Source organism: Thalia democratica, chromosome 6, assembly GCF_965202585.1.
Source record: "Thalia democratica chromosome 6, ktThaDemo2.hap1.1, whole genome shotgun sequence".
Lineage (NCBI taxonomy): Eukaryota > Metazoa > Chordata > Thaliacea > Salpida > Salpidae > Thalia > Thalia democratica.
The window spans coordinates 5,035,120-5,179,298 of NC_139170.1; the positions used below are offsets into that span (position 1 = coordinate 5,035,120).

The 144,179-nt window shown below is 26.6% G+C and overlaps 4 protein-coding genes across 4 annotated transcripts; 1 reads left to right on the plus strand and 3 right to left on the minus strand.

Moving 5' to 3' along the window:
- Window positions 1-26,430: 26,430 nt before the first annotated feature.
- Window positions 26,431-53,853, minus strand: LOC145838441 (xaa-Pro aminopeptidase 1-like). Its single transcript, XM_082946033.1, has 16 exons — window positions 53,719-53,853; window positions 53,007-53,132; window positions 52,350-52,485; window positions 51,452-51,531; window positions 50,979-51,141; window positions 50,501-50,582; window positions 48,366-48,537; window positions 46,206-46,346; window positions 45,209-45,345; window positions 44,337-44,408; window positions 32,430-32,514; window positions 30,708-30,858; window positions 28,709-28,798; window positions 28,267-28,343; window positions 27,913-28,011; window positions 26,431-27,051 (listed from the first exon to the last, which is right to left on the minus strand). The coding sequence occupies exons 1-16, from the start codon at window positions 53,830-53,832 to the stop codon at window positions 26,935-26,937; spliced, it is 1,842 nt and encodes a 613-aa protein (XP_082802159.1). The 5' UTR covers window positions 53,833-53,853; the 3' UTR covers window positions 26,431-26,934.
- Window positions 53,854-55,001: 1,148 nt separating this feature from the next.
- Window positions 55,002-59,624, minus strand: LOC145839465 (ras-related protein Rab-34-like). Its single transcript, XM_082947035.1, has 5 exons — window positions 59,400-59,624; window positions 57,705-57,825; window positions 57,456-57,490; window positions 56,627-56,747; window positions 55,002-56,233 (listed from the first exon to the last, which is right to left on the minus strand). Exons 1-5 carry the CDS (start codon window positions 59,618-59,620, stop codon window positions 55,934-55,936), a joined length of 798 nt encoding a protein of 265 aa, XP_082803161.1. The 5' UTR covers window positions 59,621-59,624; the 3' UTR covers window positions 55,002-55,933.
- Window positions 59,625-75,200: 15,576 nt separating this feature from the next.
- On the minus strand, window positions 75,201-84,474 carry LOC145838382 (NADH dehydrogenase [ubiquinone] 1 beta subcomplex subunit 5, mitochondrial-like). Its single transcript, XM_082945962.1, has 6 exons — window positions 84,380-84,474; window positions 82,604-82,680; window positions 80,418-80,549; window positions 78,404-78,510; window positions 76,494-76,703; window positions 75,201-75,429 (listed from the first exon to the last, which is right to left on the minus strand). Exons 1-6 carry the CDS (start codon window positions 84,447-84,449, stop codon window positions 75,423-75,425), a joined length of 603 nt encoding a protein of 200 aa, XP_082802088.1. The 5' UTR covers window positions 84,450-84,474; the 3' UTR covers window positions 75,201-75,422.
- Window positions 84,475-111,874: 27,400 nt separating this feature from the next.
- Window positions 111,875-125,781, plus strand: LOC145837743 (protein fem-1 homolog A-like). The gene is made up of 7 exons (XM_082945179.1): window positions 111,875-112,000; window positions 113,900-114,092; window positions 117,706-117,898; window positions 121,688-121,867; window positions 122,626-122,832; window positions 123,319-123,513; window positions 124,071-125,781. The coding sequence occupies exons 1-7, from the start codon at window positions 111,908-111,910 to the stop codon at window positions 125,032-125,034; spliced, it is 2,025 nt and encodes a 674-aa protein (XP_082801305.1). The 5' UTR covers window positions 111,875-111,907; the 3' UTR covers window positions 125,035-125,781.
- The last annotated feature ends 18,398 nt before the right edge of the window (window positions 125,782-144,179 follow it).

The following is a 144,179-nucleotide window of genomic DNA, read 5'->3' on the forward strand; positions in this document are numbered from 1 at the left end:
GCAAATGTTTTCATCAGCTTGAAGACCATAAACTTTAGAGTAAAACATTAAAAATCAAACTTAAATTAGTAAAATAACAAGCTAATAAAATTAATAATGCTATTACTGCCCAAGATTTCCAAGTTTGCTGACATTTGCCCTATTAACAGTCTTTTCAAAATTTTTAAAATTGACAAAGTCTCTTTTTTTGTTTTTAATCTTTAATCATTTTTTATTTATTTTTTTTTATCAATTTATTTATTTACTTCCTACAAGTTGTTTGTAATTTAAAAAAACATAATCAATTATAATTACTAACAAGTTTCGTTTTACTTTGGTATTTTAATATTCCTTCACCAAATGCTTGGTGCACTTTGCTATTAATATCTTTAGCATTTGTTGTACGCCAAAATCAAAAAAGGTGCAAGACTGTTTTTCTACATACTTGAAAGCACTTAATTTACATTAGACCAAAACATTTGATGAAAGATATGTTGTATCAAAAATAAAAGTAAAACGAAACTTGTTAGTAATTGTATTTGATTACTTTACATAAGTGCATCCAGAGCAATTCCGAGAGAAAAAAGATGTACCAAGAAACAATATTGTACTATCTTAATAAAAGATTAAATTACATCTACTATCAGTTCAGATTTATCATAATATTTTTCCACTATGAATATGCTTAAATTAATGTTATTAATTAACAATAAATTAAATAATATCTTATATCAACTCAATACCTAGTAAAATTAAATTTTATTTTGTTTATAATATAGCTCTTAGCAAGATATAAGCTATAATATATTTTATAGATAAAAGTTTATACCTTGCGAAGTGCTCAGTCTTGTAAATAACATTTATACTAGTAATTACAATGTGATAAGCTGCTATGAGTTTAAAACTAAAATGGATTTGATATTAGCTTTTAAATTAGAGAGTTGAAACATTTAAACAAATTAACAAAGTTAAGTTTTAATTAAATTAAACGTATAACAATTTAAAAACATAAATCAATAGTAATGTGAAAACAATAACATACTTAACGCAAAAATTAAATACTTTTTACAGACAAATAGTTATTGTTTAATTAAATAAAAACTTTTTATATTAAAAAATTAAACTAGACTAATTTTTATAAATTTACATGCAGTTTCTTTGATATATAGGTCTAAATATTTTACTCTTAGACTCTCAATAATCATGATTTCTAATAACAGAAAGTGATTTAAAATGTATTTAATATCTATATCAACATGCAATTGAAATGGCATTACATCAGTAATATCTTTTTGGCTAGCTGACTCCACACATTTTACAATCAAAATCAAAAAAACTAAAAGTAAAAACAGCAGAAGAATTTGCTTTTTATGTTAGTACAATTTTACAGACATAGTTTGCATATTTTGTGTAATAATGACATCATAATTCATCAAAAGCAGTCAAGTCTATAATTTATGCCTAAAATTATAAGCTTTCATTTAAGATATAAATTATAAGTCTAAGACATGTTATTTTATTACTGTTAAAGTCAAGAAATCGAAAAAAATGCAACTTTTGGGGTTCAAATTAGTTTTTTGGGCAGCAACTTTTTTTTTTGCAAAATTTAAATATTTTTTTATTCTTTTAAATGAAGCCAAAACACATTAAATCATATACCCTCATAAGTCTAGCAAATATCACCCAAGTAATCCCTACCCCTATTTTGAATTTTAAAAATGTGCAAAAAGCATCTTGTAGTTTAGTAAAAACTATATAAAATAAAATGTGTTAACCCTCTATGCCCTTAACTGCATATAGATTGAAGGCAAGAACAAATTTTTAGTAAAATTTTGAATTTCTGAGAAAAATGAATAAAATTCATTGCTTTAAATATCCAATAATTTTCTTTATAAAGTAAATAATAAATTTTTTAATGGTCACTACACTCAAAATTTATAATCAAATAATATTATAAATATACCAAAAGGGGTTAATTAAGGGCACAGAGGGGGGTAAAACACTTTTTTTCAAAATTTGATTACATGTTATAAATTTGTTTTTACTAAGCTACAAGATGGTTTTTACAGATTTTTAAAAATTTAAAAAAGTTTTTTTTTGTTATAAATTTTTTATTTTTAATCTTTTTAAATTTCTTTTCTTCTTATTTCTAATTTTTCTTCTTATTTATTTATTTCTTCTTATTTCTAAATTTCTTCTTAAAAACCATAGGAGGATTGTTGCTTTAGTTTGCGCTACCCATAAGGAATCTATTGTTGCCTCAGACTTTGACCAGCTATATCTTTAAAATTATTTTGAATTTTGAAATCTACAAAAAGCATCTTGTAGCTTAGTAAAAAGTATATAAAATTAAAAAAAAAAAACGTGTTAACCCCCTTATGCCCCTTAACTTTATTTATGAAGCTAGACTTACTTAATTTTTAAAAAAGCAGCTTAAAATGTGAATATTGTATGAAACAACTATACTTAAAACTAGTTATTTAAATAAGTTTTTTAGTTAAATTTTTTTTAGTAAGTTGTAATATAAACATCTTTCAAATTAAATATGACAGTTCTAAAAAGATTTAAGGCAAAGAATGTTTTATTAAAAAATGTAAGACTCAGTAAATTTTTTTCTATAAATTTTATAGTTTGTATTAAAATGATAAATAAGTCTAAACACTATAATTATATCATCTGATATATTGCTTATGTGTTATGTTCAAATATTATTGTTTTTTTTTGCAGTCATTTGTAGTCAAAGTGCCTTAGATGAACTTGAACACCAGTTACATGTTATAAAAGCAAATATAACGAAATACAAGAAAAAGAAAACTTTAAGGTTATTTTAGCCACATTTACTATTTAAATTGTCCTTTCTTCATGTTTGATTCTTATTTTTTTGAATTTAAAATATTAAACTTAATCTAATGAAATGCACAATTAAACTTTTTAGATGGTTACCACACTCATGACACTAGGTATATTCAGGATAAATGTGAAAGTTTTTCTAAATCTCATGATAATTCTGGCAAGTTTGATATTTTTAACCTTGGACTATCAGTCCAGTTTAGTTTTTTGTCAATAATTTAGGATAGTTTTAAGATTTCTGAAAGTTTCAGGCCAGTTTTTTGTAGACTAAATAAGATTCAGTTGATTTACTTTCAATATTTTGTTATTTTATAACAAATTTTGTTGAACAACTTATTTTTATTGACTTTGAAATGTTAATAAAATTAGGTTTAAAAAGAATCAAGGTGACTCAGGACAGTTTAAGATCACTCTGGATAGTTTTTTGACTCAAAGAGTGGCAACCTTGTTTTTATTGAGGCTGTAAAGTAAGGCATGCAACATTTTTGACTAAACTTAACATTGGCACTTTGAGTAAATATAACTCTATCTATAAATATTTTATAGAACCAAACATAGTCTGTTAAATATATCAGTTTTATAGAAAATTTTAGATAGAAACTTGAGAAATTAAATTTTTATGGGCATGTTTTTCATTAAATGTAAAATTTACTAAAAATTTATCTCTTTTTTCATTGTTTAGCAAAATTACCTCAAATTTTAGCAAATAAGAAAATGTTTTTTTTTAATACTACAAACAAAATAAAAAAACAAAATTCTAGAAAAATAAGCCGAGTTACAATCAAAAAGTAGATTATTTATTAAGGTAAAAAAAAAAATAAATAAACCCCTCCTTATGGCCTTGAAAAGACATTAAGAATTTGTGAATGTTCTTGACATTAAATTGTTATGTATCTTTAAAAACTCTAGTTATAAAATTTAAAAAACTTAATGTTACAGTTTAAAATGAAAACTTTAAAACTATATTTTTCTAAAAAAATGAAAGTTATGTTTATGCAAAAGCTAAAATACAACTTGTATAATCAAATCTATTAAAATATATGTTCGAAATAAAATAGTACAGCTGAATAATGTATATTTATAAAATTTATGTATAATACTTCAAACAAGTGTATGGTTTTAAGAATCCAAAAGAATTTATTTACTTAAACATAATAAAATATTACTGTTTGTTTCTAAAAAAGATTTAAACAATTTTTCTTATAATAAACTTTGAAATATTAAAAGAAAAAATATTTATAATTCTTTGTCATATCAAAAATATCTTCTATTTACACTTTAATATTTTATGGATAATTTATATAAATGTTGTATGTTAGCTTCTTTAGCTAAGTTTCCTGTTCTCAAAACATTTTGATTTGACAATAATATTTACAATAATTTGTTAATTTATTTAAAATTTTTGAGAATGTTAAGTGTAAGAACTGTTGTCTACATAAAAATTTTTACATAGTTGAATACATCTTAAATGTAAAATTTACTCTTTATAAACTCTGTGTTTATGTTTTTACTAAAATAATTTTAAATGTTAGTGTATGTTTAATTTCTAAAATTTATCTTTTTTGTCTAATATTTTTTGACTTATTCTGTAGGGTGGTAATGGTGATTGCTGTTGTTATTTTAAATAAATTCAATTTAAACATATTCAGAATATATTCTATATCATACTTTGTAATCATACTTTTAACTTTAACAGGGTTACCAAAAATCCTGGAATCCTGAAAAAACTTCAAATTTGAAAATTTAGAAAAAAAACCTGGAATTTAAAAAAAATTGAAAAAAAAACCTGCAATTTTGTACAAATACCACATACAACCTGGAGTTTTAAACTATTTTTACATTTAAAGCAACAAAAATTTGATTATATACAAAAAATCTATCATGAAGATTAAATTTTTTTGTATCATTAAATTTTTTTTTGTTGAAAAACACATTTAAAGTATCCTTTCAATGTTTTTATACTACAAAGACGGTTTTTTAACTTGAGTCTAATTTTTTACTTTAAATAGGGCCAAAAAACTTGGTTTTTAAAAGTCAAAATATATAAACCTAGAAGAAGTTTATAAAAAACGTTTGGCAAACCTTTTTTAAAGACAAATAAACTATTAACAATTTTTAAATTATAACTTTATTAACAAATAACAAAATACAAAACAGACTAAATACAAAATATAGTAAGATTTTAAAACTTTACTCAATTCAAATGTAATGTTAAATTAATTTAAGAATGATGTACTATGTTTCTTTACAAAAGAAATTTTTGTTCAATTGTTGCTATTTAAAAAAATCCTTTTTATCCTTTGATAAACAGTACTAATAAGATCACTTAAAAAAATTGAGCTTTTGTGTTCAATTCAATTTTTCAATATTTGAGTCAAAAAATAATAGTTGTTTCGAATTTTTTTTATTAGCTTCTTGATAGACACTATTAAAGTTTTAAATTTAAGTATTTTATTAATATTAAGCATATAATACATTTGAATCTATTTTGTAAGAATAGTAATATTTTTTGAAACAATTAAGTATTTTTCTTAAATACTTACATATAAGATTTTAAAAACTTGACCATATAAAAAGTAATTTATTTAGTGCAGGCGGCTTGACTTTAGTTAGACCAACAGCAGAAAGTATCTTATTTTGTTCCAGATGCACAGAATGAAGTATAACATCTGAAAGAGCTAGAAATCTTTCAAACCTCCTAAAACAAGTGGGACGTATCCAGGGAACTACTCTGCTCTTTTGAGTTAGCTTTGATTATTATTAACTTTACCGAGTTTTCACGACTAACTAAACATTGTTTGTAATGTTTCCATAGTGCTTGAACATCTTCCCAAAAAAGTAAATACTAGGGTGTTATATTTGTTTTTTTATTTGTTATTTAGATTTCAAACCTTTTATTTACATTTCAAATTTGTTTTAGTCATTTATTAGTAATATTTAAGTTTTTATTAATATTTTTTTAATTTATTGCATTTTAAAAATTAATCTTTATTTACTTAATAGTTTTGGTAAATGAAACAAAAACACTCAATATTAAAACAACTATTAGAAAGACTTAATAACTCAAAAGGATTAATTTTTTTTTAAATATAGTCAGAATTATTTTAAGTAAAAAATTTTTTATATTAAAACTATACATAGTTTGTAACTTTCAGTTATAATGTTAACTTATTTAAATAGTACATAAACTTATTAATGATAAATTATTAGAATGTAACAAAGTTACTATTATGTCTTTCTAATGAAGAGTTTATGGCAATTTTAAATATGTCAATTGTTTCATAAGCTGTAAACTATGCTGTCAATAGTTTTTATAAAATTAAGTTTAAGGCCATTTAAGGTGTGAAATTATTTTTTACTTAAATTAAAGTTAGCTTTTTTCCAAAAGATTAAAGCTTTAACTTAAGTTACTTTTTATACAGGGTTGCCACTTTACCTGGAAAAACCTGGAATTTGACAATTTAGGCAAAGAAAAAACCTGGAAAAACTTGGAGTTTTAACAATTTTCACATGTTTAGTAGTAAAATTATTATCTGACTCAAAAATGATATGATATAAATTAAAAAAAATTGTCATCAAATTTTTTTAAAACATATTTAAAGTAGCTTTACAGTATGTTTTCAATGTTTTTATACTTTTTAACACAGTTTCTTACCTTAAACTTAACTCTAAATAAAATATAGACTCGAAAATGTGTACTTTTAAAAACTTGGAAGAATTTTGGAGAACCTGGAAAAAATTTTGAAATAACGAGTGGCAACCTTGTTTATAGAACATGATAACATTATGCTCTGAGAAATTTATATAATTAGTTTTGTATTAATGGATATGTTTACACTGGGTTGTTGTCACTTTAGCACAAGCAGTCACTTTTGCATAGCTTTTTTGTATTTATTCACCCTAATTCTGAGCCTAGTCATAACTCTAATCCCGACCCTTACTTTGGCCCTAAATCTGACCCTAACCTCTTGCAAAATAGACCCTTTTCTGTTTACACAATGACCTAATTAACTGTGATTGAACTATAAATTGATTTTAAAGTAAAGTTGTATCTCAACTAGCGAATTTAAATAACTTTGAAATGCTTCATACATAACAAAATGTATAATAAAATTTAATATATATATAATGTTGACATCTTTTAGAGCTACTTTAATATCATTAACTATTGAAAGAAGATGGTAATTTGATTTATAAACAATGTATTAAGTTTTAAATAGAAAACAAGTTATCATTTTTAAATTTTTCTGTAACTAATCATGAATTACAAAGATATACAAGCAAATAAAATGCAAAACTGATTTATAAAATAGTTTTTCTGTAGTACTATGATTTTGTTGAATAAATTATCACAGGATGTAGTTTTGTAAGATAGACGTTTTTGTTAAAACTTGAAACATTTGAAATAAGTAAAATAGTTTTTTTATTAGTAAAACTCTGTAAAGTCCTAGAAAAAATTAAACAACAAAAAATACTAAATAAACGACTTGTCTTTATTCCATTTGAATACTGCTTATGTTGTAAAGGTATTAAGGGCATGGGGGGATCCATTTTTTTTAAACAAAATTAATATTAGCACTTATATGAAAGTTTTACCTAAAAACTACAGGCTAGTTTTTATGTAATTCAATTTTTTATTTAACTTTTGAGATGTTTAGTTTTTGTAAAAAGCTTTTGATATACAAATGTATGGACCTCAAACTATTCTCAAAAATTTAAAAGTTCATTTAAAGCTTATATTCTCTTTCATTTTTAGATCTAAAGCCTCAAATTTTCAGAAAACATGTCTTATATAGTTTAAATGACTTTAATGTTGAAATTTTTTGTTATATAAAATAAAAATTTGAGATTAAAACAAAACAAACATGCAGTTTTTTTTTTTCAATTTTTTTTTTGTCTTAACTAAAAATTATTGATCAGTTTACTGGAAAGTAAATTTACTGTTTTACTATATTTGACAAGATCAGAACTTTTCCCACTGAAACAGGTAAGTAAATAAAATAATTAATTTGCAAATTTATTATTGTATTTTTAAAACTGAAAAAATTCCAGCATAAACAACACTTAAACTTTAGTAATGTACTTACTTTGAAGATTCTAAGAAGATTGATTAAAAGTCAAAGAAGAATTTAGATTTTTAGTGAAGTAGTTTTGTTTCGTGTTTTTGTCTTGTTCCTTCTATGAGGGACCTATTAAGCTCACCAACTTTGATCGCTTATATCTTAAAAGTTACTTTGAATCTTGTAAAACGGTTAACAATTTTTGACAGCCTAGATAACCCTTTACAAAATAAGTGGGACCCCTTTATTCCCTTGGTAGTTTTTTTACCTACACCTCTTCCCTCAAGTTGTTTATTCGTTTTGTTAACTTTGTGAACGTTTTTTCGTTTCAAACTTTAGGCATCTTGAAGGTTTTGTCTTGTTGACCTTAAAGTTTGTTTTGACTAATTGTGTTATATATTTTAACAGAATCTTTATCAAATCTACATGCCTTAAAATGTAATGCTCATTTTTGTTTACTAATTATTCGTGTTGTTTTAGTTTCAATTACAACCTATGTTTATCTGAGTATTTTTGTAATTTTTGAATATTTCATTTTGTTTGATTGGTTCCAGCATGTTTTTATGTTTTATATCTTCATAAGTTTTTGTTTTAGTGGCTCGGGTTCTAATGCCTGAGTCCAACGCTTGCATTAGGGTGCATCTGTTGCCCCGACCTTCTTCTTAGTAAAATTTTTGACGTTGGGAAATCACATAAACAGAAAGAACAAAAAAAAGCTTCTTAGCTTAAAGCCTGCTGAAGCAAATTAGTTTTGAAAACTTTACTTAAATTGCTATATTTAAAAAGGGGAAAAAGACTATTTCAATAAAAACTTTTTCTCCTACGTTTTTTGAGATAATTACCTGAAACGGTTAGGAAATGTTCCTAGCCATATTTAGAAAATTCTGTAAAAAAAAATTTAAATAATAAATAAATAAATTATGCAAAATAACAAAAAAAGTTCAGTTTTTATTATTTATACAGAATTTTCTAAATATGGCATATAACATTTCTTAACCGTTTTAGGTAATTATCTCAAAAAACTTAGGAGAAAATAAGTATTTAGTGAAATAGTCTTTTTCCCCCTTTTTAAATATACCGATGTAAACCAAAACTTTCAAGAATAATTTGCTTAGGCAGGCTTTAAGCTTAGAAGCCTTTTTTTTGTGCTGTCTACTTATGTGACTTCCCAACGTCAAAAATTTTTACTAAGCGATATTCTAAAATTTTCATTTTTGAGGGGCAACAGATGCACCCTATCTTGGATGTTAAACCACAGTAACAATATTAGTAATAAATGTAGAAGCTGTACTATATTGTAGAAAAAATAAAATAAAACAAGTTTAAAAAACTATCTATACTCAATTTGTGTAACAATAAAGTTTAAAGTTTTAATAACTGATTTTTTTGTTTGTACTCTTAAAAATTTAAAGCTAAATTAATCGTAAGAACCTGTAAGACGAAAAGCTATTGTATTTTAAATGCTGTAATGTATGTTTTTCATTTTTATGTCAAACAAAAACGTTGATTAAAACAGCATAAAATTTAAAATATGCTTCTAAATATGCTATGGTCTACATAAACGTATTATAAAATGTACTCAAAAAAACTATTTAAGTTTTTTTAATCTGTCCTTCATAAATAAATTATTCTTACAATTAATAAATAAAAATGAGTAATAAATATTAAAATTATGAATTTATCTTTATTTAAAAACTTAGTTATTCAAATTAATTAAAACAGACCGTATTTTAGTTTTATTAATAAATATATAAACATATTATTTAACAGTTCAATGCTTTTTATAAACTTGTTTTTTGGAAATTAGGAATTTATTAACATAAGTATCTACAGTACCAAACTTTATTGAAGCTGTTAGTTTTATGTCATCACTTTCTCCTTAATTATTTTACTACATCTATTTAACTCTCCCTTCAAGCATGACGAGCTCATCGTGTACTTCAGGCAGCTCTGCTAACCAACTGCGCACAACACTTGTTTTGATTCTTTGTTTTTTGGCAACTGCCTGATACTCAACATTTGTGTACAAGTAATTAACATCTGCTCAGCTACATTTGAAACCTCGTTCATTGTTGAGTTTTCAATTTTTAGGCATCTTACGGTTTTGTCTGTTGACCTCGAAGTTAGTTTTGACTTTCGAGTATAACGAACTTTCAAGTGAAACTGTCAAACTGGTTTGCAGTTGGTACAACAGAAATTCCAAATTTTGAAATTTCTTAAAGTTAGCTTAGATAAAAATTATTTAGAAGGTATAAGAATATTTTTGTAGGTTACTGGCCAAATTTTTAAATAAAACATTTTTTAGCTAGTACCGATATTAGACTTGTGTCTATTTAATAAAAGTAAAGTACTAGAATAAAACTTGAGCGTCAGGTAGTACTGTATTTAAAACAAATTTAAAACTAAAATAAAACTTACCTAAAAAATGTTATAATGAAGCATCAATGAAACTAATTTTGTACTTACAATTTAAGCAAATTATGTTTTTAATTATTTAAAAATGAAGTTGTTAGTTTTTAAAAGTTTTCTGAAGCATTATGTGTATCGGATTACTTAAAACATATAAATACACCGCTTTATTATTTTAAAAGTTTTAACATATGACTGAGCACTGTTTTAAGAAACCAAGTTAATGTTCTACAAAACAAAAATTGAATAAAAAAAATTGATATTAAGTAGAATAATTGGTCTGTATAGCTATTTCTGCTTTATAATAACCTACCACCTGTATTTGCAATTAAAATCACAAGGTTGTGAACAAAACCAGAATTAAAATCTTTGAAAAAGCTAGATATTAAAAAAATCAAACACAATCTCTGCTATATACTATATTTTAAGATAACAGCTTGCTTTAGACTAACAAAAGTTGTAGTTTCATCGCTCGTTCGACTGTGTTATAGTATTTCCTCTTGAAACCAATCACTTAAGATTTTAACAGATACTTTAAGAAATTTTTGTGCAAAAATAAGTAAAACCCTAAAACAAGACTTGTACTTAGTTATAGGGTAGTTATATACATAAAAAAGATATTTTGTTTATTTTTAATAATTTTCTTACTTTTGATTTAGTTTAAAAAGTTTAACTTTGGTATCCGATAAAATTTTTTGTAAAATTTCTAACCTTAAAATGTATTAACCTCAAACTACCAACACATAATTCTATCTCAAAAGCGCAAAATAAACCATGAACTAAAAGACTCATGTAAACATACATACATGTAAAAGTATGAAAAGTTTTATTCTTTAACCTTATGCATGTAAAAGTTTTATCTAAGATCATAGTTACACATGCTGTTTAAGAAAAGTAACTTAAAAACATTAAAAACAAGGGTTTTACCGTTTTTGAAACTTTAAAATTTTTTAATGAACACAGTTAAATCTGTAAAACTATTAAACAAAAAAAAAAACATTTTAACATTTAAAACTATAAGCTATTTTCTTATGCTTACTAGTTTTTAAAGACAATGTTTTTAAAGTAAATTTTACTATGTAATATTTTTTCTGTTCTAAGTAAATTTAGTGTACACATGCTTGTTAATCGAATCAAGTATACCTAGTTTTTATAAAAAAACAATTACAACTTTTTTTTTACGGTGTTAGAAAAAGCTTATAAAGTAAGAAACATATGACTTATAGTTTTAAATTTAATATAACTATATTTTATAAAACAGATTCAAACTTAGACATGTTAATCTAATTACGGTTTTAAAGCACACATACTATTCCTTTATTTTTTTTAAAACAAAAACTATCAAATTTTTTGAAGTCACTTAGAAAATTTATTTTTAATTGAAGTAAGTTGCATGAGAGAGAACTAATAGCTTACGACTTGTGATTTTTTTGCTAATGAGCTTTAAATTTATTTTATTGTTTTGGGAAAGAAAGAGCACTTTAACTTTCTTTTTTTTACAACCTTCTCGTAAAACATACAGTTGCAAAATGATTTATTTTTTTTTTAGTTGTTATCTGTTATAACAGTCAGCTTTTTTTATGTAAATTAAATAGTACTAAAAGGTTTTAAATGCATATTAGTTTGTATTTTAAGAAAATTAGTTTATTATTTACTCTTAATTAATTTTATAACAGATCTGTTTTCAAACTTTTTATTTCACATAGTATAAAAAACAACTTCTACAGTACTTAAAGCTTTGTTAGATCTATTTATTTTACTGTTCAAGGGATATAAAACAAGAGCCTAGTTTATTTTTTTTAAGGTATAAATATTTTAAAGCTAATATATATGATGAAAAGTAGCATATCCATAACATTCATCATTTTTGTAATAATTCTACAACTTGTACATACTGAAGTCGTCAAAGGTTATTTTGCTTTTCTTTTTGGTAAAATATTTAATACTAAACCGTGGCATCAAGACCTTGGCTAATTAAGCAAAATGCTTTATCTTAGTTAGATTTTTATGTAACTTAAACTTTTAAGGCAAAATAAATTACAACTAGTTTTTTTTTTGTTGGAAACAAAAGTTGCTTTATATGATTAATACAAACTCTTATGTGGCCTGGCCAAAAGCAAATTTAAACATACTTTTAGTAAGTTTTTAAAAACATTGTAAAAATAACTAACTTATGCAACAATTTTATCAAGTTTTAATTGTTTTCAAGTATCACTTAGATAAAATTTAAAGTAATGTTCATTTGCTTTTGTAGAACTTAAAGTTTACATAATTGCTACTAAGTAAAAAAAATTGATAAAAAAACAATTATAATAAAATAATTTAATGAAGTAAATATGTACATTTTTAAGTATTTTTACAATTAGGATTTTTTTAAAGTGTTAAGCATTAAGTAAAAAGCTTCAAATATTTTTAAAATTTGATTGTTGATTTTCAGTGATTTTTATATCAAAAAACAGTTTAATCTTGGTTTGTTCTTAAACTCCTTCATTTTAATGCTTTTAAGGACAATAATAATAAGCTTATGTTTACAAGTTTTTAAAATACCTAAAAAATGTTTTTGTCAATTGAACTAATATTTTCTTTTAAATATTTTTTAATATTCTAATGTTATGACAGAAAGTTGAGTATGTTTAGTTGATGTTCTAGTAAAACTTGAGTTCAAAACTTGATTTTATGTTTACAAAAATTTTAATTACATTTTTTAACATTATTTTGTTTTTTACCTTAAATTGGTGGAGTAAAAAATACATTTAAAGAATACTATTATTAATAGTTATTAATTTATTTTTAATTAAATTTTTTTTATAGTTTTTAATTAGTTTGATAACAGAAGCAGAGGAATAAAAATAAAAGTATTTTCTATAAAAGTTAATTTACTTAGTACAGCTAATCAAATAATATGCGCTCAAATTTTTAAAAAACTAAGTAATATTTTCAAATTTTAAACAAACTTAATAGAAATTATTGAATTTGTTTCAATCTAATAGTATCATGGTGTCTTTAGAAATAGAAAAAGTGATTTTAAACTCCTACACTCCTTAATTATTAATTTTCAACGCATACAATTTAGACTTAACAGGTAATACCTGCGCTCTAAATGAGTGCATTAGAGGGGCATGCGTGGTTCTTGAAAATAACATCAAGAAATGCCTGTGCCCAGAAGGATACAGTGGGAAGCATTGTTCGAAAGGTCAGTTGTCACATGGAAAAACTTTATGTTTAATTATCAAGAGATTTTAACAATCAAGAATATAATTCTATAATAACTATCAAGAGTAATAATTTAATTACCAAGAGGTTTTAACTTTTTATTTACCTTAGTAGTAAATAATTATTTACTTCGATTGCAAAACAATCAAGATATATTAACGGTTACACTACTATTCAAAAAGTAAGTAGTAACTACTTTTTGTTGAGTTAATGACAAAACGCTTGACCCAATAACATAACAAAATGAATTAAGCAGTCGTTTACACGGAAAAAGGGGGGGTGTCTTTATAAAATACTTTAAACAAATTGTAGATTTGAGCAAGCAAGAGTGTTCCCCTTGCAGAGGGTACAACAAATTTTGTGCCAAATTTGACAATACCCACAAGAAAACATGCGCAACCGCCCAAGCTGATAGTTAGTAAAAATGATAGTTCTCAATTTAACAATCGAGTTTGTCTTTTTATATGTAATTAAGTTTCATGTAGCTTAGGCAAATCGTTATGAGTAAGGCTGTATTCTCGTAATACTTAAGTTTGTAAACATTGATAAAGTTGAAAATTAAACCTTGGATACAATTTGTATCACAAGTGAAGCGCTAACCTTAAAAAAACTGTTTCAAACTTCATATCCAAAGTCTTGCTGATAGTTATAAACTTGTTTAGCAGTAGAATTCAATAACTGCAAACGTTCGTGCTCAAGTGAAGAGGCTTGCATACAGCTGGCATATACCAGCTTGTATGGCTCGCCATCAAAACATCACTTTTGTGGACGTGTTCAGGATGAATTAGCAATTAGTAAGTCGAACCTAAAACTGTATAAACAACAAGTATTCGTAAGTTTTGAACTTGAAAATACGTTTCAGTTTATTAGCGGTTTTTGATTGGCAAACGAGTACTTTATTTAAAATCTGCAAAATCAACAAATTTAGTACAGTTTAAATACGCATAACTATATTTACATATGAATTTCTAAATTTTATAAGTTAGACCCTTTAAATTTCTAAAACTTTCACAATAGCTAAAAAAAATACTTTATATTTTTTAATAATTGAAATCTAAAAATTTATCTTCCCACCAAAGTTAGTCTAATAATAAGAAACAAAAAGAGGTTAAATCAATTTTTCCAAGAATATTTAAACTATGAAGGTTTAACTGAACACTTCTTACAAACCTTGAACTAGGTACTTTAAGTTGAGTAAATAGAATTGATTATAGACGAACTCTGTCAGACGAAAACAACCATGTGTGATGAAAAAACCAAAAGTTGCCATAGACAAACCTACCTGATAGATGACAAGGTCATACCATTCTTCTTATGCAAAGAAAAAACACTAGGTCAGTAAACAGGTAAAGATTAATTTAACTGGGATATACTTATAACACCTGTTTGTTTTTTTTTTACTTCTGCAAAGTGAAAATGTGTTTTTTATAAATTTAAGATTTTTAAAGTAAAAACTATTGTTTTTGCTGTACAACTAATTGCTGAAAAATGTATTCATTTTAAAAAATAATCCGGTTTAATTAGTATGATTGTTTTAGCTCTGAGTTGAAGAACCATTAAATAAATGATGTTAACTTAAACCTTATAAAGAGTTTTTAAATTAATTTGTTTATAAAAAAATATTACATTCAAAATTTAATCAATTTTTCGTTTTTAATTACAGTTTTTTTTTGCAGTTTTTTATAAGTAGTATACTTAACAAAAAATGTTAACTGATTAACCAAAGATAAAAGTCTTTAGATTATTAACATTTTTCTTATCACAGCGCTTTTATAAAAAGAGCGATTAATCTAAGAAAGGTTCAGAAACTTGTTTGATTAGGCACTACAGTAACTTGTAACAAGAATGTTCGTTTTATATTCTCGATAACTTTGGTTTCGACTAAATGGTACTCAAATTCTAGTTATCAGCGCAGAAAAACTAGTACTAATTCTAACCACAAAATAAGTTTTAAAAACTTAACAACCACACCAGAGAACACGTCAAAAACCGCAGCAGTTGTTGGAGGAGTGGTAGGCGGATTTGCACTGCTGTGTACCATTGCTTTTTTGGGGATTTACTACTACAAGAATGTTCGTAACAACGAGTTAGTCGTTTTTCATCACCCCTTTTTTGACTGAGAGTAAGAGTTGATGTTGTTTCTTATGGAAGTAAAACTTACTTTTAAACAGATTAAACTTTATCTTTTTTAGGATTGAAAGTTATAAGTTAAAAAATAGAGTGATTTAGTTTCCGTGCGATGCTATTACAAACGATCAGTTGGTCCAACATAAAATTTATTTAGTTTTAACTACAGTTAAACCAATGAAACGGTACTTAGGTTTTAATCTTTGCGTTTTGTTGCAAAAAAATAATTTCCGCTTGTGAAATTAACACCTACAAGCAAGTTTTGTAGCTCCAGCGAAAATACAAAACCGTGTTGTGTATAATAAAAGAAGACTGTATTAAACAGCGAGGGTGGTACAGATGGTACAGAATTACCGATGACTTCACACTATTCCGAAACAAATTTTAACTATGCGGCAGAACATGAAGGCGATGAGGAGGCAGACGTAACTAATGACGTCATTGTGCAACCAGATGATGTCAACACTGAACCAGAGGTTGAAAGGTTGGTGAAGTTTGTTTGATAATAATGAGCCAGTTGATAAAAAAAAAATTGTTATCAAGTTGATGTTTAAAGCAAGATTTGGTTATTATTTGCAAAATATTTTTGTATAACTACTTTGTTTATAGCACTTGTGCATCATAATTTCGTAAAGAGCAAAAACTTTTTGTTTTTATTTCATAAAACTTAAAAGTATTTTCTCATGCAAATAAAAATAGCTTCTTAAAATAGAAACATCTTAAGTCTAAAGAAGCATCTTTTACTATCATCAAACAGTAGTTGAAATTTATAAAAGACTGAATGAAATAAAAAATTCTTAAAGTATAAATTTGTTAGTACTTGTTCGTAAAAAATTTTATAAAAAAATTTGAAATACCGAATACTCAATGTGGCTACAACTGAACAAAAGCCGCTTCATGAAGCACCAAATTGCAAATTTCCTCAAACTTTCTTTTTTGCAGCACAAAAATAAAAGTTGTATTTTTAACGCTTTATTGCAGAACTGCCTCGTCAAAAGGAAACGACGAAGTTGGCGGTGATGACGTCACACATCTGCCACCACACGATGACGAAGAAGACAAGGAGACGTCATCACCTCGTCAGTACGGAGCTGGAACAACTCAAGGATTAGTTTTGAAGGAGAGCCCTGTGGACAATTCAAAAAAAGGGCGCCCTACCCTGAGTAACAAGACGGAACAAGCGACACCTCAACAGTCAAGGTGAGAGTTTAAGAATATTTTATTTTTAACCCTTAATTAAAAGCTTATTGACATTTCATTGTAGGTTTTTTCAAAAAAACTAATAAAGAACATTGAATAACAACTTACTGTAAATGAAGACAAAAGTTTCAAAAATCTTAACTATGTTATTTATGCTTTATTTTAATAACTTTGAATTAAAATCCATAACAGGTTTTACGTTCTTTTAATAAAAAATATATTTTTGATATAAAAAATAATATTAATAACTTTTTACTTGGAAGTTTAAGCTGGTGAAAGTGCTAAAGTGATAACAAGCTTTTCTGTTTTAAGGTGATAGTTAAGTAAACTAAAGTAACTAACAACTAACACTAAAAAAGCAATTTTCCTAAACCGTTTTAAACTAAAATGCCTTTGATATGCGTGCATAAACAACAACAAAAAAATTGCAGAATAAATCAAGCAAAAGATTTCTTCAAAAAACTGAAGTTCCGAACCACGAAGTCTTCAACCCAAGAAGTTGCCCAAGAAGGTGGCCAAGAAGGTGGCCAAGAAGGTGGCCAAGAAGGTGGTCAAGAAGGTGGCCAAGAAGGTGGCCAAGAAGGTGGTCAAGAAGGTGGCCAAGAAGGTGGCCAAGAAGGTGGCCAAGAAGGTGGTCAAGAAGGTGGTCAAGAAGGTGGCCAAGAAGGTGGTCAAGAAGGTGGCCAAGAAGGTGGCCAAGAAGGTGGTCAAGAAGGTGGCCAAGAAGGTGGCCAAGAAGGTGGCCAAGAAGGTGGTCAAGAAGGTGGCCAAGAAGGTGGCCAAGAAGGTGGTCAAGAAGGTGGCCAAGAAGGTGGTCAAGAAGGTGGCCAAGAAGGTGGCCAAGAAGGTGGTCAAGAAGGTGGCCAAGAAGGTGGCCAAGAAGGTGGCCAAGAAGGTGGTCAAGAAGGTGGCCAAGAAGGTGGCCAAGAAGGTGGCCAAGAAGGTGGCCAAGAAGGTGGTCAAGAAGGTGGTCAAGAAGGTGGCCAAGAAGGTGGTCAAGAAGGTGGCCAAGAAGGTGGCCAAGAAGGTGGCCAAGAAGGTGGCCAAGAAGGTGGTCAAGAAGGTGGCCAAGAAGGTGGCCAAGAAGGTGGTCAAGAAGGTGGCCAAGAAGGTGGCCAAGAAGGTGGTCAAGAAGGTGGCCAAGAAGGTGGTCAAGAAGGTGGCCAAGAAGGTGGCCAAGAAGGTGGTCAAGAAGGTGGCCAAGAAGGTGGCCAAGAAGGTGGCCAAGAAGGTGGTCAAGAAGGTGGCCAAGAAGGTGGCCAAGAAGGTGGCCAAGAAGGTGGCCAAGAAGGTGGCCAAGAAGGTGGTCAAGAAGGTGGCCAAGAAGGTGGCCAAGAAGGTGGCCAAGAAGGTGGCCAAGAAGGTGGCCAAGAAGGTGGCCAAGAAGGTGGTCAAGAAGGTGGCCAAGAAGGTGGCCAAGAAGGTGGCCAAGAAGGTGGCCAAGAAGGTGGCCAAGAAGGTGGTCAAGAAGGTGGCCAAGAAGGTGGCCAAGAAGGTGGCCAAGAAGGTGGCCAAGAAGGTGGCCAAGAAGGTGGCCAAGAAGGTGGCCAATAAGGTAGCCAAGAAGGTGGCCAAGAAGGTGGCCAAGAAGGTGGCCAAGAAGGTGCCCAAGAAGGGTCAGGTGTTAAAGACAAAGATGAACATTAACAAGTTTGTGAAAGTAAATATGAAAAGTTATCATTTTATATAGTGAAAATGAGAAAAAAGGATTTTAGCAATTTTTTTTTTAAATTACTAATTGTTAACAGTACTAAGTAGTTTTTATTTGATTTAGCTTAATCACTAACTGCTATATGGTTTTTTTTTAATCAGTTTAGTTTTATGAAAATAAAAAGTTTTATAAAACAAGTAAAAACATAAAAAGTAAAACATAATGTAGTTCAAGTTTACTGTGTTAAAACCTTTTAGTGTTTTTAAGTATTAGTTTTTTCTTTTTTGGGTTAGAATTGTTAACTACGTTTCAGTTATTAATTTTCAAGTTTTATTTTAAGAATTATAATCGCTAATCTATAAGCTTTTTGGAATTGTTAAAAATGGGGTTGAAAATAAAACTTAAAGTTTTTCAAGTTTACTGATTAAATGTTTTCCTATATAATTTTCACACATGTTTGTTAATCAAAACTAAAAAATAAACAACAATTGATGGTTTTAAATTTAAAACACTTTGCTTTAAAATGTTGCACTAGTTTTCTAAACATATTTGTAATTGGTTGTTATACTGTTTTTTGATAAGTTTTATTGTCTTATTAAGTTTTGTTATAACATTTTAAATATCAAGTTTAATTAATTACATATTTGTTTTGTTTCCGTAATGGCTACGTTTTGTTTTACTTTAAAGTTCTTATATTGTTTAAAACAAAATTAGAAAAATTTTTAGCTGTTCAACTTTCAGTATTAAGTTTAAGTCTTTACTTATGGTTTAACTGCTTTTTGCTAAGCAAAGCACACTAATTAACTAGCCTTAACGAAGCTTAACGAATCTTAATTAGTTTTTGAAATTGTACTTGATAATTTGAGTTGTTTGACTGCTTTTATTTTTGCCTAACAACTAGTTGTTAATAGTTTTTATCAATTTTACTTTATGCTACTAAACTTAAATCAATTTAAAATTTCACTTTTATTTAATAAAACTGAAAAAAACTATTAAATAAACTCTCTTTATGCTTTTGCATTAAATAAACAAATATACTTGTAGTTGTTTTTTGAATACTTTTTAGTTTTTACCTAAAGTTTATTCTAATTAGCTACAATTCTGATAATCACTAGCTTTTGTAAATAATATCTCTGATTCTTTTTTAGCACCGTTGTTTGTAACAGAATCTTATTTTAAATTAAAACTTGGTAAAAAAAAGATTTTAATTTATCAGTATATAAAAATAGTGGTTTACATAAACGACTTAATAAGTAATATTTTATGATATTTCTAACTTAATAATAATTATAAACTCAAACTAAACTCTTAACGTAAAATATATCATGGGTTTTCTTATATTTTTAATCAAATAAAATTAAAATCAAATACTTTTAAATCTTTTCTTTAACTAAGCACAGTTGTATAGTTATACATAACAGCTTCTTTTCTGATTCAAATTTTTAATTTGTGGTATGTGTGAATATAAATATTTTATGTTTTTAATGTTTTAGTTTTTTCTTGTAACGTGACTGTATAATAAAGTGTGTTTTAATTAAATAAGCATTCAATGTGCTTTATTAATTTATTTAGACTCATAACTAAACTTTTAGCAGTTATATATTGTGCATAACAAATACAATACTTATTTTTTACTTTCATATAGTAACATAAGTAGAAGAACATTTCAATTAATGTATAAAAATAATCAAACCAGAAAAATTTCAAATACAAACTTTTAACAACCAAATTATGAACCCTAAATAAGTCAATGAAGTATCACCGTAAAATTTTATGGTACTTGTAAAGCTTAAATTTTTTTTTATCTAATCTCTAAAAATTTATAGATAAAATGCGCTAAAGTAAGGTAATAGTCTTTTTACTATTTTAGTTTGGTTTTCTGTTGTATACTAGTATTGTAAAACAATTATTATCTAACTGGAGTAAGTTGAACAAAATACATTAGTATAACTTTAAAGAATTTCAAACATTAATATGCCGATTAACAGCTTTTGCAATTTGAATTCCCTTTACAATTGGAAGATAAAGCCAGTTTAAAATCATTTACTGTGTATTATTATGTTATGCAAACTTATGTTCTATAACTTATTAACAAAAAAGCCTTAAAATTTAAAATTGTATGGAAGTTCGTACAGTAATGTTTTAGCCTATAAAGTTTGTAACTTCAATATTTTACGGATGTAAAAAAGCTGTCTTATTTCGAGTCTACTATTTTCAGTGACTGACATTTTTGAATAAAGCATTTCTGTTGTATACAAATACTTAAAGTATTTTTTGCTAAAATTCTTTAAAAATATAAGTCGTTGTAAAATCATAAAAACTGTTGACATTCAAATTAGACCGAGGTCTATTCTGAAATGCAAAAAAAAAACTAAGTTTACGATAATTTTTTTTTTTAAACAAAAGGTTTATTTTGTTTAAAAAAAATTCTTTGTTAGTTCTACGTTTATAGTCTATGTTAAAAATAAAACACAAATTTAGTACTATTTTTCACAAGCCGACAACTATTATTTTCTTATATTAAGTACCAGTTATTTCAAACTCACCAATTATTTTAATAGTTTTCAGTATATAAAAAATAATTTTTAGAACCAGCGTACTAAACCACGTAGAGTTAAAAACACAGTAAAAAACCTTACCTATTTAAAAAATAATAGGTTTTTCCATATTAATAAGGTAATAAGTATTATAAAGTAAAATCGGTTACGATAGAAATTGTACAAAACTAAAATTATTAAATAAAAAGCTAAGTAGTTAATTGATGTAAACTGTACATTGACATAAGTTTGTCTAAAATGCACTAGTTTTAACATTATACAGCGAGAGAATACATATTTTTTGGCCAGTAATTCTAACTATTTTTTTATTTTTCACATTTTTAAGTGTTACTTAGTCATCTATTTAAAATCAATTTAAAATTTCACTTTTATTTAATAAAACTGAAAAAAACTATTAAATAAACTCTCTTTATGCTTTTGCATTAAATAAACAAATATACTTGTAGTTGTTTTTTGAATACTTTTTAGTTTTTACCTAAAGTTTATTCTAATTAGCTACAATTCTGATAATCACTAGCTTTTGTAAATAATATCTCTGATTCTTTTTTAGCACCGTTGTTTGTAACAGAATCTTATTTTAAATTAAAACTTGGTAAAAAAAAGATTTTAATTTATCAGTATATAAAAATAGTGGTTTACATAAACGATTTAATAAGTAATATTTTATGATATTTCTAACTTAATAATAATAATAAACTCAAACTAAACTCTTAACGTAAAATATATCATAGGTTTTCTTATATTTTTAATCAAATAAAATTAAAATCAAATACTTTTAAATCTTTTCTTTAACTAAGCACAGTTGTATAGTTATACATAACAGCTTCTTTTCTGATTCAAATTTTTAATTTGTGGTATGTGTGAATATAAATACTTTATGTTTTTAATGTTTTAGTTTTTTCTTGTAACGTGACTGTATAATAAAGTGTGTTTTAATTAAATAAGCCTTCAATGTGCTTTATTAATTTATTTAGACTCATAACTAAACTTTTAGCAGTTATATATTGTGCATAACAAATACAATACTTATTTTTTACTTTCATATAGTAACATAAGTAGAAGAACATTTCAATTAATGTATAAAAATAATCAAACCAGAAAAATATTATAACTTTTATCTCACCACTTTTACTGCTAGATTTATTTAATTTTGATTTCAAAATTACATACAGTTAAACTTTAACTATATTTTTTTAAATATAAAAGTTTAATTCTTAGTTTAGTGTAACCGTTAAAGTTTTACTTCATTCTTTTTACATCAATACTACATAAAAAAATAGAAAAGCAAAAAAAAACTTTTTTGTTTAAAAAAAATATCCTAAAAGTACAAAAAAATTCAAAATTTAAGTTAAAAGAATATATTCAAGTTTTAGTCTAAATACGAGCTATGCAACTTAAAGTACTGCAGGTATAGAAAATAAATGTTATATATTTTTTCTTTGAATGCTTTGAAATTCACATAAGGTTTGTGTGGAAACAAAATATAGAACCAAAAAATTAAGAAAAACTAAATTTATTCAAAAAAAAAAAGAATCTTATGAAACCATAACGTTTTTGTTTTAAAAAGTTAGTCTGCATTTTTTAACAACAGAAGAATTTTTTAGACATCGTATACACTTGGTTTGTTTGAGTTCATAAAATGTTTGTTTTATTAACTTTTCGTAAAAATAAAATAACTTTAATAATCTAAAATAACCTAGTCACTTCAAACTTTTTAATTATTTCTCAGAAGCATATATTCTAGTAGTTGAACATTTGCGAAAAGTTTTAAGTTTGAAGTAATTTTTTAGCATCTAAAAGTAAAATACTCAAGCTACTTATTTTTGTTAACAAAATATAGTTTATAGTAAACTGCCAAGTTTAATATATGCTTTTTAAAAACAAAACCAACAAGGTTTTAATGTTACTTTAGATATGCACTGCGCACATTACATAAAGTAGGTAGCAAGTTTTTTTTTAATTTATTAAACTTTTATTTGTTTTTATACTAAAATTTCTATGGATTAGTATTTAAACTTTTGTGGTTCAGCTAGAAATAGTTAAAGTACTACTTTTAGCAATGAAACAATATAGTTTAAACCGTAAAATAATAATGTTGATCCAATACATTTGTTATATACAAAGAATTATAAACTACAAGCTACTAACTTTTTCTTAAAATTTAGCTGACTAAATTTAAAGATGTAAATTAGACATTATATACATATCTTTTTATAATGAAAGTTATTTTTTTCATTAAATTTAACATCATAAATCAGTTTAGGTTGAAAATTTCATTTTTGCACAAAAGTACTTAACTAATTGTAAATATTCAAAATACTAATTTAATCGTTTGCTAGTACAAATCCTAGCGAAACAAAGTTACCGGAATATATAACAATGAAAAGTTAAACAGTATTCTTTCTTTATTACTTTAACACATGTATCTGTGTGTTAGCGGGTTAACACACTTTAACAGAGCTCTGTAAAAAATAAATACTATAAGGAAAGTAAAAAAGCTAAAGTAAATGTGTTTGTTGAAATTAAAAGTACATGCTGTAGATGTTATATGTTAATGGTTAATAATAGATAAAATACTTGATGTTAAACCCAACTGTTATAAAACTACAAAATACTTGTAATCATTAAATCTAAACTTGATACACTGCCAGATCAACCGCCCTTTAGTCAGTTTGAAGAAAACGTTTACTTGTCAATGAGAAAGCTATCTATATATTACGGTGTACTTCTCAACAACCAAAAAGTTTTTTCGTACATGAGGTCCTCAGACCAAACTTTTTGAGAGTTTTTATTTTGTCGTTTAATAAACAATACTGTTTGAGATGTTAAGAAGCCTCATTTTTATCGCCCAGCTACCGTGGCTCTTCTTGAAATCCTTCGTTGCCAGAAGCCAACTGAGCTTTTGATCCTTCCAAAGATTTGTTCGTGAAATTACTCGGGACCTTGTCAGGGGCATTAGTTTGTAGAGCAGTGCAAGAAGCTGCTTGGTCGCACTTTTCAAAGATACTAACTTGTGCCCCACCCGTACAAAGTGACCATCATGACTAAAAACATTAATTTTCTCATTGTATTTGTAAAACACTCAGATGAAGAAGCAGTTTTGTTAGTGCACTATTTGATTTAGCTACTTCTATTATATGAGTTTTATTCTAAATAATAAGCTTAGTGTGTGATGTCAATCCATCATTAGTTTCTTCAGTTCTTTATATTTTTTTGTGTAATTTCACAAAAAAGTAGGATTAGTAATGGTGTACATTGTATCTAAATGTATTACTTATGACAAAAATTTAAAGATATTTTCATTACATATTTGATAAAATTAAGTCTCCAAACATATTACTCTTTTATATTGTCTTACATAGATAGAGGAACTTCTAAAAGTATGTATAAAATGTACTCCGACATGTTTAACGCTAATAATTGATAACCATACTCAGCAAATTTGACAACTACATAGTGTTTTGTTTAAAAAAAGATTATGTATGACAAAATTTTTAGCTGACATACGCATAATCAAACTATTTTTTTAATATGTTAAGTTGATTCTGTTTTCTGCTGTACAAAAATATATAATTAGTGGTCTGACTATCAAACCTTAAGGTTAACTTGAGCTTGTCTCAAGACATACGAAAGGTCAGGCTTAGGCACTGTTAGACTTTCGCTGATATTTTCTTTGGTTAATTAACTTAGTACGAAACTACGAAGTAATAACATTATTAGTGTTTTTTAAATGAAAAAAAGCGCTCAAATATTTGGTTCAAGGACCTGGTGTACTAAAAAACCTTTCGGTTATCGAGTCATACACCAGGATACAGTTTAAAGTCATGTCCATTAGTTAGACAACAAGGTGGGAAATTAGTACTATTTTCATTTTTGAACATACTTTTAACTTTCGTAAATTTAAACATCGATCCAAGACCAAATTGTAAAATCACAATTAATTTAATAAGTTTGTAGAAGTTTTGTTTTGCTTGTTTTGTAGCTAATTTTATAGGTAAGTTTAATTTTAACAGGTTGGTTTTTTTTAAATATAGTTATTGTATTTTTTTTTTGCTTTGGGTAGCACTGATAAACGTGTAAAAATATCGTAATCTATAAGCGATGTATTGCATAGTACACCATTATTGATTTAATATCAACTATACTGTTTAAATTCATCACTTCTGGCACAGTTTCCAAACCTAGTCAAAAGTTCCACAAATATTTGATTACTTTGCATTCAGCTTTAAAAATTCAAATTTAGTTATATCCACAGATGTAGCTGGAATAACAAAAAGTATTTATAACACTATAAGAACAGGGTTGCCACTCATTTTTTCAAATTTTTTTCCAGGTTTTTAAAAGTACACATTTTTGGGTCTATTTTTAGTTTTAAGTTAATATTTATTAAAGAAACTGTGTTAAATGGAATAAAAGCATTGAAAAGATACTTTAAAGTTACTTTAAATGTGTTTTTTAATAAAAAAAATTTTTGATGATGACAAAAAATCTTAATTATATGATAGATTTTTTGTGTCAAATCAAAATTTTACAATTGAAAATGTGTAAGTTATTAAAAATTCCAGGTTTTTTGATCAAATTTCCAGATTTTTTTCAAAATTTCTCAAATTCCAGGTTATTTTATCCTAAATTGTCAAATTCCAAATAAAGTGGCAACCCTGTAAGAAACACTATTCCAAAAATTCCCAGATTTTTTTGAAGAAACAACTAGTTTTTTAGTATTTAGCAAAACAAGTCTATACATTATACTTCTTTTTGTTTAATGAGATAGAAACATAATCATCTCAAAAAATATAACATGTTTTTTATAGTTGTAGCCTATTTAGTTATCAGAAAATTTAAGCTTGAAAATAAGTCGACAAAAAGGTTTGATACAAGCTAATTAAAAATATAGTGCCGTTAGCTACTTAATAATCAATTTTAATCGTTTATAATTTCATTACCTTCGTAACTTTTAGTTTGGTTACTTACCTTCAAGCTTAAATTTTCTGACAACTAAATTCTAAACAGGCTACAATAGGTTGTTACTTTATTAGATACATGGCATAAACACTTACTAAGTTTTAATGTTTTATAGTGATTTTATCTAACTGTCGGCCCAAAAAAATGTTTTGTTACTTTAGGGTTTAATGTTTTGTTTTTATTTTTTGGTTCGGCAAACTGAGGCAAGGAAAAGATAAATGTGCGACCCGAAATATTCCGCTAAACAAGAAATTGATAAAACGCTAGATATTTTTGGAGATTGTGAGGAAGAGGAAAAAAGTTCATGTTGTAACCAAAACTATGATTGCGGTCCGCGACGAAATGAAAAACTAAAACGACTAAAATAAAAATAAGTCATTATAAATTTCAAGGTATATAAAACATCAATTTATTGCGACTAAAAAAATTATTTAGGTAAAAATTATTAAGAGGTGTTTTACTAGTAGCATAATACTAACACTAAAATAGTTATACAAAATAGTTCTTTTTTTTAAACTTTTAGTGATATAATTCTTAAGATTTCTAAAACTGCGCACACCAAATTTGAGGTTAGTGTAGTCTTAAAAACAACTAGTTTATTAATGTTAATTTTCATCAAATATGTTTTAAGAGTTTCCCAAAGTGTGCACCTGTGCACAGTGGGTTTTTAGAAAAACTCCATTTTGTAGAACCAAAAAATCAGCTTATAAACAATAAAAATGTAATAAAAATTATCTAATAGTGAAGTTCATTGCTTAGTAAATTATACATGTGCGCAGCAAATAAAAAATGCACACTGATTGGCGTGTGAGCACACTAAACATTGGTTTAAAAATAAAAAAGCCTAAAGTTCATACGCTCAATGCAAAAACTAAAAATCAGTAAAAAGTTCATCGCAAACAATATGATTTCATCAATTAGAAAATTACAACGGACCGGTCTGCCTGACCAGCCACTCGTAAGTGTCCATGTGGTTGAGTTTTTTCAATTCCCGTCCCACTACCTTCTTCACCGTCGTGTGGTAGCTGTTCACCCAGTCGATCTGATTGAAGAAAAATATATATAATAATAAATATTGAAGAAAATTAGTAGAAAATGAAAATTGAAAAAAAAATTGTAGAATCAGTTGTATAAGTGAGTCACATTTCAGAAATTAGCACTTAATTAAGAATTTAAAAATTTCCATTTTTTTAAAATATTTCTATAATATTTCCATTTTTTTATAATATTATTTTTGCTTTCTCAAGCTGGCACTAAAATTGAGAAAATTTAGTTTGTAGAATCAGTTGTAAAAGTCACATTGGTAAGTTTGTTACGTGATTGAAAATAAATGAGAATACAGTTTTTGAATTTTGTAATGACAAATACTCATGCTGTATTCTATTACTATGTATGTATAAATTTTATCTGCATAAAATAAGAAAAAATTTATCAAAAATAAAAAGAAAAACTCCAAAAATTATTAGTAATTGAAAAATGGTTTAATTTTCACCTATGTTAAGTGAAAAAAATACATTTAACAATACTGAAGTTCTACTAAAACAAAACTATGTTAAGCCTAAAAACCTAAATACAAAACAGTAATATTACTTAATTGAAATATCAAATGGATTTATGTAGTAAAACAGTTATTTCGTAAACTGGACATTAAATATTAATAAACAAAACTAATTTTGCTGATTTTAACTAAAAATAAAACAATTTACATTTAAAATTATAATACCATACTTTTGTTTTCTATTGTTATTCTTTTTGAACAAGAACTAAATCACAACTAAAATTTTTTAATAGAATCAATCATTGTTATGTTAGAACTCTTTAAAACAAACTATAACTACATAGAAAAAACTTATTTAATTAAGAATTCTTAGAAATAAAAAAACTAATCAAACAATAAACTGACTTCTTCTTTATTGAGCAAACTTTTTTCTATCATTTTCTGTTGTATTGGTACAAGGGCTATTGTCTCGAAACCAAGAAATTGCTTTCCACCGAAGTTGTACTAAAAAAATATTAAATTTAATTTAATAAATAACTCAATAAAAATTGACCACAATTAAAGTTTTTATTAATGTTGTTTTGACTGATTAAATTAAAACGGTATGGTTAATAAAACGTGACTAAACATTAGAAGCTGATTTTAAAAGATAAATCAATCTAAGGTTTTTTTTAACTTCAAAAATAAGCAGTGATAAACTTGTTATTGCTATTACACAAACACAACTTAATAAATTTAAAAAACAATCAAACAAATTACTTTTGTCTCAACGGGAACGCAGAGAAGTAAATTTTCAATCCTCATTCCGAATTTTCCGTCTTCGTAATAACCTGGCTCTGTGCGAATAAAAATATTTGCTTGAAAATTATTGTAATAATCAGATAATTAAAAAGTATAATTGTTGTAAACACAAGAATAAAAAATTGTGGTGTACTTTCAACAAAATCTTTTTAAACCTTTAAATTGTCTTCCAAACCAATGTTTTTACCCGCTTAAACAGTTTTAACGAGATCTTCGGTTGACTAACAAAATCTTGTTCAAATGATATATTTTAATAATATTTTTCAATAACACTTTTGTTAAATGTTAAAACGAGTTTATTAAAAAACACCAGGTTCAAAACAATTTTTGTTTGTTAAAATTTAAACTTTTCACAACATTATGATTTTAAATTTAGTTTACTTAATTAAATCAAACATACCATTCGTGATGAACATTCCAGGTTTCACATCGACATTATCGGCAACTCTTGTAATTCTCGTCGAATTTCCTATGTAAATCCCTATAGGGCCTGAAAATAATTATTATTAGTATATATACATAATTTATATATAAATATTCTTTTGAACATTATATTTACAAATGTGTTTATAAGCACTTTTTCAAAGTACAAATTTGAAAGCTTAAAACTAATTTATGTTTCAGTACTTCTACAAGCTCCTTAAAATTTTAAAACACAAAAAAAATTAAGCTTACTTTACCTTTATTTATAGTTTACTTTTTTTCTAAGCATTTTTTTAATTGATGTAATTAAACCATACAAAATAAGTATAAAATGTTTAAAATACTATAATTAATTTTATTTGATAGGAACTATCCAACCGTGCTGTAAAAAATAAACGATGGTCAGATTTCTAAAACTACCCTGAATATTTAACTGACAGCGCAGAGAGCTTGAACGAAACTTAACACAATTGAATTAATCACCATGAACAATAAATTTGTTGAATTATTTAGTATGATTAACAAAATATATACAATGTTATACTGGTAGGCTTACAGAAGATTTGCATCCAAAGTTTTAGTTTGAAAACCGTATAAAAATTAGAACTGAACCAAAAAATATTAGAAAAAAAACTACCTTGATTGAATTTCATAGTGCAATTGACATTTGTCAGAAAAAATAAAAAAATGATAAATATCAAAAAAATGTTTGACTACTAAACAAAAACATGAAATTTTATAAAAAATTTAAAAACTCGAAACTCTTAAATTAATTTTAAATATGTCAAAACATATATAAGATTTAAAAAGTATTTTACAAAATATGGTCAAAGATCACCTTTTTGGATGTTAAAATTGTTAAATTAAGATAAATTAACAAATCTATAAACTAAACGAAAAAAAGCTATTTTTATCTTAATCGAACTGTTATTTAAAGAATTACAATTCAAGTGGTAATTAAACTACATAATTTTCAAACTTTTATGAAGCTTAGTTAGTTTATACCAGGGTCTCCCAAGGTGGGCCAAATGAGTCTTGTTTTAGGTCTTAGTTTTTAATGGTTTTGAAACTTACACTAGATATTTTGGAGTTGTTGGTGAAGAGCATAAAAAAAATAAAAAGGTCTTAGGTGTTTGTTATAATTTTTTGTGCAATCTTGTTGAAGGGGGCCATGGCTTATAAATTTCTTTAAAGGAGCCCATTTATAAAAAATTTGGGAGACCCTGGTTTATAAAGTAACCAACAACCAATAAACACAAAATAAATCAACAAGCTTTCACGAAATTTCAAAATTGATTAACTTTATATAAAAAAATATAATAAACTAAACAAAGAATAAACCTGCATAACTTAACTACTACTTAAACACTAATCAAAAATCTTTAAATTTTCCAACCTTCGTAAACTTTTAAAATTGCAGACATCAAAACAAATTTTATAATTTTATTTTTCTGAATATACAATAAGTAACAACTAAAAGTTCAACAATAAGTACTATAAAAGTTCAAATTGTATCCCACCAAGTATTTCCTAAAGTACGCGCTAATCACTTTTTTACTAAATTATTTTGTGTACTTTTTACTTTAAAGATCACAACGAGAGTTCTAGACTTAATTATAAGGAGGACAATCAACTCAGGTTTTCAAATCATTTCAAACTAGCGAAAGTTGTTTCAAAAATAAAATATAAAAATTTCAGTTGAATTTATTTCTACAAAAAACAATAGATTTTAAAACCTTCGTGAACGTTCACAATTTAAAATTTTTTTAAACTTTACTGTCAAAACATTGTTTCACTCTTTTGACACGAGATCCTCAGCTGAGCAATAAAATCTAAACAAATAGAATTCTGTTTGTAAAGTATTTATACTAATATACTAAACACTTTTTACTAACTTGTTTAAACAAACAAGCCTTCGTGAACTTTTTTAAATATTAAACACTTTTTATACTAATTTATAAAAATAACAATCGAACCTTCGTGAACGTTCAGGTTGCAGCCAACGCCGTGGCCCACTCCGTGCCTGAAGTCCAGTCCGGCCCTCCACAAACTGGACCGGGCCAGAGTGTCCAACATGTATCCTTTGGTGCCGGTGGGGAAAACCGACCTCGCCACCTGGATGTGACCCTGTTATAAAATAAAATTGTTTATTTATTATCACTGTTATTAATAAACTATTTGAATTTTATGTTATTTTTGTTATATAAATCATTAGCTATTACATTGTTCTATATTTTTGGTTATTTTTACTTTTTAGTGATTATTTAGTTGGACGTGACCCTGTTAATATTGTTTATAGTTTTTATTTGTTTACTTAAATATTATTATTTAAGAAAATATTTTATTTATTTTAAATTATAATAAATTTTTATTTGTTAACATTAAAATAAAATAGTTTATTTATCATTACTGTTACTATTAAACTACTGGGTATTTTGTTTTGATTGTTTTTGTAAAGAAGTTTGTTTGTTTACTTAAATAATATTGGTTTTAATCTATTTATTACTTAATCATTATTTTTATAACTTGTTTATTGAATTTTCTTTTTTATACCAATCTAGCTACCTTAATACACTTTATAATAATCTTTTTTTAACTTTATGTTATTTTTTTAATACAACTCATTATTGTTATTTATCAAAAAATGATAATATAGACAACAATAAAAAGAAAATATTTAGTTTGTTTAGTTATTGCTTTTTAACAATTGTACTCCTTATTGTTACTTATTTGTGCGATTAACTTTTTTGGGCAATTTGATTCCATACTATGGCTTTCGAGAGATTTTTAGTTGTGATAAGTTTGTTAAAACAATTTAGGAACAGTCCAGGAGCTTTTCAAAAACTATCATAAATTATTTAGTGAGTTGAGAAATAAAAAGCTTATAAACAGCATTTTATAAACAAAAACAGACTTTGCTATTTAAAATAGAAAATAATCAATGTAAATTGTACAAACTAACTTTCAAAACTCTTGTAAAACATTCCTTCTCATAAGAAGTCGGTTGAGTGAAATATAAAACAACTTAAATCAATATAAATTGTACAAACTAACTTTCAAAACTCTTGTAAAACATTCCTTCTCATATGAAGTTGGTTGAGTGAAATATAAAACAACTTAAATCAATATAAATTGTACAAACCAACTTTCAAAACTCTTGTAAAACATTCCTTCTCATAAGAAGTCGGTTGAGTGAAATATAAAACAACTTAAATCAATATAAATTGTACAAACTAACTTTCAAAACTCTTGTAAAACATTCCTTCTCATAAGAAGTTGGTTGAGTGAAATATAAAACAACTTAAATCAATATAAATTGTACAAACTAACTTTCAAAACCCTTGTAAAACATTCCTTCTCATAAGAAGTTGGTTGGGTGAAATATAAAACATACTTAATCAATATAAATTGTACAAACTAACTTTCAAAACTCTTGTAAAACATTCCTTCTCATAAGAAGTTGGTTGGGTGAAATATAAAACAACTTAAATCAATATAAATTGTACAAACTAACTTTCAAAACTCTTGTAAAACATTCCTTCTCGTATGAAGTCGGTTGAGTGAAATACAAAACAACTTAAATCAATATAAATTGTACAAACTAACTTTCAAAACTCTTGTAAAACATTCCTACTCATAAGAAGTTGGTTGAGTGAAATATAAAACAACTTAAATCAATATAAATTGTACAAACTAACTTTCAAAACTCTTGTAAAACATTCCTTCTCGTAAGAAGTCGGTTGAGTGAAATGCATCGTTCGCGTTGTATCTGTTGTTCCGGAGCTGTATGAAGAATACAGAAATTTTCAACATTGAAAATAAAACAGTAGTTATGAACAACATTAATAACTCAATCATATTTAAACATTTTCTTTGTTCCGGAAACAAAATAATCTCATGACAAAAATTTCAACTTAAAAATATATACCAATAATGTTCTTAATAACAAAGGATTCTGAAACAAAAAACTAAACGATTTATTCTGATGATTTCCGCTATTAAACTGCTAAGTTTTAATATTTAATGATAATTACAAACTAACATGTATTGACCACCAGAATCAACAAGATATAAAGTTTTAATATTTAACAATAATTACAAACTAACATGTATTGACCACCAGAATCGACAAGATGTAAAGTTTTAATATTTCACAATAATTACAAACTAACATGTATTGGCCACCAGAATCGACGAGATATAAAGTTTTAATATTTAACAATAATTACAAACTAACATGTATTGGCCACCAGAATCGACGAGATATAAAGTTTTAATATTTAACAATAATTACAAACTAACATGTATTGGCCACCAGAATCGACGAGATATAAAGTTTTAATATTTAACAATAATTACAAACTAACATGTATTGACCACCAGAATCGACAAGATGTAAAGTTTTAATATTTAACAATAATTACAAACTAACATGTATTGGCCACCAGAATCGACAAGATGTAAAGTTTTAATATTTAACAATAATTACAAACTAACATGTATTGACCGCCAGAATCGACAAGATATAAAGTTTTAATATTTCACAATAATTACAAACTAACATGTATTGACCGCCAGAATCGACAAGATGTAAAGTTTTAATATTTAACAATAATTACAAACTAACATGTATTGGCCACCAGAATCGACAAGATATAAAGTTTTAGTATTTAACAATAATTACAAACTAACATGTATTGGCAACCAGAATCGACAAGATGTAAAGTTTTAATATTTAACAATAATTACAAACTAACATGTATTGGCCACCAGAATCGACAAGATGTAAAGTTTTAATATTTAACAATAATTACAAACTAACATGTATTGGCCACCAGAATCGACAAGATGTAAAGTTTTAATATTTTACAATAATTACAAACTAACATGTATTGGCAACCAGAATCGACAAGATGTAAAGTTTTAATATTTAACAATAATTACAAACTAACATGTATTGGCCACCAGAATCGACAAGATGTAAAGTTTTAATATTTAACAATAATTACAAACTAACATGTATTGGCCACCAGAATCGACAAGATGTAAAGTTTTAATATTTCACAATAATTACAAACTAACATGTATTGGCCACCAGAATCGACAAGATATAAATTTTTAATATTTAACAATAATTACAAACTAACATGTATTGGCCACCAGAATCGACAAGATATAAAGTTTTAATATTTCATAATAATTACAAACTAACATGTATTGGCCACCAGAATCGACAAGATGTAAAGTTTTAATATTTAACAATAATTACAAACTAACATGTATTGGCCACCAGAATCGACAAGATGTAAAGTTTTAATATTTAACAATAATTACAAACTAACATGTATTGGCCACCAGAATCGACAAGATGTAAAGTTTTAATATTTCACAATAATTACAAACTAACATGTATTGGCCACCAGAATCGACAAGATGTAAAGTTTTAATATTTAACAATAATTACAAACTAACATGTATTGGCCACCAGAATCGACAAGATATAAAGTTTTAATATTTAACAATAATTACAAACTAACATGTATTGGCCACCAGAATCGACAAGATGTAAAGTTTTAATATTTCACAATAATTACAAACTAACATGTATTGGCCACCAGAATCGACAAGATATAAAGTTTTAATATTTCACAATAATTACAAACTAACATGTATTGGCCACCAGAATCAACAAGATATAAAGTTTTAATATTTAATGATAATTACAAACTAACATGTATTGGCCACCAGAATCGACAAGATGTAAAGTTTTAATATTTAACAATAATTACAAACTAACATGTATTGGCCACCAGAATCGACAAGATATAAAGTTTTAATATTTCACAATAATTACAAACTAACATGTATTGGCCACCAGAATCGACAAGATGTAAAGTTTTAATATTTAACAATAATTACAAACTAACATGTATTGACCGCCAGAATCGACAAGATATAAAGTTTTAATATTTAACAATAATTACAAACTAACATGTATTGGCCACCAGAATCGACAAGATGTAAAGTTTTAATATTTACAATAATTACAAACTAACATGTATTGGCCACCAGAATCGACAAGATGTAAAGTTTTAATATTTCACAATAATTACAAACTAACATGTATTGGCCACCAGAATCGACAAGATATAAAGTTTTAATATTTAACAATAATTACAAACTAACATGTATTGGCCACCAGAATCGACGAGATATAAAGTTTTAATATTTCACAATAATTACAAACTAACATGTATTGGCCACCAGAATCGACAAGATGTAAAGTTTTAATATTTAACAATAATTACAAACTAACATGTATTGGCCACCAGAATCGACAAGATAAAAAGTTTTAATATTTTACAATAATTACAAACTAACATGTATTGACCACCAGAATCAACAAGATATAAAGTTTTAATATTTAACAATAATTACAAACTAACATGTATTGGCCACCAGAATCGACAAGATGTAAAGTTTTAATATTTAACAATAATTACAAACTAACATGTATTGGTCACCAGAATCGACGAGATATAAAGTTTTAATATTTCACAATAATTACAAACTAACATGTATTGGCCACCAGAATCGACGAGATATAAAGTTTTAATATTTCACAATAATTACAAACTAACATGTATTGGCCACCAGAATCGACAAGATGTAAAGTTTTAATATTTAACAATAATTACAAACTAACATGTATTGGCCACCAGAATCGACAAGATAAAAAGTTTTAATATTTAACAATAATTACAAACTAACATGTATTGGCCACCAGAATCGACAAGATGTAAAGTTTTAATATTTAACAATAATTACAAACTAACATGTATTGGTCACCAGAATCGACGAGATATAAAGTTTTAATATTTCACAATAATTACAAACTAACATGTATTGGCCACCAGAATCTACAAGATATAAAGTTTTAATATTTAACAATAATTACAAACTAACATGTATTGGTCACCAGAATCGACAAGATATAAAGTTTTAATATTTAACAATAATTACAAACTAACATGTATTGGCCACCAGAATCGACAAGATATAAAGTTTTAATATTTAACAATAATTACAAACTAACATGTATTGGCCACCAGAATCGACAAGATGTAAAGTTTTAATATTTCACAATAATTACAAACTAACATGTATTGGCCACCAGAATCGACGAGATATAAAGTTTTAATATTTACAATAATAACAAACTAACATGTATTGGCCACCAGAATCGACAAGATGTAAAGTTTTAATATTTCACAATAATTACAAACTAACATGTATTGGCCACCAGAATCGACAAGATATAAAGTTTTAATATTTCACAATAATTACAAACTAACATGTATTGGCCACCAGAATCGACAAGATGTAAAGTTTTAGTATTTAACAATAATTACAAACTAACATGTATTGGCAACCAGAATCGACAAGATGTAAAGTTTTAATATTTAACAATAATTACAAACTAACATGTATTGGCCACCAGAATCGACAAGATGTAAAGTTTTAATATTTAACAATAATTACAAACTAACATGTATTGGCCACCAGAATCGACAAGATGTAAAGTTTTAATATTTCACAATAATTACAAACTAACATGTATTGGCAACCAGAATCGACAAGATGTAAAGTTTTAATATTTAACAATAATTACAAACTAACATGTATTGGCCACCAGAATCGACAAGATGTAAAGTTTTAATATTTAACAATAATTACAAACTAACATGTATTGGCCACCAGAATCGACAAGATGTAAAGTTTTAATATTTCACAATAATTACAAACTAACATGTATTGGCCACCAGAATCGACAAGATATAAATTTTTAATATTTAACAATAATTACAAACTAACATGTATTGGCCACCAGAATCGACAAGATATAAAGTTTTAATATTTCACAATAATTACAAACTAACATGTATTGGCCACCAGAATCGACAAGATGTAAAGTTTTAATATTTAACAATAATTACAAACTAACATGTATTGGCCACCAGAATCGACAAGATATAAAGTTTTAATATTTAACAATAATTACAAACTAACATGTATTGGCCACCAGAATCGACGAGATATAAAGTTTTAATATTTCACAATAATTACAAACTAACATGTATTGGCCACCAGAATCGACAAGATGTAAAGTTTTAATATTTAACAATAATTACAAACTAACATGTATTGGCCACCAGAATCGACAAGATGTAAAGTTTTAATATTTAACAATAATTACAAACTAACATGTATTGGCCACCAGAATCGACAAGATATAAAGTTTTAATATTTAACAATAATTACAAACTAACATGTATTGGCCACCAGAATCGACAAGATATAAAGTTTTAATATTTAACAATAATTACAAACTAACATGTATTGGCCGCCAGAATCGACAAGATATAAAGTTTTAATATTTAACAATAATTACAAACTAACATGTATTGACCACCAGAATCGACAAGATATAAATTTTTAATATTTCACAATAATTACAAACTAACATGTATTGGCCACCAGAATCGACAAGATGTAAAGTTTTAATATTTCACAATAATTACAAACTAACATGTATTGGCCACCAGAATCGACAAGATATAAATTTTTAATATTTCACAATAATTACAAACTAACATGTATTGGCCACCAGAATCGACAAGATATAAAGTTTTAATATTTAACAATAATTACAAACTAACATGTATTGACCACCAGAATCAACAAGATATAAAGTTTTAATATTTCACAATAATTACAAACTAACATGTATTGGCCACCAGAATCGACAAGATATAAAGTTTTAATATTTTACAATAATTACAAACTAACATGTATTGGCTACCAGAATCGACAAGATGTAAAGTTTTAATATTTCACAATAATTACAAACTAACATGTATTGACCACCAGAATCGACAAGATATAAATTTTTAATATTTCACAATAATTACAAACTAACATGTATTGGCCACCAGAATCGACAAGATATAAAGTTTTAATATTTAACAATAATTACAAACTAACATGTATTGGCCACCAGAATCGACAAGATGTAAAGTTTTAATATTTCACAATAATTACAAACTAACATGTATTGGCCACCAGAATCGACGAGATATAAAGTTTTAATATTTCACAATAATTACAAACTAACATGTATTGGCCATCAGAATCGACAAGATGTAAAGTTTTAATATTTAACAATAATTACAAACTAACATGTATTGGCCACCAGAATCGACAAGATGTAAAGTTTTAATATTTAACAATAATTACAAACTAACATGTATTGGCCACCAGAATCTACAAGATGTAAAGTTTTAATATTTAACAATAATTACAAACTAACATGTATTGGCCACCAGAATCGACAAGATGTAAAGTTTTAATATTTCACAATAATTACAAACTAACATGTATTGGCAACCAGAATCGACAAGATGTAAAGTTTTAATATTTAACAATAATTACAAACTAACATGTATTGGCCACCAGAATCGACAAGATGTAAAGTTTTAATATTTAACAATAATTACAAACTAACATGTATTGGCCACCAGAATCGACAAGATGTAAAGTTTTAATATTTCACAATAATTACAAACTAACATGTATTGGCCACCAGAATCGACAAGATATAAATTTTTAATATTTAACAATAATTACAAACTAACATGTATTGGCCACCAGAATCGACAAGATATAAAGTTTTAATATTTAACAATAATTACAAACTAACATGTATTGGCCACCAGAATCGACAAGATATAAAGTTTTAATATTTCACAATAATTACAAACTAACATGTATTGGCCACCAGAATCGACAAGATATAAAGTTTTAGTATTTAACAATAATTACAAACTAACATGTATTGGCCACCAGAATCGACAAGATGTAAAGTTTTAATATTTAACAATAATTACAAACTAACATGTATTGGCCACCAGAATCGACGAGATATAAAGTTTTAATATTTAACAATAATTACAAACTAACATGTATTGGCCACCAGAATCGACAAGATGTAAAGTTTTAATATTTAACAATAATTACAAACTAACATGTATTGGCCACCAGAATCGACAAGATAAAAAGTTTTAATATTTTACAATAATTACAAACTAACATGTATTGGCCACCAGAATCGACAAGATGTAAAGTTTTAATATTTCACAATAATTACAAACTAACATGTATTGGCCACCAGAATCGACAAGATGTAAAGTTTTAATATTTAACAATAATTACAAACTAACATGTATTGGCCACCAGAATCGACAAGATGTAAAGTTTTAATATTTAACAATAATTACAAACTAACATGTATTGGCCACCAGAATCGACAAGATGTAAAGTTTTAATATTTCACAATAATTACAAACTAACATGTATTGGCCACCAGAATCGACGAGATATAAAGTTTTAATATTTACAATAATTACAAACTAACATGTATTGGCCACCAGAATCGACAAGATGTAAAGTTTTAATATTTCACAATAATTACAAACTAACATGTATTGGCCACCAGAATCGACAAGATGTAAAGTTTTAATATTTAACAATAATTACAAACTAACATGTATTGGCCACCAGAATCTACAAGATGTAAAGTTTTAATATTTAACAATAATTACAAACTAACATGTATTGGCCACCAGAATCGACAAGATATAAATTTTTAATATTTAACAATAATTACAAACTAACATGTATTGGCCACCAGAATCGACAAGATATAAAGTTTTAATATTTAACAATAATTACAAACTAACATGTATTGGCCACCAGAATCGACAAGATGTAAAGTTTTAATATTTACAATAATACAAACTAACATGTATTGGCCACCAGAATCGACAAGATGTAAAGTTTTAATATTTCACAATAATTACAAACTAACATGTATTGGCCACCAGAATCGACAAGATATAAAGTTTTAATATTTCACAATAATTACAAACTAACATGTATTGGCCACCAGAATCGACAAGATGTAAAGTTTTAATATTTCACAATAATTACAAACTAACATGTATTGGCCACCAGAATCGACGAGATATAAAGTTTTAATATTTCACAATAATTACAAACTAACATGTATTGGCCACCAGAATCGACAAGATGTAAAGTTTTAATATTTCACAATAATACAAACTAACATGTATTGGCCACCAGAATCGACAAGATGTAAAGTTTTAATATTTCACAATAATTACAAACTAACATGTATTGGCCACCAGAATAGACGAGATATAAAGTTTTAATATTTAACAATAATTACAAACTAACATGTATTGGCCACCAGAATCGACAAGATGTAAAGTTTTAATATTTAACAATAATTACAAACTAACATGTATTGGCCACCAGAATCGACAAGATATAAAGTTTTAATATTTCACAATAATTACAAACTAACATGTATTGGCCACCAGAATCGACAAGATATAAAGTTTTAATATTTCACAATAATTACAAACTAACATGTATTGGCCACCAGAATCGACAAGATGTAAAGTTTTAATATTTCACAATAATTACAAACTAACATGTATTGGCCACCAGAATCGACAAGATGTAAAGTTTTAATATTTCACAATAATTACAAACTAACATGTATTGGCCACCAGAATCGACGAGATATAAAGTTTTAATATTTCACAATAATTACAAACTAACATGTATTGACCACCAGAATCGACAAGATATAAAGTTTTAATATTTAACAATAATTACAAACTAACATGTATTGGCCACCAGAATCGACAAGATGTAAAGTTTTAATATTTAACAATAATTACAAACTAACATGTATTGGCCACCAGAATCAACAAGATATAAAGTTTTAATATTTAACAATAATTACAAACTAACATGTATTGGCCACCAGAATCGACAAGATGTAAAGTTTTAATATTTAACAATAATTACAAACTAACATGTATTGGTCACCAGAATCGACAAGATATAAAGTTTTAATATTTAACAATAATTACAAACTAACATGTATTGACCACCAGAATCGACAAGATGTAAAGTTTTAATATTTAACAATAATTACAAACTAACATGTATTGGCCACCAGAATCGACAAGATGTAAAGTTTTAATATTTCACAATAATTACAAACTAACATGTATTGGCCACCAGAATCTACAAGATGTAAAGTTTTAATATTTAACAATAATTACAAACTAACATGTATTGGCCACCAGAATCGACAAGATATAAAGTTTTAATATTTAACAATAATTACAAACTAACATGTATTGGCCACCAGAATCGACAAGATGTAAAGTTTTAATATTTAACAATAATTACAAACTAACATGTATTGGCCACCAGAATCGACAAGATGTAAAGTTTTAATATTTAACAATAATTACAAACTAACATGTATTGGCCACCAGAATCGACAAGATGTAAAGTTTTAATATTTCACAATAATTACAAACTAACATGTATTGGCCACCAGAATCGACGAGATATAAAGTTTTAATATTTCACAATAATTACAAACTAACATGTATTGGCCACCAGAATCGACAAGATGTAAAGTTTTAATATTTTACAATAATTACAAACTAACATGTATTGGCCACCAGAATCGACAAGATATAAAGTTTTAATATTTAACAATAATTACAAACTAACATGTATTGGCCACCAGAATCGACAAGATATAAAGTTTTAATATTTCACAATAATTACAAACTAACATGTATTGACCACCAGAATCGACAAGATGTAAAGTTTTAATATTTAACAATAATTACAAACTAGCATGTATTGGCCACCAGAATCGACAAGATGTAAAGTTTTAATATTTAACAATAATTACAAACTAACATGTATTGACCACCAGAATCGACAAGATGTAAAGTTTTAATATTTAACAATAATTACAAACTAGCATGTATTGGCCACCAGAATCGACAAGATGTAAAGTTTTAATATTTTACAATAATTACAAACTAACATGTATTGGCCACCAGAATCGACAAGATGTAAAGTTTTAATATTTAACAATAATTACAAACTAACATGTATTGGCCACCAGAATCGACGAGATATAAAGTTTTAATATTTAACAATAATTACAAACTAACATGTATTGGCCACCAGAATCGACGAGATATAAAGTTTTAATATTTAACAATAATTACAAACTAACATGTATTGGCCACCAGAATCGACAAGATGTAAAGTTTTAATATTTAACAATAATTACAAACTAACATGTATTGGCCACCAGAATCGACAAGATATAAAGTTTTAATATTTAACAATAATTACAAACTAACATGTATTGACCACCAGAATCGACAAGATGTAAAGTTTTAATATTTCACAATAATTACAAACTAACATGTATTGGCCACCAGAATCGACAAGATGTAAAGTTTTAATATTTCACAATAATTACAAACTAACATGTATTGGCCACCAGAATCGACAAGATGTAAAGTTTTAATATTTAACAATAATTACAAACTAACATGTATTGGCCACCAGAATCGACAAGATGTAAAGTTTTAATATTTAACAATAATTACAAACTAACATGTATTGGCCACCAGAATCGACAAGATGTAAAGTTTTAATATTTAACAATAATTACAAACTAACATGTATTGGCCACCAGAATCGACAAGATGTAAAGTTTTAATATTTAACAATAATTACAAACTAACATGTATTGACCACCAGAATCGACAAGATATAAAGTTTTAGTATTTAACAATAATTACAAACTAACATGTATTGGCAACCAGAATCGACAAGATGTAAAGTTTTAATATTTCACAATAATTACAAACTAACATGTATTGGCCACCAGAATCGACAAGATGTAAAGTTTTAATATTTAACAATAATTACAAACTAACATGTATTGGCCACCAGAATCGACAAGATGTAAAGTTTTAATATTTCACAATAATTACAAACTAACATGTATTGGCCACCAGAATCGACAAGATGTAAAGTTTTAATATTTCACAATAATACAAACTAACATGTATTGGCCACCAGAATCGACGAGATATAAAGTTTTAATATTTAACAATAATTACAAACTAACATGTATTGGCCACCAGAATCGACAAGATGTAAAGTTTTAATATTTAACAATAATTACAAACTAACATGTATTGGCCACCAGAATCGACAAGATGTAAAGTTTTAATATTTTACAATAATTACAAACTAACATGTATTGGCCACCAGAATCGACAAGATGTAAAGTTTTAATATTTAACAATAATTACAAACTAACATGTATTGGCCACCAGAATCGACAAGATGTAAAGTTTTAATATTTCACAATAATTACAAACTAACATGTATTGACCACCAGAATCGACAAGATATAAAGTTTTAATATTTAACAATAATTACAAACTAACATGTATTGGCCACCAGAATCGACAAGATGTAAAGTTTTAATATTTAACAATAATTACAAACTAACATGTATTGGCCACCAGAATCAACAAGATATAAAGTTTTAATATTTAACAATAATTACAAACTAACATGTATTGGCCACCAGAATCGACAAGATGTAAAGTTTTAATATTTAACAATAATTACAAACTAACATGTATTGGCCACCAGAATCGACAAGATGTAAAGTTTTAATATTTCACAATAATTACAAACTAACATGTATTGGCCACCAGAATCTACAAGATGTAAAGTTTTAATATTTAACAATAATTACAAACTAACATGTATTGGCCACCAGAATCGACAAGATATAAAGTTTTAATATTTAACAATAATTACAAACTAACATGTATTGGCCACCAGAATCGACAAGATGTAAAGTTTTAATATTTCACAATAATTACAAACTAACATGTATTGGCCACCAGAATCGACAAGATATAAATTTTTAATATTTAACAATAATTACAAACTAACATGTATTGGCCACCAGAATCGACAAGATATAAAGTTTTAATATTTCACAATAATTACAAACTAACATGTATTGGCCACCAGAATCGACAAGATGTAAAGTTTTAATATTTAACAATAATTACAAACTAACATGTATTGGCCACCAGAATCGACAAGATGTAAAGTTTTAATATTTAACAATAATTACAAACTAACATGTATTGGCCACCAGAATCGACAAGATATAAAGTTTTAATATTTCACAATAATTACAAACTAACATGTATTGGCCACCAGAATCGACAAGATATAAAGTTTTAATATTTCACAATAATTACAAACTAACATGTATTGGCCACCAGAATCGACAAGATGTAAAGTTTTAATATTTAACAATGATTACAAACTAACATGTATTGGCCACCAGAATCGACAAGATAAAAAGTTTTAATATTTAACAATAATTACAAACTAACATGTATTGGCCACCAGAATCGACGAGATATAAAGTTTTAATATTTAACAATAATTACAAACTAACATGTATTGACCGCCAGAATCGACAAGATATAAAGTTTTAATATTTAACAATAATTACAAACTAACATGTATTGGCCACCAGAATCGACAAGATGTAAAGTTTTAATATTTCACAATAATTACAAACTAACATGTATTGGCCACCAGAATCGACAAGATAAATCTGATCGGCTTTCACAGGCTTGTCATCGTCTCTATTCGGCCTGTTGACATTTATTTTTTAAACACAATTGAACTTTTAAAATTATTTTCTAGTATACTCTATTAACGCGAGTTTGATTTTACGACTCAAAGTCTTTTTCTTAAAGTATGGAGCATTTGAACATTCGAGCAAATAGAACATAAACAAACAACCTAACCAAATTTAAGTGTACTTGTTAAACTCGTAGTCACTTAAAGCAGTATCTGATTTAAACTTACTACTGTTACTAAAAATTTTAAAATCAAATTGCAGTGTAAGAATTACCTTATTAAGTACATGACCTTAATTTCTATTTATTTTCAGTTTGTTGAAATTCACTTTAAATATACACATAAAAACAATTCATCAAACTTGCAGTGACAAACAATCCTTTATCATGTAAATTTTTAAAACAAACTTGTTGTAAACAAATTATTTAATTTGTAAAGTAAAAAAAAAATGTTTTTGTTTTACAATTTCAAAATTAAGTGCACTTTGTCTAAAAAAAATTACATACAAATTAATTCAAAACAAAATTGTAAATAATGACAGATCGGGTTTTATATATTATATAAACCAACATAGTAATAACTTTTTTAATTTATGAAGAATTTTATGTATATATTGTTATGCACAAGGAACCTTAATCATCTTCGCCGCAAAAGTTTTTTTTGAAAAAAAAAAATTATAACAAACTTGTAGTGAATGATGGATCCGGTTTTTTTTTGTTTTTTATACTTAATTATACTTGTTATGTGAAGAACCTTGATATTTTTCGCTTTATATCAATAGTATTACACAACTATCAAATTTAAAACAAACTTATAGTGAATTATGGATCCGGTAGGACCCGACGAGGAGATGGTTCCGAACGAAGGAGTGACAAACTGGTGACCTTCCTTCCTAAACTCCAGAACTTTGTCGCTGGCGCTGCACTCCGTTACATTTCCCTTCGGTACCTATTAATAAGTGTTGTTTAAACAATATTACATTTCCTCTCGGTACCTACGAACATGGTATAAGATATTTGATTAAAAAATTAATGTTTACTAATTGTTTGAAAGTGTTGTTTAAACAATGTTACATTTCCCTTATATATACTAACATAAAAAAAAATAACTTTTATGATTATATAAGGAACTTAACTTGCACAATTAAATTTCCCTCCGGTAACTTTTAATGGGGGTTTTGTTTGAAAAAAGATTTTCATCAAATTGATTTTAATACAAAACTCTTAATTCATTTATTTTTAAGTTATTGTTCTTAATAATATTAATAATTGTATTAGTTCTTTAATTTATTCTTTGGAATTTAAAAAATAACAAACTTAATTCAAACTTGACAAGTTTCATTCGTTTGCATTTTAGAATTATAAACTTTTTTTAAAGCTTGCACAAATCTATATTCGTAATAGTCAACTTTACTTGAAATTAATTTTTTTAATAAAAACAGCTTTTTTAATCAAAATATATTTTCAAGTCACCTTGAGAACCTGAACTACTGACTATTATAATACCAACTATTAACTTATCAAAATTTTAAGCTTGTACAGACTTAAACTATTATCAATCAAAAACAGAAAACGCTACAAAAATTTGATTATAACAACTTTTATAATCAAAAAACAACAAAAAAAATAAATTTTAAGAAAATGTATTTTACCTTTTGTTTCAGCCATCTTAAAACTTATCTTAATTTCAAGCTAGTACAAACTTAAAATATTATCAATAAAAAACGGCAAACATTACAAAACTTTGATGATGACAACTTCTACAAAAACAACAACAAATAATAAACTTAAATAAAATATATTTCTTACCTCTTGTTCGAGCCACCTGAAGAACCTACATAGGGCGACAGCATCGGTGATGTTGCACCTCTTCATCGCTTCTATTTCTGTTTGGTTCTTCACCGCCTTCATCTCAGCCACCGGATTGTCCGTTGTCACTATGCTGTTTTTCTGTAGTTAAATTTATATCTTAAAATCACACTAACTGTTCAAAAATATAGGTTAAATCGTTTGCTAACAACAGATCCTAGTGAAATAACTTCACTGGAATATAAAGAAAAACAAATTGTACAGTAATCTTTTTTTATTCTACCAACATATGTTTCTGTGTGTCAACGAATCAACACACTTCAACTGGGTTGTGTAAAAAATAATTATATCTATATATATTATATTACAATTATTATATTATATTATTGTATTACATATATAAAAATAATATCTTAAATACATGAATATTATAAACACGCATCATGAATAAAAATGTGTACATTTGTTTCTGACCAATAAATGTTGTGTTTCTATACTATTATATTATTTACATCAAAGTTTCAAAATTCACAAATCGTCTCACTAATTAAAATTTTAAATTTTATCAACAAAACAATGTCAAAAGAGATCATTAGTTGAATAAAATCTTATTACATATTTCATTTCACTTTACTAAATATACCGGGTTGTATTCTGTAAAGGAAAGATTTGAATGAATTTAATACTTGTTCAATGCTTAAGATTATTTTTTTGCAAAGACTGAAAAAACTGTGATGAAGAAGTAATCTTAAAAAGTTTTAAAGAGTCAAAAAATAAAAACCCTGTAAAGTTTACTACTTAGCCTCTGAATTTCAGAGTTTAAATTTCATATGTTTGATGAGAAAAATTGTACTGCAACTAGCGATAACGCCTCATAAGTTACACAATTTTTTTTGAACAACGCGTAATGATTACTAAAAATAATGACAAAAGTTTATTTAAAAGCTATGACAGCTACAAATTATAATCATGACTTTATGTAAATTTATGACGACAAATTCACAGTCATACTTACAAAGGCCAAGTTTAATTTTTTTAATATTGTTTTTTTTCTGAACAAAATGAATGGCATGTTATACAATAACAAAAACAAAACATCGTTGCTTTTTAGATTGTTGACAAACTTTTAGGAAAATAAAAACTACAGCCCTTATGAATTCTGTTACTTACGGTTGTTTACAACACATACATTATTTACTTTTTTAAGTTCTTTACAACGACATAATAATGAAACCATCTTGCGTAAAAGTGGGTTGCTAACAAGTTAATGAAAGATAAACATAAATAACAAAGTTGCTACATACTTTTACAACATACAAACTACTAACATTAGTGCACTTTAACTACATTTACAATTTTAATGTAATGAATAAATATAAAGCACATACTTTTAAAACATATGTATCTAATAACTTACAGAAATGATGCATAATATTATTTTTAGTCTTTTTTTCGAGTCTATTTTTCTAATATGTCTTCTAACAATAAATAACAAATATACTTAACAACTAACAGAATTGACGCACAAACTAAAATGATTAAAACAAATGTTAGAAAAAACGCAAAGCTGTTACGAGTTGTGTTGTTTAGAGTTTTTAAAGATTTTTTTTTATAGAAACAAAAAAACTCTATGCTAAAAAAGTCATATAGCCAGCTAGGTTTAACATTTAAATTACCTTGTACAAAACAGCATTTGCATCAAACTAATCAAGTATACACAATAAATGTAAAATAATTTAGCTACATACTTTTACAACAAACATACTTAAGAACTATCAGTGTTAACGCAAAATATTATGTTTTGACTTTTTTTGAGTCTTTTCTTTCAATAAGTCTTCTAACAATACAAAAACACTTGTTTTTATTTAATTGTTTAAACACTACTTTTCATGACTGTTATCTATCTTTTTAGATTTTATTTATAATAAAGTGTTGAAAGAATAAATAATAAAAAAACATACTCAACAACTTTCAGTGTTGACGCAAAATATTAAGTTTATACTTTTTTTTGAGTCTTTTCTTTTAATAAGTCTTCTAACAATACAAAAACACTTGTTTTTATTTAATTGTTTAAACACAACTTTTCATGACTCTTATATACTTTTTAGATTTTATTTATATTAAAGTGTTTAAAAAATAAATATTATATCAACAACTAACAGCGCTGACGCAAGAAATTATTTTGTGGCTCGAGTTCCTGCCGAACCACGTCTTGTCGTTGGAGCAGATGTTCTTGAGAAAGTCGAATATTTCCTCGTACTTGTGCAGTGTGGTGCTGTGCAGCTTCTCCTTGATGGCGCGAACTTGGAAGCGCGACGGCTTCATGAACAGGCTGTTGAAGTTTTATATTAATAATTAATATAAAAATATTTTAATAGGGAAAGTTATATTTTTCAGACACGCAAGTTATAAAACTGTATTAGTGCTCAATATATAAGGGCTTAATTATTGAAATATTTCATGTTTAACGATTAATTTGATAACAAAAATTTAAAGTTTTAATGATAATTAATATAAAAATAATAAACTTTTGTAATAGATATTACCAGTTGTACTTTTCAGGCGGGAACTTTAAAAATATAATTTGCGTAACAACTTGCTGTTGATAACAAAAAGTTGTATTTTTCAGACAGAAAAACAAAATGTCAAGTTGGGAGGTTTAAAATAATGAACAAACTGTGAAAAAAAAAGATTTTAACGTGTTAGTGTCAAAAGTAAACAGTTATGGTTTTCAGGTAGGAAAAAATAGTTAAGTATTTTATCACTTATGGCTTTATAAGCAAACTCAATTAACACAATGTTTGTAGATACTTTTAAAGTGGAAACAAAAAACGTTTCTTAATGTTCTCAGTGTTTACTGGTTTAATGAAAAAGCAGTTGATATTGAAAATTAACAACTATGTCGTTCAGATAGGAAGTTATGTAAAACTTTTTGCGTAAATTTTATTGGTGGAATTATAAACAACTATGAAAAAATAAAATGATTTTAGATATTTTTAAATTTTAAAGGAATACTTTATTTTGTATTTTAATATTTAAATTTGTTTAACTGAAGTTGCATAAAGCATTTTTATGTCTACGTTCAGACGCGATGGTTAATTGAACAAATTGTCAAAATAAAACGGTAAAATAAAACTTACGACTGCTAAAAAATTATTAAATACTTGCAAATTTTTAGCAAAAAACTTATTTTAAAACTAACAAACTTTCTTAAAAATGTACGTAATGAAAAACTATTTAATGGTACTAGCAATTTATGTTTACTTTTTTTCAATAGCTGATGCTGCTTGTTTTTTATTCTTTATATTAAAATATCTAAAATGTTTATATAAAAGATTTATTTGTTATTCATCCACTTTTAACTTTTTAATTTTTAACAAACTATTTAAAGTACTCAATTATATTTTTAAGTAATAAAATTCAAAAAAACAGTTAACTTGTTTAACAGCACTACTGTTAAGTCTTTTTGCTAAAGTGATCATTGTTTTTTTTTTAATACAACCTAAAATTTATTTGTTTGTTGAAACGTAAGTGTTGATAAACAAACTTTGATTAACAACGCTATTCTTAAGTGTAAAATGACAATAATTTACTTATCAATTAAAAACTGAACATAATCAGTGATGTATTTTTTAATTACTACATTTTTACAAGAACAACATATTAAGTTTTATTTCATTAGTACATAAAACAACAACCTTCTAAAATTTATATACATTAAGGAAAATAATAAGAATGAAAAAAAGCATTATTTCTACTTATTGTCCAAGTTTATAAAAAAATAGAGTGCACAGAAATTTTAGCAATATTAAAAAATAAATGACGTTTATGTTGTCTTTTTTTATACAAAAATATAATAAGAATACAAATTAGCAGTTTTTAAAACTTAAATTATATTTTGAAACAATATAAAAAATATTTTAAATAATAATTTATATATTTTACAGTATTTGAAGGTTGAATTATAAAATAATTGATCTCTAAAGTTTACATTCACACTTACAAAGTATGAATACAGTTTTTTAATAACTGTATTGCAATTTGACTTATTTCTAATCACCAAAAAGCTGTTTATATTCTTCAGCAACTCGGTCTGCTACAGAACAAAATTTACAGCTTAAAATGACCTACAACATAAACAACAGCAATCTTCAAACTAATGCATTCGAATGTCAACATAAATGTAAATATATTTCAAATAAAAACACACTGTAGAGAAGTGAGTCCTACTACGGCGTATGAGAAGAACACGGGATTGTACTATCAACATAAATATAAATCAAATAAAAACACACTGTAGAGAAGTGAGTCCTACTACGGCGTATGAGAAGAACACGGGATTGTACTGGATGTCAGAGGCTCTCATGTTGAACAAGTCTGAAAAATGTAATAAATTTTATAATTAATGTTATAAATGCTAATAATACTTAAATTAGTACTAATTGTTTATACTAAAAACGATCATTGAGTGATTAACTGTTACAGTTTTAAAATTTGTTAAAATAATAAACTAAGGAAAAAAGTTTTGTTCTTGAACTAATGAAAATAAATTAACAAAATAACAAAAAAACGGTCTAGTTTTTACTTTTTAATATTGAGCTAAAACTTAAGCAAAGTAACTATATGATTAAAAACTTTAAAAATTACATAAACTGATTAAAGAAAAAAACCTATAAGTACAAACAAGTTTTAGAAGTTTGACAACCGGCATATATTCAAGTTTGAAAAAATAAAAGAATCAAATAAAAATATATCAAAATATCATCAACAAACAAGCGACGTCGTCCAGCGCTGTCACCACCAGCCAATCAGCTTTCTTCATTTCCATCAGCTCGCGGAGTTCCCCTATTTTCTGGCTCGTCGTCACCCCAGCCACCTCCAGAGTGTCCACTATACTCAAAGGGGTTTCCGGTTTCGGCGGCTGGTCCGCCCATATCTGGTGTGGTGGAAAATTTCATTATAATAAAGTTGATATAATATAAGTATAAAGTTGAAAGTTATTTGAAAGAAAATTGCGAGATTTCATGTAAGCTATCAGTGTTTAAACTAAAGATTTTATGGAATTGCTTTTAGACTGTTACGATAATTATTATATCTTAAGACTAATTGAAAGTATTAAAATATTTACAGATTATCTTGTAACTTAAAATTTGAATTAATACAAGCTGAAATTATACTATTTTAGTTACTGTTCTCAGCTATTAATTACACAGGTACAGCATGCTACATTAAAACTTATAACAAACTTCATCAATGAAATCGACAGCGGTTGGTTCCAACGAATGACCGTTTGAACTCAAACTTTCCGCAAGACTTTTCCATGATCCTGTGGGTTTAAAATTCAAAAAATAAAAACCACTTTTAGCTGGTTCTACAATTTATTAGCATTTTCTTGATATACTTCATAAAAATAAATATAGCTTTTATTCTAGTGTAGCCTCACATGTTTTACACTTATAACTAAAAAAGAACAAAATTAATTCAGTTATCTAAAGTGTTTGAAAACTCTAAATATTGCATTGATTTTGTTGATAATTAAAAGTAATGAATCATTTGCATTCTTAGTTTAGTATTCATTTACATTTGTGTATGTTTTTTGTATAGAACTCTTATTAATAAAGCAAAACTTTAAGTATTTTTCTATAATGTCAGATCATTTAGACCAGCGGTTCTTAAACTTTTTTTCATTTTTTACCGCTTTTTACCCAGAAATTATACAGAAATTTTAACCAAGATTATTACCAAAATTACCCCCTACTAACAAAATATTTTTTTAATTTTGATGAAAAAAACAAGACTTTTTGAACTTTAGGCTCATTAAATATAAAAAATCATAAAAATTCAAAAGTATATTAAACTTTAAAAAAAAATTACAGTTAAACATTAACGAATAAAGGACAAACACAATAAATAAAAATTAATTCACACAACATGTAATAAATAAAATTTACCCCCTAAAAGCAGCGAATTCACCCCCAGGGGCAAAGAATCGCTAATTTAGACTAAAAAATTAGATAGTCTGATAAAACTATGAAGTTATCTAAAACAATTTAAATTGTGTCACAATACGACTTCTAAAAATATTGTAACTAATAATTCTTATACAACCATATCAAAAAAGTTCCTTCTTCAACACCAACTCACCAGACGCGTACAAGGACGGATTGCAGCCGACAGTCGAGTCGGGAGGGAGGACCTCGTTCAGCCATTCGTTTATTTCGGGCGTCTCCTTCTGACCCATTTTCATCAGAGTCCAATTTTCATCCAGCTCTTTTCCCGCCTAAATATTGTAAAAATTACCTAAATGAAGAATAAAATAACGATTTGTGTCTTTTTCAGCCTAAGTATGACCACGTTAGGATGATATTTTGGAAATGTAATCTGATATTTAGGTAGACAGGTCTTAATACATTTAAACTAACAATTTAGATTAAGAATGAAAACATAAAGAAACTGTAAAAAGTACAATCATAATATTTTAATTTTGCATTTTTTCTCTAAAATTATTATCAAATTATTATAAATATTAAAAAATAATGAATTTTATATATGTAAGAATTAAAAAACTATAATAAGGTTTCAGATTATCATAATAACAGAGACGTAATACAAAAAGTTCGTATAATAAATTGTGACCACAATAAAAACATATTTTTTACTAATTTCAAATGTATAACTATATGGTATTTATTTTGCAAAAGTTTTAAAAATTAACCTGCAAAAACAACGCCAGTCTGTCCAAATAGATTTTTAGCAAAATGTATTAGTTATGAAAACTATTAAACAAAAACAAATTTTAACCTGCAGAAAGTAACGACCGTCAGTCCACAACGCCGCTTTATCCAAAGTGACCACGGCTGTTCCTGCGGACCCGGTGAAATGGGAAATGTAGCTCATCCGTTTGTCGCACTCCGCCAAGTATTCGCTCTGTATTACGTCATAAAGATTAAAATTATGCTTATAATATTACAGCGCAATTAAAAGTTATAGTGGCAAGTTTTAGTTAAATATTCACTCTGTAATATATGTGTTTAGAAGAAATAAATTTGTATTCAAGATAAGTTTGAGAACCATAGAAAAGTTTACTATTGTAAACAAAGTGTGCATTTTTTTGAACCATGTTCTCTCTATATTTACAAAAGATAAATGTTTATTGTGGTAAGTTTATGAGCCAATTAAATAAAGATAAGTCTTAAAGAATACCAAACTCAAGTATAGGATTTTGTTAAACTTTTTCACGATAATAAACCCAACTATACTTTTTCTAATGAAATAGATCTAAATAAACAACAAAATAAGTTTACCATAATAACAAAATAAAACTGACAACAAAAACAATCAACTAAACAACAAAAAGTATAACAATAATATAAAAACTACAGCAATAAATATTTAACCAATAACATACAAACAAAACCGGCCCCCTGTAATTTTTCCAATAACAACCAACAAAATAATATTCAACTAATATTAATAATTATAATAGTAAAAATAAATTAAATAATCAACTAACCCCGTGCGCATCAGATGAGGGAATTATGAGAGCGTGGAAGCTGACTGGAGATTTCTTGCTCGATTTCAGCAAAGTTCTCAGCTGGTTCAGCTTCAAACTCGTACTTCCTTTCATTATTATATATATCTAAAACCTAAAAAATATATATAAACACTTGATAACGACAGTTGTAATATAATATAAGTTGTTTCATTATATTATAAATATCTAAAAACTGTTGTTAATAATAGAAAAGTACTGACAGTTGTAAGCACTTAAAACTGGAAATAAAATAAAAAAAGCATTCTATAGTTAAATGGTAGTTGAAAAATATTGAGAAATAAACATCCAAGACACTTAACATACTAGAACATTTGGTAACGTTACAAGAACTAAAATTTTCAAGTATTTTATAGTATAAAACATTTAATACTGGAAATTAAAAAAAAAAGCATTCTATAGTTAATTGGTAGTTAGAAAATATTCAAAAATATAACAACAAGACGCTTAGTTTTGTAAAAAACGTTTTCTTTTTTATTATATTAAACCTAAAAACTATTATTAGTATAAACATTTAAAGTTTACTGACAGTTATAAAAGCATTTTAAAATTTTTAATTCAGATGAAATACGTTTGGAGATACAAAAACAACAAGACACTTAAAATCATTTAGTTACATAAATAAATTAATACGAATAATAAACAGCTGTTTTTTATCAAAGTTATTTTTTATTCGTAATAAGAAATTGCTTTCTTTTACTTTAACAAATTTCACCATGAAGAAAAATAGAATTATTTATAATCGTCAGTAACAAAAATAAAAAGACACTGTAAAAGAAAAAACATGTAACTACTAAACATTACTAATAATAAAAAACAAATTATTAAATTTGCAGTTAATTGTTTCTAAAATTTTGTATACAGCTTTTTTTTGTAATTTGCCAATTACTAGTGCATATACTAAAACAAAAACAAGTTTTATGAAAAAATTGTAACTAGTTTTATACTATTATAACTTTTAAATTTTTATAGAACTCAACTTAAACTACAAAGTTACATGATAAAAAAGTTTGATACACGAATACAAATCTTTCCATTTAAAGTTTAAGTTTGTAATTAAATTTGAATATTTTTACAAATGTGTTTTATTTTGAAGTTTGGTTCAGAGTAATCTATGATAAAAACCCAAGTAAAGCAAAACAAAAAACGTTTTTTTTTACACTATTTTGCAGTCTTAGCTAGTTTAAAAATAAATATCAATAATTATTTTAGTAAAGTTTACAAAAATAAAAATTTACAGCTAACAAGAAAGAAGAATAATATAAAACATGTATGAAGCATTAGTAGTCATTACAAGTACAAATATCTAAACAAAAAGCATACTGAGTATATGAAACTAACTATGTTTTATATGAATTTTTTCCCAAATAAAATGTTTAACAACAAAAATAATCAATCTTTACAAACCTGCAAAGCTTGATTAGTTGAAAAGTTTGCAAAAAAAATTAGAGTATATTGAGTTGTTAAAAGTTTATATAAGGTTTTTAAGTTGTTTAACTTGAAAAAAGAAGCTCTTTTTACAGCTTAAGTGGTTTTTGGTGCTTTGTTAAGTAGCTTTATGCCGTAAACTACTACTATTCAGAAAGTAAAATTTTATTAAAAGTACATATGAAGTATGTACTTTGCACATGATTGAAAACAGTGTATCAACCCAAACTTTAACAATATCAGAAATAAAACGGCACCCATATTCTAAAAATTCTGCTGTTAAATATTTATTTTAAAGTATTTAGAAAAACGCTTATTTTACACGCCATTTTGCTAGTAATCTGCTTAAATTAACTTAAAACTGTTTAATTTCAATTTTCTATAGCTTACTCTTCAAAAAACACTAACAAAAAGAAAACTTATAAATTACATTTTTGTTGTACTCTTATTTAACAGCACGAAAATCAATAAGCAAATAAAAATTATATAAATAAACAAAATACTATATGAACTTCTGAATGTAAGCAAAAACAGATAGAAAAAATACCAGAAAATAGAGTTATTTTTCAACATATGAAAATTAAATTTCAACCTACAAAAAACATTCAAAAAAATTTAGCACGTTGTGGTTTGTTTGTAAAACTTTTAACTCGGTACCTTTTACAAATAAAAAGTTTAGCAAATACCCTTACAACTAACATACACTTAAAAATAAAGTACAGCGCATGCAAAAGTCCACTCATAAACATTACGTTTTGCAGCAGGAAAACTTCTTCGTCTCCTCCCCTTCCTCGTAAAGATCCGGCGTCAGCTTTATCTTTCCCTCGCCGATCTGCGTCGACGGCCTGTGCTCGATCTGCTCCAGCTCCTTCATGATCAGCTGCTCGAACGACAGCGCCGCCACGCGGAAGAAAAAATCCTTCACCTTGGCGCCGGTCTTGCTCGACACGCACCAGTACTCGGCGTTCATTTTCTTCGCGGTCTTGACGGCTTCTTCCTCCACGTCCTTGTAGTTGACGTCTGAGACCAGGTCACGTTTGGTTCCCACCTGATTATTGATATTCGATATTTCGATAAATAGTTTTGTTATAGTGAGTATTTATTATTAAAAATTGAATCAATAGATACTTTTATTAAAGTTATAAATAGTTTTGTTATAGTGATTATTTGTTATTTAAAATTAAATCAATAGATACTTTTATTAAATTTTTAATTAAATAAAGTCGAAAAACATTGAAAATGAAGCTGAAATTTTTGTAAATTGAATCAAAGCGTGGGCACATAAAGCTGAGCATAACCCATTTTTCATCTGAATATCAAAAGCCGTATATACAAACGCTTTTACATTTGATATTTGTAAAACTAATGAGAAACACTGTTTTTAAAGATTCAGCGTTGAAATTTTAAACATATTTTCAATAAAAGTTATTAAAGCTCTTACCAGGAAGACGATGGCGTTGCCGACGGAGGACTCCTTGTGGGCGGCTGCCAGCCAGTTCTCAGCGTTGCCCAGTGTTTTGATGTCGGACACGTCAAACACGACCACTATGACGTTGGCGCCCCTGTGGTGGAAAAATATTAATTTTCAATAAGCTATCATAAGTAAAGAATTTGATTATTATGAAATTAATGTATTACATTGGTGTCATGCAGAAGTAAAAACATGGTTATAAATATCATCTTATCTTGAAGTAAACATGATTACATGGGTAACTTTTTTATAAAGCTTATCAATTTTATTACTTTTATAATAGCGTCTCTGTAGCAATAGAAAAATGGTTGTACTTTAAAAAGTGTGATTGTATGAGTTAGTTCTTGTATAGTGTTAATGAGTTTAATTTGTTGATTGTATAGTATACTTGTTTATAAAAATTTATAAATTGCCTTCAATTCTAAACAACAAATGTTGTCTTTAAAGTTTTAAACCTAAATATGGTAAAATGAACTACTAAACTATTTCCCTATAACATTTTACTTCTAATTAAATTAAGGCGTTTTACTTCTAATTAAATTATTGCAAATAACAGTTGATAACAAAAAAATAAATTTAATTACTCCAGCAGCTAATTAAATTAGAACAATCATACTTAAACATTCATAACTACATAATTCTACATTAAAAAAGGTGAATTTATACAAAATCAATTAGTTACAACCTTAATATGTCAAATTATTAACTCTTAAGACTCTAAAATTATTTATACTGAGTCATGTTTCATGTAGTCAACAGACTGAAATTATAAGTTGAAAAAGTAAAAAAATAAAAAAACCTGTAGTAAGCTGATGCAATGCACTGAAATCTCTCCTGTTGAATAATTATTATTTAAAATAATCTAAAAGCAAATCAACATCAAAAATTAACTTTTATTAAAAAAATACAAAAATAATACTAACGATTTGATAAAAAATGTTGATGACTTAAAAATAAACAAAAATAATGAATATGAGCAAAAAAAAATAAACTAAACTTAAATGTTTATGAAAAATCTGGAGTTATTCAAGAAAAAAAAAATTATTACCTGTCCGGCAGTATCCCACATCTGCAATGTATATGGGGTGTTTAATATTTCGAACCTTTCCACTTCAAAATCAACCCCAATTGTTGCTTTGTAATCCCTGTCAAAACTCTTCTTGCAGAACCTGTTGGTATTCTTAAGTTGTACTTTTTCAGCTTCAGTATGTATTTTACTTAGTAAATTTTAAATGCAAAAAAACACATATTCATGCATAGAACCCTATTAAGAACAAAAAGTAAAATAGCAAAACCTTTTGGCAGACAGGATTAATTTGAGATTTACAATGTGGGCTTTAGATGTTGGTGGGCCAACATCTAAAGCCTCAGTTGGGTCAGGTTGACTTACTGTGGGCAGATAATCAACCTGAACTTTTTGTTCATACTTTTCCTGCAAGTAGGGTGACCTTTTAACAGTCTTATGTTCAGAACCCGCTGCAGGCTACTTATCATTAATACTATCTAAGTTGGACATAATAACTTTAAACTACTTGTAAGTGCTAACTTGTAAATTACCAGTGGATTCTATCTATAAAGTACTTAATGCTACTCTAAGCTATTTTATATAAATTAGACAAGATAGTTTTGAGTGATGAATCTTTTATATAATACACAACAAGAAATACAAGCATATACAAAATTATAAATTACTACTATAACACTTTAAAAACTGGAAGCTATTCAAATCTATATCAAATGACTTACAACCATAAACTAAAAATTAAATAAAACTTTTAGTAAACAATAAACTGTAAAAGGTTTAATAAACTATTAAACTACAAACCTGGCTTAAATATTTAAACAATCAAACACCAGTTGAAACACTAACTTTAAAACAAATAATACTTACAATAAGCATTCACAAAATAATTCCAGATCAGTTGTTGCTTCCAGCTGCACACAAAACTAACTGACTAACTGCTTACATATAAACTGCCTGTCATGATCTGATGTTTTGTTGCATCAGTATTTATTTTGAAACATTTCGTCATATGATTCTCATTGGCTCGTGCATTCAAGCGTATCTAACTCTAAATACTCTCTAAAACAATGACAATGCAAGGAATTTTGCACTGTCATTACAACAAAGTTTAAGAATATCAAATGCTAATTACATATTTTTATCCAAACTCAATTTTTACTAATCAAACATTTATATTTAAGTTAGTTAAAGTTAAACTAATATTTTACTTAGCAAATATGTTAATTTATTTTGAAAAACTAATTTTTTTATAACGAAATAAACTATTAGATTTTTTTTGATATCAGATTTACTTACAAAATTAATATCACACAAAAAATAACCATGATATTCAATAGAACTGATTAAAACATATATACAAAAAATGAGGCCAACAAACATTAAATTTAATAAAATATAATTCAAAGGTTTTAAAAACAGAGCAAACAATGCTACACATGTGTCACTTTAGAAAAAAAACAGTTTAAATAAAACACTACATCCAAAAATTGTTTATAAGTAAAAAGAACAAAGTGAACTATATGTACAAAGATAAGTTAGGTAAAAACTTTATTTTTTGATTGGTTATGCACCATATATATATTTAATAAAAAAATAAAAAATTGTTGGTGAGTAAAAAAGAACGTAATGAATTATAAAAACAATAATAAGTCAGTTAAACACCTTACTTCTAAAATAGTTTAGCATCATAAATAAACATTTAATAAAAAATTCAAACACCTGTTGATGAGGCAAGTCTTTCCAACAGCAACGTCGCCAATGACGATCATCTTGCAGATCTTCAGCCCCACGTTGCCCAGCCTTTCCCCCGAGCATATCTGCCTCACCCTGGGGTGGAAGTCAAAGTTCTCGTTGATGGTGGAGTTTTTGGTGAAGCAGGTCGGGAAGCCAGTTATCCTACGGTCCCCCGACACTGAGAGCGTTCTGTTGTTGCTGTACATGTTTTATAAGCTGTTGAAGAATAGTTTGTAAAGCATGTGGAATGTTTTTTTATCAAAGTTACTTAACTTAAAATACAGTGTAACAGTCTGTTATTAAATCAGTGGCGCTGTTTACATTAGTTTATTACATATTATACATACATACATAAGTTTTGTTATTAAAAAGTCTAATATATATAATTTTTGGAATGCTTATTATTAAGTATTGTTACTAAGTTAGATTAATTAGCTGTTCTAAAAACTAAAACAATGGTTAGTGGAAATTAAGTAGTTTAAGAGCATGGGAGTCCAATTTTTTTAATTAACATTAGATTAGACCTTTTATGAAATCTATAACTATATACTATAAGATGTTTTTCACAGAATAAAAAAAAAACTTATTAACTTTCGAGATATCATCAGTTGTGTAAAAAAATTTCTGATAAAAACATATGGTGAAAAAAAAAATTATTGTCAATTTTCTCTAAATTTTGAAAATTTACTAAAAATTTTTCTGCTCTATCATTTTTTGATCTCAAACTATAAGGAAATATTTCTTGCATTAATAGAAACAAACCTATTGTAAGAACTTTTAAAAATTTAAATTTAGGAGTTTTATGACCAAAGTATAAAAAATATCACTTTTTTCAATAACTTTTTTTTACTCAAAAAAAAATCCTACAAAATAAATGTTTATTACTTAGTTAAGATTTCAAAAAGATTGCTTAAAAACTGTAGAAGAAGATAATTTTTCAATGAGATAGTCTTTTTTTGCTTTTTACTTTGGTCCTTCTATTAGGAACCTATTGAGCTTTCTCTCTTTGTACCCTAATATATCAAAAAGTAATTAGAATTTTAGAAAACGGTAAAAAGCAACTGCTAGCTTAGTTGAAGATATTTAAAAAAATATCAAAATTTTAAAAAGTGCCTTACCCTCTACGACCTTAACTTAGGAAAAAGCAGTTTTACTATTTAAAAAAAGCTTGTAGAAGACTAAGGTATTTTAATTATGTATATAAAAGTTTTTCTGATGAAACAAAATTGGATAAAACTTATTAAGTATTTTAGTTTTTAATTAAATTAGTTTGACTAGCTATTCTAAAAAATAAAGCAAAATAATAAAAAAAGAAAGAAAACAACGTATAACTATACCAGTGAAAACTTATATGTAAAATTTAGCAACAAATGGCTTATCTTTTATAAATACTTATGAAAATATAAAATTTAATTATATATTATATTAGTTTTACTATAAAAATTTAAATATGTGGTTTGATTTTTTGAAAATAATTAAAGAGATCTCAACTACTAGAGGAGAAATAATGAATTTATTCTTTCAATATTTTATTTTACAAACTAAGTTTGAGTCAAAGACCTTGTCAGTGCTTAAATAAATCTTAAAAGGTATGTAACAGTCATGGAAAATAGCATTTAAACAATTTTTAAACACAAATTTTTACTTGAAAAAAAAGTTAAATTTTAATATTAAGATTGAATATATGGTAAAGTTTAAGTTTTGGTCAAGTTTCAAAATCAAAAAATGACAAAAAATGTTTACTTTGAAAATCAACTAGAAAAAAAATGAAAGCTACATACAGCTTTTTATTATTACTTTTGTCGTTTTTTGATTTTTAAACTTAACTAAAGTTTAAACTTTACCATAAATTCAATCTTAATATTAAAATTCAATTTGTTTTGTTTCTAAGTAAAAAATTGCTTTAACTAAAAGCTTTTATAAAAAGCATTCAAGCAAGTTTTCACAGCTATTACAAACACAATATTGTTTAAATTTTTAATAGTTAGTCACAATTAAAATAGGCAACACTAAAATGCATCTCAACTTAAAGCTCAAATAGTACTATTAACTACATTTTTACTTAGGCAATGTTTACTTTGAAAATTAACAACAAGAAAAAAGAAAGCTACATACAGCTTTTACTATTATTCTTGTTGTTATGTTGATTTTGAAACTTAACTAGAACTTAAACTTTATCATAAATTCAATCTTAATAATAAAATTTGTTTTGTTTTTAAGTAAAAATTTGTGTTTATTTAATTGTTTAAATGCTATTTTCCATGACTCTAACATATCTTTTTAGATTTATTTAAGCAGTAACGAGGTCTTTGACCGAAACTTAGTTTGTAAAATAAAATATTGAAAGAATAGATTCATAAAAATTATATTGCAATCAAAAGTATATTATACATAATGATGTTATAATCATTATTAAACTATGTTACTTACTTATGCATAAAAATTTATTAATATTTAAACGCTTCAAATATGCACATTTCATAAAAAAACTATGCAGTGTATTTATTCTTATAAATACATGATTTAAAGTGAGTCAACAATAATTTGTTTATAACAGACAGCATTTACAGATTTTAAAGTAAAAAAAACTGGCCAATCCAAAAAAAATATACATTAATACATGCAATTACATTATACAATTTCTTTGAATAAAATTTCTGAAGCTTTTAAATAAGAAGAATACTATACTTTTAAAACAAGAAGTTCACTTTGAACTGGTTTTAAACTTAACTTGAAACTGTCACTATTTTTTTATACAAACTACTAATATATTGTCAAAAGTAAAAATTAAAGTAGTCATTCTTTAAATACTGAAGAGTTGCCTATAATAAGTCTAACTTATCTTAAAGTTGTTATGTCAAAATTGGGGTACTATTTGGACAAAATAACACTTAAATTAGTATATTATAGTTTGTTTTATCCTCCCATCCAATGTTGTATATCTGCTTGTGGTGGTGCTGCTGACTGTTACTTAAAATCAATTGTTTGTTTGTAAATAAATCAAGTATGGTTGTTTTGTGCCTTCGCTGACCATAACAAACCCTCTGTTTAAAAAAAACTGGTCAACTGAAACTAAATGGTGTGTATAGTTTGCAAATTTGTAAGTTTATGCATAATACTTAAACAGGGTTTTATGAGAAGACATTAGATTTACAATTGCTAGTTTTGTTTTCAAATAAAACAAGGTTTTAAAAGAAATTAAGCTAAAAGACATAGAAAAAGACTTGGCCTAAACTGCTTTAGGTATTTGGCTCCAAAGTTTTAGTCTACTGTCCTATAAACTTTTAAAAACTTGAATAAAGATAGTTTTTAATATAAACTATTTTTATTTAATCATTGCTAGTAGTAGATCTAGAACGCTTTTAAATGCATGTTTTATATGTACTAAAATTTGATGCATGTTATATGTACACCAGATTGTGCTAGATGTTTTATTAATTAATTATCTGGTTAATGAATGAGTGACTGTTAAACAGTTATAAAAAAAGGTTTAACTAATAATTAATATTTTATTCAAGTTATTTTATTTTTTTACAGTGTTAGGTTTTAAGATAGTTTATTTTATTTTCTACTTTTTTTGTTTTATTTAGTTACAAATTAGACACAAAAGTAAAATGTTAATTCTTTTTTTTTTTAAGTATTGTGTTAGATATTAATAACAAACTTTTATAACCCTCTTTTTAATGTAAAAGTCAGTAATAATTTTTCATTTTGTTGTTTTTTTTTCAAGTATTTTCTATTTTCTAAATATTTTAATACAACTTCATAGTTTTGCTAGACATTTGTTTATTTAAATATGCAACAGCTGACTGTGAATTTACACATGGCAGTAACCACACAATTGGTTTGTTGATGTATTTTTTGTTGCTCTGTTGGCAAATACTTGCTTGGGGATTTGAGGACATGGTTTTCCCACACTTTGTGGTTTTGAGTGTTGAGCTTTAACACTTGTGAGTGTTTGCCAAATAACGTGACACAAAGGGATTCTAACAATTAGTTAGATTTTTTTCAATGTTAATTTTAAAGGGACAGGTAGAATTACAGCTAATGACAACTTGCTTGCTTGACCTTCAAAAAATTTTTATTTTTGTAGAAGTTTGATGTTTTTTTCTACCACAAAAAAAAAACTATAAAAAAACATACAAAACTTTTCAAAATTTATAAAAATCAAGTTCCTTATCAAAATTGGTAACAAAATATCAAAACTAAATAAACTTTATCTAATTTAAAATCTAAAAATTTCTCTCCTGAGATTATTAAAAAACCTAAAACTTCCTGAGACAAATAAGTTTAAAAAATTTTTTAAACATTTTAAGTTATCCTGAGTCATCCAGATATTATCAAAAACTCTGAAACATCCTGTGTTAATTTTTAGTTAATACTTTTTAAACTTGTTGTAGTGATCAAAAAAAATTATACAAATAAAAACAAGAACTTAAGCAATTAACGTATAGCATGATAATGATAAAACCAGTGATATAGACATATAGCATGATAATTTTTGTCACAATTTCAAAGAGTTTGTTTTTTAAAGCTTTTCATTTAATGTTAGCTCATTATTTTTCTAATATTTAATAAGTGGTGAAATCATTTTCACCTGTTATACTATTTTTAGTTCAGAAACTCAATGTGTTATTTAAAGATATTTGTTTTGGTTACTCAAGTGTTAACTTTTTGAATGCTGAGTAATTTGTATCTATTGTTTGGACTAGAAAGCTAATCAAATTGATCAAAAGTTAAATTAGTTTAATCCTATCAATACCAATAACTAAGCTTAAGAAATCTAACTTAAACTACAGTTGTAAAGTATTGATAAAATCAAGTTTCTAGTCTTTCTGACTTCTTTGTAGTTAAATAGTAAACGTTTCTAGCGAATGCTAAATGATAACGTAAAACTTATTACTTTTGATATAAAAAGGGTTTCAGTTTTTAACTAAACAACATTCTTTATTTGTTGTATAACAAGACTTTAAGGTGTATTTATACATGAATTACGCTAATCATAATTGTTTTTATCGACTTTATAATTACAGAGATATTTTTTATCTACGATTTAGAGAACTTAATAGGATTTATGTATTTATGGGTATGTAATGTACGTTTCAAATAAAAGTTCTTAAGTTAATAAAATTCTATTTTTATATGATCAATTTTAAACAAAGTTTGCCAAATTTAGGCTAGTTTTATAGCGGCTAACTAAATTATATGTCAACAAAAAAAAATCATTTACTTTTACTACAGTAATTTCATATTTAGGATTTAAAAACAGAGACTTTATGTTGGATTTATCATAAAATAACCAAGTATTCTTCTAAATAATACAGTATTAAGTATGCATATCAATACCGTTAATTTAATTAGTAACAATATTTTACTTTGTTTGTTAAATTTTAAGTAATATTAAATCAATTAATTTAATTTCGGTTTATATTTAGTTTGAAGTTTGCAAAAATGTTTTATTAACTATATTTATAAAATAAATATGAAAGAAAACTGTTTGATAAATGAAAACTTGTTTCAGCAGAGAATGTTTTTAATTTAAACTTACTTTCGTGAACCACTTTTTTATTAAAAAAAGTCCCCATTAGCTTACACCCGAATTTGTTTACACTTGTAACTAGTTTAATCAAAAAATTTTAATTAATTTAATTTGTTTTTTGGGTAAAGTTGTAAACTGAGGAAAACATATTCTGTTAAATACAGTAGTATTTGTAAAATTCTGGTTAATAGCTATGATTAGCTTATTTAAAGAGTTAAGATTAAGTGAGGTAGCATTCTGAAAATAAACAGCTTTGTTATTGTGTTAGAGGGGAGAGTGAGTATTTTCTGATGTTTTTCTACCTTAAAAAAAAAAGCTAAAAATTTCTGTAGCTGTTACACAATAATTCAAGTTCTGAAAACTATTTTTTTATGATGCTTTGCAGGGGCCATATCTAATCAAATATATTAAAGTTAAAATAAAATGTGTTATAAGAAATTCTATTTTTATTAGACAACACTGTTAACTAATCTAATAAGTTATGTTGTTTCATTTAGGCTAAGCACCAACTAACATTACTTATAAAAAAGATTAAAAAAGAAAGAAAATGATCTTTTAGTTGTTTTGCAATTTAAAAATTAAAATATTTGATAAGTTTTCCAAACAATACAACTAAAATTACTGAAAAATTTGAGGCATTTATCTCAAAAAATGTAAGAAATAGATTACTAGTAGTTTTTACATATTTACCCTGTTATTTTATTATTGTTTTAGCTTTATTCTTTCATATGAGCCTATTGTACAATTAGACTTAAACTGTCTATAACCCAAAACTAGTTTGAGTATTAAAAAACTTTTCAGGCAAATTTACTAAATAAGATCGCATCTTAAAAATATTTTTTTTACCATCTTCTGCCCTTAAATTTAAAAAATCATGTTAGAGAACTTTTATTTAATTTTATTGAAATATACATTCAATAAGTACTATTGTGTACAAAAATCAATCTGATACCACATTTGAAAATAAAAACAAAAATCTTAGACTTAGTTGTTTTGCATAAGATTTTTTCAATCTAAAAATACATGTGGGCTAGAGGTTTCTGGTTGGTGATTACAATTGGAAAAAATCCATAAAATTACAGCCTGCAGTTAGTATTAAATTTTAAAGTTGTGGAAAAGATAGTTGCATACTTAAATCAGTTGTACATTACAGTTACTACAAAGAATGCAAGCTAAGTAGAAAAATTGAATGTCACAATAAGTTCATTCTAAAAAAGTTGGTAAAAAAAAAGTTGATATATCAACAATTTCTTACTCTCAAATACTTATAATTGTTTTGCAAACTTGTTTACTATTATTATTATTAAATGACTTTTTTACAAAAAATTTTTATGACAGTTTAGTTTTTGCATAGATTTTTTTAGTGGTGCATTTTTAAACAGAAAAGTGTATTTCTCTGAAAAATTATTTGTTATACTGACTAATTTTTTAAGCTTTTTTTTACGCTGCTTAGTTGGTCCATTATAACAAATCACATAAGTTTTAATTGTTTAGTTACAACTTTTGAGTGTCTAAAAATAAAATAATGCACTTAAGAGGGTTCCAACATTTCAAAATGCTGAGCATACTTAATTCTAGAAAAATAAGTCTGAGCATACCTAACTCTAAAAATTTTCAACTGTTATTAATAACATTGTACTTTAATGTTATGAGTGTCATAATTAAATAAATGAGTTAATAAATAAAAGAACAGTTGGTTTGCGTGAAAATTAGATTTTTATAAAAGAAGAAGACAAAAGAAAGGAGGAAGCCTGATTTTCTAACTTTTGTTGCAAGGAAAAATGGTTGTAGGTATATTTGTAAACATCAAATATTCTTTTAATATTATTTATAACTGTATGTATTTTTATTACTCATGGTAAATTGTATAATAAGATTTTGTTGTAAAATAAGTTTATTTGTTTTTTTAGTATAGACGCTTTGTTTTTACAAAAAAACTCTTGCTTTTTTACCTTGATGTTTCTGGAACTAAAAATTGATCTTAATCATGTTTGAAACCAGAATCTGGATTATAGCAAAAAAGGCTGGATCTTTGGTTTGTTAAGCCATTAAATCTTACTACATTTTTCAAAATTTCAATAAAATTGAAAATCAATAGTTTTTTTATTTTAAGTTTATGTTTAAAACTATTTATTAACTGACTATTTTTAAAATGTTAATTAAAACTTTTGTGTTCTTTATAACATAATTTATATTATAATTTAAATTAAAGATTTCAGGTAAGAGTCAATGTTAATTTTGTGAAAAAAAGTATAGAACCCCCTTATAGCCTTAATACAGGGGTTGGCAGGCATTTCATGGTTGAGGGCCATACCTCAAGAATAAAAGTATTTGCGATACAGTTGTGTTTTTACTTCTTTTGAAAGCTCAAAAGTTCAGTTTTTATATTTTATATATATTTTCATGTTTGCAGGCCGCAGGTCCTATCGTGGGCTACCTATCTTCCATTTAAAAACATGTTTGTGGGCCACACTTTTACCCTTACCCTTTGCAGGCCCAGTTTGACGCCCCTGCCTTAATATATTGTTTGGAAGATTGAGGTTTGACTTATAAAAATAAGTTAGCTATGTGCTTTTTCTAACCCCTACTAACTATTTTCTTTGTAAAACCTGGTAGCTAAATGAAAAGTTGAATTTTTAGTTACAGTTGAACACTTTACTAGTAATTGGTAGCCTTATTTAGTCAACGACAAGAGTGGTTTACGACTTAACAACCAAAAGGTTCTTTGTGCACCAGGTCTTAAGGAAAAATAACTTGAAGTTATGTTTTTTGTTTGTTAAATAAACAGTAACAATAATATTTATGACACAAGTTTTACAAAGAGTATACTTTTAGACTTAAAAAGCCTGTGAAAAGTTTTGTTATAACTTTTTTAAATTACAAGCTCTAGTTTTCTGTACTATTAATTGTTAAGGAAAGCAAAAACTCTGTTGTTTAAATATTGGTATAAAGTTATTTGTGAATGGTTAATTTGGTTCTTGTTTGGATAATTAAGTTTTGTATAGTTATTTGAGTTTATAAAAAAATATATAGTTGTTACATAATTTTTGTATGATTTTTTTTATAAAATATTTCAGTTTAATTATTTTTTACTTAAACTAATTAAAAAAGTTAATAAGTTTAATTTTTAAACATGCGCAAATTAAAACAAACATGATAGTGACAATTCAATTTTCTCACCAGCAGCTTATAATCTTAACAATCACCAATGGAGACACTAAGATTTTGTTTTGTGCCGAAAGACCACAAAGTCATCATATACAAGAGAGTGACTTGCTGCAAGTTCTTCTTCCTGGCATTGATACTGGCAGTCTGCTTGATGTTCCTCTTCAACGGATGTGTCATGTATTTCTGGCAGCCGCTTGAAGAATATGACAACGACTTTTTTGTTGACGTTTTTCTCACCATTTCAGCTGTTTCATTTCTCCTTGCAATAATATTCCTCATTTGTATCACCAGTCCCGCTTTTGGAGGAGTGGAAATGTCCAGGGCTCTATTGCGCGATTGGATACACAATTTTCTGGATGTTGCTGACAATTCACAGTTTGGACCGAGTTCAAGGAGTTCCAGGGTCGATAATGTGGAGTTTGGACCGATGTTGAGGTCAAGAAGTTCTAGGTTGGATGAGGTAAATGGGGTGGAATCTGACGGGTTGCCTTCCTACAGTGAGGTGTTTTAGCTCCCCTCATATTTACAAAATGCTTGAATGTTGAACTTGTAAATAGTGTCTTGTAAAAGCGTTATATGTTTTAATTGCATGTTAATTATTTTTCGTTATGGTTTCTTTTAGTTTAGGTTTTACATGTCAAGTTTTTATTTTACTATGTAAGTTTTTTTAATGAGGATTTTAGTTTAACTTAGAACGCTTCAGTGTATATCAATAATGTAGTAAGATTTAAAGTTTTTTATACTCAAATTTTCAGTTTATCAATACAAAAATAATTGAAAAACTATTTGGAAGCAACTCAAAATCTCTTCAAGTATAAGAAGGCTTTAAAAATTTTTAATCAAGCTAGAAAATTTGCATAATTTTCATTAAAATGATATTTTTTTTGGCATTTTAAATTAGTGTAGATAGTTATATGAGTGTTTTTTTATAGAATTTTAGAGGGTTTTTATGCACCTTGTGATGTTCATTTTTCAACCCAAAAGTCGCATTGAATGTAAAATTTATTTTCAACTTCAACTCTACTTATCTGCGTTATAAAACTGTGGTACTTATTCAAAATATTTTTTTTTTATTAAAACTATTTAAAAGGTCACAGTGTAAAAGTTGTATTTCAAGTTGGTCATTTTTTCTCCCACTATCTCAACAAACTCATGTTTTTTCAAAAGTCAGCTTAATTTTGAACAATTGGCTGTTCTCGAATGTTTTTTTTTCTGTTTATACGTTTAAAAACCTGTTTGCATAAATTGAAAAGTTCGAAAAATTCAAATTCTTTTGCCAGCTACTCATTTTAAACTTATTTTAAAAGTTCAACAATCACACCAAACAAAATGGTCGCGAGATTTTGTCACGTGCCGGAACGCCACAACGTCATAAGGTACAGGGAGCTCTCCTGCTGCAAGTTCCTCCTCCTGGAAGCGATGCTGTCCGCCAGCCTGGTCCTGCTGTGCGCTTCGTACGCCGCGCAGAACCTGCAGCCCCTCGAACAACCGGACAACGACTTGCTGGTTAACATCTGCATATGCGTTTCGGCCGTTTCCTTTCTCCTCGCCATCGTCCTACTCCTTTGTTTCACGAGACCCGCTTTCGGAGCGCTGGAGGAGTCGAGGAGAGTTTTGCGCGATTTGGCGCTCGACGCGGCCGATTGCTCGCAGTTCGGAGCGCAAGCGAGCGGCGTGAGGCTGACCAGCGAACCTTTCGGACCGGGTTCACGTCCCAGGGAGTGCGATGGGGAGTTTGGACAGAGTTTAAGAAGTTTCAGGGATGACAATTCACAGTTTGGACCAACGTCAAGAAGTTCTAGGTTGGATGAGGTTGTTGGGGTGGAATCTGACGGGTTGCCTTCCTACAGTGAGGTGTTTTTGCTCCCCTCGTATTCACAAAATGCTTGAATGTTGAACTTGTGAATAGTGTAAAAGCGTTACGTGTTTTATTTGTTTTTTAGTTGTGTTCTGTAAAAAAATTATACGTTCTTATATGCTTTTTTTAACTGAGATTTTATTTGACATGTTTTCAAAGTAAAAATAAGTTTTGTTTATATTTTCTAAATGAGAATTTTTAGTTTTTACTTATATTTTTAACTGGCTAGTAATTTTTTAAATACAAACTTATTATAGGAAAAGTGCATACCATAGCTTTCAATCAAAATGTTCGAAGAATAAAAATTTGAAAAGTTTTCAAAGTTTATGAAATTAGTTATTATGAGTTCTATTTTTATACAGTAATGCATAATATTTTTCAGCAGTATTTTTGTTAAAATTTTTGGAGCAATTTCACAAAATTTGTTTTTTCGAATAAAATTCTGCATCAGATTTTGTTAAAAGGTTAAACTCTTCTCTAGTATTTTTTCTGAAAAACATTCTGTTGTTGAAGAAAATCTTACACTTTATCTAGATTTTTTTTTCAAATAAAACTTTGATACAGCCAAGTGTAATGTGCTTAAAATAAAGTAAAACTTTTTTTTACTTTAGCTTCCCATAACTCTTTGACTAGTATACTCTTTGGAAGTTATTCCTTGAATTTAGCATAACTTAAATAGCTTGAACTAATATCAACGTAAGAGTAGTTCAAGTTTTTTTTTCAAATAAAACTTTGTGAGTTTTTTATACTTAGTTTTTTATTTATTAATAGAAATAAAAAAAAAATTAACGCAACTCAATATCTCTAAGTATAAGAGATCTTTATAAATTTTTGATTTTGCCTAAAAAAATTCATAAATTTGATTGAAATAATACTTTATTTTGGCATTGTCAATGAGTGTACATAGTCATATGTGAGTGTTGTTTTTTGTCAGACTAGTGTTATAGTGCTTCTATGCATCTTAAATGTTGCAGAAATGGTAATATTTTAGGGGTTCCCAAACTCATTCTCTTCTTTTTTCATAAAATTAACAAAACAATCGCCCCCAATACAAACTCTTGATAATTTCCAGTAAAATTCAGATCTAAAGCTAACTTGTGCCTAAGGCTATTTTTTCGTTTTTTAATGCTAACCCCAAAATATCTAGTTTAAAATTTCTTGTTAAACGTATTCAAGACTTTTATGGCGGCTTTATCTTCATATAGATATTATATGTATACAATTTGTTATAAAAATGCATTTTAAAAATTCAAGAACATATGTTTCATGTTGACAACAAAAATAGTTGTCTTTTATCTTTGGCTGGTTCAATTTCCTTTTTAAAATCGCATTTTCCTAAAATATTATTTAAAAGCTTTTCAAGTGGGCTCTGTAGAAGGTGCTTAAGTTTAGATAATAATCTTATTTTCTATTATATATATAAAATAAGGTTATTATTTAAACTTAAACACCTTCTACTGGGCCACACTTGAAGGGCTTTTAAATAATTTACTAGAAAAATAAGATTTCAAAAATACTGGTACACGTGTCTAGTCTTATGAAACACGTGTACCAGTATTTTTTTAAATCTTATTTTTATAATAAATTATATATATGTATAATTACGGCCGCTTTACTCGCCACATCCCCCGTTGCAGCCTATCGCCGCAATAATTAACAGTTGACACATCAACTGTTAATCAAAACATAAGAAGTTTGGTAGAAATGCTTCCTAAAAGAAGCGATATTAGCCCTTTTTGTGCGACTTAGTGAGTCGGGGACAGCAACTGGTGAAAGGGGAAAATCAAAACAATTTCGATTTTTTTTGCTATGAAAATTTGGCCAGTTATAGCAATGTTACATTTTAGCTCGATGTTTTTCTCATTTGAATTTTCTACTTAGTACTTATCGTCTAACTGGTAGGCAGGAAAACTTAAGTAATAAGATATAGCTAATTTACTTTGGATTTCAATGAAAGCAAAAAAACAGTCTGAGGGATAATTATTCAGAGAATTGAATCATACACTAGACAGTTCTGAGAAAATGTAATGTAGAGTAAAATTAAGGTATTGCTGTAAATTGAACTACCACTACGTAAAGATTTTTAATACTTAACCCTCGACCACTAAATACTTATTGGACGCTATATAAAATGTATGGAAAATGAGTTGGGTAAACCCTGCTATGTGTTTAAAAGGTTTCAAATGTAAGTATAAAAATATACGTGGTGGAATTTTGTTTTTGTGCATACTAAGTTTTGTGAAAACTTTAACAGTAGTAGTAGATACCAAAGCATTCTTATAAAAAAATTATTTGATTTTTTTTTTAAGTAAAACATAACGAACATTTAAAACAGTACGACTTTACTTAAAACCATAGGTTTTAAGATTAAAACTTCGATTTTTGGGTTTTATAATAGAATTAGTTTTATCTGAGAAAATTATAATAGCTGAAATAAACTATAAATTAAGTATTTTAACTATCAAGTAGCTTGTAAAATACTGAACTCTTTTAGTTTATAAGAAAAAAAATAGTAGTTCTTACTAAATAAAGTAATTATTTCTTTATATGAAAAGTATACTTTTTACCAATAAACTCTTGTTATTAGATTAATAGAAAGTTTTCTTAATTTTTTTGTAATAACAGCTACCACTAAAATAAGTTCATATTCTAAAAATATTAAGAAAAGTTACAAGCTATTATTAAGACCATACTTTTAGAGATCACGGACGTTATACAACGACGGTCAACCTCTCAAGATGATGAACTGTTAAGAGGTTTTCTGAGCAGGAAAATGACTTCGGCCTAGCTGAATGTCATATTGACTGTTGCGCTGTTGTCAAGGCAAAACAACATCATACAAAACAACATCAAAACTACTTAATTTTTTTCGTTTGCTTATTCTAAATCAGAAGCGTCTATGAACAACTAAATTTTTGTTCATTAGTCTAGTTTTTTTTTTTTAACTAGTCATAATTTTTGCTAGCATTTAGCAGGGATCCACTTCCTGTTTCGGTAGATTTTATTAGTAATTGTTCTAGTTAGTTGTTTTAATTGTTAAAATTTTCTCGTGGGCCGAACTTCATAAAAACTTCTTTGGTGCAGTTATTTAAAGAAAGTTAAGTGATCAGTACAAAAATCTATTCAAACTGTTACTTCTTTCGCTTCAAAAAAGTGTGGTTTTAGCTGAATATTACCTCGCGTTCCGCAAACTTCTGCTTTCCGGGCCGCAGTTTGCAGACCCCTGGCTGAACGCGAGACTTGTATTCTTTGAAATTTTAACAACCCAAGGTTTAGCAAACTAAAACTAGCGGACTAGAATCTTTACAATTTGTTAAAATGATTAGGGATTGTGTTTTTAAGTTTAAAAAATCATAGTTAAAGCAGCCTATCTTTTTATAAATATTAATCTTTGGAAACATATTTACCTTAAAAATTTTTCATCTTATCCTGATCGAACTTAACTATTTTTGGAGAGAGAATTTTAAGTTATTAAAAAACTATATGTAAACGGTTAAACCCTTGTTCACCGGTATTGTGATACAGTTACTTAAAAATACATAGTATATTTTCAATGCTCTATAAAAAATTGTTATCAGTTTGATTTCACACAAAAACCTTACTAGAAATTTTCAACAACAAACCATTTAAAATTCTTTATAAGTTTATTACTTTATGTCAGGGTTTCCCAAGCTCATTTTCGTTCCGCTCTTTTAAATATTTAAAAAATAACAGCCCCTCTTAATTAGAAACCTCAAATCTTAATGCAAGTTTCAAGTCTCATGTATATTATGCTTCAGACTTATTTTTACTTCTCATTGCAAGTTCTAGTATATTTAGTGGAAGTTAGTCATTGCCCCCTTACTGCCAAAAATGTGCCCCCTTACTATTTTTTGCCCCGATTTACTAAAATTACCGCAAAAAAGACGATTCAATCTTTTTTGGAAAATTTGCTTTAAACTATTAGCGCATAAAATACTTTTTAAAAGTATTTATATTTCTCAAGTACACAAGTTTAACTACTGATAACCAAGAATTAAAATGAACACATTTTAGTAATCAAAATTAGTTCTAAAAAAGCCTTAAAACTGTTACAAAAAAATGATAAACAGCTTCTGCAAACCACGTTCTAAACTAAACTAGATACTAACTTTAAGTTAATTATAAAGTATGTACTAATTAGTAGTTTAAGGGTTCCTGAATAAAAAACAGAAATCAATGAAAAGACATTAAGACAATTAGTTTTGTAAAATTAAAAATATTAATCAAAAGCTACTATTCACGACAAATTCTGAGAAATTGCGATTTTTTGCAGATAACCAAGCACAAAAAATGGTACTTATAAAAAAATTTATATAAGTGATTTATTATATAAAAATTAAAACACACTTATTTATAGTTTCAATTTTATTAAACTGTTTACAAAAATCATAAAACTGCACCTTATATTTTCTATTAAAACAATAAAAGCCTGTTAGTTGAGTAATAGTCTTCTTTTTTTGTTCATACTTTGTTTTACTTATTAGTTTTAAAACTTTTTTATGATTTTAGTTTTTGTAACTTTTAATCAACGTCATGCTCAAAAAAATTATTGAGTGATTTTATTCTTGCAAGCAGTTATAAAATTTTATATCGTTCTGTATAAGATTTGCGAAAAAGGCGTTATCTAATAAAAGAAGGCAAATTTTGCTAAGGGGCACGCGCCCGGGTATTTAAGAAATTAATTTCAAAAATGAGTTTGGAAACCCTGTTTATATCAATAAGATCAATGTAGATCTAATGCATTTTGAAGGTTTTCAACAAGTTTTTTATCATTCTTAATGGTATTCAATATATAACTGTTTTTAAAAACATTACTACAAGGCTTAAAAAAATTATAAAACTTATAAATATATGTAACTAAACAATTATTTCCAAAGTTTGAACCATTTTTTTAGTATGGATGAAACTATAACTACACATTAACTGGGAAATTAATTAACAAAATATATTAAATTAAAATATAATTTACTCTCCAAATGTTTACTAGATCCCCTGCTCTATAGTTTTACTAATTGAAGTTTTCAACTTTTCACAAAACACTAGAAAAAAATTAACCTTTTCAGAAGTTCAACTTTTTTACGTATCTAAATTTAAACAGTTATGTTAAAGTATATTAAATATCATGAAGAGACATACTAATACGGCACAACAGTATAAAAAGAACATAGTATTTAGCAAATTACATAAATAATAAGTGCACTTTGAGAAAATTCTTTTCAGTTTACAATTTATTTTTAAACATTATCATAAATTGCATTGATTAAAAAGACACAACAAATACTTTAAGTTCAATAACACTGAAAATTTTTATAATAGTTAATTGTTTAAACCCATTTATCTATAAATTGAAAAAATAATAATTCTCACTTAATACATAAAAATTATCAAAATAAATAAAACTCATCTATTCTTCCGATGGTGCCTATTTTCTGCAAAAAAATTATTATCAATACTTTTTATATTAAATACTATCAGTATATCTTTTTTTTGAATAATACTATAATTTTGTTATGTGCAATTTTAAAGCTTATTAGCAAACTGTTTTTCGGAAAACATAATAAATAAGTAATAAAAATAAAAAGAAGTAATAAAATATTTAAGTTTGTTTCTAATTTCAATATATTACCCTTTTATATGTAATATATTAGAGGTATTTTTCAAAACTTCTCAAATTCTAGGTTTTCCAGGATTCCAGGTTTGTCTATTGCTTTTTTTATGCGATTCAAAAACTTGAAAGAAACGTGAAGAAACAAAACTAAATGTAAAAAAATTAGAAATACACTTTAATTTATTTGCTCATGATTTAAAGATTTTTACTTCATCATCTGAAATTTAAAAGAACATAATTTAACTACATAAACAACTATTACAACTTAAAGCAATGCGGGTAAACTTTAATATTTTACTTTAAATTATCAGGCAAGTTGTACAACCAGCATCAATTCCAAATTTCGAAATTTAAATTGAAAAAAACTTTTACCAAACATCTGAAAAACAAACCTGTGAGTTTTAATAAAGATCTTAACTTATTACATCTGAAAAAATTTACCTATTCACTTAAAAAAAACCTACCTTCAAGCGTGACAGGGTTGCCACTCGTTTTTTCAAAAATTTTTCCAGGTTTTTCAATTTTCTACCAGGTTTTTAAAAGTACAAATTTTTGGATTTATTTTTAGTTTAAAGTTAAATTTAAGGTAAGAAACGGTGTTAAATAGTATAAAAACATTAAAAAGATACTAAAAAGTTACTTTAAATGTGTTTTTTATTAAAAATTTTTTTGATGATGACAAAATAATCTAATTTATATGATAGAATTTTTGAGTCAAACTGAAATTTTACTACTGAACATGTTAAAATTATTAAAAACTCTAGGATTTTCCAGGTTTTATAATCAAATTTCCAGGATTTTCCATGTTTTTTTCAAAATTTGTCAAATTCCAGGATTTTAGGTAAAGTGGCAACCCTGAGCGTGAGTAAAAACCAACAAAAAAACCTGAAATTCATCGTGGTGACGTCGATCTCCTCGGCTTCGGGGTTTCCCCTGACCCTGTCGAACTGCTGCCCCTCCACAAGATTGTGCTCCAGGGCGTAACCCTCAACCATGTCTTGCTCGTCCTTGGTGGCCATGAGCGGGTCCTGCTTCATGAAAATCAGACCCCGGCCCTCTATCGCCTGCAGGTTCTTCGCCGTGCTGATGATGTTCCTGTGAAAATAGTTTGTTAGGTTCAAATGTTCCTGTGAGAATAATTTGTTGTGTTTACGTGTTCCTGTGAGAATAATTTGTTGGGTTTAAATGTTCCTGTGAGAACGATTTGTTGAGTATAAATGTTCCTCTGGAAAATATAACGTATATGTTCATGCAAAAACTATTAGTTGGGTTTATGTGTGCCTGTAAAAATAGTTTGTTGTGTATAAATGTTCCTGTGAGAATGTTAGGTGAGCTTAAATGTTCCTGTGAGAACAATTTGTTGTGTATAAATGTTCCTCTGGAAAATATAACTCATATGTTCATGCGAAAACTATTGCTGGGTTTAAGTGTGCCTGTGAAAATAATTTGTTGTGTATAAATGTTCCTGTGAGAATGTTAGGTGAGCTTAAATGTTCCTTTGAGAACGATTTGTTGTGTACAAATGTTCCTCTGGAAAATATAACTTATATGTTCATGCGAAAACTATGTGTTGGGTTTATGTGTTCCTTTGACAACAATTTGTTGTGTGTAATTGTTCCTGTGAGAATGTTAGGTGAGTTAAAATGTTCCTGTGAGAATGATTAATGTTGAGGTCAAACGCGTTCGAGATACTCTTGTTTTCAATTAGTCGGTGTATGTCTGGTGGAATACTCATGAGAAAACTATGTTTACTTTTTATAAGTGAATCGTTATGAGTGCAAACTGCCGGACAGTTCGAAAATCAATTTTTCAAATTCTGACAGTTTTGATTTTTTTGTCAAATATATATTTTTTTATAGCATTTTAATTGTTTCTAACCATAATAATCTTATTATTAAAACCTCTTCAAATTCAAACTAATATCAAAAAATGGCTGAAAGAAACTTTAATTTTAGTAAATTATGGCTATTCTTAGTAGTTAATATTTTATATTTTAATAAGCATTATTTTCAAACATTAAAATATCTTAAATTAGAGATTTTAACGTATTTCTTAACTTTTTAAATTTCAATTTTTTTTTGAGATATTGTCCCTTAAAACTTTAGAAGAATCTGAACACTAATGCAATCATAGTACAATATCATTTTATGATGTTTAAACTGCTCTGTACCTCCTACGACGCCATGCTGAAGCATAACTTGGAACTCAAATAGAGATAAGTAGAGTCAAAAAATATACTTAAAGCATTTTGTTATTGTTCAGGGTATAAGAAACTTTAGTTCAACAAATTAGTTTGACGAAAATTTTATGTTGAGGACATAAACTAAAGAAGATGTGTTTTTTATATTTTACTTAGATTGAGTCGTAATAGCAATAGTATTTTTTTTAAACAAAATTTGTTTACGGTTGCTAACGATGCTAAGAAACAAATAAAAAATTCACTAGAAATACTCAGAATGATATCAACTTATAAGTCACAAAACAATTAACAAAAACAAATTACAATAAAACTTAGACGTTTTTGTTTTGATAACAAGTTTCAAACATTAATAATTACACGTAGATAACCAGATGTCGTTGATAAAATACAAACCACTTAAACATCAACTCAATCATGAGCAAGCTTCTAATCGAAAAAATTAATAGAAATCAAAACTTTTATGTAAAAGATTTTTTTGTTAATCGTTTTGTGACTAACAAGTTGTTACCATTCTGATAAACAATTCTATGTGAGTACTTTTAGTGCATTGTTTATTAAGATAACAAAATATAAACAAAAAAAAATCAAAACTCACTGTTGCTGGAAAATCTGAATTTCCTTCTCCAGCCTGTTGACGCGCCTGTAGTACGAGATGGCCGGATCTTCCTTCACGTATTTTGCGAGGAACCGGGTTACAGGGTTCTGTTGATAAATAAAATCGTGATACTGAGTACAATTGTATAAAGAATTATACAAAGGGGATTCAAAAAGCGCTCGGTTAAAAACACCACGCGTTAATAATGTGATACCTTATAAAAATATTTTACTTAATCAGATCAGATACTTAATCAGAACAATAATGGCATGTTTCACAAATATATTTTGTTTGATCAGATCTTCTTCCACATGCTTTGCAAGGAATCAAGTCGAGGTTTTGTTGATGAAACTTTACTCAATCAGGTTTCAATTATATTTTTGCACAGTAAAAAGCCAACAGGCCGTGTTTAAGGGATATTTTGCTTTTGATATATTAAAGTTTAAATAAGCATAATATAAGCTTGCAATCGTAAAGGCCCAAGTTTTCAATATTTCAATTTTAGTAGTTTAGTTTTTTAAACTATTAAACAGGTTACTAAAAAAGTGTTATTTTAGTTTTAGTAAACAGCTTGAATTTCATTAAGTTTATATTCTTTAGCTACTACTTTTATTATTTTGACAAAAAATAATGTATTACAAATTTAAAAACTTAAAAACATACAATTAGTAAAGAAAATATAATCATGTTAACAATATCAAATAACTTACAATTCAAAAAATATAAAGTACAAATTTAAAAAGCGTAACCTTTTTTGCTAAATATAAAATTTATTTTTCATAACTTAGCTTAAGGAATATAACAAAAATTTTAAGTGTGTGAGCTAAAAGTTGAAAAAAAAAAAAAACTTTCTTATACTTTCTAAATGTTTCAAACAACATATAGTTTTTAATCAAAATACAGAAAAGCAAAAATATTAAAACTTTATAGATACTTGACCTATCATTTATTTTTACAGCATATTATTAACAAAACAATGTTTTATTCCTATATTGGCATATAGGAGGTCATCAATTGTAATAAACAAATCTGAAAAAAGTTTATGTACAAAATAAATGGAAGTTATGTAAAAATATTAAATAAAACAAAATGAAAAACAAAGTATTGAACGTTTGGTTTTACAACAAAAAATAAAACTTAATGATGCTAAACTTGATTAAAAATTAATGCTTAAGTTACATTTTTAAGAGTTTTATTGGTAATATAGACTAGAAAAAAAAATTAAATAAGTTAAAATAGTAATAAAACAGTTTATTTACTAGCTGTTTTATAACTATTTTACCTTATTAATTTTTTATTATTTGTATTAAGTTACTTAAAATATTTATTTTAGTGGTTTTAAAAACATTTGCTCTTTATACAAAAAGAAGATTTTTTATAAGTAAATTATATTAAATGAAATCAAAAGCTAAAAACACATGCAAATATCTTCATTCAAAAATTTTACAAAGTACTTATCTACTTGTTTTAAATTTTTTATATTAAAAAGATACAAATTTTGAAATTGAATATCGTTATAAAGAGTTAAGGGAAATTCGAAACATTTTTACAAAAAATGAAGTTGGCTTTTATGCAAAAGGTTTAATTAGGATTAAAGAAATTAAAATGTCATATTGTTATTGGGATAAGGTAATTTTTTGAAAACATTATTACTTAGCCGTACAAACCATAATGTTTTCATTGTCGATTTTTTAGAAATTCAAAAATTCACAAAAAGTCTATTTATATTGTTATTTGTCAAATTTTATACATACAAATTTTTATAGTTTTAAGCGCTCTCAGAAAAACAACTTGTTTGTACGTGACCAACATTTAGACAAAACTAATTCAAATTTAGAAACTAATTTTAAACTTTAGTACAGTTTAAAAACAACTCTTGCCTGAAAGAACTCGTGGCACTCAGGTTGGTATCGTTCATAAAAAGTATGTTTTAAATATTAAAATTCACAATTTATAAATAATATTTTTTTCATATGATGTATAGTATTGTTATTAAGGTCTCAACAAACCATACCTGAAAGAACTCATGGCACTCAGGTTGGTACTGTTCAGGGTCGTAGTCGTGGAAGACGGCGTCGCCTTCGAACAAGTTCAAGTACAAGCAGAACAGTGAGGAAGGCACCGCTCCGTACAGCACGTACCGCACCTGTTTGTATATTAAATAAATTTGGATTATAAACTAATGAATGCATTTTTGCTACTGTAGGTATGATGTTTAGTCTGCCTTATTCATGAAAAAATCAATTTCGCACCTGCTTGTGGAAGGGTATCGAAGTAACTTTAGTTTGGTATTGGGTAAAATATTTTTTGCTTTGATATATAAATAATTTTTTTGTTGGTATATCTAAGTTATTTTAATTAGGAGTTAATGCGAGTATTTTGATAATTTGTTGAAGGATATTTAATTTGGATAGGAAGTTTATAAAAGTATGCTTACTACTTTTAATTAAAGAATGACAGGTACAATGTTTAGTCTGCCTTTTTTATTAAAAAATTGGTGAAAGAGTATACTAAAGATGATCTAATACAGGGTTCCCCGAAGTGGTCCATTTCAGAAATTCATGCCATAAGCAGCAAAGTTTCTGGAGTTAATGATGAAGAGCATAAAAAAAGCTACCTTAGGTGTTTTAAAAGGGTGGTTTTGAAAGTTATACTAAATATTACAAAAAATTTTGAAACTTACACTAGGTATTCTGAAGGTGCAAAAGAGCAAAAAAGAGAATATTTAATATAAGTTTTGAGAAGTATTATTGGAGGAGGACATAGTTTTATTAGCTTCTTCAAAGAGAGCTTTATAATAAAACTTTGGGAAACCCTGATCTAGTAGAATTAGATTCAATGACACACATGAATTCAAAACAAAACAATTACAAAAAACAAAATATTGTTGTACTAATGACAAACACCTTACTGCAGATATATATATAGATATAAAGATGCACAAATAAAAAAAATATATATATTATAGCTAAAACACTTTTATAAAGTAAATTGAAAACTTAATTTAATTCGTAATGTGGTTGTTTAATTTAAAAAAGTAATCACTGTTATTTTAAATATCTTGTACTTAATACTTGAAGCTGCTTTAGCTATTAAATTTTTATTAAAAGATTTTGTAATAACTTATTAAAGCATTTTAAATATCATAAAGCATTTGTTACAGTATTAATAAAGCGCTTTAGACAATTTATCTTGTAAAAAGACAGTGTACTTCTTTTCTACTATTACACAAAAAAAAATTGGTAAAATATTTCATAGGCTTTTAGTAGTTAAATTTACAATATTTAAGCTTAATATATAACCTTAAATAAAAGCTTCAAAATTTTTTAAATGTTTATAATTTTTTAAGCACCACAATTACTTTATTAAAAATACATTCAGATGAATTTTTATAAAATTATAGAGTATCAGTATGTGAAGTATTTTTTAAAACAATTGGAAATCAAAAATTTAGAAGAGTTACAATCTTAATAATTAATTATTGTTATAAATTAATAAGTAAATTAAAACTTGAAAACCAAGTTTACTTGATACTACAGGCTATCATATATATTCTAACAAAAAATTGTAACTTTTACAGACTCATAACTCATTTTTTCACACAATAATTAAGATAAAATAAATATTAGGATTTTGACAACTTTTGTAATCTTAAAAAAGTTTTTAAATAAAAGATGTGTATGTATTGATAAAACAAAATGGCTCTCTTTAGCAGCAATCTTTTTCTTTTTTAGATTCGTATAACATACAAAACATTTTAATATTTTGATGAACTATGCTTAAAACTTTGTTATTCTTATTTCAAAACATTACGTATAAACTTCAACATGATGTTATGTAAAATAAATAAAATACAACAACTACAAACTTTAAAACTGTTTTAACTACTATTTGTTCTCTAAAGTAGTGGTTCTCAACATTTACAATAGACTGTGCAGTTCACACTAGGACTAGACTTAAAAACATTAACTATTATTATTATAAAACACTAGCTTTTTAAATCCTTTTAGGTGTCTTTATACATAAATTAAATGTAAAAAGCTGTAAATTAATACTTCAATCATATTTTTTGTCAAAAAAAGACAAAACACACTAAACACTGTTTTAAATAAATTGCTCAACAGCACTAAATTCACACTAAACCGTGCACAAATCTGTTAAGTTTTGATTTCGTTCAACAAACACATTAAGAGAACTCACAGCCATTTTGAAGTTTGTTGGGACGAAGTCTCTGTACCTCATCATTCTTGGGCCTCCCCCTCCATTCCTTAGCACGGCTGTTTGAAATATTAATTGAAAATATAAGTTTATTTATTACAACTTGCAGTTATTATTTTGCTAAGGTGTGAATAAGCACAACTTAATGCCTACAACTTATGAAAAATGTTAAAAAAAAAAAGTTTATAATCACATAATTACTAAATTATATCAAATAAAATATATATATACACTCATTTACATGTGACATGAAAAATAATAAGTACAATTGAAACATGCTTAAAGATATAAAAACTGCAGTTCTTAGAGATTCAAAACCAAAATTTTTTAAAATTGCAATTTTAATTTATAATTTTAAAAAAGGTAGTAGATATAGTATATAAATTATATTAAGTATTTAAACTGCAATTTTTGGTTTTAGATAACTTTTTTAATAATTTTTGATATAACAAATTATTTAATATAAATAAAAATAGTATATTATGTGAAGAATTATAAAATAAACTAACAATTTTCAAGGTAATGAACGCTTAATACTCTAAAAATTATACAACTTTGAAGTTTGACAAATTTAGGATAAGACAGGTCAGAATTTTTAGTTACTTTACAAAAATCACCCTTTATTGAAAAATATAAATTATTTCTTTTATCTTAAAATCTAATTTTAAAAGGTATCCTATTATGGCAAAACTGCTGTTTCAGATTAAAACTTTTTCAGTTAGTCAGTGAGTTGTGGCACCAGTCAATTTCTATCAAAATGAATAAATGATTTACATCTAAAAATATAAAACTGAATGTAAACTAATTTGTATATCTTGGATAAGTAGTCTGCTTTTTATGCAAAAAAAAAAGTTCTGTGTTTTAGAGATCTTTATTAAAAATTTAAGGTTTTGTTTTGTCTAAATTGCCAAATTCTACAATTTTTCAGGTTTTTAGACAACCCTGTATTTATCAGCCAAAAAGTTTCAAATAATATTTGAGATAACTGTATTGTAAAAAGTTTTCAACTTTTATATGGAAAAGTTTTTAGTAGCAATTTCTCTAAATTTTAAAAGTTTACTAGATACGTATCTTATTCAATTAAGCAATTTAATTCAAACTTTTTTTTTTTATTTTGAACAACTTAAAATAATATTTTTAATGAAAAAAAGTGTTTAAAACAATTTTCTACTTCAGAAAAAATAGGTATATATATTTAGTAAGAAACAATATAAACTTTTTAACAGTTGTATATGTTGCTAAAAGTCCGGCAGAAATAAAATTCAAACTTGCTCAACAATTAGTTCAAAAGAAAATATAACTTTTACTTTTTTAATTGCTTTTTTTTAACATATTGAAGTTTTTAAGTATAATTGTTTGTATCTCCAAAATTAATAATAAAAACTGTAAAAATAATTGGTTACTAAGTTATTAATGTAAAAATAAAATTTTTTGTAAAAAAAAAATATTAATGTTAAGTTTTCTTCTAATAATCTTAACAATAAAAAATTAAAGTATTTGAACTAAAGTTATTTACAAAAAAGTTAAATAATTGTACAATATAAACTTCTAAGCTTGAAAATTTTTGAAAATAAAATACACAAAAAATTCAGTAAACTAGTAAATAAGGAAACGCTTACTTAAAATAATATATTTTAGGACTTTTTTCATAACTTTGAGTAATAACTTTAAAAATTATATTTCAAAGTAAAACAATTGTTTTACAATGTTTAAACTTATTTTAGAATTATAATTAATTAAGATATTTTGAAAACTTACTTTTTAGGGCATTATTTTTTGTTGTGTTCAGAATCGGCACTGAAGTTTTTGTGAGTAATTTACTAAACATAATGAAACTATTTTAAAGATATCCTGTTAAAAAATTTACAATTGATAATATTTTCTTTTTGTAATTGAAACTCACTTAATTTATCTAACACTTAAAATACATATTATTATACTAATATAAGATTAAAAAAAAATAAAAACGATATGTTAACTAAATACATGAGTTACCAAAGGTTTTTGGTAAATTTTTCCAGGTTCTCTAAATTTCTTAATGCTTTTTTTAAACAAGATTTTAGTCCATTTTTAGTATAAAATTAAACTTACGGTACAATTGGCTACTTTAAATATGTTTTTAATGAAAAAACAATATTGATAATTTTTTTTTTGTGTTTATGACAGGTTTTTTGAATCTAGTCAAATTTTTTTTTACTTAACTTGTAAAAAAAAGGTTAAAATTCCAAGGTTTTTTTTTTTAATTTCTCAAGTTTCAAGCTTTTACACTTTATTTAGCCTGAATTGTAAAACTACATGTTTTTTAAAAAGAATTATAAATTAAAAAAGCTATATATTTACTTTTCTTTACTTTAGTTATGAATAATGTATTCTGATAAAAATGTTAAATATACAAGTTTGTTGGAACATAATAACTTCAATTATAAAAGTATTTAATTTATTATAAAACTGATGTTGTCATTTACTAGTTTTTAGTAAAAAATAGAATAAAATTCTAACAACTTGCAACTTCAGCAGAAACAACGTTTTAAATATATTAAAATTAATCCTTTTTAATTTTACCAATTTCTGAACTATTGGGGGCTCAACTATTATTCTGTTTAACTATGAACATTACAATGGTATATTTTGTAAATAAAAAATGTTTTTGTTAATCAATATTCTTTTTAAATATAATACATATATACAGAATTTATTTTATAACTAGAATACTACTGTTTTAACAGTTATAAATTTTAGTAAGAACTTTTTGTTTTTGAAAAATTTAGTTTAAATATAAAAGAAATGTGTAGTTTTAGTGCATTGAATTGCTAATAATACTTTATATAGAATTCTTTGAGAAATGATTTAGTATTGTTAACTTAAAACATTTAGGGTCATAAAGGGGGGAGGGAAAAATTCTTGAAAATTAAATTTAGTCTTCTTATTCACATTCATAACTAAACAGACAGTTATTTTTAGTATTTTTAAAAGTCAAAATAACTGTTTTTATATATTAACAATCAAAGATGGAGTGTTCTTTTTTTTTTTTTGAAACCCACAAATTAAAAACGCTAAAACTGACTATTTTACTGAAAATCTTTCTTCTTTATAAGTTTTTTTTTTAATTTTTACAGTTTAAAACCTTAAGTAAGTTATGAAAATCTTGCAGAAAACAGATTTTAAAATTTAAAACTAATTTTGTTCTTTTATGCTTTAAGTAGCTCAGAAGTTATTTATGTTCAAATACAACAAATTTTGGTAGTTTCAAATATAATCAAAAAATTAGTGAAAAATCTTCACTATTTTGTCAAAAATGACTTGCAAAACTTACAAAGAAAAACTGAAATATTTATTTACAACTATTCTTTTTACCATTTTTCTTAAATATGGTATAATATTTATTGCAAAATAAGGTAAAACTCAAAATTTAAAAACTTTCTATGTAATTTTTATATTTTGATACTTTTTTATAAAAACTATGTAAATAGACTTCAAAATGCTTGCTTGCAAAATCATTACAAAACGTTTAGTTGCAAAAGACAGAGTTTTCTGTAAACTTATTCTTTTTAGCCTCCCTATTATGTGTTCTAGCTTGGGAACAAATCAGGTAAAGCATCCTAGAGGTACTTTGAGCTATATTATTCTTTATATATCCTTTAATTGCCAAAAAAATAACAGGGTTGCCACTCGATTTTTCCAAACTTTTTCCAGGTTTACCTAATTAAATTTCCTCCAGGTTTTTAAAAGTAGATATTTTTGAGTCTAATTTTAGTTAAAAGTTTAAGGTAAGAAACCGTGTTAAATAGTATAAAGTCATTGAAAAGTACTATTAAGCTACTTTAAATGTGTTTTTAATTAAAAATATTTTTTGATGATGACACAAAATGCTTATCTATACAATAGATTTTTTGTGTCAAAACAATACTACAAAACATTAAATATGATTTTCAAGTTCTATAAAAACTGGCTTGAAGTTTGTACTTAAAACTTTCATATAAGAAAGATTCAAAATTAGTTTTGGTAAATAAAATTATCCCCTCATACCCTTAAAATATCCATTATTAAAATAAATGAATTATATTTTTTCAATCATTAGTAAAAAAACTAATAAATAAAAATCTTCTTGCAAAAACAATGTGGTTACCAAAATAAAACTTTAACTTACTGTATTGTTAGTGATATGTAGCATACTTTGTAACTTAATTTTCTATGTAGCGTTAATCCAACTTACTTAACAACATTAACTTTTGTTTTGATAAAATCTGAAACAACGATTACTTTTATGTATATGTGCCAACCACTGGGTTTTGATTTGCAATTTTTAAACTCAATTACAAAAAACGAAACTAAATTAAATTTTAGCAAAAAAAAGGCTTCAAATTTAGAATAATTTTTGGATACTGTCTATGCTAACAGTTTTTATATGTTTTAATTTTAATTTGAGACTGTGATTTACATGGAACATTGGACATTATTGGCTGCAACAAGTTTGAAATAAAAAATAATGTGTCCAATGTGACCAATGGGTGTGGCCTGATGATGTAGGGTACTATTTAGTTATAACTTCTAAGTTGAATGTTGCAAGACCAAAACCCATGACTAAGACATACAGGGTTGCCACTCTTTGAGCCAAAAAATCTTCCCTGAGTGACCAAAAATTTCCCTGAGTAACCTTAAATTTCCCTGAGTTTCCCTGAGTATTTTTCAAATCTTAAAAAAAAAATTTTCTCTTCTAACACAAATTATTAATACCTCATTCTCATTTTTCTTCTTTAATAATAAAAGGAAGGTTGTATGTGTATGCTTCTGCATTTAAATTTATGAAAATAACTGTTTTCAAAAACTCAATCTTAAAAGGTTTAAACCAATTAAAAATTAAAAACTAAATTTTTGCACAACTTTGTGTAAACATGTTAGTTAAGGGCATAGGGAGGGTAAACACCCTTTTTTGGTTTTTGACCTTATTTTATATAGTTTTTACTAAGCTACAAGATGGTTTTTACAAATTTAAAAATTTCAAAATAATTTTTGAGATATAGCCGGTCAAAGTCGGAAGCAACAATAGGTTTCTTATGGAAGGCGCAAACTAAAACCGCAAATAACTAGAAATTACTAAAAATCTATCTTCTCCTAGGTTTTTTGAGATAACTACCTCAAATTTTTAGGAAATGTTCCTTAATATATTTAGAAATTTCTGTGGGAACAGAATTTAAAAAAATTAAAAATAAAAGTTTTATTACAAAAAAACAAAAAAAAAATGTTTTTTTTGTTTATTTTTTAAATAAAATTTTTATTTTTCATTTTTTTTAAAATTCTGTTCCGACAGAATTTAATAAATATATTAAGGAACATTTCCTGAAAATTTGAGGTAGTTATCTCAAAAAACGTAGGAGAAGATAGATTTTTAGTGAAATAGTCTAATTTTGCCGTTTTAGTTTGCGCCTCCCATAAGGAACGTATTGTTGGCTCCAACTTTGACCGGCTATATCCAGGGTTCGTGCGCAAAATTTTTTTTATTTAGCCTGACTGAGACCAATTTAGCCTGACATTTTTTCAAAATAAAGAAAATCCCCTTTAGAAGTCATTTTAGGTAATGGGGGGGGGGTCTTGATTAGTACTATTGTAGTCTCTGACTTCAACCAGCTTTATCTCAAAAATGTTTTTAGCTTTAAAAATCTGCAAAAAGCAACTCATAGCTTAGTTACAAATCAATAAAAATATGACTAAATTGTGAAAAAGGTGATTGACTTCCTATGCCCTTAACATAACAAATTCAGTGATAAGTTTTAAAATAAGTGTTATATATAATCTATTACTTAAATAAATATTACTAAACACAATTGTTCAATTTAATTAAGCACTAAGTAAAAACATTATAACGAGAAGTTTTATAATAAAACGACCTGCATTGTCGTGTTTTTTAACATTTAAAATATAACACTTACACAAGTATTAAAATAAATAAATAAAATTTATAGTATTTTGACTAATACTTAAAATTGATGCATAATTATAAATCCTAAACTCTAAATAGATACACTGATTGTTGATGTGTATCAGATTTAAAAAGCTTTATTTTAAGTTAAAAAACTCTTTAATATTTTATTCGTGTAAAGAAAAATGAATTGTACCTAAAATTTGTGCTCCCAAAAAAATTTAGTACTTATATCTTAAAGCTAAGTTTTAGTGTTGTGATAATCTCTAATGACTTTAAATAAACAGTAAAATATATGAATAAACTGCTAAAAGTTTTAATCTAAAAAGTATTTGGTATAAAGACCTTAAATTATAAATCAAAGCAGTTCAACCGACTAAGCTCTTAAAAACATTGTTGATGTAAACAAATTCGAACAAACAGCAAAGTTATTGAACTAAACAGTAAAATTTAAACTGATTTTTTTTTATAAATTTTCATAATTATGAAGAATATAATCTACTCAAAACAAAATGATGAAAATTTTATAAATTTTTTTCAAAATTCAACAAAAGATTATAAGCATTTATTTTTACAAATACTGACTGATTTTGTCTTTAATAACTATATTTTTATTTAGAAATAAATTCACATCTCAATTTGATCTTAAAAAGATTTCTCAATTTTTTTTAATCAAAAATTTTCAAGCATTTGAACTGAGAAAAATCGAGATTCTCAAATTTTTAAATAAAAAACTGATTTAGCCTGACGTTTTTCAACTTTTTTCAAAAAAACTGATTTAGCCTGACTTAGCCTGACGCGCACAAACCCTGTATATCTCAAAAACTATTTTGAAATTTCAAATCTGTAAAAAGCATTTTTTAGCTTAGCAAAAACTATATAAAATAAGATCAAAAACCAAAAAAGGGTGTTTACCCCCCTATGCCCTTAACTTTCTACATAAAAGAATAAAGTTTAATTTGTTTGACATTTTAATTGACAAAATTTAACTATACTATAATAATAATTTCACATGAAGAACTCACTTAAATGCATACATAATAACTTCATTATGACTTGTATGTCTTTCCTAGCAACTGTTCTGAATGCAGTAAATAAAACTTAAAAGCTTAACATTATTGTAAAAAAGTTAACAACAACTTTCATTTCTCTAAACTGTTTGATTTTACTTAAGTAAATATAAATTTAAAATTTAAAAAAACTACAATGTTAATACTAAGAATATTGAAGAACTAGCCGCAAGGCTAAAAAATTCTAAATAACCACTTAAATAATAAAAATTACTACTTTTGAACAAAATATTGAACTGGATTAACTAAACCTCATTCTAGATCTACAAAAAAATTTCCCTGAGATTTTCAATAACTTCCCTGAAATTTAGAGAAAAAATCAAAACTTCCCTGAGTTTCCCTGAGTTAAAAGAAAAATGCCAAAATTCCCTGATTTTCCCTGAGATTCCCTGAGTTTCCCTGAGATTTTCTACGGTTTGAAAATTCCCTGAGATTCCCTGATTTCCCTGAGATTCCCTGAGTTCCCTGAGTGTGTGGCAACCCTGCACATATACAAAAAAAAAGAAATAATGCTAACAAATTTCTAAATATCAAATTTGTTTGGTCCATCAGTGGCAAACAACAAGATATTTGAAGGTTTTTTGTACACCAGGTCCTTAAACCAAACTTTTTCAGTAGTTCAATAAACAATGTGCTTGTTTTTATTTTTACAATAGAGCTTTTTTTTTATTATTATTAAACTAATTAACATAAATTAATTAAACTATATTTAGCTTGGTGTCCAAAAATTTTTCTCCCTACCAGGACCAATGACTATAGTGTAAGCATTTACTTTTTTTTCTTTTTTATAACCATGCTAACAGCTTTTCTGATTTGACTTTGTTATTTGAACACTTTATATTTACTACACTGAACAGAGCAGAGGTATTGGCTAAATTGTGAAGGCTGAATCTTCTTAAAGCTGTTATTTTAACCTGATCTGACATTAAAAATAAAAGCATTATGATTTATAATAAACAAATCTTATTCCATATTTTATAGATCTAGTCGTGATAAAAAATGAAGTAAAATAGACTCTCCAAGTCTTTTCATATTCGTTTTATGATAAAACTTTGCTTTTTTAAATACGTTTTGACTTTTAAATTCCCTTGAAAAATGTTTAACATAAAAAATCGCCTGAATTTCTAAAACCGTTAATAGTTTTTTTACATTGAACAACAAAAAAAAGACGCTTGAAGTATTTGGTCCAGGTTCACGAAGAGCCTTTCGGTTATCGAGTCGCACACCACAGATACTTTTTAAAGTCTTGTCCAGGAAAATTTTTATAGATATTTATACTATAATAATAAACATAATAAAAACCGTATGTTGTTATGTAAGTATTTTTTTACTTCATTTAAAGCAACAAATTGATTTGTAAAATTATAGCAGCTGATTCAAACGTACTAGCTAATTTATTCTTTCAAATTAATCATAGAAATATTTTTAATCGCTAAAAATTACTCTTATTATAACATTAATAGAAATGTTCAATAAATTATTATTTGTTTACTCTAGTTAAATGGACTTTTTTAAGGATAAACTGAGAAAGTAAATAACACATTAATGTAAATCCGTTCGTATATCTATTTCATTTGACTTAGTTTAGAACAATTATTTAATATAGGCCACGGCTTTTTTACATACTTGTCACTTTTATACACATAAAAACCTTAGTATCAATTTATGTGTCTTAACATTTTAGTAACAAAAAACACATTTTACACAATTTCGTTGTGAAGCGTTCTTTAATTTAAAACCACCTAAATGTGTTTAGAAAAATACAATTCAAGAAGTATATAACTGAACAACTCTTTCTATTTATATTATTTGCTAATGTAAAGGTGTCCTCATTCCTCACGCAGTAACAACCTGCAAGGTTTTTAATACTTTCGCACAGTTTTTTTTTTTGTCCATATACCAGTACGTGTGTCATAAACGGACACAAAAGACTTTTCAAATTAAAACACAAGCATTTTTTCGACTAACAAAATTACCCGAAAAAAACTTTAAACTGTGGGCATGCCATGTAGACGAAACTCTCACCGTCGATAACTTCTCTCGTTTATCTCATGACTTCTTCCCCAATAGCATACAGCTTGCACTTAACGGAAACCAAACTGTGCTTCGACCTTCCCCATACCAGGTATTCGCGCCCAAGCGTCGCAACACTCGCGGTGCTCACCTTTCTGGCAGTTCTGTTCGACCAACCGCACGTCACCAATCTGCCTCGGAACGCCGCGGAACCTCACCTCAGTCATTCGGGCAACCTCCCGAATTCGGGTCTCAAGCGGGAGTGGTGAACCGTCCTGTTGCGACGACCAACGTACCCTACCGTAGATGAATACTTATAGCTCGCACACGCCGAACGCTTCACCTCACGAGTCGGCGGTGGGCAAGTACCGAACGGCGAGAACTAAAACGCCCTTTTTGTCGTTTTAGCGAAACGCACAGACCTCGCTTTTCAAGCAGACTTAGCGTAAATTACTCTGTTTTCAGGCAAAGAAGAGAGACTTTTAAGGGAAATTAAATTAGCGCTCAACTGCTTAAGCTCGACATATCGTACGCTTTCTTCACAGCTTGTGTCACTACCTCCAACAAGTAAAATGTCAAAAGGCTGACGGTTGCAGCATCTGCTTCTGTGATAATAACTATTATTTTTTTTGGAATTTATTTTTCTTTTTTAATGCATCTTTGAGTATTACTTTGCAACCATAAATGACAAAAACCTATGTCCAAAGTCGAACCTGGTAAATTATAAAGGCGGATTATGAGTTGCAAGTTGCAACTGCTTTTTAGCTTTATCCGATTTTTAAAGTTGTAGTTCATCAGCCGCGTTTAGTACTTCAAGTTCTGAAGTAATAAACAGTTCAGAGCTTTTGAGTCTTAAAGCGAGATATAAGTCAACTTGCAAAAAGTTTTGAGTTTGAACAAGCATGGCGAAACAACGTTCTATAAATCGTAACGCTGCTCTGAGAACACAAGACAGTTGAAATACATTTGAAAACTGAAAAAAGCATAAAATATTTTGGACTTGCTTTTCTTCACCAACTGTTCTGCATGTACTGTTCTTCAAGTTTTTATTGAAATAAAGTTTGTTTAAGCTAAAATCAGTTTGTTGCAATCTGAAATTGAGTTGCCAAATTTTTACTTATCAGTTACAAGTATGTTATACATTTTGCAACTACTTCAAAACAAATTGTTTAGGTTTTTTAACATATCTTAAAATATGTGGACTACACGAACACAATAAGGGTTAAAATAGATGTTTAATGTAATAGCTATAATATTTACCATCAAAGCTTATTGATTTTGAAGTAAAATTTAGAGCTTTAGTTAAATACATTAAAAAGCATTTATAAAACGTAACTAAAACTAAAAAAATATTTGTATTGAATTTTAAGAAAATCATATCCGACACATATGTAAAACTTCTCGCAGTGCAAAACAAAAAAGTTCAAAATTTACTTTCCGTAATGTTTACGCCAAAGTTACTAGTTCAATCGAACCTAAATTTCGTATACGTAATCAGTATGACGTAACGATTCTAGCAAATTTAAAATTAAAAAAAAAATATTCATTTATGACGTCACAATAAAAAAAAACTGTCCTTTCCGTAATGTTTACGTCAAAGTTACTCGTTCAATCAAACTCAAATTTCGTATACGTAATCAGTGTGACGTAACAATTCTAGCAAATTAAAAATTAAAATCAAATATTCATTTATGACGTCAAAATAAAAAAACTGTGCTTTCCGTAATGTTTACGTCAAAGTTACTCGTTCAATCGAACCCAAATTTCGTATACGTAATCAGTGTGACGTAACAATTCTAGCAAATTTAAAATAAATAAAAAATATTCATTTATGACGTCACTATAAATAAATAGCTTAACAATATCACAATAGTAAACATAATAATATCACAATAACTAAACGCTTTTTTTATTAAACGAAATATTATATTAATGCAAAATAAATGATATATGAACGAGTTTTTTCAATTTGGAATTAAAAAGAATAACAATTAACTGCTTTTCATTACATAATGAATTACGAACAAACAATTAATGAACTATTTAAACTAAAAATGGTATTTATGTATATGAAAAATGTTGAGAAAATGAAAAATGTTAAACAAAACTTGAAAATAACTGAACGACAAAATAAGTGTCAAAATGATGCAATACTGAATGAAGTAGTTGAAAATCAAAAAAATAACAATTTTAACAATAACTGTTAATGTAAGCTTAAATTAAATTTATGCTTAATTTGAATAAAAATTAAATCAAGTACATAAATCGCAAAAAAAAATCCTCATTTTTTTGTTTGGCACAACTTTTATGAAACCATCTTGCACAACTAGAACAATCCGTCTGAAAAATAATATCTTAAATAAATATCATAATATCATACGTTAAAAACTTTAAATAACTTATTTTAGTTTTCGTTTTGAAGTTATCTCTGTATATAGTATCTGTATATAGTATAGATCTCTGTATATAGCTCTTAAAAGTTCAAAGTAAATTTAAAATGTAATTTTTGTAAGGTATATTAAGTAATATACGCACCCATTCGATTTCTACTGATTCTTCATCCTCATTCATCTCATCTTCGCCCCCACATATAAAACAAAATGGGGAAAGGAGATGCATTGGGGTATTTGGATGTGCTGGTCCTGTAAGTAAAAAATATTTATATTTTGATTTAATATAATGACTTAAAATTAAAAAAAATTATTACCTCCCAATCTGTATATTTTTTCACCAAGTTTTTCTTTCAATCGATCAATAGTCGTATTTCTTTGCTTTTTTCCAAGTAAAACTTCAGTATAGTGAAAATATTTTGATAAATATGTAATAAAATAATATTAAATTTGAACATGTTAAACTACAAAAAAATTAATCAATTAAAAACTCACTAAAATCGCGTTAAACTGTTCTTCTTCTTGAGAGATTGTTCTTTTTGGGATTTTGATGTTGATATTCATACCCTTTTTGAGTTTAGCGATTTGTTTTAATCTATTAGCAATTAAATCCTCCAGTTCATCTCCATGGCACCTTTTTGCATAGACATCTAAAGAAGACTTCACTTTGTTGATAAACTGTAAATAATATTTACATTTATTTGAAATGTCTTTACATATGTTTATTAACAAAAGTTTATGTAGTACTACAACTTAATAGTATTAATATGTAAAACAAACCACAACAACTGAATTTCCTTTGTAGCTAAATAGGGATATAAACATTTTTTCCATTATGCTATTTAATTCCTTAGTTCCTTTTGCGGCGCCAGCCCATTTTATTAACTTAAATCCATCTAGCAAAATTACATCTAAAAATTTAATAACGATTATTTGCACCGAAGCAGTTAATTGTTTACGTTGTTATTGTTTCAAATTTGTTTTAAACTAACCATTTGGTACTATATCAAGCCTTAGATGAATGTTCACTATTACGTTTGCCATACTTATTCCCTTTTGCAATGTTTGGTACTCTTGGTGTCTTACTCTGTACACATCTTGTTCCTTTTTAATTATTGCAATCAAAACATTCCTTTGTGGCTCGCTTGTCAATATTTTCTGGACCTTAATAATTAATAAACAGTAATATTAAAAATTTCTTCATTATATCAAAAATATAGTTACTTACTTGTTTTTTTATAAAAGTTGACTTGTACGTCCACGTATTTAGATACGTTTCCACATCTTTAAAAGTACTGTCAGGTTTGAAAGGTTTGCGGTAATTATACTTGTTGTTTCCTGGCTTTAATTTCCTAGCTGGTGCACTCCAACTGTCTTCTATTTGTTTTCGCATACGTAAATTTTCCTCGAGAATTAGATCATGGTTCATTACGTACGAAACTTGGTTTCTTCTGTTTTGTAAACAACTATAAACTTTAAAAAAACAAAGTATAAAAAATATTACTAATAATATTACCTGTAGATACCATCTAACTTTTTTAGAAAAATGTCGTAGCTCCACCGACTGTCACCATCACAATCATCTAGATCTTCTCCATCAACTCTACGATTTTTTTTTATCCATATTTTTGTGTTTTTGTGTTCCGAACCAACTTTCTACGCTCTGTGATTTATTATAATTAGTTGTTACCCTGTGTAATGAATATAAAGTACATACCTGGTTGTTGCAGACAACTTCATTATTTTTTAAATTTAGAATTAACGCTGTCCACAGGGACAATAATGGTGCCCAAGTTCTTTCCATATATCTTGGAAGATCCGGACAATACAAATCATTTTTTATATTGCCTCGGCTGTTTTTACTTTTGACTTCCTCCGATATTTTCTAAAAAAAGTACTTATTTTATTAGTTTAAAATTTTATTGTACTTAAACACGTCGCAAACTTTTGCCACAAATACCTGGTTGTAATTAAAATGTTTATTTTGCAGTTTTTTAACTTTATCAGAAAAACATATATAAGTAAATAATTGTTTTTGATGTAAAACTATTTACCTTAAAGTCTCTAACAAAACATTGTCCATGCTCCTGCTTACCACCTAAATTCTCTTTTGATAAGAATTGTGTGGCTTGTCTTCGTCAATAGTTTTATCTACTATATTGTCGATATCGTGCCTAAAATAAAAGTTATATATTGTTTTTATAAATTTTAAACAACTGTTGCTGGTTTATTAATGTTACTTTTGTCTAAAAACTGCTTATTTTTTGTAAATTTACCTTTCCTCCAATACCTTTGATATGAACTCTACACTTTCAAGGACTTCATCTGTTATAACTAATAATTTTAAGACATTTTAGTTATTTAAAACATATAAACATTCCTTTACATTGCACCTTTAAGTTTAGTATAAGGTAAAAACGCTAGAAACGTTGTTGGTAATTTTCTATGTAATGTAATAACTAAGTATAAAAGTTTTGTATAATGAAATGAATTACTTTAAAACTTACATTCGTTTGTTGACACAACACAAAGATGATAATATAATTCCAGTAAAGAGTAATAATTGACACTTGTCATCATTCTGCTTAAAAGACCTAAGTATAATTTCTTAGTTTTTTTTGGTAAAAAAAACGTTAAATTTAAATATAAAACGTTTTTACACTTACTATCTTTAATAAATAGGCCAAACAAAGGAAAAACTTCGAAAATTTAATTTTCTTTTCAGTACTGTTTACAAATTTTTTTTAATAAACTTTGACGTAAACATTACGGAAAGCAGAGTTTTTTTTTATAGTGAAGTCATAAATGAAGATTTAAAATAAAATTTAAATTTGCTAGAATCGTAACGTAATACTTATTACGTATACGAAATTTTAGTTCGATTGAACTAGTAACTTTGACGTAAACATTACGGAAAGCTCAGTTTATTTTATTGTGAAGTCATAAATGAATATTTAAAATAAAATTTAAATTTGCTTGAATCGTTACGTCATACTGATTACGTATACAAAATTTGGGTTTCATTGAACTAGTAACTTTGACGTAAACATTACATAAAGCACAGTTTTTTTTATTGTGACGTCATAAATGAATATTTTTTTTTAATTTTAAATTTGCTTGAATCCTTACGTCCTACTGATTACTTATAGAAAATTTGGGTTCGATTGAATGAGTAACTTTGACGTAAACATTACGGAAAGGACAGTTTTTTTATTGTGACGTCATAAATGAATATTTTTTTTTAGTTTTAAATTTGCTAGAATTGTTACGTCATACTGATTACGTATACGAAATTTGGGTTCGATTGAACTAGTAACTTTGACGTAAACATTACGGAAAGCACAATTTTTTTTATTGTGACGTCATAAATGAATATTTTATTTTAATTTTAAATTTGCTAGAATTGTTACGTCATACTGATTACGTATACGAAATTTGGGTTCGATTGAACTAGTAACTTTGACGTAAACATTACGGAAAGCACAGTTTTTTTTTATTGTGACGTCATAAATGAATATTTTTTTTTAATTTAAATTTGCTAGAACTGTTACGTCATACTGATTACGTATACGAAATTTGGGTTTCATTGAACGAGTAACTTTGACGTAAACATTACGGTAAGGACAGTTTTTTTTATTGTGACGTCATAAATAGATATTTTTTTTTAATTTTAAATTTGCTAGAATCGTTACGTCATACTGATTACGTATACGAAATTTGGGTTCGATTGAACGAGTAACTTTGACGTAAACATTACGGAAAGCACAGTTTTTTTTTATTGTGACGTCATATATAAATATTTTTTTTTAATTTTAAATTTGCTAGAATTGTTACATCATAATGATTACGTATACGAAATTTGAGTTTGATTGAACCAGTAACTTTGAAGTAAACATTACGGAAAGCACAGTTTTTTTATTTAGACGTCATAAATGAATATATTATATTCGTTTTAAATTTACTAGAATCCTCACGTCATACTCATATATGTTTAAAATTTTAACTTGATAATTAAGTACTTTAATAATTTTATATAGTATTGAAAACTATAATGTTGAAGTTATAGTTTATTGAACGACAAAAATTTTTGATTCTAGGACCTAGTGCACGAAAAACTTTTAGGTTATCGAGTTGCTCATCACGGATACCTTTTAACGTCTTGTCAAGGAATTTTTTTTTTTGCATAATTTGTTTTTCTTTGTGATTGAACGGGTCCGATTTTAAGTGAAACGTAGTTCCTCTGATATTTGCTGAGTCAGCATTTTTTTTAAATTAGTCTTTTAAATTCTTTTATTTTTTTAATTTTAACCTTTGATTTTAGCAACATATGAAATATTGCACTTTTTCTTCTGCACTTTGAGTGGACTAATGTAATTCTTCACTTTTTGTTCTGCACTTTAAGTAAAATGATAAAATATTGCGCTTTTTGCACTTTTTGTTTTGCACTTCCAAAAGTTGAACATTCCGACACATGTAACACTAGATAAAATAAAATGTTTTAATTTTGTTTCAGTTACTTTAAAACTTAGTACATAAATTTGTAATTTTATGAAACTTGAAAGTATTTATACTTACTAACTAAGTTAAAGCATACAGATAAATTAATTAGTGTATTCTGACTGTTTGTTAATTAAAAATTAAAATATTGGAATTTTTAAACTCTCCGTTATAGGAAAAGTTAATTTAGTAACAGACTAAGTTTTAGTTTTTATAGTTTAATTAAGATAAATAAAAATAAAAAATCACTGAACCTTTGTTAAAATTAGTAATTAGTGTTATGTTTTTTTTTAATATATGATATAAATTTAAGTTTTTAAGAACTACGGAGAAATAATTTTTAAACATTGTATTATTTTAACTACTTTCATAACAAATTAACATAAGTTTAACATCCAACACTAGTATTGTTACTTACCTAATTCTTTAAAAGAATTGTAATTTTGCAAAGTTTAACTATAGTGATAGTAATTTTTCAATTTTAAGTAAAGCTCGTAACGATTATCACCTTAGTGTTTTAGAATCTCTATTTATAAAAACATATAAACCTAAATTGTGTAAGCAACAATACGTTTATAAATCTAATCTTTATAAGTTGTTATAGATTTTATTTGAATTTTGTCGCTTATTTTTATTTTTTATTTTATTTTATTTTTAATGTTGTTTATCTTAGTTAAATTACTGATAAAATGTTTTTATATATGCATTTATGAATAGTGAATGTCTAATTAATTTTGCTCAATTATGCTAATTAGTGTTAATTGATTTTTCTGATGTAACCTCTAACTATTTATATACTCAAAATTTAATCTTAAAATTAGTTGCTAACTAAAGTAATTGAAAAGCGTTAGCCGAAATCGATTTTACTTGTTTGTTGCTTTAATAAAGATGTTTTTGAATGAATTTTGTCTTAGATTTCTGTATAAGATATGTAGTACTAAAAAATAATTTGTTCACAAAAAGTTACTTAAAAATTCTTTTAACTAAGAGTTGTACAATATAACTTTTTTAGATAAAATCGATCGACCTAGTAAAAATTACGATGGCGTTTCTCTGTCAGAGAATTTTTTTTCTATTAGATTTGTTATTACATGTGCGAAAGACATTTCAAAAATTAGATTAAGGGTCTTTCTAAAAAAACACAAGAAAAGTTTGTTTCTGCAATTGTACAATACTAAATCTATAAACATGAGTTTGCTAGTTTATGTAAAGAAAAACATTTTGGTTTTAGAAATAGAAATTTAAAGTAAAATAGAAAGTAAAGTGGAGTTTTATTATAGGGGTTGATCTTTAATAATTCATAACGTTATGTTTTTATTTTTATAATATTTTTTAGTATTGTTGATTTTGATTTAGTATAATTACAAATTTAAAGTTTCAATACTTTTAAATATTTAGTTTAATATTTTATGTAAATTAATTTAATTTAGAAATTAAGAAGTATGTACAAATAATTTTCATAACTTTTGCACCAATTAAACCTCGATTTGAAATTTAATTCTTTTCTTAAAAAAAAATATTGCATTTCTTTATAACTAGTTATTTTACTGACGAGGATTTGTCGGAGGTCCTCTTAACTTTTTTAAGTTGTTTTACAATGTGTTTTGTTAAATATTATATACAAGTTATGCATCATTTAACAATTTATTTAGAATTTGAAAATGCATTTTTACCACCCAACAATATTGTTTTAGTTACAATGTTTTTTATACTTTTATTAAGTCTACAAAACTGTTTTGTACTTGTTTTAAGTTTATACTAAATATCATAAACATTTTTGGTAAAAAAAACATAAAAAAATTTGGGACGAAAATTCAAACTCTTGGTTTAAGAATTTATTTTTGGTCATTCGAATTGCCCTTTAAGTATGCTTTCGAAAAAGTACTACTTTAACGAAGAACGTATAGGTATTTGCCAGATATCTGGTACACTAAAAAGTGCAAATCAATATAATTGATAAGAAAAAAAAATGTTGATAGCAATCTTTTAAAGCGAAGGATAAATAAAGAGTTCATTACTTAGTAGTATTTTCATGATCTGTATAACTAGTTGAGAAAAACAAGTTTGAAAGATTGCAGTACTCTGCTGAGAAAAATGCATTGCTATTTGGTGCTTTTTCTGCCTCAATTAAAAAATAAATACAATAGCCAATTAGAGCAAGCTTTTTTTAAGCCAATCAGAGGCTGTTTTAAGAGTAGTAACAGTAGCTTAACAACAACTGATGCTAAGCTGAGAAATGTAAATCATTCATTGAAATAAGAAATAAAATAAATAATAAAAGAAGAATTTAATGAAAAATGTATATTATGATAGATAAAGAAATTAATACATTTTCCTAGGATAATATAGTGATAGTTATAAATTAGCTAGTAATGTCCTAATGAAATTTAAAATAATTTATTTTTTAAGTTTTGTATTAAGGTTAAATATATATCATCATTTTTTATTTTGTTTAGTAATATTTAATTTCGTTGAGGTACTTCTTATTATTTTTCTTTTGTAGCATTTAAATAGAATGAGTTGGTTGTAATTTACAAAAAATGGTAAGTGTGTTTTTTGTATACTAATTTTTAAGTTAGAATGAATTATCAGTGTTATGTTTGAAACGCTTTTAAAACATAAAATAATTTTAGCTCTTGTTTTCTACAAGCAACAGAGAAGATAGAAGTTGTATAAGCCCTTCAGACCAGGTATTTTTGTTAGAAAAAACTAACACTAACTTATTAGAAGTTAATAAATTTCTGGAATTTTGTAAATCCTAGGAAAATTCTTTAAATAAAACGATAAGACTTCCTCAAATTTTTTTAAAATAGTAAAACAACCTATATACTAAAAACAATATATTGAATAATCCGAGTTTTGCATTGAAAATGTTCTAAATAAAGGACGAAAGCTTTGCAACTAAAGTGTTTTGGTTATTGTTTCATTAGACAGCTATTTAAGGGCTGTTTTTTAGCTTTTTTGTTTTTGAAAATTTTTGTATAGCTTTGTCTGAAACAATACATAATTGGATTTGTTTTTGGACCCCGGAGTACGGCTTACCTGTTTTCTTAAAACAACCTATTAATTTATAAAATTTTTCTGATCCGTTATTTGTTCTAGTACAACCAACTTCTACATCCAAAAATTTTCCCACCAAAACCCTTGGTATTAAACAATTTTCTGAACCTTCAGGCTCAAACCTTTTAGACTCTTACCTTTCTCCATCTTCTAAAAAATGACTTTGTTGACTTCACCAACTATTTTACCTAAAAAAACACAAAAACCCCTTTGTGTTAAACAATTTTCTAATCCTTCAGGTTCAATCCTTTTAAACTCTTCCCTTTCTCCACATTCTAAAAAATGGCTTTGTTGACTTCACCAACTATTTTACCTAAAAAAACACAAAAACCCCTTTGTGTTAAACAATTTTGTAATCCTTCAGGTTCAATCCTTTTAAACTCTTCCCTTTCTTCTACTTCTCCATTTTATTCTTTTCACCTTTTTTTATTCACCTTCTTATTCTTCACTTTCTTTAAATCCTTTAATATTGTTGACTTTAGGTGACCAAGTTTTTACAAATAGCTTATTAACCAACAAACTAAAACCTAAAATAGCTATGGAATTAATTTTTAATTGTTCAAATTTTTTTGTAATACTGATATTATAAGCAATGACATTTCTAATAAAAAAAAATATAATATATAGGAATTATGATCATACTCATTATTTTTATAACTGGTCACAATTTAAAAAAGACAATAAAAAACATTTATTTGAAAAATATTTTGATCTAGATGATAAAAAGTATGTGGCAAAACTTGTTAAGAAAAAAGTTTTAATCGGTATATATCCAAATACAATAACGCTGTTTAGTAGATTGTTTAAGCCCAAGTGTGGGTCTAACTTCTATATGCAGGTTTTGTTACTAAAGAGTTTAAAATTATAAACTTTATTAGTCACAAACCAATTAATTGTTTTTGTAGTAGTGTAAATGAGCGTTTATTGTTGTAGAAGATTGAGTGAGACTGATCTTTTTCTATTTAAAAAAAAGTTGTATGTATTAAAATTATATATAAATAATAATTAAAAGTTTATTATTCACAAATTGTAACATTATTAAGATCATTAACTACAGAATATTATTTAACTTTTGTTTATTTACAGGTTTATAATTTTTTATATACAAATTAAATAAATTTGTATATTATTTATTAAAGTAAATAATGGCTTCATACAAGAGGGAGAAATAGGATGACAGTGCTCAATCTTTGAAAAAGGACATCATACTTCACATTTATGTTAGTTTCTATTTATATTATATTAAAAAATTATTCTATATGATTGATTGTTATATAAACATTCCTTGCAGTAATTAGATTTTTTGTTTCTTTCAAATATTTTAAAATAGCAAAGTTCAAAAACTTTTAAACTATAAAAGGAACGTTTCCAGAAAGTTTGAGGTACATACGTTTGTATTGGAAACTTTCTACAAAAATTACAATATCTCAAAACTTAAATAAATTTTCAATCATATAAAAACTAACTTGTAGTTTATACTTGAAGCTTTCTTATAAGCATATAAGAGCCTATTTTATTTTTAGATGGAATTTGAATAGTTGTGCACCCCCAATTCTATGCCTTTGAATCATGAGTAGGTAAGTCAAACAATGTATGTAAGATTTGGGAGAAATAGTTTTCTGTAGCAGTCAGAGAAATTAACAAGATAGGTTTGAATACAATTGTTGGTATGTTTCCAACTCGAATTTAACCATTTTTTAATATTTGTTTTACAATTAAAAGTTGCTATATTAATTTTTGTAGCAGTCTGAAAAATCATATATAAGCAATTTTTATCTAAGTTGGTGATCATACTTTTACTGTTTCTGAATTTTATATAATTTAGAACAATGAGTGTAAACATGATATATAATAGAAAAATTTAATTTTTTACAAACTCAAAGTTTTTTAATTTTATAAAAGTTTTTTGTTATATTTTTACTGTTTCTGATTCTATTTAAATGTTTTTGATGAAAACACATGATACTTAAGTTATTTTTAGTGCAAAAAAATAAAACTTCATTTTGATCATTATATGTCTATTTATACTACAATATTAATTATGAAATAAATGATTTTTTAGTGTTTATTTTATGCAACAAAATTTTTTAAAAAAATTCTAAATCAAGAATATAAATTTTTCAATCTGTCCATCTGATCTTTCAGCTATCAAAAAAGAGATGGTGGCAGAGCTTGTCTTAGGTTTTCTTTTTAATTAGAAATATTGTTAAGATAAAATTGTGTTAATTATAGTTTAATCGTTATTAAATTTCAGTGATAGTTATTTTTTGATTATGTTTAGTTTGTATAATTTTACTTTTTATTTACAAACCAAAAAAAAATTGATTTTAAATTGTGTTTTAAGTGTACTACTTAGACAAATTAGGTTTGATCCATGTTTTCAATTTTGTTAACTCATATAGTTTGTTTTATTAAAATGTGACCAGGCTTGCATTGATTTTAACTAGTGTATTAGTTAGATTAAAATTAGCTTTTGTATGTTAGTTTAGAAACAGTTTTTATCATGATTATTAATACAGTTTTTTTATTAATTATGTAAACATGTCTGCCTTTTTTATTTATTGGTTTTTAATTACAATTTTAAAATGTGAACAGGTTTGCCTTTTTTTAGTTATTTTTTTCAATTTTTGATGTTATTTTTGATGAATTTATTAAGTGTCTTAAAAAAAAGTTACTGTTTAAAGCAGTTTTTTATCAATTGCTTTAAAAGTTTCTTTACATTTTAAGTCAACTTTATATCTACAAAAAGTTATTACTGATGTTTATTTTTCTCTTTATATTTACTAAACTATAGCTACTTGAATTTTTTTATTTTAAAATTCATTGATTTTTAAATGCTCAACTTTGATTAATTTTAATAATTAAGTAAAACGAACCAATTTCCAACTAATTTATAGTTAATAAAATGCTTTTAAAAGCTTAGTTTTTTATTTTATTATAAAGCCGGATGGTAGTAAACTATTTGTAATAGTAATTATTTTTAATAGTGTAAAAGTTAATAGAGTATATTTTTGCAAAATTTTTATTTTCAAACAAACTAAAAAATTTATAATATTTTACCAGTTTTTTATTATATTTTTACTCTTTCTTATTTTGTTTATTTTCTTTACATTTTAATGAAAACATGTTCGTACTTTTGTTATATTTAAATACTTTTCTGCAAAAAATAAAGTTTTAATTTAATAAATATTTATTTATCTGTACTATAGTATTAATTATGAAATATAAAATTAATAATTTTTTAGTGTTTGTTTTTTACAACAAATTGTGTGAAAATTATTGAACTAAGTAATATACTTTAAGATAAAATACAACTTTGATTATAGATCATAAATATTTTGTCCTATAGAAACGGTAAATGAGCACATTAAAAAAGTACAACTGGCTGGCTTTGAACCCAGGTACCCTAGGTCTTAAAAATTTTGATCTGACACATTACCCACCACGTTACGGCTCGCTTTCCTGATTCGCGGGTTTTGCATTTATATATCTTACACCTTTTTAAACTTCACAATTTGAGCATTTTTGATCGTGTTACTATGTGTTTTACAAACACATATAATTAAAAAAATTTACTTAATATGTTTTAAATCCTAAAATATAATAGTTTTGTATTAAAAAAAAAAATTAGAAGATAATTAGGCTATAAAGAAACTGTGATTTGAAAAATTAAAAAAAAAACTTGGCATTTTGAACAAAAATCAATAAAAAAAAAAATGAAAAACTGCAGTTTAAAACTTCTACATGTAAAATGCTAAAATTTAAATTTGACACAAAAAATCGATTGTATAGATGAAAAAAAATTCTTTCATCATAAAATAAAATATTAAACAAAAACATTTAAAGAATATTTAACATATCTTTTCAATTTAATAATACTATTTAACACAATTTTTTACCAGAAACTTAATTTGGAACCAAAAATAGACCTTTGAACGTGTAGCTTTTTAAAACCTGGAAGATATTTTGCTACCGACATTGTTAATTTAAAAAGTAGTTTAAAAATATAAAAAGCTAATTACTATAACAAAATGTATTCCGGTATATAAGTTACTTTTACAAAACTCATTAACTGAAATTTTTTACAGTTGTTACTACTAACTATACTAGAGCTTGTTAACATTATCCAAAAACTAGCTTTTAAAAATAAAACTATTTATTTATCTTTACCAATGTTAATAATTTAAATACAGTTGACCTAGATGTGAAACGTTATAAAAATAAATAGTTAATTCAAATATCGCGGCTAAAAAGAATTCTATTCAGTTAAATTTATAATTTTATTAACTAATGTACAAAACTTAATAAACAGCTATCATATACCATTTACATATAAAGTAATTTTGCCCTTACAAAGTTGCGTTTGCAAACGAAAAATATGCTTTGGTTGAATATATAGTGGGTCAGACCATTAAGTCTTAGCATTTTCATATTAATGATCTGTTGTTGTTACCCAAATTTATTTTACAGCGAGTTAGTCATTGGCTAACCAAGTAGATAACGTTTTTAAAATGTTTACACAAAAAAGTTAGACAAGCTGGTTAATGACCGCAGTTTGTTTTTTTTTATCAAAATTAAAAAAAAAGAGAAAAACAATGGTTGACAATATTTTACGTTATTAAGAATATTCAAAGTTATATAGTTTTGTTTTCACTATTAAAAATTTAATTTTTAAAACAGAAATATAATCTTAGTACTAACTATGAATAAAAGCAATTTTTGAACAAAACTACTGAATTAATAGTTTAATTTAGTTACAATATCATTGGTATTCGAACAAGTTTGCATATTTTAAGTTTATTTAAGCTCTAAAATAAAGGTTAAAATTTGTTTTATTAGAACAATTATTTTATATTAAAAATTATTAGATTCCTTTAATTCAAATATTTTTTTTACAGAAGTATTAATATAAGCAAGATAGTGTTAATGTATATTATAGAGTTAGACAAGACGTTAAAAGGTATCCAAGTAGTGTGCAACTCGATAACTAATATTTTGTGCGTATTTTTGTCGTTTAATTAATAATAAACAATTTATAGGACTCAAAAATATAGTTTGCTAGTGTACATCGCTAGTTAAATAACTTATTAACAAAAATGTTTTTTTTAGTTTGATGTGTTATTTTACTTTAAAATTAACGTTTAAAATTAAATAAAATATTTTACCCAGCTATAGTTCAAAAACACTTATTTATGTCCAAAATATTTACTAAAATTTCAATAACTAACATCAACTTTGTGTTATATTTTATTATTATTATGTATTTTTTATTATATATATTAGTTACTGTCACTAAAATAATTATTTTAAGACATATCCCTTTTTGTTTTGTATAAATTAACTTAAGACTAATTGCTTCACTTCAACTTGTATAAACTATTAATTAAATATTACCACAAAACTAGTATTGAAATTTTGTCTTGTTCGATTTTTGACATAATAAAGTTTTAAAAATAAAGTATTTGTCGTATAATAATGTATTACGTAAAAATTAGTTCTCTCTTTTATTTTGTTTTATATGTGTATTATTTATTTTTCGCTCTGGTTAAAATAAAATTTAATTAGTTTTTGTTACTGTGTATCTGAGGGAATTTTGCTAGTAGTGGAAATCTCAAGCGACCCAGCTTGAATAGTTTGTTTAATATTGCAATTTTGTGAATGATTTTGCATAAATTCTTCAGCAATAAATCATAATGTTTTCTTAAGTAATAATTTCTAGTAAACTCATGTTATTTTAAAGGGAACAAGGTAATACTTCTGTCAGAGCTACTTTATAACAAAAAAAGTTGGAACTGTTTCTTTTAGAAGTCAACTCAAATATTCTGTCCAGTCTTTTTTGCAACCTGAAAATTTAAACAGGTATCAGCAGACAATGAGATAAAAGAGTAGGCCTAATATATCACATGAAAAGTTAAAGAGTGAAATTAGTTTATCTTTATTTAATTTAAAATGTTTGTGTACAACTATTCATTAAGTCCTTTTTATGTTAACATTATTTTACTTTGAACCTTTTTGTGATAATAATGTCAATTTTTTGGTAATTGTCTAGTTTAGTAATGAGTGTTTTACTTATTTAATTTATTTAGGCCTGCCACTATACTTGGAAACCTGGAAAAACCTGGAATTTGAGAAATTTTGAAAAAAAAACTTGGAATTTTAACAATTTTTACCTGTTCATTAGTAAAGTTTCGATTTGAATCCGAAAATTTATCATATAAATAAAAAAAATTGTCATCATCAAACATTTATTTTGTTATAAAACATATTTAAAGTAGCTTTAGAGTATCTTTTCAATGTTTTTATACCGTTTAAAATAGTTTTTTACCTTAAACTAAAAATAGACCCAAAATATGTACTTTTAAAAACTTGGAAAAATTTTGAAAAGTCAAGTAGCAACCCTGTTTATTGTTTTCAAAGGTTCTTTTCCACATTATATTCAATTTTTTATAGTATTTACAATAACTATCAAAGCTAGCTTTAACTTTTTATGTTGTTTTTTTATTAGTTTAACTTTTTTATTAATTTAACACTTTTATTATTTTTTTTTATTATCACTGCTACCCCAAACCCTTACCCTTATTTAACTTATTTGTAACTTATTTTTATTATTTTTAAGTTGATTTTTTATTTTGATAGTTATTAGTTGTATTTTATTTTTAATTTTTACTATCACTGTTACCCTTTACCCTTGGTTGGTAGGTTTTAATTCTTTTTGTTTTTAAATATTGATTTTTATTTATTTTTATTTTTAGTAATAATATTTATTAGTTATTTATATTGTTCTTTTTTAATAATAATTTTTATTAATTCTTTTTTTACTAATACTGTTACCCCTCACCCTTACCATTGGTGGATAGCTTTTTTTCTTTTTTTTTTAATTAATAATTTTTTTTACTTGTTTTTCTTGTTTTTTTATTGATAATTTTTACAAGTGGTTTTTTATAAATTAGTAGCCCTACTTATATAAAAAGTTGAATATAATGTCAAACAAGTACCTCTGAAAGTAATAAGTTTAATAAGTAATGTAGTTCCTAAACTAGATGATATCCATTTTTTTCTTAATTTTTTTACAAATTAAGTTAATTAAGTTTAAATATTTTACCTGCGCTTATATGTTCTAGTCAAAAGTCATGAGTTTTTATTCACTATTATTTAGTTTTTTTTAATGGTAAAATAAATTCTATAAAGTATAAGAAAAATTTAAATTTTTAGTAACATAACCTGAAGCTATTTAGTGGAACTATAAGTACAAGTGTATTTTAGCCTAAAACAAAGGTTCCCCGCATCTTAAAATTTTTGTGCACAGTAAATCACTAATATAGTTTTTGTGCCCAAAAGACAATTTTAGCTTCAATTTTTTTGTTAAAAAATACTTTTTAATGCTTTAGTTGTTTTTTTTTTAGTTGTTAAACTATTATAACATATTAAACATATTAAACTACAACATATTAAACAGGGTTGCCAAAAACCTAAAAACCTGGAATTTGACAATTTAAGCTAAAAAATCTGGAAAAAACCAGGAATTTGTGAAATTTTGAAAAAAAAACCTGGAACTTTAAACAAAAATCACAAAAAATCCTGGAAAAACTTGGAATTTTAAACAATTTTTACATGTTAAGTAGTAAAATTTTAACTTGACTCAAAAAATCTATCATATAGATAACATTTTTTGTCATCATCAAACCTATATTTTGTTAAAAAACTCATTTTAAGTAGCTTTAGAGTATCTTTTCAATGTTTTTATAATATTTAACACAGTTTCTTACCTTAAACACTTAAAACTAAAAAAAGACCCAAAAATGTGTACTTTTGAAAACCTGGAGAAAATTTGCCAAAAAAATTTGGCAACCCTGATTAAAACTTTTTGGTAAGAATGATAAGTAGTCTGAGTGATTTTGTAAATGTTTAAACTTTATTGTGCACACTGGATCTTAAATAGTTGCACAATAATTTTGAGAGATTTAAAAATTAAAGATTAATTAATTAAGACTAGTTTTTGATCAAAGAGGCTAGATTTTTGTCTCGAGTGACAACCCTGTAAAAGAAATGACAAGTTGTAATATTTTAAATGCTAGAAAATTAAAACTCAGTTATTTTCAAATTTATTTAAATATTAGTATTGAATAAAAGTAATGTACGTAATGTAAAAGTTTGATGAAAATGGTTAAAAAGTGAAGATAGTAAACTTTTATAGAAACATCTTTTTTTTTGCATTTTTGGTTTGTGCCTTTTATAATAAACCTACTGTCAACAGTAATAAATCCAATATTTAATTTTATTCTTTGTGTCTCAAAAGTATCCTTGAAATTTGTTAAAAGCTAAAAAGTGTCTGATAGCAATGATAAAATTCTACACAATAAGATCAACTTGAAATGAATGACCTTAACTATGGATTCAAACTCGATTGACAACATTTTTATAGTTGGAATCTTATTATTTTTGTTCAATGTTTTTGTATAGATTCTGGCTGACTAACTTAATGTAATTCATGCTATCATTTTGCATCATATAGGTAACCCTTTCAAATTAATAAAATTTTCTATAAAAGAAAAAATCTGAAAAATAATAAGAATAAATATGAACAAACATATATTATACAGCGTTGCAAAAAAACCTGAAAACCTGGAGTAACTAGGAAAAACCTGGAGTTTGACAATTTAGGCTGGGAAACCTGGATAAACCTGTAATTTTGAACAAAAATCAAAAAAAAAAACCTGGAATTTCAACAATTTAACATTTTGAGTAGTAAAATGTCAACTTTACTAAAAAAATCTATCCAATAGATAAAAATTTTTGCCTTCATCAAAACTTTTTTTGTTAAAAAGCACATTTAAAGTAGCTTTACGGTATCTTCTCAATATTTTTATACTACTTAACACATTTGCTTACCTTAAACTTAACTTTAAACTGAAAATAGACCCAAAAATGTGTACTTTAAAAAACCTGGAAGAAGTTTTAGTAACCTGGAGAAAATTTTCCAAAAACATTTGGCAACCCTGATAATATGAATTCTGATATATAGTAAAATAAGCTATAGTTCAGTTATGCTACAAAATATAAGTTTTTTAAAGTTTTGAAAAGATTGCCTAATTTTGCAGCAAATTGTATTAATTAGGTGATTTTTAATTTGTACAGACAATTAAAACCTATTGAGTAAATATTCTTAAAACATTGATGGTTTTAAAATATTTATTTTTAATAATTTTATATAATTAATATAATTTATCTTATATTAAAATAAAAAATTCTAAACAAAACTAACTTTAAAAAATTAACATAACATAGTAAACATTTATTATCCAAATGAATTTGCAAGCTTGTTTACTTAATAATAATTTAAAAATTCACAATTTTTATTTAGTAATTTGTTAAATCAGATGTTTGCCAATCTAAAAGTATAAAAAAAAAAAACAAAATTTTTGCACACTTTGTAAAACACTAGCTTAGCCACTAAAAAACAGAATAAACAACTTGTTTTGCTAATTTACTCAGTTACACAGACTTTTCTTGTACGTTTTTTACAACTTTACTTTAAAAAAAACACTGTTTTTGTTTCAAAAACTCTGTAAGAATAATATATGAAATATACAAAGTAAAGAATAGTCAGCTTTGGTTTGTTACAACCAGTTGTTACTACACACCAGCTTGAACAAATGTGAGGAATTTTAATTTTTTTACCGTAGTACCTCTTGTTTGTTTTTTTAGTTTTAATTGTGTAAAACAAAAGAAACAACCTTTTAACAAAATAATAAATTCATAATATAGAAATACTGTATTAAGAAAGTTAAAAGGCTGAATTTTTATTCAAGCTACTCCCTGCTACGCACCATAATTGTTTAAAAGATTTAGTATTTTCTGAAAGCACAAACAACTTTCAAATTAAAATTTGTTGTTATAGGAGTATTTTTTTGTGTAAACTGATTAGATTAAAAAAAATGTTGTTTAAAGATAAAACCAGTAAAATTAAAAAAAGTTTATTTGTTTCAGATGTTTAATAACTAATTTTATTTTGTATTTTAGTTTTTGATTATGTTTTTGCTTAACATAAATGTAATCATTAAAAACAATTAGCTTCAAAATGGATGTAGATATTACTAATTATTTACATAAAAAACATTTTAGATGAAGATTTGTTATATAAATTTTTAGTATATGTTTTAACTTCACTGTCTATTGATATATATATATATATATATATATAAGTTTTCTTATTAATATAAATTCAAAATACCTGTTAGCATCTTACTTTGTAAAGTGTTTTTGATTCTTTTTTTGAAATCAATTTTATTTAAATTTGTTATTTTTAGTCAAATTATAAGCAAAAGCTATACAGAAAATTATGGACGAATCTGAATTAGATTTCACAAGGCTACAAAATGAAGTATTTAATATCTGCAAGTCAAAAGACGTGTCATCTTTGAATTCTTTAAAGGTAATAAAAAATACTAACAGTTTTGTTTTAAGTGATGTATAGTAATAGTTCAATAATGTTATATGTGTAACCGTTTTTTTGTTGTATATGAGTATTTAAGTGTCTTTAGATAATTTTTTTTTTCACAAGTTGTTTTATTATGTATACCAGATACTCTTTAGAACTTTAAGTTCAATCTATTGTTCAGTGTTCTAGTTTTTTTGTTTATGTGTATGTTTTGTAAGGTGAATAACAATTTTAAGCCTAAAAGTTTACCATATACTACAATAGTCATAAATATTAATCTGAAAGTATAAATGTTACGTCCATTAAACATTAATTAGTTTGTTATTCTAGTAAAATAGTTGAAAAACCAGTGCATTTATATAAAGTAGCTCTTTTATTGCTAAAAATTAAGTTGTGACTTAATTTATTATATTAAAGACAAATATAAATACTATTACAGATTTTCTTCAAACTTAATGTTATTATAAAGCTAAGATTGTTGTTAATTAAAATTGAATATATTGAAGAATTTTTTAATGGTTTCATTTTCAAGGTTTTTAAAAAGTAAATAATGTTTTTTGGTAAACAATAAAAATGCTTTGATTAATTCAGTATTTTTTGTCAAAGACCTTTAAAAAATATGCTTTAAAATAGAGCTAATAAAGATTTCTACATATACTGATTTTTTGTTCTTTTTTTTATATTATAGATGATTAATTAAATTAAATGATTTTACAAAACTTAATTTCATTAAAAAAAGCTGATTAACTTTTCTTTTTTATTTAAATCCATTTGAAGTTTGTTTTAATTAAGTATTTGTTGTGTTTTAAATTGAATAGCTTATATAATTATATTTGTTACGAACTACTAATACTTTTTATAAGTTTATAGTTTATCTGTTCTAACTAAGCTAATAAAAGATTGAAAAATAATAGATTAAAGTTTCAACTTTAGAACGATAGGCAATCCTTTAAAACAGGTTCTTAGTTTTTCTAAATAATCTTGAGAAGCTTGAGTTTTCATGTTTCAGCTGTATTTGTATCGATTGATGTAATATGTTAAACATATTTATCTTCATTTAATGTTTACATTTTATAAGCTTTTATACATTAAAGACTTACAAAAAAGAATGTACATTAAAACTAAATATTTTTTCACATTGTTTTAAAACAATCTTAGGTGAAGAAAAACTATGTTTTACAATTTTACTAAATAGAAATGTTTAATCTCAGAAGTATACTTTTTCAAACATTAAATACGTTTAAAATTCTATTTTGTGTTGTTGAAATTTTTTGTTTTGAAAATAGTTTTAATAACAATACTTTTTTAGAAAAACATATATTTGTGATTGAAGTATACTAATGTAAGTATACGCCTGATTTATAATTTCACAAGGTTAAAACAATTTGCACAAACGTGTAATGAATTTAATTTTAAGTTAGTATCAAGTTCACACCTTCAGTTTCTACCTATTTATTCTGCTAATTTAAATCAAACAATGTTTTTTTTTATTTTTGCACAAATGATATCCAACAATGTCCTTCAGTGTTATTGACCTATTAGTTTTATTCTAAATTGTATAGCTTTAATAAAACTAAAAATAATAACTTTAAATCAAGTATAAACTAATCAACAAAAATGACACAACTAAATAGAACAATGAAAATATTTTGTACACATAACTAGGGTTGTAAACGTGAATAAGGTTAGGTTAAATTCTAATTGTTGTTTGTTCTGTAAAAATTACATAATGTTTAATTAGCTATTTAATAAAGTTAACAAATAATTATTTTTACTAATATAATTAGCAATTGTTGTAAACTCATCTTTAAGTGTTTTCTTGTATATATAACCGATTGCAAAAATTTTCACTTTTATCAGTCATATTTACATTAAAAATCTGTGTTTCTCCAGAAAATACTGAACCCGAAGAAGTTGGACCCGGTGCAAATGAAGAAGCTGGTCGACGACAGCGAGGACCGGTCCACGGCCCTCATCCTGGCCTCCAGGGCCGGAAACCTGCCCGTGGTCGACCACCTCGTCACCCGCTGCCACGCCGATTTCACCAAGTGCGGCCCCGTCACGTTCGACGGCGAGCTCATCGAAGGTGAGTGGTGAAGTTTTTAATTTAATTAATTAAAGTTTGTGGTTTGTTTTTAATTTTGAGCCCATTGAAGGTGAGTGGTAGATATCAATTTTTCTGTTTTGGTTTGTTGGCTGAGTAAAATGCAAAGATCTTATAGTAAGTTAATCCTTAAGTTTTCAAAATTTTATTAATTGTATGCAAATGTTTATTGATATTATAAATCAACAAAAATTATATTGATTTTTATTAAGACTCAAAAAATACTTATTCAACAGTAATTTTTATGTGCATATGTTTTCTTCAATTTTTTTTTGAAAATTTTTAAATTTTATTTGAATCAAATATTTTTCAAAACAAACTATTTTTTTTAAATTTATTTTAAAGTTTTATTAATACTGCAATGACTTCTATAGAAGCTTTTATATTCAAATTTTATTACGAAGCCACACTATATATGCTAACAAAGTCTATATTAGTTGAATTAGAAATTTATTTCTTACACAAGTTGTTTTAATATATTGTTTCAAGTTTTCTTTTACCTTAAAAACAAACTTTGTTCTAAAATTTTTAAAAACTACAAAATGACTTAATAAGTACTATAGCTACATGTCTTTAAAATTAGATAATTTCATTTAATTACGTATGTTTGGTAATTAGTAGAATTGCTATTTTAGACTAATATAAACTAGTTTAAAAATAAGTTTAAAAAGTTGTCAAATATGTTATCAAAAATATTTAAATAAATGTTCTTTTAGAAATTATTTAATATCATTGATTGTAACACAAAGCTAAGCAAAATAAATAAATCAGTCATTATTTAGATAGATTAATGTTTTCTAATGTGTTTATATGGAATTTGGAAGTCTTTGAAGTATAAATTGATTTTTCAAAGAAAATAACTTACAAAAGTTTAAAGTTATGTAAAGTCAAACTAAATTATAAAGTTTAATTCTATTAATATTAATATATTTTTTTACCTGCTTAATCTGAATTTATGTTGTTATGTTTATTTGAAAAGGAATTACGACATTTATTTTTAATAAATAAACTAATAATTTTTATGTTTATTAATTTTTTTCTAGATATTGTTACTAAGCCCATAAAGCAGTTTTTTTTATTGTTTGATATTATAAAAAAATAATGACGTTGCAATTCACCTTATACATAAACCTGCAAAGTTAAATATTTCGGTTTGTGGTTGAGTTGGTTCATAAAAAAAATATTTAAAAAAATTTTAACCATCAGTTTGTAACTCTCTATATCTTTTTATTTTCAATACAACTCTTTAGAAAGGTTCTACTATAAAAAATACTTAAACTTCGAAGACTTTTACGTTCAATTTTGTTAAGTAACGTGCATATAATACACATACACAAAGCCAAGTTTCAATCACGAATTCGGACGTATTTAAAACGTTTACGTCATTTCAATGCTACATTGTCATGTTTAAAGTTATGTGTGGAAAATAGCTTTGATATTATTGTGCTCGAAGCTATGTGCGCGTGTGCTCTGTGTGGCAAATTGTAAATTTAATTATTAATTCAACCAGTTTGAGCTCAATTTTGTTTATGTTTTTAAATAAAAAAAATTGAGTTTGTAAATGTTATACTCATTATTAACGTTATATTTTAAAATGAAAGCAAAGTAATTAAGTTTAAAATCAAACAAATGACAAGTGCTCTTTGACAAATGTAAAAACTGTTTTAAATTAAAAGTTTAATTTTGTTATTATTGCATGCAATGTGTTGAGTGTGGTCTTTGAAACGCAAATATTTGACAATTGTTCGAGTAAAGTGCTTATTGTGTTGTTTTAAACACATTGAGCACTTAAATAGTAATGGTAAACAATAGTATGTAACTCATCCTGTTTTGAATAAAAAAACTGTAGTAATTTTTTATCAATTATACCATAACTTTTTTCTTGTAAGCTACAACTTTTACAATCATTTTTTTGTTTAATCATTGTGTTTTTTTGTAAGCCCTTCTATAAGGTTAAAAAAAAACTGATTCTTTAAACTTTTGCTTTAAAATTACTGTGAATGAGTGTTTTAAGTACTTGTCACCTTTATGTAATAAATAAATATAAAAACTATTAAATCTATAAATTTATATTTTTCATGCTTTAGACATAAAAACAACACTGTTTTAGATTATTTCAACTTGGGTTATAGTTGTTAATAAGTTAAACTTGCTTTAAGCAAGTAAGTTTTCAGCAGATATGGTCATTTCAAATTTTCATATTTTATGTCTTTACTAATTGATTTTAGTTTTTTTTTACACCAATTTACCAATATGATAAGAATGATATTATTTAAAATTAGATTTTAACTATATTTAAAGCTAGTATTATAGAAATTTGTTAAATAATTGCCTTAAGTAGTAAACTTTATGCCAACTTAGAAAATTTAGATAGACAATGAAATGAGTAGCAACATTTGTTTAGCTTAAGTTATTTAATGAAACTTTGAACAAAAGTAATAAAAAAAATTCCAAAGCTAGAAAAAAGCTTCCAAAAAATTTAATTATAATTTATTCTTTTAATTGTTATTTCAAGTTTTTAATTTTATTCAAGTTATTAGTTTGTTTTTCAGTTAAGTACATATTTACATTCTTTTTTGTGTTACCATACCTAATAGCCTCAAGTTTGTAAATAGACAGTGCAGACTTTTCAGTTATAGATATACTTTTATTAGGCTGAGGTATTAACTTAAAAGCTGGTAAAGTATGATTTAAGAAAAATAAAAATTTCCAGCAGCTAAATGAACAAAACCAGTTTAATAAGAAATTTAATTCTTTTTTTATATTTCAACATTATTGTAATATCATATGTACAAAAGCTACTTTGAGCATAAAATTTTCTAGTGATTGAAAAATAACTGAAATTGAACTAATTAAATTAAAAGTTTTCTTTCCAGGAGCATGAACATTGTAGTTAGCAAAAGCAGACTTTTCAGCTGTTCATATTTTTTTTGCTTTATACTTAAAACTTAAAGAAAATTTAATTTGAAACAGTAACTCAGTATATTTTTAATTTAATCATTTTTAACATTAACTAAAATATCGATTCACACGAAAATGAAAAAAATAGGAGCCCTGCAGTAAGCAAATGTATACTTAAAAGTAGTAAAAGTTGTAGCAAATTAGTTTAATGAACGATATTAATCACACATTGTGGTTCACAAAGAATAAATTAGGCAAATAAAATAATTTCTCAGGAGCACTTGAAAACACGTGCGTTTATTTTCCGGCCGAAATTAACATTCTGTTCTGCTGAGATACAAACTTGTATTCCATATAACATATTAGTTTGTATAATACTGACACGAGCAACCTGTATCGCGGCAATAAAAATCAACGAGTTATAAAAAAAAGAAACAGTTTGCTTTTAGTTAAAATTAAAACTAGCAGAAAATTTGGTTTTTGATTTCACAGCATTGCGCGGTTATAAGATAAAAAAACTGAATAAAAATAAGCATTTTAATTTTTATTAAAACTTATTTGATAAAAGTGATCACAATAATCCTGATAAAAATTATTATTTTTAAAGGAACATCTGCATCGTACTTTTACTTAATCAGCTGTAGATGGTTAAAAACTTGCAAAAAATTAACATAAAAATTACTTATTTTCACAGGAGCGTCTGCGCTGTGGTGCGCGGCGGCCACAGGTCACCTGGACGTGGTCAAGTACCTGGTGGAGGCTGGGGCGGACGTCAACTCGACCACCCTGACCAACTCGACCCCGATGCGGGCCGCCTGCTTCGACGGACACCTCGACATCGTCTCCTACCTCATCGAGAAGGGCTCCGACATCGAGATCGCCAACCGGTTGGTTTTGGTTACTTGTTGTCGGATATACGAGGTTATACCGGTTGGTTTTGATTACTTACTTGTTGTCGGATATACGAGGTTATACCGGTTGGTTTTGATTACTTGTTGTCGGATATACGAGGTTATACCGGTTGGTTTTGATTACTTACTTGTTGTCGGATATACGAGGTTATACCGGTTGGTTTTGATTACTTGTTGTCGGATGTACGAGGTTATACCGGTTGGTTATAATTACTTGTTGTCGGATATACGAGTGTGTAACTGCCTTTCCTAAAAAAGTTAATTGTTTGAAATTCCCAAGAGCTGTTTTTGTGCTCATAAAAAACTTGTAATAAATACAGGGTTGCCACTTTACCTGGAAACCTTTTAAAAACCTGGAAGAAATTTGGAAAACCTAAAAAAAAATTGAAAAAACTTGTACTCATGATAAATACAATTGTTCGTTGTTACATCAGTGCAAATTACATGAGAGTTGGTTTTATCGCTCGTTATTTTCTGAAGGTAGGATACGCAAACATACCCGGATGTTTAAAAGTTATTTGTTTAAAAGTAAATGAAATCAACTTAAAGGAACACTATATTTATGATAGACAGGGGAGAGCATCCTATCTATAGAATAATTAAATTTCCAACTTGTTCGGTCTGCGTTGCTTGTTGATTCATTTTTTTGAACTGTTTAACACTATCGTTTTAATTTTCGTAGTAAAACGTTTTTTCATACAAAATTATTACTGCTGGCAAGCTGATTCTTTTTGAGTTTTTTGTAAGATAAAATAACTTTTGAAAGTAAATGAAAAATGTTTTTAGTTAAACTCTATTATCATTACATTGTTACAACTATTAGTATTGTTTTTATGGTTTTAACCATAAATTTTATTAAGCCATTAACTACTATCTTCATAAAGAAAATTTTCATCACATTTAAAGATAATTAGATTACATAGACAACGTAATAGATTTTTTCTTATTTAAAAAAATATTTTTTGTTACGTAAAAAGTCCAATTTATTAGCTGTTAATATTAAATTTGCAAATTGCACGTCGAAGCTTCCTGCGTAACTGTTACACAATAGATGCAGGTGTGAATAATACTTTTTATGATATGAGTTTAAAAACAGCATTCTGTTACAAAACAAACAGATTCAACATTAAAAAAAGCTTTTATAATATTAAGCTACAATTTTAAAGTAAAATTGATTTCTTTTATAAAAGCAAAGTGAATTGATTAAATTTTTTATATAACAAAGTGATTTCATGCTTGCTTTTTTCAAGCAAACGTGATTTTTCTTATTTGTTTTGAATCGCGCTAAGCTATTTATAATACTTCTTGTGATGTTAAAACTAAAATTCGTTTCAAATGCACCTGAAATGTTGTTGAGAAAAGCCTTCAATTTTATTTATAGTTTGCATGGTTTCGACGAGAACAGGCTTTCTAAAAGGCTACCTTTAAAACTTTCTAAAACTTTATAAATAACAGCTACAAAGTAATCAAATGTTCTATAATTGTTTTTTGGTATTTGACATCCATACAATACATTAGAATATATATCAATAGTTTGCAATTATTCACTTATCCGGACAGTTTCAGTCGAGCATAATTCATTATTTATTATGCGTTGAATGATATACAGCAGTAAGTTGTTTTATGAAAACATTTTTTTTGAAGTTTTCCGAAAAAAGCCTATCTGGACATGTTTACAGAAAAATCTTGCCCAACATGTCCGGATGATCGAATACTTAGTTTAATAGTCTGATGCACGTTTCTCTGTTTTAAAGTAATGACACAGTTTTACTGGGTTTTTGTTTTGCACATTTAAACTGCAAAACGAAAAATTTAGTTTCTCTATGTTTTTGGTTTTTACTTTTCAAATCTAAAACTTGAAAAAATAAACTGTTGAAGTGTGTTATTTGTTCAACGCAGATAAAGAGTCAGCTGAAAAGTATCTTCTGAAAAGTTACCACACTACGGCTACTCGAGATGACTCATGCTGGTTTAAAATAATAAAAACTCCGGCCAACTAAGACTAGTTTGATTCAACCAAAATATCAGGCTATTTTTTTGGCTTTAATTATTATTTTTTCTTAAAGGCAATGTTTCCTTTTGATTATTGTTAATTTTGTTTAAGAGTAGCTTTCTTTAGTTTTCCGCAAATAACAATAACTTATCTATTTATTCAGGCTAAGTTTTTGTTCACTCAGGCAGTTTTCCGCCTCAAAGAGTGGTAACCCTGTTTAAAAGTGGATGTGTGTATATTAATAAATTTCAAAATGTTAAGATTAAAAATTTAACAATAATTAAGTAAAGCGCAACAAATAATTTTGAAAAAATTTTGAAATTATCATTCATATTGTTTTAAGTTTCAAGTTTTGCATTTTTTGTTTCATGATTTAATTTGTTAACAAAAATTCAAAATAGCTGTATTAAAAATTGTCTAAAAGTAAACGATTAAGAGCTAAAAATTATCATTCAAAATGTGTCTGTTAACTAAAAAAATTCAAGTGCTAAGAGTTAAAATGTAAGAAATGGTTTAATTCAATTTGTATAGGTAATTGAATCGTAATTTATTATATTCATTATCATATTTACAGACCGCTCATTATTTATAAATAAATTAATTTAATTAAATAAGTGAGTAGCACTTTACAGCTAATTTAAAAAAAAGCAATTTAACTAATGACAGCTTTATAACAAACTTCATTCAATTTTAATCAATAAAAAGTTTAACAGCTAAATAAATTATCTTTATTTAGCTACGCACTTTATTACAAATAAACTTTATTCAGGGTTGCCAAAAAACCTAGAATCCCGGAAAAAACTGGAATTTGAAAATTTAAGCTGAAAAAACCTGGAAAAACCTAGAATTTGAGAAATTTTGAAAAAAAGTTTGTTAAAATAGCAGCCAAATTAAAAAAGTCTTCGATTATCTTTAGCTTCGTTACAAATAAACTCTATTGGTTTGTTTGAAAATTTCAAACAACAGCATCACATAATTAAAATTTGAATAAGTAAAATCTTTCGCACACTTGCCATTGTATCGTAATTTATCATATTCTTTATTATCTTTACAGACCGTTTATATTCATTTAAGATAGTATATTTTAAACAAGCCAATTTCACAAGCGATTTACATTTCACGGTTTAACAGCTTATTTAAAAATCTTCACTCAATCAGCTTTACTTGACGCACTTTACTACAAACTTACTAAAACAACAATAAAATAAAGATCAATTATACAGTTATCTTCCTTTATTGTACCAGCATATGTTTCTGTGTGTCAACGAATCAACACATGTTGGTACAATAAAAGGAAAATTACTGTATAATTTGTTTTTATTTATATTCCAGTGAACTTGTTTCACTAGGATCTTTTGTTAGCAAACGATTAAACCTATATTTTGAACAGTAAAACAACAACATCTCATTATTTTCAAATAAAATTCACACAGTTTATCAGTTAATCCTGGGAAAATCTTCAGTTAATCAGTTCAAGTTTTTTGCTTCAAACTTATTTGATAATTTCTTCACTATTTAAAAATTAATATACTATTAACTCAGTAAAATTTCAACCATGCAGCCATTACTTTGTTAAATATTCACAACATACTTACTCTAACTCTATGTATTTTTTTTGTAATCTCAAAATTTCGTGCACCCCTAAATGAGTTTAATGTACCCTGAAATTTCGTGCACCCTAAAAAAAAGTTAGTGTACACTAGTGTGCACCAGTGTACACTGTGCCGACCACTGATTTAAACAATAATATAACTCAATAAAATTTCACGCAGCCACTCTCACACGTGCCTGATGATCTCGTGCTTCAAGGGCCACCTCCGAATAGTCAAGCGGTTGTTGGAGGAGGGGGCGATGGTGAACAGGAGAAGCGCGAAGAGGAACACCGCGCTGCACGACTGCGCCGAGAACGGTGACGTCACAATCGCCAAGCTGCTCTTCCAGTACGGCGCCAAGTCAGTTGTTTGTTTGAAGAATATTATCAACAAAATTATTAATTGTATTATTTTCTTTTTCTTATTGTTTTTTAATGAAATACTTTAAAAATAATTATATGACGTTTCAATCGTTAAGTCAGTTGTTTGTTTTTTATTAATTTTAAAGTTTTTTTTTAGAAAATTTTTCAAAGTAATTACATGAAGTTAACATCGCCAAACATCTTTAAAAAATTTGTATTATATTATTTTAAAAGGTTTTTTTTTTATTGCTTTTTAGTAAAATTTTTCAAAATAATTATATGAGGTCTCCATCACCAAACTGCTCTTTCAGTACGGCGCCAAGTCAGTTGTTTGCTTTTTAAAGATGTATTGTTTTTTTTTTTTTTAAATTAATAAAACTAATACTTAGTTGTTTTCACTAATTTTGAAATATCTTAGAAAATATTTAAGATATTGCGAAAAAGAAAAAGTGGTTTGTATACATTTATGTATTATGTATATGTATTTTTTATTTTTTTCAAGTCGTATTACTTTTTGAGATATAGTCTTTTATATATTATTTTAACAATTTGAATCGTCGGAATTTGAATTGTCATATAACCAAACTTTTTTCAATCAAATAATGTAAAAAAAAAAAACTGTAAGGAAAAAAAAAATTTTGGGTGCCAAACAACATCTATATAATTTCAGGATGGAAAAGGACGTGATAACACGTAACAAAAATATAAACATGATAACCATACTAACTTTTGTTTAATTTATCAAACATTCACCAGGATGGAAAAGGATGTGAACGACGTGACGCCGATCATGACGGCTGCCATGGCGTGCAACGACGACCTGGTCCGCTACCTGATGCCCCGGGTGTCCCCCAAGTACAAGGTGTGGGCGTACGAGCTTCTGTTCGCCCACCACATAGACGCCAACAAGCCCGACAAGTTCGAGAAGGCGCTGGAGTACCTCAAGCTGTCGTTCGTCGTCAGGTGAGTCGTCACAAAATTCAGAATCGTTTTCTAAAATGTGATTTATCTTGGCAGAAGTTTTAAAATTGCTGTTTTGCTAGTTAGTAGCTTGTTTACTTTTATCCCCGCCTTATTTATTAACTCCTTATGATAGGAGTGGTATTGCTTATTTGTTTCGCAGTTCAGCAGTTCATAATATTTTTTTTTACTTTTGTTTATAGCTAATGTGCTTCTTGCTGATAAAAAACAACTTGAAAGTTTTTATCAAAAAGTGTATAAATCTTCCTTTTACTTTAAAATTTTTTCAAGGTTTTTTGTAGCCTCTAACAAGTTTAAGATGACCTACAATATTTTAAAGATCCTTTAAACAAGTCCAGTGCTTCCTCAACTCATTTTAATAATCGCCCCTTGACATAAAAAGTTATCGTCCCCTTTGCTAATTGATTACCAGTTCACTGTTCAACAACAATAAAAACCAAATATATAAAGAAAATCTTAATTTCGCAGGAAGCACTACGGAGTGCCGCTGGAGGCCCACGATTTTTTCGAGGGCGGGCGCATCTACGAGATGGAGGGGGAGCCAAGGACGAAGGAGGAGCTGGAGGAGATCAGCTACGACTTTGACAAGATCCGCATGCTGGCGCTCAAGGTGAGAGAGAGGGTCCTCGGTTGCAAGCACGCAGACACCACCTACTACATCAGGTGAGAATATGAGATTTGTTACAAAGAAATAGTTATGTTTCATGCAGTATGTTTCAGACGAATTGATAAGTAATGAACTTTACCACACCTTTAACAAGTACTTGTTACGTCATATCCAAAGTTGAGATGTTCCGCGCTATCAATAATAAATAAACAAAAAAATTACCATATCACCATCAACAACAGCATCCGAGACGACCTAAGGCCGGTTTCGTCCTTGTTAGGACTCGTCTTGCGACTATGCCTGCCTGACGAGTCCTAACAAGGACGAAACCGGCCTTAGGTCGTGTCGGATGCTGTTGTTCATGGTTGTGTGGCAATTTTTTATTTGTTATTGACGGCGCGAAGCATCTCAACTTTGGTTATGACGTAACAAATACTTGTTGAACAAAATATTTAAAAAATCAGTGATGATTCAGAGCTCACTTTTAAAGATTTGATTTTTAAGTAATTCATATCAGTATTATCACTACAATAGATAACTTAAATTTTTTTTCTCAAATCAACATGATTATGACGTAACAAGCACTTTTTAAACAAAACTTTCGAACCAACAGGTACAGGGGCGCGGTGCTGGCCGACTGCGGCAACTTCGGCAAGTGCATCGAACTGTGGGGGTGCGCGCTCAAGATGCAGAAGAAGATGGCCACCGGAGGCAGCAACATGCTCGCCATCAGCAGCCTGCTCTCCTTCTGCGAGCTCTTCCACTTCCTGCTGTGGAGGAGGTCCCAAGGGGATTTCCCCTTCCGCCTCGGCCGCGACCTCGTCCTCAGCCTGGTGCGCGACTGCGTGGAGGAGGTGCTGAAAGGGGAGTCGCCGTGCCAGCCGGAAGTGCAGTCGGAGGTGCAGTACGAGCCGCGCGACCAGGTCCACTGCGCCGTTCACGAGCAGCCGAGGTCTTCGGGCGCGCAAGCGGACGCGTCGAGCGCGAAGAAGCTGGCCGGGGTGAACCGCCTCCTGCGCATAACGCTCAACCTGGTCGGCATCTACAACGAGACGGAGGAGGACTCGAGCTCGGAGGAGGGTTTGGAGGAGGAGCTGCGCAGGATCAGGCACGTGACAGACCACGAGGGCAGGAGTCTGCTCCACCTGGCCTGCTCGCCCCCCCACCACTCCGCCTTCACCTCGGCCCGCAGGAGCTACCACCTGCGCCCGGACTGCGACGCCACCGTGCGCTGCCTGCTCAAGGCCGGCTTCGATCCCGACAGGACCGACCGCCGGAGGCAGACCGCGCTGCACTGCGCCGCCAAGCGGCAGAACCCCGAGAAGCTGTTCGAGCTGTTGGTGGGGGTGGGCGGGGCGCACGTCGATTACGCCGACGAGCTTCAGAGGACGCCGCTCGACTACGTCACCGGGGAATCACCGGGCCGGAAGTGGGTGGCGGGGCTGCGGGTGAAGCACCGGAAGCTCAAGTGCCTGGCCGCGAGGAGGGTGAGAGGGATGGTGGAGGAGGGGAAGGTGTCCGCGGCGGAGTTGGAGAGAAAGCTGGGGGCTTTCAAGTTCGAGATGGAAAAGCACTAGGGGCTTTCCCCAAACTCGTTTTCATATATTTTTCAGAAAAATTAAAAACAATCGTTCAATGCCCAGAATATCCGGTGTGGGTTTCAAGTTTGTTGTGAAACTTTACCCCTAATTTCTAATTATACCCCCGGCTCCTTTGCAGCTTGCTGCCCCCTGACTTGCTAAGGCGGCCGCCAAAGGGGAAACCCCGCGTTTCACGTTTTCAATTCTGCATCATGTTTTTAGGACTGAGTCTCTCGGAACATCAATCCTTTTAGTACCTGCCTTAGTGTTCGGCAAACTTCTGCTTTTTTCTCTGAAATGTTCTCGGGTGCTGATACGCTCACTGTTGGCGTGATGATGTGATGTTTCACAGGAACGTTTCAAACTGTTTTTGCTTTATTTTTAAACTCGGTTTTTGCAATGTTATTGTGCTACTATAATTTCACACGCCTTTCAGAATACAACCTTGGTTTCGTAATAATCATTTCGTGGCAACTTTTTTAAGCAAAAAAGTCAACGCTGATTTCAACTGTTTTATTCCTACTTGAAAGTTCTCAACAGAAAAGTTTATAATTGAGCTCTGTGTTCTGTGCTTAACAACAAAATGTTTTATCAATAGTTCTGTAGGTGTTTCAGATTATTAATCTGAAATATAAAATGAAAAAACATTTTTTTTGTTTGAAAAAAGTTCTTTATATTTCGACTTTTTGCACTTTATCAATTATGTATATCTTCATAGTTACTACAAGATGTTATTAAACTGATTTTAATAATTCGCTTTTTAGTTTTTATACATTTTGTAAAACTTACCAAATTTTAGTAACTACCATAAATCGGCAGTTTATAAATATTTTGAGTAGAAAAGTAAGACTAAAATTGAGAAAATCGCAAAAGTAAAAAAAAACTTATAAAATTTTGATAAATTGTTTCCATAAACAAGTAACACATTGAAAATATTTATTTTGATTTAAAAACTTAACATCTGGAATAACTTGTTTATTAAAATACATAACTTAATGTAAAAGCCACAAAGAAAATAAATACCCTCAAAATAAAACAAATTTAATACGAATTCTCAGATTTAATTAACTTAACAAATCGTTCTTCAAACTGTTGTCAATTTCAATTTAACAATTTCTCAACTCTTTTGAACATTTCAATATCAGCAACCTTTGATTTTTATACTTCTAGAGAACGGAAAACTAATTCTAAAAGCAGCTGTTTACAAGCTTGCCTAAAAATTGGCTTACAAAAGCGCTTTTAGAATTACCCAAGTTGTACGCTGTATTGGGGTGTCAAAAACGTAAATGCTCATGACACAGTTCCAATTTTAAAAAGGGTAATCACTTCCCTCGCAAACTCTTCAGCCATAATTGCTTCAGAGTTAGTTTTTAACGAAGAAACTCCTCAAAGCTTGTTATATTTTCCTGAGACAGAAACCGACGAATATTTTTCCAAATGCAAACAAATGTTGGGTTAAAAATTTCGTACGAGTTCACTAGAAGGTTTTCAGATGCAGTCCGGTTTTGTCTGACAATTGAAGAAACTGTTAATTACCTTGTTAAAATGATTTCGATTGTAAATATGTTTTAAGTTCATAGAGTTTAAACATTCACAAACAATATTTGTTAAAACAGACTCTTTTTTTAATAAACTGTTATGATATAGTTTTTTAATAGCTACAAGTAGCCTGTAGTCTTTAAGGAAGTCAACAGCTTAAAACACGTTTGTTTTGCCAAGACGCCTGCGCGGACCTTTTTATCAGGTTCACTAATGAATCTGCATCTGAAAATGAAATCCAAGAATCACCTAAAGGGAAGTGCAAGAATAAAACTTGCTGACGAGCAATATTTCCTTGCGTGCCTTCAACTTGCCTCTACCGGTTTTTTGCTCGCCCGAAAGACTATAACTTGATGATGTTTTTCTCTTCATGGAGTACAAATAAGCTTTCAAAGCTGTTTTAAACAGTGTTTTCAGTGGTTTTTAGGCAGAGAAGGCATAGTTGTTTTCAGTTCTGTTTCTTTGCCGTTCACTGATGATTTGCAATGCTGTAAGAACTTCTCCAAGCTTTATTTAAATCCTGTCATCTCTTTCAGTTTAAAACCAAAAAAATCAAATACTGCCGATTTCGAAGGTTTTAAAAGATATAAGAAGCATTTGAATGAAACTTACCGACAGTTTGATGAAAGATTTGTTAAGTTAGTAGTTACATCTGAAATTAAAAAAGTAATAACAATCCCAAAAATATGTCCCTTCAAAGTGATGATTTTAAAGAGCTTGTTTTTATATTAGTAATTTTTAAACTTATTTAAGTTATTGAACTTTAAAAAAAAAAAAACTGTTTTTTATTGATTAATTGTTATTGTTTACTGAACGATAAAAAAGCGATCGAAAAATTTGGTCTAAGGACCTGGTGTACAAAGGAACCTTTCGGTTACCGAGTTGTACACCACAAGTAACTCCAAAACTTTAAAATTTAAAAATTATTTCTTGAAAACTGTGGGAGAAAATAAATTACAGATTTTTTTTTTGCTTTGTTTATAAAGAAGCTATTCAACTACTAACTTTTTTTGCACAAATATAGCATTTTATTTATTATTGTTAGTCGAATATTATCAAATCAACTATAATTAAATTTAATTACCAATATTTTATTGCACTTATAGAAATATAAGCTTATTTAAAAACAACTGTAAAAAACAATATAATCTTGGTGTAGTTTTATGATAAAAACCTAATTTATATTCTACAAATGAAACTAACTTGTAAAATAAAGACTTTCTCTCTTTTACTTTATTGAAGTTATCAAAGTAAAGATTTCATCAGCTCAATTTGTTTAACCGCTTTTATTAGGAATACCTTTATATCTGATTTCCCACGCTGGAAAAATTTACTAAACTTTACCAAAATTTTTTTTTTTTTCAGGTGCCGCGCTAACCCTATTGGATTTTACGATTCCAAAATAGTCAACTAAACCAATTATAAATTTTAGGCTTGTAAATGAAAATATGAGATTTTGTTTACAGCCATGAATTTTTAGACATAGTTACTGTCTTTAAAAGATCTCTGGCGTGTTTAGAGTTTTTATTATTATTATTATTAGCCACCTAAATTTTACATTTTATTCTTGTTTGAGTTAATGGTCAGTTTTTAATTAAATGACTACCTCTTTTGCATTGTGAAAATAGTTTTTGACACTAACGGTTTTTGACTTTTTATGCTATGTTTATTTGCTTTAATAGCTTTTATTTCAAACTTTTTAAACTTCAAATAGTAAAGAATCCAAGCCTAGCAACAAATTTTAAAGTATGTACTTAATTTTACAAACCAAAGGTTAGTAATTTTAAAGCTACTGTTATCCCATTAACGAGATTTTATTACACAGACTCTTTAAAAATTTTAATAATTAACTTTTGCCCAGTAGGCCATTTCATTTATAAAAACTGAAATCAAAACTTTATCAAAGGTAAAAACAAAACAATTGAATCTCGAATTGTGGTAACATAGATGAACTTAGTCGAGCTATTAAAATATTGAAGTATAAAAACTATTAGATAAACTTACATGTAAAATTGTTACTTGGATATTGGAATAGTTTAGTATTGCATTCTTTTAAGACTAAATTTACTGAGTAAACAACAGAATAAAAAAAAAACGGTAAATTTGGAACACCTTATAATATTTTATGTTTGATTTTTAAAAAACAAATAAAGAGATCTCAACTGCTAGAGGAGATATTATATATTATTACTTTCAAGACTTTATTATGCAAACTAAGTTTCAGTCAATGACCTCGTCATTCCTTATATAAAAAATTTAAAAAGGTATGTAACAGTCATGGAAAGTAGTTTTTAAACAATTAAATAGAAACAAATTTTTACTTAAAAACCAAAACAAATTAAATTTTAATATTGAGGTTGATTTATGGTAAAGCTCTTAAATTTTAGTTAAATTTAAAAATCAAAATAATAACAAAAATAATAAGAATAACCTATGTGTAGGCTTCTTTTTTTCTATTGAGTTTTCAAAATAATCATTGCTTAAAAAAAAAGTAGTTAATAGTAGTAAACGAGCTTTAAGTTAAGAAACATTCATATGGAGCTAATTTTGATTGTGAATTAACTATCGAAAATTTCAAGAGTTATATACTTGTTATAACTATGAATCTTTGAAATTTTTCTTGGAGGCTTATTATAAAAACATTTAGTTTCCAGAAAATAGTAGCTACATTAAAATTTTTAAGAGCATGCATAAAACCAATATTACGAACAACTTAATTAGTGTAGTTTTGTGAAGTGAGGGCAGGAATAGAAAAGTTTGTACCGTTTATTTAAGTTATCCCTTTTGTCGGCTTTGGCAATCGCGACTTTTTCTAGTATGCAAGTACTGTAAATACTTTGTTGGTTTTAGGCTTTGCCAATATATTAAAGTTTCCAAATGTATTGTTTTTTAAGTAACATTGTTTTTATTTAATTTTTTTTTCATGACTGTAACATATCTTTTTGGATTTTTTATTTAAGCACTTACGAGGTCTTTGATCGAAACTTAGTTTGCATAATAATGTCTTCAAAGTATAAATCTACCTTATACTATTATGACGTAACTGTTTTACAGTATACTATCTTGCAATTTTTAGGGTAGCTTTGGAGTATTGTAATAGACTTTTGATATTTAAACATTAAGAATTAAGTAAAAATTTTGTTTTAAAATCATAAGTCTTATTTTTAGTAATAAACATACTGACCGATAATGATCTCAATAATCTTGTGTACAAATAAGCTTGTTGGAGCTATTATGCTAACTATTATGGTTCAATTAAGGACTAAAAGTATAATATTGTGCTATTATATTACAGCAAACCTATTTTAATTTTTTTTTATCGTAAAACATATTTATAACTAACCTTTAAAAAGCTTTAACTATTGTGAGTAACTTTTTCTAGTTTTGTCGTTTAAGTTAAATGTTTAGTTTATGTCTGAATATTTCATTGCAAGTTTACTTTAAGGTAAATTATAACATTAAAAGTTTTTAATGTATTTTGTCATAGATTTAGTAAAACTTTGGAACTTAGAATTAGTACTTTAACCTATTTTTATAAACAAACAATGATTTTTTTTAAAAGCTATCTTACTTATACAAAGATCTGGAAAAATATTATTACTATTTAATGCCTTTTCAGTATTAATTTAATGACAAAAGTTTTTTTTTAATTAAAGTAAACAGTTAAGCATCATCGCTGTCTCACATTTACTAGTAGTTTTTGAAGAAATCCATTTTGAATGTTAGACAACCATCTTTTCAAACATCTTAATTATATTTAGAGTTACTACTTATTACATTGTAAATATTTCTGTTGAAATCGTTACAAAAGTCTTATTGATAGTAGTCTTTTGAGTAGTAAAAAAAAATAATTGGAGTTACAAGATAAGTATCAAAAGTATATTTATGCTTGTATGATAAATAAATTCATACTCAACAAAGCTAAAGTTTTATTATATTTTCAATAAGTAAATATTCTTTTACTGAACTGAGAATGTTTTTTTTTCAAAAACGAAAGATATCTTGCCCAGTGTTTCAATTTAAAGAATTGTGTCAGTTATTTCAATCGTTTTTTAACCAATTTTTATTTATATGCATACATGCACTATGCTTAAATTATAAGAAATATAGTGATAGTGTTAAAAATTAAAAACCGAAAAAAAAAATTAAATGTTGAAAGTCTGTATTTATACAAATTAGGTCTCTTTATGTCTAAATACAACAATTTTTTACCAGCTAGCTTTAATTTTTATATTAAAAGTGTTAAAAATATCCATAATTATCATACGAGGTGTTTCGAATCAAATTATTTTCTACTTAGATTCAACAACAAGAGTAGTGACAGATTGCTAGCTTACTAAGGTAGTAAACTATGGACCGAGCCATTATGTTTAAAAAATCAAAGTCATTTTGGAAAGTTCTAGGATAAACTTAAAAACTATTTGTTAAGTAGTGTTTATGAAGGTCGTAAGTGATCTTTGCTTCTGGTTAATTCACTTTTGTTTAGGAGTTGATAATAATTGTCAGCTATTACAAAAAAAAATTTAGTTCAAAAGTCGCTTTGTTTGGTTACAATCACAGTGATTCAGTCTAAATTAAAACATTTTCTATCGGGCTATTATTTAGATTATTTATTAAGATTACTTTTTTAACTAACTTAAGAATTTCTACAAACTTCTTTATAAATATTTATTTATTTCTCTAGTATGCCCATATACAAATTTAGTGATAAATGTACTTTTTAACAGCGAGTTAAGTATATAAATAAATGGTAAGCTGAGACTACTATCTAAAGTAAACTTATAATAAATTAATCTAACTTTCTGAGGAAACCTAAAAATACTTTTCTTTTTTTATGTTTGCAAATATTACTCACTTCTTTATAGTTACTTTTTGGGCTTAAAAAAGTATTCAGAAGAACAAAAATAGATAATATTTTTTTGTTGTAGTTATTATTCATTGTTATTGCTTTATTTTATTTTTGTTGGTTTTTTTTTTCTTATTAAGTGAGTAGCGTATAAATGTTACAGTACTTTTTTTATACCATTATTTATAAAAGTTAAATTGAGTTTATGGTCCAATTCACTTCTCTATATAGTAAAAAAAAATAATATTCGATTTATATTTTTTTGTTTAAGTATTAACTTCTTTTAGTGTTTCAATCAATTAAGAAAAAAAATTAAACTTTTAACATAAAATTTTGATCAAATTCAGCGAAAAAGTAATTCAGCTTTTTACAATTTTACCTTATTTAAAAAGTATTTTAAAGTCTGCTGTTAGTATTATTTATCTCGTTTTATAATTTAAGTTTTAGTTAAGTTTTTAAGTCTAGAAATGTTATTTATATCTGAGTTTAGTCTTTTGAGTTTTAGGCTGAAACTGTATTTTCATTTTTATCTTATTAGACAAGTTATGAAATACATTGTGAATAAAACTTTCTTAAGTAAACACATAAATTAGTTAGTTTTCGTTTAATTTTTCTTTGCTTTCTATCATTTTATTGGTTGTGTTATTTCTTAAGATTTTAAAGTTCATATTTGAAAGAACTATAATTTATTAGCTCGTATAAAATTGTTGAAAGCATGTGGTGTACGACTCGATATCCGAAATGTTTTTTCGTACACCAGGTCTTAAGACCAAATTTTTTGAACGCTTTTTTATCATTTAATACACAATGTATATACTAAATAATGTTTTGTTTTTAAAAAGTTACTATCAGTATAACAACTTACTAATAAATCTTAAGAAATGTAAATTAACACAACCAAATAAAGTATAATAAAACTCTAAACAGTTTATTAAAATTCGTTTAAAAATAAATGTTTTTCTTAGTAGTTTGATTTTATGTTTTGTTTTAGCTTTATCCAATTTTAAAGTAAAACGATATTTAAAATAAGATAAGTTGCATAGACAATCTGGCTATATTGTAATTTAGTTTCAATCTAAGAAATACTATTAACATAGAAAAACAAAAACAATTGTTTTTTTTATCTAAGTAAAAAATAAACATCTCAAAAAAAAAAGTGCACAAAGGTGAAACAGAAATATAGTGATTGAAATTGTGATGTACATGGAAAGAAAAACTAACAACGTAGAAAAACAAAAAACTCTGAAAAATTTAGAAAACAATAAACTTATATTCTTAGTACAATGTGCTTATAAACAAAACAGTGAAAACTTGTACAAACTGTATTATTTTTTAATAAAAAGGAAAGCATTTGCTTGAAATCAGAGAAGTGTAAGCAGTGATTTAAAAAACTTAAAATATATATTAAAATGATTTTTTATATATTGTAATGAAAACTGAAGTAAAAGTTATTAAATGAAAATATCAAAATATTTTGTGATTAAAAAAATTTTTAAGTTTTTAAATATTAACACTACTGTTTTGTTTAAAATAAGAAAACGTAATTGCTAAAACAATAATAGTTATAAAAAAATTTAATCGAAAGCAAATTTATATTAAATCCTCATTAATATATTTTCAAGAAGTAATTTGAAGAAAATTTAAAAATCTCTTAAAAGCTGTAGAAATTTAAAAAGTATTTTTCTTAAGCCTAAATAAGGTATTTTATAACAATATATACAAGATAAAAAGAGTTCCACAGATATTTACAATAAATTGTTTGTTGCAGTTGATATACAGCTATTAATAAAAAAATTGACAAACTTTGATCTTAAGTTAATTTTATAAAGTATTACAAGTTTTATAAAAAACTTGCGTGAGCAGTTTTAAAAGCTGTGTCAAAGTAAGTTTTTTTTTAGAGTTTCAAAAAAGTGCATAAAAGTTTGAAATTAAAAAAACTAAACGCTTTTAAAAGCCAAGTGATTAAACACAACAAGTTTTATGTGTCGATAGTCAATGCATCATCTGGCAAGTTTGTTTCTCCATTCTTCCGGCTCCTCCTAGTGGTGAAACCTTCTTCGTGGATTACCGCCCCTCTCCCACCCTCCTTGTTGCCTTCGAAGTGGCGACCTTGGAGGTGAGCTTCGTGCAGGGAGTTCCCGAAAGTTGTGCGGAGGAGGCTCCGGAGATCGATCAGACTCACTTCGGGGGGAGTACCGTCCTGATGATCGGTCAAACTCTCTTCTCCCTCCGAACTGAACACCGTCTCGTTCCAGACCGGTCACTTGAGCGTTGTGCGGTTCAGCTTCTTCGTGTCTGAAACGGTGGGCAATACGTCGGCGTCCTCTCACGGGCGAAGTGCCGGGAGATTTTTGTAAATCAGCTCGCAACTTGAACCTCGCTACTCTCCCCCGCACATCGTAACCCTGCCACCCCGACCGATCGCTTTCCTTCTCTCTTCCGCCACCGCCTCTTTCCGTCCGGCCGACATCGCGCTTCTCGGCGGCCTCGCAGCGACGGGCTGGACGAGATCTGGCGGGCGGTTCAATCGAAAGTTGACGAGATCGGAAATGCGGGGGACATTGAGGTCTTCGTGTTGGTTGGTGATATAGTTGAGGTCTCGGTATTGGTGGGTTACGTCTTCGTTTCTTACCAAAAAATCTAAAGAACCGAGACTGCTTTTTGCTGTAAAAATGCAAGGGTGGCATCGTGTAATTTCGAGATGACGTCATAAATTGTCCATGTGACGTCACAAGCCGTCTGGGTTGAGCAGATCTCATTGAAGAAGAAGGTGACCTCACAGGGACAGTGGAAAGTGAAGTAGGAGACCTTGTCTCTTTCTCAAAAGATGCGAGTGGAGATTTTTCGTCTCTGCTTGTCTTCTTTTTTTCCTCGTATTTTTTCTCTTCATCCGCGATGTTTCGGCTGATTTCATTCAAGACGATTTCCAAATCCTTACTTGCAACGTTATCTTCGTCTGCCGCGTGGAGAGAGACGATTTCTCCGTCTGACGTCACATAGACGGTGACGTCAGACAAATCGTCTCTCTCCTCTTCGCAGCTAAACCTCGTCCCTCTCCTCTTTTCCTCGCGGACTTTTTTGTCAACGGTGCCATCAGTGTCATCGACAGTTTTGTCGCAACTCAGCCGCCTTTCTTCGTCACGCCTTTCACTAACTTTTGCGTTGTCGCCACTTTTTTCTATTGTGACGTCAGCGTTCGTCTCGGTACGTTGATCAAGCTCTCTGCTGACGTCACTGGTTGTTGAGAAAAAGTATAAAGTACTTTAGAAAACGTTTACAACTTGCGTCAAACAAAAATGATCTTTTTATTCTTAATTTGGTTTAAGTAAAAAGTAACGTGTAGATCGTTTAACTGTAATTTCGCTTTTTAACTTTTGCAGTAATATTTATTTTAATCGTGGTGCGCGCAAAAGCTATTAATTAGAAACTTTTTTACTTGTAAAAACCCCTATCTTTAGTTGAAAAGTATTAAACTTTTATCTTTTTGTTGACCTTTTCTATTTGTTTTGCATTAAACAGTCTCTCGTGATACTAATAAAAAAAAAACAGATGCTTGAAAAATATTTTGGCAAGTACCATTTTGATTACTTCTTATGTTTATTTTTTTACAAGTTTTGACTAGGCTTATTATACAAGTAGCAGCAAAATCTATTGACCAAATATTTTAGTTTAAAATGTTTAAATACGCTTTATATTTTTTAAGTTTAAAAGTTGAATACTTTATTCAGAAAAATCTAAATAAGTATAACAAATACAACTAGGAGTAAAATAAAAAAAAAAAAATCTTTTGGTTTGTATAGTTGATAAATACGGAACTGGGTGAGTGTAATTTCTATCTTAAAGTCTAGCTTTAGACTTGCTTTTTTATATTTTGCAGCTATTAAAAAGTTAAAAAATCAGTTTGTAAACTTAGCAATAAAATAAACTTCTATATCTATAAAAATTTAAGCCAAAAAGTTTTTTTGTAATCAAGTAATTACTAGCTATTAAACTGTCGTTGTAGTTTTTATGACTTTTTGAAAAGAAAAAAGATTGAAAATTGCTTTTTTAATGAATAGAATGAAAAATTTTAATGAAAACTTCTTCAACTTCAATTAAAGTATTTGCCACAACAGTCGTTAAAGCTCAAATGAGATTACAAAGACAGTTCTTAGCTAACTCTAATGAGTTTATTAAGATATTTGAGAAAAACTTTTCGAGAATTAATGTTTATATGTTAAATTGTTACATTTAAACATAAGATAAAAATCAAGAAATTCAAAGTTCTTGATTGAAAAAACTAATTAGTAATTTCATAAAAGTTATGCTTCTGCTTGACTAAAAAATTATTTATTTGGTATGAAATAAAACTTAAAAAAACTATTTTATGACTATAATAATCACAACTTTATATATAGTTAATTACTAAAATTGCAACTTTATTTGAAGCTCTTAAATTGATATAATTTAATTGTTGGTCAACTTCATTAGCTATTTCATAAAGCAAAAAGACAAATGAATTAAAGAATGCCTAAACTGTGGTAAAATTGGGGTTTAAATTAAGACTGTTCCTAAGCAAGTAGAACTACACATTAATAGAAAAAATATATATAAAAAGACTTTCAGATTGATAGTTTTATAAGCTTCTACTCAGAGTAAAATTTTCAAATATTGTATTTTTGATAAAACTTCTTTACTATCATGTGTATAATATTGGTCTAGCTTGTTTTTTACTAGTCTTCTGCAAATTAATTATTACCTTCAACTTGTTTAAACCATTTATTATGTTTTTGTAAATTGTAAAAACCCTTTATAATGAAGTTTGTTAAACTTTTAGAGTAAATTAAGATAAGAAAAATAATAGTTGCTAAGATTAAAATTATCTAATAACTAAAAAAAAAATACTATGTTCATCGACTAATATATTTTATTTAAAATTACTATCATACAATTTTTCATTTTGGATCTTTAACATCTGGAATTGTCTGGAAACCTATAGCAGATGGTACAAAAATATAGATTAGTAAATAAGGTTGTAAAGAATTTATAAGAAATACGTAGTAATTAGTTTAGTTCCAACTACTCATAAAACTTTATTTATACAGTACTGCAATTAAACTTTCTACTAAAATACTGATTTAACGTCAAAGTTGAAAAATAAATTAAACTTTAACGCTTCAGTAACTAACAATTAAATACTTTGTTGCAGTAAAGTGATTGCAACAGTGTTAAAAACTAATTTTTTATGAACGAAAACTATATATGATTTTTTACGGCCGATTAATTTACGGCATAATTAAAGAAATTATATCTATTGATATTACATTAATGACTATTTTTTTTTTTTAATCTGCAAAAGCAGTTAAACGATCGTAAACAATAAAGCTATCTGTTACGTCACAGTTACTCTATCTTTCAATTAGTTTACTTTCTCACTAACTGCACATGCTCAATCGTTATATTTGTTCAAACAAACTTTCACTCACCTTTGGTCTTCATGTTGTGCGGTGTAGGAGAAACCTGCTGTCTTTGTGTGGATCCCCCTTCCTTGTTGCGCGGTGACGTCATTTCCATACCTTGGTGACGTCACAGGGACTTTGATGTCGACGTCGTTTTCCGACGGATACTTTTGCCTGTTTAATTTAGATTTATGTTACTACGTGTAGTGAGTTTTTGCTTTTTGGTTGTGTTTATGTTAATTTGTTTTTAAGTACGAAACTTGAGCTATTGAAAAAATAATAATTACTTAAAACGCGTATTAAATATTCGTTGGGAAATCACAAAAATAGATCGCACAAAAAAAATTAGCTTTCTAGTTTTATGCAAAAACAACGAACGAAAATTTATTATTCTTTAAATTTTTTTAATAATTTTTTTGTTTTTTTCAACTTGTTTACACAGAACTTTCTAAATATGGCAAGGAATATTTTCTTAATGTTTCAGATAACTATCTCAAAAATCGTAGGAGAAAATAATTTTCTAGTGAAATAGTTTTTTTTCCCCTTAACAAATATACCGACATTCAAAAGTAATTTGCTCCACTAGGCTTAAAACTAGAAAGCTATTTTTTTTTGTGCGGTCTTTTTGTGATTTCCCAACGTCAAAAAATTAAACTTTGCGAAATTTCAAGGTCGGGAAAACAGATGCACTCTACTGTTTGTTTACTTTTTTTATTTTTGCTACAAATATGTTATGTCTTTTATAAAATGCTTCTGAAAAATCATCTATTTGGTTGTACTTTTTTTAAGATGTGCATTTATTTATTTTTTTATTTACTTAGTTATAGCTTTTTAAATTAAACAAATGAGTATAAATTACTGACTTGTACTTTATAAATTTATTCTTTTTTAACTTTTTGCTTATGTCTATTTTTTATCATAAAGTGTTGAATATGAACTTATTTTGTTTTTATTCTTTTTCTTGTTTTTCTTGTTTAAGTGGCTCAGGTTTTGGTGCTTAAGTCCAATTTTGTACAATAAACAATAGAATAATGATAATAATAAAATTAGAATATTAATTTTTGTTAAAACTTCACACTGAAACTAAGTTGCTCTGTTTCTTTAAACAGTTGCTGTAAAATAATTTTAGATTAGATCAGTACGAATTCACTGTGGCAGTGACAAAAAATACAACAACTTTAGTTCGAAGACAAAGAAAAAAGTGATAACAAAAAAACTGACCCATGGTTATTTTTAATCTTTCGAACAACCATCAAAATGAGTCCTAGGACGACTAGACCGGCAAGGATGCAACCAATGATGAGGCCGACGTTTGATGTTGATGAAGAGGCTGTTATTGGTTTAGTTTGTTAAAAAATTGCTGGCGGTTTAAGCTAGAAATTAAGGACCTTAAGTATCTGAATTTAGACTTAAAACTTTTGAATTTCGTTTATATTTATAGGTTTTTTCAAATTTTTTTTTTAATTTCAATTTACTTTTTTAGTTAAAGCAAACAACTATATAAAGTTTCTTATAAATTTAAATTTATAATTTTCTTATATCATAAAACTTTAAAATTCTAGTTTTAGTGCTATATAAAATAGAATATAATAGTGAGAAACAATTTATGTTTTTACAGTTTAGTTATGTTATATTTATGTTGCTGTGCAGTAACATGTAACTAGTTGTAACAGTTTTTATGTAAAAATGTAAATGTGTTGTGCTTATACTACAGGTTTGTTGTTTCTTACAAATATTAGGTTATATTAAACCTACTTTCTTTTTAAAAAACACCATAAAATAAATTCCCTCTAGACAAGTACTTGTATCACTCACGACTAAGGTCTTCCTTTAAAGTGCATGTGAACTTTGGAATTTGTTTGTCGTAAATCTGGTACACTTTTCTGATGCATTCATGGGTTGAGGAATTACATTCTTTTTCTCCATTTTCGCAAAATTTGTCTACGTAAAATTATAGTTGTTTTTTTTTTCAACGCGCTTAATAATGTTTTAAGTTTTGAGGTTTGGTAGGAATATCTAGCACTCATTATACAAACTTTTTTCAAAACTGTAAACCAAATACATTAAGTTAGTTATATTTGTTTTTATTTTAAATAAAACTTTGAGTGTATACACTTTATATTAGTCTTAAAAACATTAAATCGTGGAATAAGCTGTACCAACTTAATTAAAATAAAACATAATACGTGGATACCGATAAATAAAAGTAAGTTAAACTGACCGATAACAAAAAAAACTGCAAGTTCCTTTAAAAATTTAAAAAGTAGTATATTAAATGTTCTTAATTTCTTAATAACTGTTTTCACAACTATTTTTTTAAACTATTTAAGGTTTGTTTTATGTTAACTTATATAATTAAATTAAATACTTTTATTTAAAATTTAACATATAGTTAATTATAAAAAACTGTTCTTTATTATATATTTCATACTTGTCTTTCAAAGTCTTTAATCAAAACTTTTCAGACAATATTTTTCTTAATGAGACATACAAGCTAAAAATAAAATGACAAAAAAAAAACTTTTTTTTAATCAAACTGCTTTTTCATATAAGAAAATTCCAAACAAATTTCAAGCTTTTGTCTTATAAAACCAATCTTAAAAACATCTTTACAAGCAAAAATATTATTGAAATAAATTCTTGTTTGAGAAGTGTGCTGGCACTAAAACAGCTGTGCAAAATTATAGTATTTATTTCTCCGTACATATCGTTTAAAAAGTACATTTTGTTTGTTCAACTAACGAATTGCTAGATCTTGTTGCACTTGACTGCACATCATTCTGCTGTCTGTTTTGTCAGCTATGTTTTCCCACGTAATTTTGATACATTCTTCATTTGGTGCACAGCTAGGACAACCGTAGTTTCCTGTTTAACAATTTTTATGGTTCCATTAAGCGTTTTGTATAGAAAATAAAGAAAATTTGATTTCAGAGTAAAGCTATGTTTTTTATTAAAATTGTTTCTTAAGTTAAATAAAAAATGTTATCAAAAAAAAAGTCTAGAACTTAAAATTGTTTAGTTTTTAAATTTTAATCAACAGTAGTCTTCTTCTTAAGTACGCACCTTAAACGCAACTTAACCTGCATACTCTACAGAAAGTGCGTACTTAAATACTCCTGGTCTAAAAATCGTAAAAAAATAAACAAAGTAAATTTATCAAAATTTATAATTTTTATGAAGCGATCTAAAGCTCCTTTAAGTATTATTAAAAAATTTATTATAAAAAGTTTCTGAACTATTGAAACTATTAAAAATGTATTTTATACCTTGAATAAATGTATATTTTATTTGTTTCTGTGTCTTCTAAGTTTAATTGGCTATTATTTGAATACGTATTAATAAAATTTTGAAAACATTTTCTCGTAACTAAACTAAAAACCTGTTTAAGATTAATTTTCCTAGGATAACTTTTTAAAAAACTAAATTTTTCTTGGGTATCATTTACCATTTGCGGCTAATACTTTAAATGTAAATTTCTTTATTATTTATTTCCAATAACTTATTTATAAATCTTAGTTATAATAAGTTTATTCAACAGATCCTTAATTATTAATCAATATTTTTCTTATGTAAGAGCTTTTAAGTAACAAAAAAAAAATAACATGAAGCACTTAAACATATAGTACGATTAAGTTAATAAACTCTCTAGTTTTTATAGAGCGCTGTAATTCATTTAGTTTTTTAGCTGTTATATGAAAATTTAAATTCGAACAATTCAAATTATGACAATTCAAATTCTTAAAAAAAAAAACTAAAGGAGAATTGCTCAATAAGTAAATAAACATTATAAAAAAAGAAAAGCACGTATGTAGGTCTTATTAATATCTTCAAGATTTTTTTTTTCTCTTTGTAAAACTTTGAATTTTTTTTCGAGATGTTTAATAGTCACTAAACAAAATATATTTTTAAAAGTATTTTAATCATATCTCAAAAAAATTTAAAGTTTTGCAAAATGAAAAAATGGCTCGAAGATATTAATTAACCTACATGCCATTTTTTTCTTTTTGTATAGTTTATATTACTTTTTGAGCTATACCCCTTTATTTTTTTAGTTTTAAAATTTGAATTGTCCTAATTTCAAATTCCGTACACCCTTTTTTAGTATATGTAATTTTTAAGTCTACTACTTCTACTTCAGTACGACCTTTTTTATCATTTAACTTCATTATATATGGAAAACACTTAGAAAAAAAACTTTAATAATTTCTCATTTATTAAAAAGTAAAATAACAAAATAAGTTCTTGAATTTTGAACACAACGTTTTTAATGTAAAAAGGCCTAATCAATAGGAAAAAAAGTGTTAGTTGTATAAAATTTAGAAAGTTTAATTTTAAACTTTATTTTAAATAAAAATCAAGAAAATACAAACTGAAATCAATTAGTTTTCAAGCACAAGCTAAACATTTTCAAATACCTTCCAACTGAGTTGAGGTACAGGTCTTTTTCATGGAATTTTTGTGATGGTAACAGAATTGCTGAAGGCCAACACAAGGACCACAAGAATATGCATCAGCGTCTAAAATAAAGGTTTTACAAATAAAACAATCAAGTTGTGTTTTAGACTCATATTGTATTGTAAATGTTAAAAAAAGCAAGTCTTTTTCAAAAAAAAGTGTTCTGTAATTAGTCTATTGAAATCTTTTAGTTAATCACTATTTAACTTAAAGATCTAGTGCTTTCATTCTCGATGTTTTAGAACGAAAGTTTTTGATTAATTTATATAAAAAACATTTAAAACTTTATTTAATACTTTAGTAGTTTTTCTTAATTCAGCCTTTTAATGGTACATTAAATCTTTGTTATAGATTTTAAAATCAAAAACTAACTTATTGCGCAGAGCTGTCCCTCGTAGCCGGTCGGGCACAGACACTCGGTGGCGTTGTTTCTTCCCACAACGCAATCACCTAGTAGACAAGAGTTTAGCTCGCAAGTGCCTGTAAATAAAGTTGGTTGGTTAAATAAATATTTTAGCATTACTTTGAATTATCAGGTCATTGAAAAGTAGTAAAGGAAATTGCGACTATTTGAATACGGTTATATGGCAGTTCAAACTTAAAAAGTTCAAGTTCTGACTGTTAAAGTTTTAAATTAAAATTAAAGGTGTTACATCACAAAAAGAAACATATAATTTAAAAAATACTTTAAAAAGAGAATGTTAATGTTTAACAAAAGTTACTAAGTACACTTAGTTTTAAAACTTAATTTAGTCAAAAATCAAAAAAGTTATATACGTTGATATAAGTTTATGATGATAAAATACTTTTTTTTTTAATGATAACTAAAAAGTATTTATCAACTTAAAACTAACAAAACTTGAATTGTCAGAAATAAATATATGTAAACTCGTTTACACTTAATTAACTTTCTACTATTGGAATGGAAGTATACCAATACTATAGTTGTTTTTATTAAAATAAAATTATTTTAATTTATATAAAAATTAATCAAAAGACTTTAAATGACTATTTTAATTTAAATAACCTATTACAAAGAAACTTACTTAACAGTCAACTTTATTTAAAACTTCCAAAATAGTTGATTATGTTAATTACAATATATAACTAAGAAAAAGTATTTCGTTCAACTCTTTATTTGTAATAGAAATTTTAAATTGATTAAAAGGTTATATAGTATTTATTTTACGTCCTCTTATTGTTATTTATATATTCTTTTAATTTCTTTTTTTATTTAACAGCTGTTAAAACTTTATTTTTTCTAAGAAAATAACATTTATTTAGTCATGAGGTGAGAAATTGTAAGGCTTTTAACCTTTTTTTAAGCAATAAATTAATTTTGTGTGAAATAAAAAAAACAAGTCAACAGAAAAAATATCATTAAGCTTTTAATAATTTTAAAAATAAATGAATATAAAGCTATAGGTAATTAACAGAAAAGAAAAAATAAAAAATAAAAAAATAAGTAAAATACGAAAACAACTATCTATAACACTTCTAAATTTAGGATAGTAACTAAAACTCTATGCTTAGTGTTTAAAACAATTATTTAAAAACTAACAACAACTGTAAAAACAAATAAAAAAGTTTTCAAAAATTAAACACTGTAGTAAAACTATTTTATGTAGTTTTTATTAAAAGCGAAAGATTATAAAACAAAAGTATAATCAGACAACTTTTTACATACAAAAACATTAACAACTAATAAAAACGCTGAGTCGTAAACTATTTAAAGTTAGTTGTTAACACCATTTTATTTGTTAGTATATTTAAAGACTAGTAAAATTAAGTTTTATCTGATTAATCTCATGAAAAATTAAATATAAGTTTTAAACACAATAGCATACTTTGTTTTTAAAATCAAGTCAACAGTTTACTTACTTAATACGGTTTCAATTTAGAATTATATTAGAAAAAAAAAACTTTAAATAATTTAAAAATAAGAAGATATATTTTTAATTAAGTTGTCAAGTCTTAATATCACATAACAATGCTGAACAACAAAAACAGAAAAAGTAGTTTGTTTAAGATTTATTTAAATTTTATATTTTTATTTATTATTAAGACTTACATAATAGATATAAAACAAACCAGTACCTGCATTAACGTTAACAGCACTTGTCACTTGAAGAGAAATGGAGAGTATGCAGATGAAATAAAAAATCTTCATTTTATATTATCTTAACCTAAAAAAGCATATCGTAAAAAGGAGTTGAATAAATGTATTTTTAATAACTTTATACTATTAACAAATAAAGATACAATTAATTCAACAAAAGTTTTGTATAATGGCAAGTAAAAATTAAGATTAAATAAACAAAGTTTTTAGGTAAATCGTCAAGAATTTCAACTAATAAATTTTAAACTACTAACTTTTAAATAAACAATTTAGAATATGCTATTTTACTTTGAACATAAACCTAAATATTAGCCAGCTTTTTAACAAACAGTTAATGGTCTTTTAAAAACTATTCTACTTTGAAGATTATATGAACTAAAGTTGAAAAACAAGTAATACATAAAATAAATATATATTTACTTTTACTGCTTTCACTACAATTAAAACAAGTTTCAAAAATGTTTTTCTTTTATTTTTCATGAGAAAACTGTAAAAAAAGGAAGTTAAAATAAAACTTTCTTTTTTTTCAAAACAATTAAACTCATTTTAAACCTCATTAGCAAGAAGTCACGAGTGGAAAGCTATTAGTTCTCATAAAAACTACTTCAATATTGTTTAAATACTTTATAGTCACAAAAAAAAAACTAATAAAAGCTTAGTTCAATAAAGTTGAAGAACACAACTTTATTTTATGTGCTTTTCAAAGAAACTTGTTTCAAAGTACAAATACTTTTAATTACATAGT

Excerpts from the sequence above, each read along its gene's own strand:
- LOC145839465 (XM_082947035.1), bottom strand. The coding sequence starts at position 59,620 with ATGTACAGCAACAACAGAACGCTCTCAGTGTCGGGGGACCGTAGGATA. Across the intron at positions 57,826-59,399 it reads AAGACTTGCCTCATCAACAG|GTTCTGCAAGAAGAGTTTTG; the intron begins GTGTTTGAATTT and ends GAATACCAACAG. Across the intron at positions 57,491-57,704 it reads TGTGGGATACTGCCGGACAG|GAGAGATTTCAGTGCATTGC; the intron begins GTAATAATTTTT and ends ATTATTCAACAG.
- LOC145838382 (XM_082945962.1), bottom strand. The coding sequence starts at position 84,449 with ATGTTTAGTAAATTACTCACAAAAACTTCAGTGCCGATTCTGAACACA. Across the intron at positions 82,681-84,379 it reads AAAAAATAATGCCCTAAAAA|CCGTGCTAAGGAATGGAGGG; the intron begins GTAAGTTTTCAA and ends TATTTCAAACAG. Across the intron at positions 76,704-78,403 it reads ATTCAGATTTTCCAGCAACA|GAACATCATCAGCACGGCGA; the intron begins GTGAGTTTTGAT and ends CTATTTTCACAG.
- LOC145838441 (XM_082946033.1), bottom strand. The coding sequence starts at position 53,832 with ATGAAAGGAAGTACGAGTTTGAAGCTGAACCAGCTGAGAACTTTGCTG. Across the intron at positions 52,486-53,006 it reads ACGGTCGTTACTTTCTGCAG|GCGGGAAAAGAGCTGGATGA; the intron begins GTTAAAATTTGT and ends TACAATATTTAG. Across the intron at positions 51,532-52,349 it reads TCCGTCCTTGTACGCGTCTG|GATCATGGAAAAGTCTTGCG; the intron begins GTGAGTTGGTGT and ends TTAAACCCACAG.
- LOC145837743 (XM_082945179.1), top strand. The coding sequence starts at position 111,908 with ATGGACGAATCTGAATTAGATTTCACAAGGCTACAAAATGAAGTATTT. Across the intron at positions 122,833-123,318 it reads AAGCTGTCGTTCGTCGTCAG|GAAGCACTACGGAGTGCCGC; the intron begins GTGAGTCGTCAC and ends TTAATTTCGCAG. Across the intron at positions 123,514-124,070 it reads GACACCACCTACTACATCAG|GTACAGGGGCGCGGTGCTGG; the intron begins GTGAGAATATGA and ends TCGAACCAACAG.